Source organism: Rana temporaria, chromosome 2 (assembly GCF_905171775.1).
Source record: "Rana temporaria chromosome 2, aRanTem1.1, whole genome shotgun sequence".
NCBI classification, from domain to species: Eukaryota; Metazoa; Chordata; class Amphibia; order Anura; family Ranidae; genus Rana; species Rana temporaria.
The window spans coordinates 537,053,908-537,198,086 of record NC_053490.1 but is presented as its reverse complement, the minus strand read 5'-3'; the positions used below and the strand labels follow the sequence as shown (position 1 = coordinate 537,198,086).

The following is a 144,179-nucleotide window of genomic DNA, read 5'->3' as shown; positions in this document are numbered from 1 at the left end:
ATTATACTTTTTTTTTTGCTCATTTTTCTTTATTATTATTAAATTATTAAATGATAGAATAGAAAATAAAACGATAGAATTAAAAAAGAGAATAGAAAGGAATATTCTTTTTTATTATTATTATTATTATTATTATTATTATTAACATATTTTTTTTTTATTATGCATTTATTGTATTTATTTTTTTGCAAATTTTTCTTATTAATAATTTTTTTACTCCTTTTTTTTATTTATTATTATTATTATACTTTTTTTTTTTGCTAATTTTTTTTATTATTATTAAATAGAATAGAAAATAGAACGATATTAATAAAAAAAAGAATAGAAAGGAATATTCTTTTTTTATTAACATATTTTTTTTTTTTTTACTCCTTTTTTTTTTTATTATTATTATACATTTATTTTTTGCTCATTTTTCTTTATTATTATTATTATTATTATTAAATTATTAAATAATAGAATAGAAAATAAAACGATAGAATTAAAAAAAAGAATAGAAAGGAATATAACCATTTCCCAAAATTTGAATAGAATAAATGTGAATAGAAAAAAATAGATTGGAATAGGATAGAAAATAAAAGAATAGAATAGAAAAAAACAATAGAATAGAAAGGAATATAACCATCTTCCGAAATTTTAATTTTGAATAGAATAAATTAGAAATAAAACTAAAAATAATAGAACAGAATAAACAATAGAACAGAATATAACCATTATTCTGAAATTCAAATTTTAAATAGAATACAATTGATTTTGCAAAGAATAGAAAAGGGAAGAAAAGGAAATACTAGAACAGATAATAAAATAATTGAATAGAAAAAAGACCAATAGAATAGAAAGCATATAACCATCTTCCAAATTTGGAATTTCGAATAGAATAAATTCAAATTTGGATAGAAAATAACAGAATAGAAAATAAAAGAATAGAATTAAAAAAAAATAGACTACATAGAATATAACCATTTCCCAAAATGTGAATAGAATAAAGTCAAATAGATTAGAATAGAATAGAAAATAAAAGAATAAAAAACAAAATAAGAATAGAATATAACCATTTCCCAAAATTTGAATAGAATACATTTAAATACAATAGGATAGAAAAAAAACAATAGGATAGAAAGAATATAGACATTTCCCAAAATTTGAATAGAATACATTCAAATAGATTAGAATAGAAAATAGAAGAATAGAATAATGTAATAGAATATAACCATTTCTTAAAATTTGAATCGACTACATTTGAATAGAATAGGATAGAAAGAATATAACCATCTTCCGAAAGTCTAATTTCGAATAGAATTAATTAAAATTTGTCTAGAAAATAGAATAGAAAATAAAACCAATTTGAATAGAATAGAAAATAAATCAATAGAATTAAATAAAAGAATAGAAAGGAATATAACCATTTCCCCAAAATTTGAATAGAAAAAATTTGAATAGAAAAAAATAGATTGGAATGGGATAGAAAATAAAAGAACAGAATAGAGAAAAAAACAATAGAATAGAAAAGAATATAACCATCTTCCGAAATTTTAATTTTGAATAGAATAAATTAGAAATAGAACTAAAAATAATAGAACAGAATAAAACCATTTTCTGAAATTCAAATTTCAAATAGAATACAAATGAATTTGCAAAGAATAGAAAAGGGAAGGAAAGAAAGACTAGAACAGATAATAAAAGAATCGAATAGAAAAAAAACAATAGAATAGAATGGAATAGAAAGCATATAACCATCTTCCAAATTTGGAATTTCGAATAGAATACATTTGGATTTGAATTCGATTTAATTCAAATTTTTCATGAACGATCGTTCAGTATTGATGGGTGTGTCCTCTCCTCCACAGGCCGCCGCCCAGGAAGAGCACGTGTCCCGGCTGGAGGGGGAGGTCCTCTCAGAGACGTTCGACTTCCTCTCCAAAGAGCTGGTCCGCCTACAAGAAGAACGCAGGATCCACGCCTTCGCCGTGCTCGCCGAACGCCACCGCCGCATCCGAGAGGCGGAAGAAAGCGGGAGGAGACAGGTGGAGGAGCGGCGGAGGCGGGAGGAGGACGAGATCTTCCGACAGGTACGCAAAGAGGCAAAAGGGGGCGGGTCAAGTTTTATCAGAAACTGGATACAAAGTAAATACAACAGAAAAGAACGTGGAATTTATGCTTAGGGGGTAAGTGTTAGGATTAGTGCTCACATAATGCTCATACATTTTGGGGGGGGGGGGGAGGGTTGATTGCACTGTTTGGCTACTTCACACTGGGTGCTAGATGACCTGGTCCCAGCACTGGCAAGAGGCACTAGTAAAGGAGGGCCTAAATACCCTCCCAGCAGCCAGCATCAGGTGGAAATTGATTGCTGGGAGACGCCTGCTGATGGACACTGGAACTACAACCTTCCACATTGGGAAGCACGGTGCCACCAGGTCCTGACACAGACTTTAAGGGGCACACCTACCACCTTGAGGGGTATAAGAGTGAAGCATTTCCATAGCATTCCTTGATTGGACTGTTTGGCTACTTCACCTTGGGCGCTAGATGACCTTGTCTCGGCACTCACAAGAGCCACTAGTAAAGGAGGACCTAAATACCCTCCCAGCAGCCAGCATCAGATAGAAACTGATTGCTGGGATCTGCTGAAAGACACTTGCTGGTGGACACTGGAACTACAACCTTCCACTCTGGGAAGCACGGTGCCACCAGCAGGTCCTGACACAGACTTTAAGGGACGCGCCTACCAACGGGCGCACCTACCACCTTAGGGGTATAAGAGTGAAGCATTTCCATAGCATTCCTTGATTGAACTGTTTGGCTACTTCACCTTGGGCGCTAGATGACCTTGTCCCAGCATTGGCAAGAGGCACTAGTAAAGGAGGTCCTAAATACCCTCTGAGCAGCCAGCATCAGATGGAAACTGGTTGCTGGGATTTGCTGGGTGACACCTGCTGGTGGGCACTGGAACTACAACCTTCCATTTTGGGAAGCATAGTGCCACCAGCAGGATCCAGGTCCTGACACAGACTTTGAGGGGCGCACCTACCACCTGAGGGGTATAAGAGTGAAGCATTTCCATAGAATTCCTTGATTGCACGGTTTGGTTACTTCTGATGACCTAGTCCCGGCACTGGCAAGAGGCACTAGTAAAGGAGGACCTGAATACCCTCCCAGCAGCCAGCATCAGGTCAAAACTGATTGCTGGGACCTGCTGGTGGACACCGGAACTACAACCTTCAACCTTCCACTCTGGGAAGCACGGTGCGACCAGCAGGCACGGACACAGACTTTGAGGGGCGCACCTACCACCTTAGGGGTATGAGAGTGAAGCATTTCCATAGCATTCCTTGATTGAACTGTTTGGCTACTTCACCTTGGGTTCTAGATGACCTGGTCACAGCACTGGCAAGAGGCACTAGTAAAGGAGGGCCTAAATACCCTCCGAGCAGCCAGCATCAGATGGAAACTGGTTGCTGGGATCTGCTGGGTGACACCTGCTGGTGGGCACTGGAACTACAACCTTCCTCTTTGGGAAGCATAGTGCCACCAGCAGGATCCTGGTCCTGACACAGACTTTAAGGGGCGCGCCTACCAGCGGGTGCACCTATCACCTAAGGGTTATAAGAGTGAAGCATTTCCATAGCATTGCTTGATTGGACTGTTTGGCTACTCCACCTTGGGCGCCAGGTGACCTGGTCCCCGCACTAGGAAGATGCACTAGTAAAGGAGGGCCTAAATACCCACCCAGCAGCCAGCATCAGGTGGAAACTGATTGCTGGGAGACACCTGCTGACGGACACTGGAACTACAACCTTCCACATTGGGAAGCACAGTGCCACCAGCAGGTGATCCAGGTCCTGACACAGACTTTAAGGGGCACACCTACCACCTGAGGGGTATAAGAGGGAAGCATTTCCATAGCATTCCTTGATTGGACTGTTTGGCTTCTCCACATTGGGCACCAGATGACCTTGTCCCCGCCCTGGGAAGAGGAACTAGTAAAGGAGGGCCTAAATACCCTCCCGGCACCAGGTGGAAACTGATTGCTGGGATCTGCTGAGAGACACCTGCTGGTGGACTCCGGAACTCCGTGGCTTCTCCACCTTGGGCACCAGATGACCTTGTCCCCGCCCTGGGAAGAGGAACTAGTAAAGGAGGGCCTAAATACCCTCCCAGCAGCAAGCGTGTTGATCTGGTTGTTGAGTTGAACGGTCCGTGATTCCCATAATGCATTGTTGTGTGCCGCAGGTTGTGAACATTCACCAGAGCACCGTGGACTCGTACCTGGAGGACGTCATCCTCGGCGCCACCCGGGACACGGCGGAGGAGCAGGCGCGGGAGGAGATCCAACGCAGAGCCCAGGAGATCAACGAGATCGCTTACCAGATGGAGAGCAGGTGAGAGCGCTGCCCATCCCCCCCCAACTTACCTCTGACCTTCCCTCCAGTCTTGTACCGGATCCTCTCCTGGCTGGAGGACGTCCAGCATCATCTAGCTCTATGTGTGGCTCATCCCTGCCCCCTGCAGGTCACTATAATGGCTGCAGTAAGCATTGGAGTAACCTTGTCCCTCCTTTCCCCAGCCGGACTCGGTTGCAGTCGGAGGAGATCGTGGCGGAGTTGGTGTACAGCTTCCTCATCCCGGAAATCCAGAAGACCGCCGTCCGGGGGAGAGGTAAGTGCGCCCGGCGCAGAGTGATCAGACTGTTCATTGTAACAAGGTCATCAAATCTGCATGCTTACCCCCCCTTCGTATAAATTCCTCCTCTCTCAGGACAAATCCACAGCTGCCCCCCACCTGCTGAAATCTCCCCTCCCAGCACCTCCCCCCAACACAAATGCCCCCCCCAAAAAAGAAAAATCACCCCTCCCAACACAAATCTTTTACCCCTCAAATCTCTCCTCCCAGATCCTCTCCTCCCCCACTCCAAATCCCCCCGCCCCCTTTATTTACCCCTCCAGGTACTAATATGCTACCACCCCCCCCCCCCCCAAATGTTCCCTTTCTAACACAAATACTCCATAATCAACTTTATTCACACAAATCCCCCCCCCCCCCTAAAAAAAAAACCGAACCACATCCTGTCTTCTAGCACTAATTCCCCCCAATTGCCCCTCCAGGCGCTAATACCCCCCCCCTCCCCCAATGTACAAAATCTACATGCTCACCCCCCTTTCGTATAAATTCCTCATTTCTCAGGACAAATCCACAACTGCCCACCACCTGCTGAAATCTCCCCTCCTAGCACCTCCCCCCAACACAAATGCCCCCCCCAAAAAAGAAAAATCACCCCTCCCAACACAAATCTTTTACCCCTCAAATCTCCCCTCCCAGATCCTCTCCTCCCCCACTCCAAATCCCCCCCCTTTATTTACCCCTCCAGGTACTAATACGCTCCCCCCCCCCCCCCAAAATGTTCCCTTTCTAACACAAATACTCCCCAATCAACTTTATTCACACAAATCCCCCCCCCCCCAAAAAAACGAACCATATCACGTCTTCTAGCAATAATTCCCCCCAATTGCCCCTCCAGGCGCTAATACCCCCCCCCCCCCCTCCCCCAATGTACAAGCATTCTGTGTCGGCTTAAATTTTCCCCCACACAAATCTACATGCTTACCCCCTAAGCATCGATTCCCCCCCCCCCCCCAAGACAAAACCACAACCCCCCCCCCCCCCCCACTGAAATCCTCACTACCAGCACAAATCACCAACCCTCCCCGAAAAAAATCGCCCCTCCTAGCACAAATCTTCTTCCTCTCAAAAATGCATTCCCCCCCGCTCCAAATCCTTCCTCCCAGCACAATCCCCCCCCCCCCAAAAAAAAATCCCCACCCAGCACAAATCTTTTACCCCTCAAATATCCCCTCCGAGTAAACATTCTCTCTCTCTCTCTCTTCCCCCCTCCCAGCACAAATACTCCGTAATCGGCTGTATTCACAAAAATCCCCCCCGCCCCCAAAAAAACACCATATCACATCTTCTAGCACTAATTCCCCCCAATTGCCCCTCCAGGCGCTAATACCCCCCCCCCCTCCCCCAATGTACAAGCATTCTGTGTCAGCTTAAATTCCCCCACAAAAATGTAACACAAATCTACATGCTTACCCCCTAAGCATCGATTCCCCCCTCCCCCAGGACAAAACCACAACCCCCCCCCCCCCCCCCACTGAAATCCTCACTCCCAGCACAAATCACCAACCCCCATCCCCCAACACTAATGTCCCCAACCCTCCCCGAAAAAAAAAAAAAATGGCCCCTCCTAGCACAAATCTTCTTCCTCTCAAAAATGCATCCCCCCCCGCTCCAAATCCTCCCTCCCAGCACAACCCCCCCCCCCCCAGCGCTATTACTCCAACCCCCCCAGCACAATTTCCCCTCCAAGCACTATTACTCCCACTCCCCCCCCCCCCCCAAAAAAAATCCCCTTCTACCACAAATACTGGCCTATCATCCTTACTCACACAACCCCCCCCCCCCACCACCACCATTTCACCTCTATTACCACAAACCTTCCAAATTCCCCCCCCCCCGCAACAAATCCTCCTCTCCCATCCCCCGCTCAACACAAATCACCTCTCCAAGGACTTCCACAAATTCTCCCTCTCAACACAAATACACCTCCCTCCCCCAATATCCTCATAGCGCCCCACATGATGCCGCCGTGTCCCGGGCAGTCGCCCCTCCTGCCCCCCCCCCAGCCCTGATTGTAGCTTTGTGGCAAGTTAATAGGGTGCAGCAGGGGCTGATCTGTGTCAGACATTTGTGAACACGGAGATTTACACGTCTGTGTCACCTCTGAGCCGACACCTCAGTCCAGGAAGTAGAAGGTGATCCTGGATGATGCCTGAACAAAGATGGCGCGGTCCTTCTGGAGAGGAAAGCATTGTGGGGAGGAGTCCTGCGATCTCTGTGGGCGGTCCTCCTCTCTCATTAAACCTTCCCCTTCGTTGTCCTGCAGTGAGGAGCTCCCAGAGGAGACACATTGCGGCCGCCCATCGGATCATTCATGGAAATACCGAGACCTTACTGAGCGCCGAGGAGAACCAATCACAGCCGACTACAGAGGCGGAGGGAGAAGGGGAGGAGCCGCAGTGACGTCACAACGCCATGCTCCGCCTCTAATCACCGGAGGAAGAGAGAACAAGATCCAAAGATTACAACCAATCCGCCTCATGTGACGCAACGCTGACCAGAACAGCCAATCAGAGGCCAGGAGACTTGGGTGGGATTTGATTGGCTGGCGTGGAGGCGGAGCTCAGGAGGTTTTACAGAGTTTGTTCTTGTATGGAATTCAAATAAACTCCGCCCAGAACTGGGATTTTCATTTGTATTTATTATCTCCCCATTGTGGGAGGGGCAGAGACACAAACTACTGCAGGAAATCTCACCATTGTGGGAGGGGCAGAGACACAAACTACTGCAGGGAAATCTCATCATTGTGGGAGGGGCAGAGACACAAACTACTGCAGGAAATCTCATCATTGTGGGAGGGGCAGAGACACAAACTACTGCAGGAAATCTCACCATGGTGGGAGGGGCAGAGACACAAACTACTGCAGGGAAATCTCATCATTGTGGGAGGGGCAGAGACACAAACTACTGCAGGAAATCTCATCATTGTGGGAGGGGCAGAGACACAAACTACTGCAGGAAATCTCTCCATTGTGGGAGGGGCAGAGACACAAACTACTGCAGGAAATCTCATCATTGTGGGAGGGGCAGAGACACAAACTACTGCAGGGAAATCTCATCATTGTGGGAGGGGCAGAGACACAAACTACTGCAGGAAATCTCACCATTGTGGGAGGGGCAGAGACACAAACTACTGGTAGGGTGGTACGTCTGGTACCAAAGGTAGGTAGTCTCGCCCTATATACACGGAGGAGGGTTATGACACACACAGTCTCCGTATACTGAGATTCCTCCCCCGCTCTCTGTCATTACTCTCCATTACTTCTCACATCCACTTCACCCCAATCATCTCCTTCATCTCTAGAGTCAGTGATGTGATGATATGAGGGGGGAGGGGGGGGGAAGAGATCGGGCCTCCTGTTATTGTGTGATATGATCGGCGTCTCTGTGTATATTATCTACAACTTTATATATATAATGTATATACTGTTTATTATCTCTCTCTGTATATATTTAAAATAAAAAATGTACCCCAACCCCAGTGGCACCGGTCGTGCCGGCGCCCTACAAGCACTTTAGTATCTGAGGTGCTTTATCAGGAGCCCCCCCCCCCAAAAAAAAACGCGTTCAATACTGACGTGCAACAGGCTCTTCAATACTCCTGGTGCCCAGTAGGGGGTGCCTACAAGGCTTATCTATCATCTACCCCCCCCCCTCCCCCCAAGTAAAGGGTCACCCGCCCCTCCGCCACACATCCGGGGAACTCCAACACTGGCTTTTGGGACAAAACTGTGAAGAACGGGAGCAGCAATAATAATAAAAATAATAATAATTAATAGTCAGAACTACAAAAATGGTACTACTGCTAATAAAAATCATAATACTACTACTACAGTACTACCAATAATAATAAAATGAATAACAACAACAGTACTACTACTAATAATAAATTAGCAACATTACTACTGCTAACATTAACAATACTACTAAAATTAATAATAAATAGCATTAATGCTTCTAATAATAGCAACAATACTACTAATAACAACGCTACTACTAAAAAATAATAATCATAACAGCAACAATACTAATAATACTTCTACTACTAATAATAAGAACAACAACGCTACTACTAAAAATATTAATAACCGCAACAATACTACTACTACTAATAACAACACTTTTACTAATACTACTAATAATAATAACAATACATTTTCTACTACTAGTAATAATAATGGCAATGCTACTAACAATATTACTACTACTAATAAAAATAATAATAACAACATTACTACATTACTAATAATAAGAACAATACTTTTACTACTAATAATAATAATAATAATAAACAACAATACTACTAATAATAACAATACTTCTACTAATAATAATAGTAACAATATTACTATTACTACTAATAATAAAAACACTACTATTATTATTATTATTATTATTATTATTAAAAACAACATTTCTATTACTACTAATAATAATAACAACAACAAAAATGCTACTACTAAAAATAATAATAATGGCAACAATACTACTACTAATAATAATAATGGCAATACTACTACTAATAATAACAATAATACTTCTACTACTATTACTAATAATAGTAACAATATTACTACTAATAATAATAACAACACTACTACTATTATTATTATTATTATTAACAACAACAATACTACTACTACTTAGAATAATAATACTAATACTACTAATGATAATAACAACAATACTTCTACTACTAATAATAATAATACTACTAATGAAAACGAACACACCAACACTTCTACTACTACTGCTAATAATAATAACAACAACAACAATACTACTACTAATAAAAAATATAATAATAACAATACTACTACTACTAATAATAATAATAATAACAATACTTCTACTACTACTAATAATAATAGCAAGGATACTACTGCTATTACTACTACTAACAACAACAATACCTCTACTACTTAGAATAATACTACTAATGATAATAACAACAATACTTCTACTACTACTAATAATAATAATAATAATAGCAAAGATACTACTGCTATTACTAGTACTAACAACAAACATACTTCTACTACTAAATATAATAGTCTTAATAATAGCAACAATACTACTATTACTAATAATAACAACACTTCTAATAATAATAATAGTAGAAACAATACTACAAGTACTAATAATGATAATAATGACAATCCTCGCATTGCTACAACTAGTAATAATAATAAATGATTATTTTCATGTAAAATGTGGGATAATTTTCCTCCTGCGGATGTTTTTCCTCCACTTTTCTCCTGCACAGCACTCCACACTGGAGGACGCCCCCCTTCCAGCATCATCTCGCCCTTTCCTCCCCAACCTGGCCCCTCCCCTGTCCTCTTATAGATATCAGATCATTCCATCGCGGAGGCGTGGCATCGCATGTGGGTGTGACCTGCCTAGGAACGCCCACTCCTCCAGGCTAACACCCACCCATCCAGGTGTTTTGATATTTTGCATAACTCCTCCCACTGCCTGCATCAGGACTGAGATCTCTGGAGAGGAGGAGTGCTGAGGCCCAGGGGGGCTGGGATGTTGTCAGGAAGATATGTACAGGCCCCTCCCACCAGCCGTGATCTGCCTGCAACTGCATAGAGAAGCGCAGAGCCCCGGTGATGACATCATTGGGTCTATAATAAAAAGAGAAAAGCTTTATGTAAAAATTGTCGGTAGCATAATAATGAGGGTGGGGGTGGGGGGGTTGATCAGGTCTCCTGTAATTGAACTGTGATGGCAGCAGAGATAGAAAACGGTCATCGGTCTGACGCACCCGGCGCCCGGGAAATATCTCCAGGCGTTGGAGACGTATTTTCCGATGTTCTGCAGATATGAGGGGGCGGGGCTCCCCGCCGAGTCACGCGATGGAATGCTGAAAGTCGCACGGCGTTCTGATTGCGAGGAATTTGTGGTGAGATAAGAGCCGCCCATTATAGAGGGGTGTGGGGGCGGGGCCTGGCGGAGATACAGAATCAGAGACTGCAGACATAGTACAGGAGATGGTCAGAGACTGCAGACATAGTACAGGAGATGGTCAGAGACTGCAGACATAGTACAGGAGACGGTCAGAGACTGCAGACATAGTACAGGAGACGGTCAGAGACTGCAGACATAGTACAGGAGATGGTCAGAGACTGCAGACATAGTACAGGAGACAGTCAGAGACTGCAGACATAGTACAGGAGATGGTCAGAGACTGCAGACATAGTACAGGAGATGGTCAGAGACTGCATACATAGTACAGGAGATGGTCAGAGACTGCATACATAGTACAGGAGATGGTCAGAGACTGCAGACATAATACAGGAGATGGTCAGAGACTGCAGACATAGTACAGGAGATGATCAGAGACTGCAGACATAGTACAGGAGATGATCAGAGACTGCAGACATAGTACAGGAGATGGTCAGAGACTGCAGACATGATACAGGAGATGGTCAGAGACTGCAGACATGATACAGGAGATGGTCAGAGACTGCAGACATGATACAGGAGATGATCAGAGACTGCAGACATAGTACAGGAGATGGTCAGAGACTGCAGACATAATACAGGAGATGGTCAGAGACTGCAGACATACTACAGGAGATGGTCAGAGACTGCAGACATGATACAGGAGATGGTCAGAGACTGCAGACATGATACAGGAGATGGTCAGAGACTGCAGACATGATACAGGAGATGGTCAGAGACTGCAGACATGATACAGGAGATGATCAGAGACTGCAGACATGATACAGGAGATGATCAGAGACTGCAGACATAGTACAGGAGATGGTCAGAGACTGCAGACATAATACAGGAGATGGTCAGAGACTGCAGACATACTACAGGAGATGGTCAGAGACTGCAGACATGATACAGGAGATGGTCAGAGACTGCAGACATGATACAGGAGATGGTCAGAGACTGCAGACATGATACAGGAGATGGTCAGAGACTGCAGACATGATACAGGAGATGGTCAGAGACTGCAGACATGATACAGGAGATGATCAGAGACTGCAGACATAGTACAGGAGATGGTCAGAGACTGCAGACATAATACAGGAGATGGTCAGAGACTGCAGACATACTACAGGAGATGGTCAGAGACTGCAGACATGATACAGGAGATGGTCAGAGACTGCAGACATGATACAGGAGATGGTCAGAGACTGCAGACATGATACAGGAGATGGTCAGAGACTGCAGACATGATACAGGAGATGATCAGAGACTGCAGACATGATACAGGAGATGATCAGAGACTGCAGACATAGTACAGGAGATGGTCAGAGACTGCAGACATAATACAGGAGATGGTCAGAGACTGCAGACATACTACAGGAGATGGTCAGAGACTGCAGACATGATACAGGAGATGGTCAGAGACTGCAGACATGATACAGGAGATGGTCAGAGACTGCAGACATGATACAGGAGATGGTCAGAGACTGCAGACATAATACAAGAGATGGTCAGAGACTGCAGACATAGTACAGGAGATGGTCAGAGACTGCAGACATAATACAGGAGATGATCAGAGACTGCAGACATAATACAGGAGATGGTCAGAGACTGCAGACATAGTACAGGAGATGGTCAGAGACTGCAGACATAGTACAGGAGATGGTCAGAGACTGCAGACATAGTACAGGAGATGGTCAGAGACTGCAGACATGGTACAGGAGATGATCAGAGACTGCAGACATACTACAAGAGATGGTCAGAGACTGCAGACATAGTACAAGAGATGGTCAGAGACTGCAGACATGATACAGGAGATGATCAGAGACTGCAGACATAATACAAGAGATGGTCAGAGACTGCAGACATAGTACAGGAGATGGTCAGAGACTGCAGACATGATACAGGAGATGATCAGAGACTGCAGACATAATACAAGAGATGGTCAGAGACTGCAGACATAGTACAGGAGATGGTCAGAGACTGCAGACATGATACAGGAGATGGTCAGAGACTGCAGATATAGTACAGGAGACGGTCAGAGACTGCAGACATAGTACAAGAGATGGTCAGAGACTGCAGACATGATACAGGAGATGGTCAGAGACTGCAGATATAGTACAGGAGACGGTCAGAGACTGCAGACATAATACAGGAGATGGTGAGAGACTGCAGACATAGTACAGGAGATGGTCAGAGACTGCAGACATGATACAGGAGATGGTCAGAGACTGCAGACATAGTACAGGAGATGGTCAGAGACTGCAGACATAGTACAGGAGATGGTCAGAGACTGCAGACATAGTACAGGAGATGGTCAGAGACTGCAGACATAGTACAGGAGATGGTCAGAGACTGCAGACATGGTACAGGAGATGATCAGAGACTGCAGACATACTACAAGAGATGGTCAGAGACTGCAGACATAGTACAAGAGATGGTCAGAGACTGCAGACATGATACAGGAGATGATCAGAGACTGCAGACATAATACAAGAGATGGTCAGAGACTGCAGACATAGTACAGGAGATGGTCAGAGACTGCAGACATGATACAGGAGATGATCAGAGACTGCAGACATAATACAAGAGATGGTCAGAGACTGCAGACATAGTACAGGAGATGGTCAGAGACTGCAGACATGATACAGGAGATGGTCAGAGACTGCAGATATAGTACAGGAGACGGTCAGAGACTGCAGACATAGTACAAGAGATGGTCAGAGACTGCAGACATGATACAGGAGATGGTCAGAGACTGCAGATATAGTACAGGAGACGGTCAGAGACTGCAGACATAATACAGGAGATGGTGAGAGACTGCAGACATAGTACAGGAGATGGTCAGAGACTGCAGACATGATACAGGAGATGGTCAGAGACTGCAGACATAGTACAGGAGATGGTCAGAGACTGCAGACATGATACAGGAGATGGTCAGAGACTGCAAACATAGTACAGGAGATGGTCAGAGACTGCAGACATGATACAGGAGATGGTCAGAGACTGCAGATATAGTACAGGAGACGGTCAGAGACTGCAGACATAATACAGGAGATGGTGAGAGACTGCAGACATAGTACAGGAGATGGTCAGAGACTGCAGACATGATACAGGAGATGGTCAGAGACTGCAGACATAGTACAGGAGTTGGTCAGAGACTGCAGACATAGTACAGGAGATGGTCAGAGACTGCAGACATAATACAGGAGATGGTCAGAGACTGCAGACATGATACAAGAGATGGTCAGAGACTGCAGACATAATACAAGAGATGGTCAGAGACTGCAGACATAGTACAGGAGATGGTCAGAGACTGCAGACAGTACAGGAGATGGTCAGAGACTGCAGACATTATACAAGAGATGGTCAGAGACTGCAGACATAGTACAGGAGATGGTCAGAGACTGCAGACATAGTACAGGAGATGGTCAGAGACTGCAGACATAGTACAAGAGATGGTCAGAGACTGCAGACATGATACAGGAGATGATCAGAGACTGCAGACATAGTACAGGAGATGGTCAGAGACTGCAGACATGATACAGGAGATGATCAGAGACTGCAGACATAGTACAGGAGATGGTCAGAGACTGCAGACAAAGTACAGGAGATAGTCAGAGACTGCAGACATAGTACAGGAGATAGTCAGAGACTGCAGACATGATACAGGAGATGGTCAGAGACTGCAGACATAGTACAGGAGATGGTCAGAGACTGCAGACAGTACAGGAGATGGTCAGAGACTGCAGACATTATACAAGAGATGGTCAGAGACTGCAGACATAGTACAGGAGATGGTCAGAGACTGCAGACATAGTACAGGAGATGGTCAGAGACTGCAGACATAGTACAAGAGATGGTCAGAGACTGCAGACATGATACAGGAGATGGTCAGAGACTGCAGATATAGTACAGGAGACGGTCAGAGACTGCAGACATAATACAGGAGATGGTGAGAGACTGCAGACATAGTACAGGAGATGGTCAGAGACTGCAGACATGATACAGGAGATGGTCAGAGACTGCAGACATAGTACAGGAGATGGTCAGAGACTGCAGACATGATACAGGAGATGGTCAGAGACTGCAAACATAGTACAGGAGATGGTCAGAGACTGCAGACATGATACAGGAGATGGTCAGAGACTGCAGATATAGTACAGGAGATGGTCAGAGACTGCAGACATAGTACAGGAGATGGTCAGAGACTGCAGACATGATACAGGAGATGGTCAGAGACTGCAAACATAGTACAGGAGATGGTCAGAGACTGCAGACATGATACAGGAGATGGTCAGAGACTGCAGACATGATACAGGAGATGGTCAGAGACTGCAGACATAGTACAGGAGATGGTCAGAGACTGCAGACATGATACAGGAGATGGTCAGAGACTGCAAACATAGTACAGGAGATGGTCAGAGACTGCAGACATGATACAGGAGATGGTCAGAGACTGCAGATATAGTACAGGAGACGGTCAGAGACTGCAGACATAATACAGGAGATGGTGAGAGACTGCAGACATAGTACAGGAGATGGTCAGAGACTGCAGACATGATACAGGAGATGGTCAGAGACTGCAGACATAGTACAGGAGTTGGTCAGAGACTGCAGACATAGTACAGGAGATGGTCAGAGACTGCAGACATAATACAGGAGATGGTCAGAGACTGCAGACATGATACAGGAGATGATCAGAGACTGCAGACATAATACAAGAGATGGTCAGAGACTGCAGACATAGTACAGGAGATGGTCAGAGACTGCAGACAGTACAGGAGATGGTCAGAGACTGCAGACATTATACAAGAGATGGTCAGAGACTGCAGACATAGTACAGGAGATGGTCAGAGACTGCAGACATAGTACAGGAGATGGTCAGAGACTGCAGACATAGTACAAGAGATGGTCAGAGACTGCAGACATGATACAGGAGATGATCAGAGACTGCAGACATAGTACAGGAGATGGTCAGAGACTGCAGACATGATACAGGAGATGGTCAGAGACTGCAGACAAAGTACAGGAGATAGTCAGAGACTGCAGACATGATACAGGAGATGGTCAGAGACTGCAGACATAGTACAGGAGATGGTCAGAGACTGCAGACATGATACAGGAGATGGTCAGAGACTGCAGACATAGTACAGGAGATGGTCAGAGACTGCAGACATGATACAGGAGATGGTCAGAGACTGCAGACATAGTACAGGAGATGGTCAGAGACTGCAGACATAGTACAGGAGCTGGTCAGAGACTGCAGACATAGTACAAGAGATGGTCAGAGACTGCAGACATACTACAGGAGATGGTCAGAGACTGCAGACATGATACAAGAGATGGTCAGAGACTGCAGACATACTACAGGAGATGGTCAGAGACTGCAGATATAGTACAAGAGATGGTCAGAGACTGCAGACATGAACAATATTCATTAGCAAGGAATTTTCCCGGACGGACTCATTGCACAGGTACCAGGCTTGTACTCACTGAGCTCCTGAGAGCGCCCCCCATCCTTTCACAAATGTTTGTAGAAGCCGCCTGCATGCCGAGGTGCTTCATTCTGTGACCATGGAGGTGATTGGATCATCGGAATTCAATGATTTGGAGGGGTGTACCAATACTTTTGGCAATATAGTGTGTATATATAAATATATATATATATACACACACACTCTATGTTGTCAAAAGTATTGGGACGCCTGCCTTTACACACACATGAACTTTAATGACATCCCAGTCTTAGTCCGGAGGGTTCAATATTGAGTTGGCTCCGCCCTTTGCACCTATAACACCTTCAACTCTTCTGGGAAGACCGTCCACAAGGTTTAGGAGGGTGTCTATGGGAAGGTTTCTCCATTCTTCCAGAATCTTACCAAAGACACCAATGATGGGGCATGATTCCTCCCAATGACACCAACAATGGGGCACAATGACACCAATGATGTTGCTCAATTCCTCCCAAAGACACCACAGATGGGGGACTATTCCTCCCAATGACACCAACAATGGGCCACTACTCCTTCCAATTACACCAATGATGGGGCACAATGACATAGCAATGATGGGGGACTATTCCTCCCAATGACACCAATGATGAGGCATATTTCCTACCAAAGACACCAAAGATGGGGCACTATTCCTCCCAACGAAACCAACAATGTAGCACAATTCCTTCCAATTACACCAATGATGGGGCACAATGATACCAATGATGGGGAACCCTTCCACCCACTGACACAAAAGATGGGGGACTATTCCTCCCAAAAAACACCAACTATGGGGCACAATGACACCAATGATGGGGCGTATTTCCTACCAAAGATGGGGCACAATTCTTCCCAATGACATCAACAATGTAGCACAATTCCTTCCAATTACACCAATGATGGGGCACAATGACACCCACGATGGGGAACCCTTCCACCCACTGACACCAAAGATGGGGGACTATTCCTCCCAATGACATCAACAATGGGGCTCAATGACACCAATGATGGGGCACAATTCCTGCCAAAGACACCAACGATGAGGCATGATTCCTCCCAATGACACCAAAGATGGGGGACTATTCCTCCCAATGACACCAACAATGGGGCACAATGACACCAATGATGGGGCGTATTTCCTACCAAAGATGGGGCACAATTCTTCCCAATGACATCAACAATGGAGCACAATTCCTTCCAATTACACCAACGATGGGGCACAATGACACCAATGATGGAGGACTATTCTCCCCAATGACATCAACAATGGGGCATGATTCCTACCAATGACACCAATGATGGGGCATTTTCTACTCCCGTGGCCACAGTCCTGCCCTCCTAAAGTCTGAAGGACAGTAAACTGACCCTTCGTATAGAAAGTTTGGAGACCCCCGCTGTGGCCCATCCATGATGATAACAGAAGAGTCCCGGGTGGTCAGTGTTCTGTATACTGCCCAGAGAGAACGTATCCTTCATATCAGGGGGAGGCAACCTGGGGCCCTCCAGCTGTTGTGGAACTACATTTCCCATGAGGCATTGCAAGGCCGGCAGTTACAAATTCCTCCCAGAGGCATGATGGGACTTGTAGTTCTGCAACAGCTGGAACGCCCCCAGGTTGCCTACCCCTGCTTTATTTATATTGTATTACTACACTGACACACTGCCATCTACTGTCACCACTGAGTACTGCCACTGACAGAGTCAGGTGACAGCGGACATCTGCGGGCAGGGCTGGACTTACCATTGGGCTTGACTGGGCTCAAGGCCATGGGCCCCGCCCAATGGGGGACCTCGGGCCCAATCACGGCAACCCCCTCCTGCAAGCGGCAGTCGTGGCAACCCCCTCCCGCAATTTTGCGGCAATCGTGGGTGGCAACCTCCTCCCGCAATTTCGGCATTCCCCCGCACAACAAATTCGATGGATGTAATCCTTGGCACCACCCCCCCCCCCCGCTCAAATGCTGTGGCGGATGGATGGAATCCTCGGCAGCTGCCCCCCCCCCCCCTCGATCTCAACAACTTCAATGCTCCAGGGGGCCCCTTTACTGCTGCTGTGTATGGGGCCCCAAAATTACTGAAGGCGACCCTTGGAAGAGGTAAGGAGTCCAACCAGCGACTGCCCCCCCCCCCCCCCCCCACTCAACAACTTTGATCGGTTGGTCCGGTCGGCGAACCCCCCCCCCCCCCCCCCCCGCTCAACAAGTATGCTCGGCCGCATGCGCGAACTGATGCGCTGAGATGGTTCCGGCTATCGAGAAAGTTCCTTCAAGCACTGCGCAGGTGCAAACTTGCTGACGGAAATCCCCGAACGGCGGCCGGCATCCAGGGCGACGTGGAGTTTGGGGTAAGTGGCCAGTCGGCCTCACGTCCTCGCTGCGCTCGGACGGCTCGCTCCGCTCGCTCGGCCTCCTGGCTCTTTTTTTTTTAACATCCTCCAATCCACGGGGATGTTAAAGAATGAGCCTGGATGCCGGGCGAGGTTCGGAGATTTCCGTCGGGAAGTTTGCGCCTGCGCAGTCAGTGAAGGAACTTCCCCCATAGGTGAACATTGAGGACAAGTCACCGGCGCACTGTACCTCAACAACTTCGATATGTCAGTCGGTGGATCCAGACCCCCCATCCCCCCTCAACAACTATGATCGGTCCGCGGTAACAACCCACCAACCCCCCCCCCGCTTCTCTGCTCCAGGGGGCCCCTTCGATTATTAAGCCCAGGGGCCCCCACCACCCCAAGTCCTGCCCTGTCTGCGGGTCTTGTGCTTCGGACGGTCCTGAGAGCTCACAATCTCCGCTTTGTTACTCGCAGTGATTGCAGCCGGTGGTGACGTCTTCCGGAGACAACCAGCGAATTGTTATTTTATTATATTCCGGGAAATAGAGAGACAGACGAGACAGGAAACAACGTGTGAGACCCGAGGAGAGGAAATCCCGATAGAAGATGTATAATACAGGAGTGACATCACCGCTCTCCAGATATAAGATATATTATACAGGGTATATATTATTGCTGGTCCTGCCATCACAGCGCCCCCCTGTGGGGCAGATTATAGCACACAAGAAGATCGAATGGGTTCTGTGATTGGGCCTTGGGTGACGGGTTACCTTGGAAGCAAGATAACGATGTCGCGTCTCGGTCCGCCCTGAAGATTGCCAGGGAAACCGGAGTGATGTTGGCCTTGGCCCCGGGGGCGGTCCTTGGCTACGCACTTATAAGACGTCAATAAATAGATTATTCGTCTTCTATATTTATGTATTCATTTATTTCAGGTACTTGTAGAGCGCCGTCAATTTACATATACGTTGTACGTTCACCTCTGTCCCCCGACCTCAAGGAGCCTCCAGTTTGGCCCCTCTACACCCCAGATATCCCCCCAGCACTGTGACCCATCTACATCCCAGATATCCCCCCAGCACTCTGACCCCTCTACACCCCAGATATCCCCCCAGCACTCTGACCCCTCTACACCCCAGATATCCCCCCAGCACTCTGACCCCTCTACACCCCAGATATCCCCCCAGCACTCTGACCCCTCTACACCCCAGATATCCCCCCAGCACTCTGACCCCTCTACATCCCAGATATCCCCCCAGCACTCTGACCCCTCTACACCCCAGATATCCCCCCAGCACTCTGACCTCTCTACACCCCAGATATCCCCCCAGCACTCTGACCCCTCTACACCCCAGATATCCCCCCAGCACTGTGACCCTTCTACATCCCAGATATCCTCCCAGCACTCTGACCCCTCTACACCCCAGATATCCCCCCAGCACTCTGACCCCTCTACACCCCAGATATCCCCCCAGCACTCTGACCCCTCTACACCCCAGATATCCCCCCAGCATTCTGACCCCTCTACACCCCAGATATCCCCCCAGCACTCTGTCCCCTCTACACCCCAGATATCTCCCCAGCACTCTGACCCCTCTACACCCCAGATATCCCCCCAGCACTCTGACCCCTCTACACCCCAGATATCCCCCCAGCACTCTGATCCCTCTACACCCCAGATATTCCCCCAGCACTCTGACCCCTCTACACCCCAGATATCCCCCCAGCACTCTGTCCCCTCTACACCCCAGATATCCCCCCAGCACTGTGACCCTTCTACATCCCAGATATCCTCCCAGCACTCTGACCCCTCTACACCCCAGATATCCCCCCAGCACTCTGACCCCTCTACACCCCAGATATCCCCCCAGCACTCTGACCTCTCTACACCCCAGATATCCCCCCAGCACTCTGACCCCTCTACACCCCAGATATCCCCCCAGCACTCTGACCCCTCTACACCCCAGATATCCCCCCAGCACTCTGACCCCTCTACACCCCAGATATCCCCCCAGCACTCTGACCCCTCTACACCCCAGATATCCCCCCAGCACTCTGACCCCTCTACATCCCAGATATCCCCCCAGCACTCTGACCCCTCTACACCCCAGATATCCCCCCAGCACTCTGACCCCTCTACATCCCAGATATCCCCCCAGCACTCTGACCCCTCTACACCCCAGATATCCCCCCAGCACTCTGACCCCTCTACATCCCAGATATTCTCCCAGCACTCTGACCTCTCTACACCCCAGATATCCCCCCAGCACTCTGACCCCTCTACACCCCAGATATCCCCCCAGCACTCTGACCCCTCTACACCCCAGATATCCCCCCAGCACTCTGACCCCTCTACACCCCGGATATCCCCCCAGCACTCTGACCCCTCTACACCCCAGATATCTCCCCAGCACTCTGACCCCTCTACATCCCAGATATCCCCCCAGCACTCTGACCCCTCTACACCCCAGATATCCCCCCAGCACACTGACCCCTCTACACCCCAGATATCCCCCCAGCACTCTGACCCCTCTACACCCCAGATATCCCCCCAGCACTCTGACCCCTCTACACCCCAGATATCCCCCCAGCACACTGACCCCTCTACACCCCAGATATCCCCCCAGCACTCTGACCCCTCTACACCCCAGATATCCCCCCAGCACTCTGACCCCTCTACACCCCAGATATCCCCCCAGCACTCTGACCCCTCTACACCCCAGATATCCCCCCAGCACTCTGACCCCTCTACACCCCAGATATCCCCCCAGCACTCTGACCCCTCTACATCCCAGATATCCCCCCAGCACTCTGACCCCTCTACACCCCAGATATCCCCCAGCACTCTGACCCATCTACACCCCAGATATCCCCCCAGCACTCTGACCCCTCTACATCCCAGATATCCCCCCAGCACTCTGACCCCTCTATACCCCAGATACCCCCCCAGCACTCTGACCTCTCTACACCCCAGATATCCCCCCAGCACTCTGACCCCTCTACACCCTAGATATCCCCCAGCACTCTGACCCCTCTACACCCCAGATATCCCCCAGCACTCTGACCCCTCTACACCCCAGATATCCCCCCTGCACTCTGACCCATCTACACCCCAGATATCCCCCAGCACTCTGACCCCTCTACACCCCAGATATCCCCCCAGCACTCTGACCCCTCTACACCCTAGATATCCCCCCAGCACTCTGACCCCTCTACACCCCAGATATCCCCCCAGCACTCTGACCCCTCTACACCCCAGATATCCCCCCAGCACTCTGACCCCTCTACACCCCAGATATCCCCCCAGCACTCTGACCCCTCTACATCCCAGATATCCCCCCAGCACTCTGACCCCTCTATACCCCAGATACCCCCCCCAGCACTCTGACCTCTCTACACCCCAGATATCCCCCCAGCACTCTGACCCCTCTACACCCTAGATATCCCCCAGCACTCTGACCCCTCTACACCCCAGATATCCCCCAGCACTCTGACCCCTCTACACCCCAGATATCCCCCCTGCACTCTGACCCATCTACACCCCAGATATCCCCCCAGCACTCTGACCCCTCTACATCCCAGATACCCCCCAGCACTCTGACCCCTCTACATCCCAGATACCCCCCAGCACTCTGACCCCTCTACACCCCAGATATCCCCCCAGCACTCTGACCCCTCTACATCCCAGATATCCCCTCAGTACTCTGACCCCTCTACACCCCAGATATCCCCCCCAGCACTCTGACCCCTCTACACCCCAGATATCCCCCCCAGCACTCTGACCCCTCTATACCCCAGATATCCCCCCAGCACTCTGACCCCTCTATATCCCAGATATCCCCCCAGCACTCTGACCCCTCTACACCCCAGATATCCCCCCAGCACTCTGACCCCTCTACACCCCAGATATCCTCCCAGCACTCTGACCCCTCTACACCCCAGATATCCCCCCAGCACTCTGACCCCTCTACACCCCAGATATCCCCCAGCACTCTGACCCATCTACACCCCAGATATCCCCCCAGCACTCTGACCCCTCTACACCCCAGATATCCCCCCAGCACTCTGACCCCTCTATACCCCAGATATCCCCCCAGCACTCTGACCTCTCTACACCCCAGATATCCCCCCAGCACTCTGACCTCTCTACACCCCAGATATCCCCCCAGCACTCTGACCCCTCTATACCCCAGATATCCCCCCCAGCACTCTGACCTCTCTACACCCCAGATATCCCCCCAGCACTCTGACCTCTCTACACCCCAGATATCCCCCAGCACTCTGACCCCTCTACACCCCAGATATCCCCCAGCACTCTGACCCCTCTACACCCCAGATATCCCCCCTGCACTCTGACCCATCTACACCCCAGATATCCCCCCAGCACTCTGACCCCTCTACACCCCAGATACCCCCCAGCACTCTGACCCCTCTACATCCCAGGTACCCCCCAGCACTCTGACCCCTCTACATCCCAGATATCCCCTCAGTACTCTGACCTCTCTACACCCCAGATATCCCCTCAGCACTCTGACCCCTCTACACCCCAGATATCCCCCCAGCACTCTGACCCCTCTACATCCCAGATATCTCCCCAGCACTCTGACCCCTCTACACCCCAGATATCCCCCCCAGCACTCTGACCTCCAGGGATGGACTGGCCATTGGGACTACAGGGAGTTTCCCGGTGGGCCGATGGCTCAGTGGGCCGGCTTCAGTGACAGCGGACTGCCGCCCCCCTCTGCTCCTCTGTCTCTCCCCTCCCACAGCACTCACCTGGGGGGAACAGAGAAGCAAGGGGAGGACCAGAGGAGCAGGGGGGACGACAGAGGAGCATGGGGGAGGGGACAGACAGCTGACTCAACAGCTATGGCCTGGGAGTTTCTCACTTCTGCCTAATCTTGTCCCATAAGGGGGGGGGCACGGAACCGATTCTTTGCCCCGGGTGAAATAATGTCTAGCTTCCCCACTGGTACTGCCTATAAGAGTACCAGTACCAGCCGTTCTACTCTAATAAAAGTAGAATGGCTAGTAGCTAGTGAAGGGGGAGAGGGGGCTTGGGTGGCTGGGGGGGGGGGAGGTGCGGGAGTTGCCCGGCTGCCATGGGAGAGACCTGTTAAAGTGGGCCAGTCTGGATGAAGTCCAGGGCCAAATTTCTGTCCCAGTCCAGCCCTGCTGACCTCTCTACACCCCAGATATCCCCTCAGCACTCTGACCCCTCTACACCCCAGATATCCCCCCAGCACTCTGACCCCTCTACACCCCAGATATCCCCCCAGCACTCTGACCCCTCTACATCCCAGATATCTCCCCAGCACTCTGACCCCTCTACACCCCAGATATCCCCCCAGCACTCTGACCCCTCTACATCCCAGATATCTCCCCAGCACTCTGACCCCTCTACACCCCAGATATCCCCCCCAGCACTCTGACCCCTCTACACCCCAGATATCCCCCCAGCACTCTGACCCCTCTACACCCCGGATATCCCCCCAGCACTCTGACCCCTCTACACCCCAGATATCCCCCCAGCACTCTGACCCCTCTACACCCCAGATATCCCCCCAGCACTCTGACCCCTCTACACCCCGGATATCCCCCCAGCACTCTGACCCCTCTACACCCCAGATATCCCCCCAGCACTCTGACCCCTCTACACCCCAGATATCCCCCCAGCACTCTGACCCCTCTACACCCCAGATATCCCCCAGCACTCTGACCCATCTACACCCCAGATATCCCCCCAGCACTCTGACCCCTCTACATCCCAGATATCCCCCCAGCACTCTGACCCCTCTATACCCCAGATACCCCCCCAGCACTCTGACCTCTCTACACCCCAGATATCCCCCCAGCACTCTGACCCCTCTACACCCTAGATATCCCCCAGCACTCTGACCCCTCTACACCCCAGATATCCCCCAGCACTCTGACCCCTCTACACCCCAGATATCCCCCCTGCACTCTGACCCATCTACACCCCAGATATCCCCCCAGCACTCTGACCCCTCTACACCCCAGATATCCCCCCAGCACTCTGACCCCTCTACACCCCAGATATCCCCCCAGCACTCTGACCCCTCTACACCCCAGATATCCCCCCAGCACTCTGACCCCTCTACACCCCAGATATCCCCCCAGCACTCTGACCCCACTACACCCCCGATATCCCCCAGCACTCTGACCCCTCTACACCCCAGATATCCCCCCAGCACTCTGACCCCTCTACACCCCAGATATCCCCCCAGCACTCTGACCCCTCTACTCCCCGGATATCCCCCCCAGCACTCTGACCCCTCTACACCCCAGATATCCCCCCCAACACTCTGACCCCTCTACACCCCAGATATCCCCCCAGCACTCTGACCCCTCTACACCCCAGATATCCCCCCAGCACTCTGACCCCTCTACATCCCAGATATCCCCTCAGTACTCTGACCCCTCTACACCCCAGATATCCCCCCCAGCACTCTGACCCCTCTACACCCCAGATATCCCCCCCAGCACTCTGACCCCTCTATACCCCAGATATCCCCCCAGCACTCTGACCCCTCTATATCCCAGATATCCCCCCAGCACTCTGACCCCTCTACACCCCAGATATCCCCCAGCACTCTGACCCCTCTACACCCCAGATATCCTCCCAGCACTCTGACCCCTCTACACCCCAGATATCCCCCCAGCACTCTGACCCCTCTACACCCCAGATATCCCCCAGCACTCTGACCCATCTACACCCCAGATATCCCCCCAGCACTCTGACCCCTCTACATCCCAGATATCCCCCCAGCACTCTGACCCCTCTATACCCCAGATATCCCCCCAGCACTCTGACCTCTCTACACCCCAGATATCCCCCCAGCACTCTGACCCCTCTATACCCCAGATATCCCCCCAGCACTCTGACCTCTCTACACCCCAGATATCCCCCCAGCACTCTGACCTCTCTACACCCCAGATATCCCCCAGCACTCTGACCCCTCTACACCCCAGATATCCCCCAGCACTCTGACCCCTCTACACCCCAGATATCCCCCCTGCACTCTGACCCATCTACACCCCAGATATCCCCCCAGCACTCTGACCCCTCTACATCCCAGATACCCCCCAGCACTCTGACCCCTCTACATCCCAGGTACCCCCCAGCACTCTGACCCCTCTACATCCCAGATATCCCCTCAGTACTCTGACCTCTCTACACCCCAGATATCCCCTCAGCACTCTGACCCCTCTACACCCCAGATATCCCCCCAGCACTCTGACCCCTCTACATCCCAGATATCTCCCCAGCACTCTGACCCCTCTACACCCCAGATATCCCCCCCAGCACTCTGACCTCTCTACACCCCAGATATCCCCTCAGCACTCTGACCCCTCTACACCCCAGATATCCCCCCAGCACTCTGACCCCTCTACATCCCAGATATTCTCCCAGCACTCTGACCTCTCTACACCCCAGATATCCCCCCAGCACTCTGACCCCTCTACACCCCAGATATCCCCCCAGCACTCTGACCCCTCTACACCCCAGATATCCCCCCAGCACTCTGACCCCTCTACACCCCGGATATCCCCCCAGCACTCTGACCCCTCTACACCCCAGATATCTCCCCAGCACTCTGACCCCTCTACATCCCAGATATCCCCCCAGCACTCTGACCCCTCTACACCCCAGATATCCCCCCAGCACACTGACCCCTCTACACCCCAGATATCCCCCCAGCACTCTGACCCCTCTACACCCCAGATATCCCCCCAGCACTCTGACCCCTCTACACCCCAGATATCCCCCCAGCACACTGACCCCTCTACACCCCAGATATCCCCCCAGCACTCTGACCCCTCTACACCCCAGATATCCCCCCAGCACTCTGACCCCTCTACACCCCAGATATCCCCCCAGCACTCTGACCCCTCTACACCCCAGATATCCCCCCAGCACTCTGACCCCTCTACACCCCAGATATCCCCCCAGCACTCTGACCCCTCTACACCCCAGATATCCCCCAGCACTCTGACCCATCTACACCCCAGATATCCCCCCAGCACTCTGACCCCTCTACATCCCAGATATCCCCCCAGCACTCTGACCCCTCTATACCCCAGATATCCCCCCAGCACTCTGACCTCTCTACACCCCAGATATCCCCCCAGCACTCTGACCCCTCTACACCCTAGATATCCCCCAGCACTCTGACCCCTCTACACCCCAGATATCCCCCAGCACTCTGACCCCTCTACACCCCAGATATCCCCCCTGCACTCTGACCCATCTACACCCCAGATATCCCCCCAGCACTCTGACCCCTCTACACCCCAGATATCCCCCCAGCACTCTGACCCCTCTACACCCCAGATATCCCCCCAGCACTCTGACCCCTCTACACCCCAGATATCCCCCAGCACTCTGACCCATCTACACCCCAGATATCCCCCCAGCACTCTGACCCCTCTACATCCCAGATATCCCCCCAGCACTCTGACCCCTCTATACCCCAGATACCCCCCCAGCACTCTGACCTCTCTACACCCCAGATATCCCCCCAGCACTCTGACCCCTCTACACCCTAGATATCCCCCAGCACTCTGACCCCTCTACACCCCAGATATCCCCCAGCACTCTGACCCCTCTACACCCCAGATATCCCCCCTGCACTCTGACCCATCTACACCCCAGATACCCCCCCAGCACTCTGACCCCTCTACATCCCAGATACCCCCCAGCACTCTGACCCCTCTACATCCCAGATACCCCCAGCACTCTGACCCCTCTACACCCCAGATATCCCCCCAGCACTCTGACCCCTCTACATCCCAGATATCCCCTCAGTACTCTGACCCCTCTACACCCCAGATATCCCCCCCAGCACTCTGACCCCTCTACACCCCAGATATCCCCCCCAGCACTCTGACCCCTCTATACCCCAGATATCCCCCCAGCACTCTGACCCCTCTATATCCCAGATATCCCCCCAGCACTCTGACCCCTCTACACCCCAGATATCCCCCCAGCACTCTGACCCCTCTACACCCCAGATATCCTCCCAGCACTCTGACCCCTCTACACCCCAGATATCCCCCCAGCACTCTGACCCCTCTACACCCCAGATTTCCCCCAGCACTCTGACCCATCTACACCCCAGATATCCCCCCAGCACTCTGACCCCTCTACATCCCAGATATCCCCCCAGCACTCTGACCCCTCTATACCCCAGATATCCCCCCAGCACTCTGACCTCTCTACACCCCAGATATCCCCCCAGCACTCTGACCTCTCTACACCCCAGATATCCCCCCAGCACTCTGACCCCTCTATACCCCAGATATCCCCCCCAGCACTCTGACCTCTCTACACCCCAGATATCCCCCCAGCACTCTGACCTCTCTACACCCCAGATATCCCCCAGCACTCTGACCCCTCTACACCCCAGATATCCCCCAGCACTCTGACCCCTCTACACCCCAGATATCCCCCCTGCACTCTGACCCATCTACACCCCAGATATCCCCCCAGCACTCTGACCCCTCTACATCCCAGATACCCCCCAGCACTCTGACCCCTCTACATCCCAGGTACCCCCCCAGCACTCTGACCCCTCTACATCCCAGATATCCCCTCAGTACTCTGACCTCTCTACACCCCAGATATCCCCTCAGCACTCTGACCCCTCTACACCCCAGATATCCCCCCAGCACTCTGACCCCTCTACATCCCAGATATCTCCCAGCACTCTGACCCCTCTACACCCCAGATATCCCCCCCAGCACTCTGACCTCCAGGGATGGACTGGCCATTGGGACTACAGGGAGTTTCCCGGTGGGCCGATGGCTCAGTGGGCCGGCTTCAGTGACAGCGGACTGCCGCCCCCCTCTGCTCCTCTGTCTCTCCCCTCCCACAGCACTCACCTGGGGGGAACAGAGAAGCAAGGGGAGGACCAGAGGAGCAGGGGGGACGACAGAGGAGCATGGGGGAGGGGACAGACAGCTGACTCAACAGCTATGGCCTGGGAGTTTCTCACTTCTGCCTAATCTTGTCCCATAAGGGGGGGGGGCACGGAACCGATTCTTTCCCCCTGGGTGAAATAATGTCTAGCTTCCCCACTGGTACTGCCTATAAGAGTACCAGTACCAGCCGTTCTACTCTAATAAAAGTAGAATGGCTAGTAGCTAGTGAAGGGGGAGAGGGGGCTTGGGTGGCTGGGGGGGGGGGAGGTGCGGGAGTTGCCCGGCTGCCATGGGAGAGACCTGTTAAAGTGGGCCAGTCTGGATGAAGTCCAGGGCCAAATTTCTGTCCCAGTCCAGCCCTGCTGACCTCTCTACACCCCAGATATCCCCTCAGCACTCTGACCCCTCTACACCCCAGATATCCCCCCAGCACTCTGACCCCTCTACACCCCAGATATCCCCCCAGCACTCTGACCCCTCTACATCCCAGATATCTCCCCAGCACTCTGACCCCTCTACACCCCAGATATCCCCCCCAGCACTCTGACCCCTCTACACCCCAGATATCCCCCCAGCACTCTGACCCCTCTACACCCCAGATATCCCCCCAGCACTGTGACCCTTCTACATCCCAGATATTCTCCCAGCACTCTGACCCCTCTACACCCCAGATATCCCCCCAGCACTCTGACCCCTCTACACCCCGGATATCCCCCCAGCACTCTGACCCCTCTACACCCCAGATATCCCCCCAGCACTCTGACCCCTCTACACCCCAGATATCCCCCCAGCACTCTGACCCCTCTACACCCCGGATATCCCCCCAGCACTCTGACCCCTCTACACCCCAGATATCCCCCCAGCACTCTGACCCCTCTACACCCCAGATATCCCCCCAGCACTCTGACCCCTCTACACCCCGGATATCCCCCCAGCACTCTGACCCCTCTACACCCCAGATATCCCCCCAGCACACTGACCCCTCTACACCCCAGATATCCCCCCAGCACACTGACCCCTCTACACCCCAGATATCCCCCCAGCACTCTGACCCCTCTACACCCCAGATATCCCCCCAGCACTCTGACCCCTCTACACCCCAGATATCCCCCCAGCACTCTGACCCCTCTACACCCCAGATATCCCCCCAGCACTCTGACCCCTCTACACCCCAGATATCCCCCAGCACTCTGACCCATCTACACCCCAGATATCCCCCCAGCACTCTGACCCCTCTACATCCCAGATATCCCCCCAGCACTCTGACCCCTCTATACCCCAGATACCCCCCCAGCACTCTGACCTCTCTACACCCCAGATATCCCCCCAGCACTCTGACCCCTCTACACCCTAGATATCCCCCAGCACTCTGACCCCTCTACACCCCAGATATCCCCCAGCACTCTGACCCCTCTACACCCCAGATATCCCCCCTACACTCTGACCCATCTACACCCCAGATATCCCCCCAGCACTCTGACCCCTCTACACCCCAGATATCCCCCCAGCACTCTGACCCCTCTACACCCCAGATATCCCCCCAGCACTCTGACCCCTCTACACCCCAGATATCGCCCCAGCACTCTGACCCCTCTACACCCCAGATATCCCCCAGCACTCTGACCCATCTACACCCCAGATATCCCCCCAGCACTCTGACCCCTCTACATCCCAGATATCCCCCCAGCACTCTGACCCCTCTATACCCCAGATACCCCCCCAGCACTCTGACCTCTCTACACCCCAGATATCCCCCCAGCACTCTGACCCCTCTACACCCTAGATATCCCCCAGCACTCTGACCCCTCTACACCCCAGATATCCCCCAGCACTCTGACCCCTCTACACCCCAGATATCCCCCCTGCACTCTGACCCATCTACACCCCAGATATCCCCCCAGCACTCTGACCCCTCTACATCCCAGATACCCCCCAGCACTCTGACCCCTCTACATCCCAGATACCCCCCAGCACTCTGACCCCTCTACACCCCAGATATCCCCCCAGCACTCTGACCCCTCTACATCCCAGATATCCCCTCAGTACTCTGACCCCTCTACACCCCAGATATCCCCCCCAGCACTCTGACCCCTCTACACCCCAGATATCCCCCCCAGCACTCTGACCCCTCTATACCCCAGATATCCCCCAGCACTCTGACCCCTCTATATCCCAGATATCCCCCCAGCACTCTGACCCCTCTACACCCCAGATATCCCCCCAGCACTCTGACCCCTCTACACCCCAGATATCCTCCCAGCACTCTGACCCCTCTACACCCCAGATATCCCCCCAGCACTCTGACCCCTCTACACCCCAGATATCCCCCAGCACTCTGACCCATCTACACCCCAGATATCCCCCCAGCACTCTGACCCCTCTACATCCCAGATATCCCCCCAGCACTCTGACCCCTCTATACCCCAGATATCCCCCCAGCACTCTGACCCCTCTACACCCCAGATATCCCCCCAGCACTCTGACCCCTCTATACCCCAGATATCCCCCCAGCACTCTGACCTCTCTACACCCCAGATATCCCCCCAGCACTCTGACCTCTCTACACCCCAGATATCCCCCAGCACTCTGACCCCTCTACACCCCAGATATCCCCCAGCACTCTGACCCCTCTACACCCCAGATATCCCCCCTGCACTCTGACCCATCTACACCCCAGATATCCCCCCAGCACTCTGACCCCTCTACATCCCAGATACCCCCCAGCACTCTGACCCCTCTACATCCCAGGTACCCCCCAGCACTCTGACCCCTCTACATCCCAGATATCCCCTCAGTACTCTGACCTCTCTACACCCCAGATATCCCCTCAGCACTCTGACCCCTCTACACCCCAGATATCCTCCCAGCACTCTGACCCCTCTACATCCCAGATATCTCCCCAGCACTCTGACCCCTCTACACCCCAGATATCCCCCCCAGCACTCTGACCTCTCTACACCCCAGATATCCCCTCAGCACTCTGACCCCTCTACACCCCAGATATCCCCCCAGCACTCTGACCCCTCTACATCCCAGATATCTCCCCAGCACTCTGACCCCTCTACACCCCAGATATCCCCCCCAGCACTCTGACCCCTCTACACCCCAGATATCCCCCCAGCACTCTGACCCCTCTACACCCCAGATATCCCCCCCAGCACTCTGACCCCTCTACACCCCAGATATCCCCCCAGCTCTCTGACCCCTCTACACCCTAGATATTCCCCCAGCACTCTGACCCCTCTACACCCCCAGATATATCCCCAGCACTCTGACCCCTCTACATCCCAGATATCCCCCCAGCACCCTGACCCCTCTACACCCCCAGATATCCCCCCAGCACTCTGACCCCTCTACACCCCAGATATCCCCCCAGCCCTCTGACCCCTCTACACCCCAGATATCCCCCCAGCACTCTGACCCCTCTACACCCCAGATATCCTCCCAGCACTCTGACCCCTCTACACCCCAGATATCCCCCCAGCACTCTGACCCCTCTACACCCCAGATATCCCCCAGCACTCTGACCCATCTACACCCAGATATCCCCCCAGCACTCTGACCCCTCTACATCCCAGATATCCCCCCAGCACTCTGACCCCTCTATACCCCAGATATCCCCCAGCACTCTGACCTCTCTACACCCCAGATATCCCCCCAGCACTCTGACCTCTCTACACCCCAGATATCCCCCCAGCACTCTGACCCCTCTATACCCCAGATATCCCCCCAGCACTCTGACCTCTCTACACCCCAGATATCCCCCCAGCACTCTGACCTCTCTACACCCCAGATATCCCCCCCAGCACTCTGACCCCTCTACACCCCAGATATCCCCCCTGCACTCTGACCCCTCTACACCCCAGATATCCCCCCAGCACTCTGACCCCTCTATACCCCAGATATCCCCCCTGCACTCTGACCCCTCTACACCCCAGATATCCCCCCAGCACTCTGACCCCTCTACACCCCAGATATCCCCCAGCACTCTGACCCCTCTACACCCCAGATATTCCCCCAGCACTCTGACCCCTCTACACCCCAGATATCCCCCCCAGCACTCTGACCCCTCTACACCCCAGATATCCCCCCAGCACTCTGACCCCTCTACACCCCAGATATCCCCCCTGCACTCTGACCCATCTACACCCCAGATATCCCCCCAGCACTCTGACCCCTCTACATCCCAGATACCCCCCAGCACTCTGACCCCTCTACATCCCAGATATCCCCTCAGTACTCTGACCTCTCTACACCCCAGATATCCCCCCAGCACTCTGACCCCTCTACACCCCAGATATCCCCCCAGCACTCTGACCCCTCTATACCCCAGATATCCCCCCAGCACTCTGACCCCTCTACACCCCAGATATCCCCCCCAGCACTCTGACCCCTCTACACCCCAGATATCCCCCCAGCTCTCTGACCCCTCTACACCCTAGATATTCCCCCAGCACTCTGACCCCTCTACACCCCCAGATATATCCCCAGCACTCTGACCCCTCTACACCCCAGATATCCCCCCAGCACTCTGACCCCTCTACATCCCAGATATCCCCCCAGCACTCTGACCCCTCTACACCCCAGATATCCCCCAGCACTCTGACCCCTCTACACCCCAGATATCCCCCCCAGCACTCTGACCCCTCTACACCCCAGATATCCCCCCAGTACTCTGACCCCTCTACATCCCAGATATCCCCTCAGCACTCTGACCCCTCTACACCCCAGATATCCCTCCAGCACTCTGACCCCTCTACACCCCAGATATCCCCCCTCAGCACTCTGACCCCTCTACACCCCAGATATCCCCCCCAGCACTCTGACCCCTCTACACCCCAGATATCCCCCCAGTACTCTGACCCCTCTACATCCCAGATATCCCCTCAGCACTCTGACCCCTCTACACCCTAGATATCCCCCCAGCACTCTGACCCCTCTATATCCCAGATATCCCCCCAGCACTCTGACCCCTCTACACCCCAGCCTTGAAAACGCATTAATACCCCTTGAAATGTTCCATATTTTGTCCCTCGGAGGTTTGTTAGAGATTCTTAGTGAACAAACAGCATCATGAAGGCCGAGGAACACACCAGACAGGTCAGGGATAAAGTTGTGGAGAAGTATAAAGCAGGGTTAGGATAAAAAGAATCTCCCAAGCTTTGAAGATCTCACGGAGCTTCTGTTCAATCCATCATCGGAAAATAGAAAGAGTATGGCACAACTGCAAACCTACCAAGACATGGCCGTCCACCTAAACTGACCGGGCCGGGCAAGGAGAGCATTCATTAGAGAAGCAGCCAAGAGACCCATGGTAACTCTGGAGGAGCTGCAGAAATCCACAGCTCAGGGGGGAGAATCTGTCCACAGGACAACTATTAGTGGTCTCTCCACAAATCTGCCCTTTATGGAAGAGGGACAAGAAGAAAGACATTGGGGAAAGAAAGACATAATAAGTCCTGTTTGCAGTTTGTGAGAAGCCATGTGGGGGAGGGAACACAGCAAACATGTGGAAGAAGGTGCTCTGGTCACATGACACCAACATTTTACTTTCTTGGCCAAATAAGTTTATTTTAACAGTGGCAAAACCCTTGTTGGCGATCACAGAGCTCTGACGTTTCTTGGAGTTGGCCTCCAGGTTCGCACACATCTCAGGAGGGGTTTTGTCCTCTTTGCAGATCCTCTCCAACTCATTAAGGTTTCCAGGCTGACGTTGGGTAACTCGAACCTTCAGCTCCCTCCACATTATTTTCTATGGGATTAAGGTCTGGACACTGGCTAGGCCACTCCAGGACCTTAATGTGTTTCTTCGTGAGCCACTCCTTTGTTGCCCTGGCCGTGTGTTTTGGGTTGTTGTCATGCTGGAATACCCATCCATGACCCATTATCAGTGTTCTGGCTGAGGGAAGGAGGTTCTCATCCAAGATTTGATGGTACATGGCCCCGTCTATCGTCCCTTTGATGCAGTGAAGTTGTCCTGTCCCCTTAGCAGAAAACCTCCCCTAAAGAATAATGTTTCCCCCTCCATGAATGACGGTGGGGGATGGTGTTCTCCATGTATGACGGTGGGGCATGGTGTTCTCCATGTATGACGGTGGGGGATGGTGTTCTCCATGTATGACGGTGGGGGATGGTGTTCTCCATGTATGACAGTGGGGGATGGTGTTCTCCATGTATGACGGTGGGGGATGGTGTTCTCCATGTATGACGGTGGGGGGATGGTGTTCTCCATGTATGACGGTGGGGGGATGGTGTTCTCCATGTATGACGGTGGGGGGATGGTGTTCTCCATGTATGACGGTGGGGGGATGGTGTTCTCCATGTATGACGGTGGGGGGATGGTGTTCTCCATGTATGACGGTGGGGGATGGTGTTCTCCATGTATGACGGTAGGGGATGGTGTTCTCCATGTATGACGGTGGGGGGTGGTGTTCTCCATGTATGATGGTAGGGGATGGTGTTCTCCATGTATGACGGTGGGGGATGGTGTTCTCCATGTATGACGGTGGGGATGGTGTTCTCCATGTATGACGGTGGGGGATGGTGTCCTCCATGTATGACGGTGGGGGACGGTGTTCTCCATGTATGACGGTGAGGGATGATGTTCTCCATGTATAACGGAGGGGGATGGTGTTCTCCATGTATGACGGTGGGGGGATGGTGTTCTCCATGTATGACGGTGGGGGGTGGTGTTCTCCATGTATGACGGTGGGGGGATGGTGTTCTTGGGGTCATAGGCGGCATTCCTCCTCCTCCAAACACGGTGATTTGAGTTGATGTCAAAGAGCTTGATTTTGGTCTCCTCTGACCACAACACTTTCCCCCGGTTCTCCTCTGAATCATTCAGATGTTCATTAGTAAACCTCAGACAGGTCTGTACATGTGATTTCCTGAGCAGAGGGACCTTGTGGGGGCTGCAGGATTTCAGTCCTTCCCGGTGTAGTGTGTTACCGATTGTTTCCTTGGTGACTTTGGTCCCAGCTGAGATCATTGACAAGATTCTCCCGTGTAGTTCTGGGCGGATTCCTCACCGTTCTCATCATTGAAACTCCACGAGGTGAGATCTTCCATGGAGCCCCAGACCGAGTAGGGTTGCCACCTCATCCCTTTAAACCCGAACACCTCTTTATCTTCATTAATGTTCGGTTAGTTCAATATCCCCTCCTCTTTGGGGACCAAAGAATTCAAGTGGGGGGGCAGAATGTAGCCATGAAGTACACAGGTTCCGAGGCTGATTAAGGTGGTGATTAAACTCTGCATTACAGTAATAAACCGACCAATAAAATTATAGACTGATCGTTTCTTTGTCAGTGGGGCAAACGTACAAAATCAGCAGGGGAGCAAATACTTTTTTCCCTCACTGTAGATAAAAGATAGATAGATAATAGATTCCTATTGACGGGACCCTTCATATTCATCAGACATGGGGGCCCATCTGATATAGATATTCCATAGATAGATAGATGGATAGGTTTATAGATAATAGATAGAAAAATAGAAAGATAGATAGATAGATAGATAGATAGATAGATAGATAGATAGATAGATAGATAGATAAAATAATAGATAGAAAGACAGAAAGATAGATAGATAGATAGATAGATAGATAGATAGATAGATAGATAGATAGCAAAACATCAATTGCAGCCTCACTGTGCCCATCAAATACCACCACTATGCTCCTCAATTGGAGCCACTGTGCCATCAAATGCTCCCAATGTTGCCATTGTGCCATCAAATACCGTCACTGTGCTCATCAATTGCAGCCACTGTGCCCATCAAACACTGCCACTGTGCCATCCAATGCTGCCACTGTGCCATCCAATGCTCCCACTGTGCCATCCAATGCTGTCACTGTGCCATCCAATGCTGCCACTGTGCCCATCAAACACTGCCACTGTGCCATCAAATGCTGCCACTGTGCCATCCAATGCTGTCACTGTGCCATCCAATGCTCCCACTGTGCCATCCAATGCTCCCACTGTGCCATCCAATGCTGTCACTGTGCCATCCAATGCTCCCACTGTGCCATCCAATGCTGCCACTGTGCCATCCAATGCTGCCACTGTGCCCATCAAATGTTGCCACTGTGCCATCAAATACCGTCATTGTGCTCATCAATTGCAGCCCCTGTGCCCATCCATGAATGGATGTGAGGCATCCATTCATAGGAGAGGAGGACGGGAGAAGACGCATGGAGGGGAGAAGACACAGCTCGCCGTCACCCGCTGACCCACCGAGACAGGGTAAGTGCCGGGCAGATGGCGAGTGGGTAGGGGGGATCACAGTGGCAGCATTGGATGGCACAGTGGGAGCATTTGATGGCACAGTGGCAGCATTGGGAGCATTTGATGGTACAGTGGCAGCATTGGGAGCATTTGATGGCACAGTGGCAAGCATTGGATGGCACAGTGGCAGCATTTGATGGCACAGTGGCAGCATTGGGAGCATTTGATGGCACAGTGGCAGCATTGGATGGCACAGTGGCAGCATTGGATGGCACAGTGGGAGCATTTGATGGCACAGTGGAAGCATTGTATGGCACAGTGGGAGCATTTGATGGCACAGTGGCAGCATTGGGAGCATTTGATGGCACAGTGGCAGCATTTGATGGCACAGTGGGAGCATTTAATGGCACAGTGACAGCATTTGATGGCACAGTGGCAAAATTGGATGGCACAGTGGCAGTGTTTGATGGGCACAGTGGCTGCAATTGATGAGCACAATGATGGTATTTGATGGCACAGTGGCAACATTTGATGGCACAGTGGCAACATTTGATGGCACAGTTGCAACATAGGATGGCACAGTGGGAGCATTTGATGGCACAGTGGCAGCATTGGGAGCATTTGATGGCACAGTGGGAGCATTTAATGGCACAGTGACAGCATTTGATGGCACAGTGGCAGCATTGAATGGCACAGTGGCAGTGTTTGATGGGCACAGTGGCTGCAATTGATGAGCACAATGATGGTATTTGATGGCACAGTGGCAACATTTGATGGCACAGTGGCAACATTTGATGGCACAGTTGCAACATAGGATGGCACAGTGGGAGCATTTGATGGCACAGTGGCAGCATTGGGAGCATTTGATGGCACAGTGGCAGCATTTGATGGCACAGTGGGAGCATTTAATGGCACAGTGACAGCATTTGATGGCACATTGGCAGCATTGGATGGCACAGTGGCAGTGTTTGATGGGCACAGTGGCTGCAATTTATGAGCACAATGATGGTATTTGATGGCACAGTGGCAACATTTGATGGCACAGTTGCAGCATAGGATGGCACAGTGGGAGCATTTGATGGCACAGTGGCAGCATTGGGAGCATTTGATGGCACAGTGGCAGCATTGGATGGCACAGTGGGAGCATTTGATGGCACAGTGGCAGCATTGGATGGCACAGTGGCAGTATTTGATGGGCACAGTGGCTGCAATTGATGAGCACAATGACGGTATTTGATGGCACAATGGCAAAATTGGGAGCATTTAATGGCACAGTGGCAATGTTTGATGGCACAGTGGCTGCAATTGAGGAGCACAGTGGTGGTACTTGATAGGCACAATGAGGCTGCAATTGATGTTTTTTTTTAAGAATGTTTCAATTTGTTTGCGCCCCCCCCCCAAAAAAAATGTGAGCACCAGCCGCCACTGCAATTGACGGGACGCCTCACATTCATCAGGCATGGGGGCCCATCTGATATAGATATTCCATAGATAGATAGATAGATAGATAGATAGATAGATAGATAGACAGACAATGAGGAGTGGACGGTGTCAGCTTGGTTGATAATGAATATATTAGCCCCTTCCCTGGATTATGGGGTATTCGGGGGGTGCTCAGCGGGGGTGCTAACACTGCATACAGGTACCTGGAGGTCCTCACTCTTCCTTCACCTGGATGACACTGACAGTTCCTGTATACAGTATGTGGAGTGCAGGGAGTTCATGTACAGCCAACCCCCCCGACCCACCCCCCACCGATGGGACCAACAAGCCCTCTTCATTAATTACAATGATGAAATAATAAGGGTCACCATGGGAACGGATACAATTCTCTGTATCCTTCATTCTGGGTACCACTTCCAGAACATTCTATGAATGGGTAGTAATTACTATGATGGGGGGGATAATGAAGGCGGATGGGGGTTGTAGAACAACAATTAATGTATCGCCAAATTGTGGTATAATTATTGATATTCTGATCATTATTGTCTGCAGTGATTCTGTTCTTGGCAAATATGTTGCAAATGTTGTGTCTCTACTTGAGACATTGTTTAAATCTTTGTATACATTCACCTTAGGCCTTGTGCCCACGGGGGGGGTATCAAAAAACGAGCTGTAAAGCTAGAACCGACGCCAGGATAAAAAAGCGATGCTGAAAACGCGATTTTATCAGCGTTTTGCATTGGCGTCAATGAGCGTTTAGCCGCGTTTCTCTGCCTCTACTCAAATAATTCAATAGTTGCCAATGGGTGCCCAATGATTTGAGTAGAAGTCGTTCCAGAAGTGTCCTGAGGATATTGAAGGAGTAACCCCCACCAAAAAAAAAAATTGGATAAGGGTCTGGTATGGATTTTGGGGGGACCCCATGCCATTTTTTTCGGCCTGGGGGTTCCCCTTAAAATCCATACCAGACCGAAGGGTCTGATATCATCCTGGGGGGGGGGGGGGCCTCAGATAAGGGTCTGGAATGGATTTTGGGAGGGACCCCATGCCATTTTTTTTCGGCCTGGGGGTTCCCCTTAAAATCCATACCAGACCGAAGGGTCTGATATCATCCTGGGAGGGGGGGGCCTCAGATAAGGGTCTGGAATGGATTTTGGGGGGGGGCCACGCCAGTTTTTACCCGGCCTGGGAGTTCCCCTTAAAACCCATACCAGCCCGAATGGTCTGGTATCATCCCGGGGGGGGGGGGACCACCACGCCCCCAAAAAAATGGCGTGGGGTCCCACCCAAATCCATACCAGACCCTCATCTGAGGCCCCCCCCAGGATGATATCAGACCCTTTGGTCTGGTATGGATTTTAAGGGGAACCCCCGTGGCAAAAAAATAAATGGCATGGGGTTTCTCGTCGAAACCATACCTGACCCTTATCCGAGCACGCAGGTCAGGAAAGGGGGGGGGGAGCGAGTTCCCCCCCCTGGACCATACCAGGCCACATGCCCTTAACATGGGGGGGGGGTAGGTGCTTTGGGGCAGGGAGGCCCTGCGCCCCCCACACCATAGCACCTTGTCCCCATCAAGGCCCTCTTCCCGACAACCCTGGACGGTGGTTGTCAGGGTCTTATCGGAATCTGAAAGCCCCCTTTAACAAGATCCCAGCCCCCACCCTATGTGAATGAATATGGGGTACAGTGTACCCCTACCCATTCACTAAAAAAGTGACAAAAATAAACACAGTACACAGGTTTGTATTAAGGCAGCTCCGGCGTCTCTTCCAATGTCTTCTCCCCTCTCCGGCTCTTCTCCCTATTTCTCTCCCGGTTCTTCTCCCTCTCCCGGTTCTTCTCCCTCTCCCGGTTCTTTTGCCGGGTCTTCGCCACTGTATTCTCCCTCCGTTCCTCTTCCGATGTTGACCCATCCACTGACGTCATCCGGAGGCCCCCCACCCATTTGTGACATCCCTGCTGAGGCATGATGGGGCGGTGACGAAGGACCGGAGAGGGAGAAGGACCGGAGAGGGAGAAGGACCGGAGAGGGAGAAGAACCAGCAGAGGGAGAAGAACCGGAGAGGGAGAAGGACCGGAGAGGGAGAAGGACCGGAGAGGGAGAAGAACCAGCAGAGGGAGAAGAACCGGAGAGGGAGAAGAACCGGAGAGGGAGAAGGACCGGAGAGGGAGAAGGACCGGAGAGGGAGAAGATCCGGAGAGGGAGAAGGACTGGAGAGGGAGAAGGACCAGCAGAGGGAGAAGAACCGGAGAGGGAGAAGGAACAGCAGAGGGAGAAGAACCGGAGAGGGAGAAGGACCGGAGAGGGAGAAGAACCGGAGAGGGAGAAGGACCGGAGAGGGAGAAGGACCAGCAGAGGGAGAAGAACCGGAGAGGGAGAAGGAACAGCAGAGGGAGAAGGACCGGGGAGGGAGAAGGAACAGCAGAGGGAGAAGGACCAGAGAGGGAGAAGAACCAGCAGACGGAGAAGGACAGGAGAGGGAGAAGGACAGGAGAGGGAGAAGGACAGGAGAGGGAGAAGGAACAGCAGAGGGAGAAGCACCGGAGAAGGAAAAGAACTGGAGATGGAGAAGGACCAGCAGAGGGAGACGAACCGGCGAGGGAGAAGGACAGGAGAGGGAGAAGAACCGGAGAGGGAGAAGGACCGGAGAGAGAGAAGGACCAGCAGAGGGAGAAGGACCAGCAGAGGGAGAAGGATCGGAGAGGGAGAAGAACCGGAGAGGGAGAAGGACCGGAGAGGGAGAAGGACCAGCAGAGGGAGAAGAACCAGCAGAGGGAGAAGGACCGGAGAGGAAGAAGGACCAGCAGAGGGAAAAGAACCGGAGAGGGAGAAGGACCAGCAGAGGGAGAAGAACCGGAGAGGGAGAAGGACCGGAGAGGGAGAAGAACCGGAGAGGGAGAAGGACCGGAGAGGGAGAAGGACCAGCAGAGGGAGAAGAACCGGAGAGGGAGAAGGAACAGCAGAGGGAGAAGGACCGGGAGAGGGAGAAGGAACAGCAGAGGGAGAAGGACCAGAGAGGGAGAAGAACCAGCAGACGGAGAAGGACAGGAGAGGGAGAAGGACAGGAGAGGGAGAAGGAACAGCAGAGGGAGAAGGACCGGAGAAGGAAAAGAACTGGAGATGGAGAAGGACCAGCAGAGGGAGAAGACATCACCAGAAGAGGGAGAAGAGCTGGAGAGGGGAGAAGAAATTGGAAGAGATACCGGAGCTGCCTTAAAAAAATACTTTCCGATAAGCCCCCGCCCTCAGACCCCGACAACCACCATCCAGGGTTGTCGGGAAGAGGCCCTTGACCTCATCAACATCAACGGAGAGGGAGAAAAACCAGAGAGGGAGAAGGACCGGAGAGGGAGAAGAACCGGAGAGGGAGAAGAACCGGAGAGGGAGAAGGACCAGCAGAGGGAGAAGAACCGGAGAGGGAGAAGAACCGGAGAGGGAGAAGAACCGGAGAGGGAGAAGGACCGGAGAGGGAGAGGGAGAAGGAACAGCAGAGGGAGAAGAACCGGAGAGGGAGAAGGACCGGAGAGGGAGAAGGACCGGAGAGGGAGAAGGACCGAAGAGGGAGAAGGACCAGCAGAGGGAGAAGAACCGGAGAGGGAGAAGAACCAGCAGAGGGAGAAGGACCGGAGAGAGGGAGAAGAACCAGCATAGGGAGAAGGACCGGAGAGGGAGAAGGACCAGAGAGGGAGAAGAACCGGAGAGGGAGAAGGACCGGAACGGGAGAAGGACCAGCAGAGGGAGAAGAACCGGAGAGGGAGAAGGAACAGCAGAGGGAGAAGAACCGGAGAGGGAGAAAAACTGGAGAGGGAGAAGAACCAGCAGAGGGAGAAGGACCGGAGAGGGAGAAGAACCAGCATAGGGAGAAGGACCGGAGAGGGAGAAGGACCGGAGAGGGAGAAGAACCGGAGAGGGAGAAGGACCGGAAAGGGAGAAGGACCAGCAGAGGGAGAAGAACCGGAGAGGGAGAAGGAACAGCAGAGGGAGAAGAACCGGAGAGGGAAAAGAACTGGAGAGGGAGAAGGACCAGCAGAGGGAGAAGAACCAGCGGAGGGAGAAGAACCGGAGAGAGAGAAGGACCAGCAGAGGGAGAAGGACCAGCAGAGGGAGAAGGACCGGAGAGGGAGAAGAACCGGAGAGGGAGAAGGACCGGAGAGGGAGAAGGACCAGCAGAGGGAGAAGAACCAGCAGAGGGAGAATAGGCCCGGAGAGGGAGAAGAACCGGAGAGGGAGAAGGACCGGAGAGGAAGAAGGACCAGCAGAGGGAAAAGAACCGGAGAGGGAGAAGGACCAGCAGAGGGAGAAGAACCGGAGAGGGCGAAGGACCAGAGAGGGAGAAGTACCGGAGAGGGAGAAGGACCGGAGAGGGAGAAGGACCAGCAGAGGGAGAAGAACCGGAGAGGGAGAAGGACCGGAGAGGGAGAAGGACCAGCAGAGGGAGAAGACATCGCCAGAAGAGGGAGAAGAGCTGGAGAGGGGAGAAGAAATCGGAAGAGATACCGGAGCTGCCTTAAAAAAATACTTTGCGATAAGCCCCCGCCCTCAGACCCCGACAACCACCATCCAGGGTTGTCGGGAAGAGGCCCCCTTACCTCATCAACATGGGGAAAAGGTGCTTTGGGGTGGGAGGTCCCCCTGCCCCAAAGCTCCCACCCCCCCATGTTGAGGGCATGTGGCCTGGTATGGTCCAGGAGGGGGGGGGCGCTCGCTCATCCACCCCCCTTTCCTGACCTGCCGGACAGTGTGCTCGGGAAAAGGGTCTGGTACACATTTGGGGGGGGGGGGGGGGGGGACGACCCATGTGCCATTTTTGATTTGGCGTGGGAATTCCCCTTAAAATCCATACCAGGGTCTGGTATCGTCCTGTGGAGGGAACCCCACGCCAGTTGTTTTTTTTTTTTGCGGGGGGGGGGGTTCCCCCTTCAAGATCCTCAGCACACAAGTCGCACCGCAAGTCGGATCATCGTGATCCGACTTCTGCTGCGACTTCTATTCAAATCAATGGGCTCCCCATAGGGAACCATTGATTTTTGAATAGAGGCAGAGAAACGCCCGATGAGGCTTAGCGCCCTGTATACAGCGCTAAAACGCGTTGAACAGCTTTTACTGGCGTTTTTACAGTTCAAGATCTATCTATCTACCTACCTACCTACCTACCTACCTACTATCTATCTATCTATCTATCTATCTATCTATCTATCTATCTATCTATCTATCTATCTATCATAATCACATTGCAGGGTGACAAATTAGCAGCTATTAAAGTGAAGGGCGGAGTAATGGGCGGTGATTATAGTGTAGGGCGGAGTAATGGGCGGAGACATGGGCGGCGTTTTTTCCGCCTCTCAGGTGTCTATCCCTAGGCTTCCCGAAGGTTTACCTGCGTGTGATGACGTCACGTGTATACAAATACCCGCCCCTTGTCTGCTCCTGATTCGCTCTCCCCGTTTTGAGTCCCGCCCCCCCACGCAGCTTTGATTGGCTCCGGCGCTCCAGTCTGGATTACGGCTGGTGGCCGCTGTCAGTGCGGAGATCTCCGGGGAGAGTGAGAGCCGGACGGAGGTGAGAGCCGGACCGGGGGGGGCCACACCGAGCCAGGTGAGGGGGACACACCTCCCGGGGACACTGCCCACACCTCCAGACACTGACACCGCCCACACCTGTGTGACCGGACTTCCTGATCACCGAACATACGGGACACCCAACACCTATTCCCCCCTTTACTTAACAGTGTCCTCCCCCCCTCTCCCACTGATCACTGCCCCCCCCTTTACTGATCACTGTCCCCCCCCCTTTACTGATCACTGTCCCCCCCCCTTTACTGATCACTGTCCCCCCCCCCTTTACTGATCACTGCCCCCCCCCTTTACTGATCACTGTCCCCCCCCCTTTACTGATCACTGTCCCCCCCCTTTACTGATCACTGTCCCCCCCCTTTACTGATCACTGTCCCCCCCCCTTTACTGATCAGTGCCCCCCCCTTTACTGATCACTGTCCCCCCCCCTTTACTGATCACTGTCCCCCCCCTTTACTGATCACTGCCCCCCCCCTTTACTGATCACTGCCCCCCCCCCTTTACTGATCACTGTCCCCCCCCCTTTACTGATCACTGCCCCCCCCTTTACTGATCACTGTCCCCCCCCTTTACTGATCACTGTCCCCCCCCCTTTACTGATCACTGTCCCCCCCCCCTTTACTGATCACTGTCCCCCCCCTTTACTGATCACTGTCCCCCCCCCTTTACTGATCAGTGTCCCCCCTCCTTTACTGATCAGTGTCCCCCCCCCCTTTACTGATCAGTGTCCCCCCCCCCTTTACTGATCACTGTCCCCCCCTTTACTGATCACTGCCCCCCCCCCCTTTACTGATCACTGTCCTCCCCCCCCTCCTTTACTGATCACTGTCCCCCCCCCCTTTACTGATCACTGTCCTCCTCCCCCTTTACTGATCACTGTCCTCCTCCCCCTTTACTGATCAGTGTCCTCCCCCCTTTACTGATCAGTGTCCCCCTCCCCCTTTACTGATCAGTGTCCTCCCCCCCCTTTACTGATCAGTGTCCCCCCCCTTTACTGATCAGTGTCCCCCCCCCTTTACTGATCAGTGTCCCCCCCCCTTTACTGATCAGTGTCCCCCCCCCCTTTACTGATCAGTGTCCTCCCCCCCCTTTACTGATCACTGTCCCCCCCCCTTTACTGATCAGTGTCCCCCCCCCCTTTACTGATCAGTGTCCCCCCCCCTTTACTGATCACTGTCCTCCCCCCCCTTTACCGATCACTGCCCCCCCTTTACCGATCACTGTCCTCCCCCCCCCCCCCCCATACTGATCACTGTCCTCCCCCCCCTCTTTACTGATCAATACCCCCCCCTCTTTACTGATCACTGTCCTCCCCCCCCCTCTTTACTGATCACTGTCCTCCCCCCCCTTTACCGATCACTGTCCCCCCCCTTTACTGATCACTGTCCTCCCCTACCCCCCACCAATCCTGATCACTGATGGATACATTGTAATAATATTCCTTCCAGTCACACCTGACTTTACCTCATTATTATTATTATTATTATTAGTTGTTCTATTAATATCTGTCCTGATCACACCCCTCCCCCTCCCCCAACATACAGACCGCGATTTATATATTTTTTTTATTATCATTTTTAAAGCAAAACTCCAATTGCATTAAAAACCTGCAAATTCACTTTTAACTTCAGAGAAGATTGTTATTTTTTTATCTTTTGCAAGAAATGATTTCTCCGCTTGGATCTGCGGAGGGATTTGAGCGCAGATTCCCGTCGCTGCCAGAGAACAGGAATGTGCTTTTCCTGTAACCACGGCAACCAGGAGAGTCCTGTACATGGAGCGCCGCCGCCGCCACAAAATGTATCGTCCCCTGTGATTGGTTCGTTTTTGTTTTCCCGGCTGTTCTCTCACCTGATCATGTGACTGTGGAGTTTAGACACGGGGGGGGGGCCCCACTCCTCCTATCCAGGCACACAGTTGGGCAGCACGGCCGGGCGCTCACTTTCTCTCTGGGCGGCACGGCCGGGCGCTCACTTTCTCTCTGGGCGGCGCGGCCTGGCGCTCACTTTCTCTCTGGGCGGCGCGGCCGGGCGCTCACTTTCTCTCTGGGCGGCGCGGCCGGGCGCTCACTTTCTCTCTGGGCGGCGCGGCCGGGCGCTCACTTTCTCTCTGGGCGGCGCGGCCGGGCGCTCACTTTCTCTCTCTGGGCGGCACGGCGGGGCGCTCACTTTTTCTCTCTGGGCGGCGCGGCCGGGCGCTCACTTTCTCTCTGGGCGGCACGGCCGGGCGCTCACTTTCTCTCTGGGCGGTCGGCCGGGCGCTGGGATGGGATTCATCCTCCGGGGCTCCTCCTTCCCCCTTCACAAACAGTCATAGGGCAGCCGGATAGTTCCCCCCCCCCCCCCCCCCCCACCTGACCCGGGCAGACGCGGAGAGAGGCCAGGTGAGCGGCGCGGGCCGAAGGAGCCACTCGGCTGCTTTAGGGCCCCACATGGACTTGCGGCGCCTTTTTACAGATGGCCCCTGGAGCCAGTTGGTCAGTCCGCGTTGGTGACTGAGCACAGGCAAATTAGGCGGCCGTGAGGCCCCTGTGAGTGCGAGGCCTTAGGCGGCCTCCTCTGTCTGTATTCCATACTATGCAGCCGTGATTACACCTTAATTACTACATCAGTACTCCTGTGTATTGTATCCCCTCTATCGGCACTGCTGGGTTTGGGGTTATTTTTTATTATTATATATTGTTACTTTAATAGACAGTTGATACATTTTGTATACATTGTTACTTCCCCCCCCCCCCCCCCCCATACACAGATCAGCCATTGTCTTCTAGTGCTCCGCACACCACAGATAGTGGCCAGCTTGGCACGGGGAATTTAAAGCAGAGCTCCACCCTTTTGTTTTAGCAGACACCCTGTGGAATAAAATGGCGGTCATTGCAACTTTTTTTTTTTTCCAGCGCGGTATTTGCGCAATCATTTTTCAAACGTCTTTTTTTTTTTTTTGGGGGGGGAACGGTTTCATGAATTAAAAAATAACAAAGCAGTAAAGTTAGCCCAATTTTTTTTTTTGCATAATGCGAAAGATGACGTTACGCCGAGTAAATAGATACCCAACATGTCACGCTTTTAAAGTTGCGCGCACTCATGGAATGGCGCCAAACTTCGGTACTTAAAAATCTCCATAGGCGACGCTTTAACTTTTTATTTTTTTTACAGGTTACTATTTTCAAGATACAGAGGAGGTCTAGTGCTAGAATTGTTGCACACGCTGTAACGCAGGCGACAACACCTCACGTGTGGGGTTTGAACGGCGTTTACATGTGTGGGCGGGACTTGCATGCATGTTCGCTTCTGCGCGCGAGCTACCGGGGACAGGGGCGTTTTAAAAAATTTTTCTATCACTTTTATTCCTATTACAAGGAATGTAATGGGAATAGTGTGTGACAGGTCCTCTTTATGGAGAGAGGCGGTTGCGGCTTTGTTTACTTCCCGGTACCGGGCGTGACGTCATAACGTCGCGCCCGGGCCTCCGACGGTCATAGAGATGACTGGTGACCATCTGGTCACCAGTCATCTCTATGCTTCCCAGGCAGCGCCGACTGATGGCACGGGAGAGCCCGGAGAAACACCGGATGGCGGCGGGAGGGGGGGAGGATTGGGGGCTACGAGCGTCGCTCTACTGAGCATGTGCGAGATCGAGAGGTGCACGCCAGGTTACCCAGCATGCACCTCTTCACGAAAACAAGAGAAAAAAAATATATATATGTACTGGGCTTCAGATGCCCACACATAGGATGGCAACGGCCACATCATGAGCTGCCGCAAATAAGGCAAGTGTAAGATTGATTTACCGATCGATTGGCGATCTATCACTAAAGATAATGTCACGTTTAATGTAATTTAAATTTAAATTGCCAAATATATATATATATATATATATATATATATATATATATATATATATATATATATATATATAGTTTGGGGGTTCTAAGTAATTTTTCTAGCGAAAAAAAACGTGTTTTTAACTTATAAACACCAAATCTCAGAAAGAGGCTTGGTCCTTAAGTGGTTAAGTAACAATGTATACAAAATGTATAAACTGTCAAATAAGTAACAATATAAATCGGCATATATATCAAAAACAGCAGCTGTAGAATTTAAAGGTTCCGGTCACATTATATATATATATATATATATATATATAATTTTTTTTTTTTTTTTTCTAACACCCTTGAGAATAAAATGGTGGTCGTGGCAATACTTTCTGTCGCACCGTATTTGCGCAGCGGTCTTACAAGCGCACTTTTTTTTTTTTTTTTTACAAAAATACACTTTTTTGAATTAAATAAGACCACAGTAAAGTTGGCCCAATTTTTTTTTTTTATATATAGATTGTGTGAAAGATAATGTTACGCCGAGTAAATTGATACCCAACACGTCACGCTTCAAAGTTGCGCCAAACTTTTACCCTTAAAAATCTCCATAGGCGACGTTTAAATAAAAAAATAAAAAATACTACAGGTTGCATGTTTTTGAGTTAGAGGAGGTCTAGGGCTAGAATTATTGCTCTCGCTCTGATGATCGCGGTGACACCTCACGTGTGGTTTGAACAACTTTTTCATACGCGGCCGCTGCTCACGTGTGCGTTCGCTTCAGCGCGCAAGCTCGGAGGGACGGAGCACGTTTTTAAAAAATGTATTTAAATTTTTTTTTTTTATTATTATTTATTTTACCTTTTTTTTTTTTTAGTTTTTACACTGTTATTTAAACACTTAAGACCCGGACCTTTAGGCAGGTAAAGGACCCGGCCAGTTTTTGCGATTCGGCACTACGTCGCTTTAATTGACAATTGCGCGGTCGTGCGACGTTGTTTTCCAAACAAAATTGGCGCCTTTTTTTTTCTCCTCACAAATAGAGCTTTCTTTTGGTGGTATTTGATCACCTCTGCGGTTTTTATTTTTTGCGCTATAAACAAAAATAGAGCGACAATTTTAAAAAAAAACTCAATATTTTTTCCTTTTTGCTGTAATAAATATCCCCCAAAAATATATAAAAAACTATTTTTTTTCTCCTCAGTTTAGGCTGATACGTATTCTTCTACATATTTTTGGTAAAAAAAAATCGCAATAAGCGTTTATCGGTTGGCTTGCGCAAGTTACAGCGTTTACAAAATAGGGGATATTTTTATTGCATTTTTATTAATGTTTTTTTTTTTTTTACTAGTAATGGTGGCGATCAGCTTTTTTTTTTTTTTTTTTTTTTTTTGTGACTGCGACATTATGGCGGACACATCGGACAATTTTGACACATTTTTGGGACCATTGTCATTTTCACAGCTAAAAATGCTTTAAAAATGCACCGATTACTGTGAAAATGACAATTGCAGTTTGGGAGTTAACCACAAGGGGGCACTGTAGGGGTTATGTGTGACCTCATATGTTTTTCTACTAACTGTAGGGGGGCGGGGCTGGACGTGTGATGTCATTGATCGCCTTTCCCTATATCAGGGAACAGACGATCGATGACGGCGCCACAGTGAAGAACGTGGAAGGTGTGCTTACACACGGCTCTCCCCGTTCTTCAGCTCCGGCGACCGATCGCGGGACTCCAGCGGCAATCGGGTCCGCTGGAGGATGTACCTGTATGTGCTTGTGCCCAGCCGTGCCATTCTGCGGACGTATATCTGCAGGAGGCGGTCCTTAAGTGGTTAAAAAAATAAATAAATTGTATCGCTTTTATTCCTTTTAAAGGGAATGTAAACATCCCTTGTAATAGGAAAAAAAGCATGACGTTTTGGGGGTCTCAGGCCAGAGCACCTTCCTCCATACGTTTTGGGGGTCTCAGGCCAGAGCACCTTCCTCCATACGTTTTGGGGCGTCTCGGACCAGAGCACCTTCCTCCGTACGTTTTTGGGGAGTCTCGGACCAGAGCACCTTCCTCCGTACGTTTTTGGGGAGTCTCGGACCAGAGCACCTTCCTCCGTACGTTTTTGGGGAGTCTCGGACCAGAGCACCTTCCTCCGTACGTTTTTGGGGAGTCTCAGGCCAGAGCACCTTCCTCCATACGTTTTTGGGGAGTCTCAGGCCAGAGCACCTTCCTCCATACGTTTTTGGGGAGTCTCAGGCCAGAGCACCTTCCTCCATACGTTTTTGGGGAGTCTCAGGCCAGAGCACCTTCCTCCATACGTTTTTGGGGAGTCTCGGACCAGAGCACCTTCCTCCATAAGTTTTTGGGGAGTCTCGGACCAGAGCACCTTCCTCCATACGTTTTTGGGGAGTCTCGGACCAGAGCACCTTCCTCCATACGTTTTTGGGGAGTCTCGGACCAGAGCACCTTCCTCCATACGTTTTGGGGAGTCTCGGACCAGAGCACCTTCCTCCATACGTTTTGGGGAGTCTCGGACCAGAGCACCTTCCTCCATACGTTTTTGGGGAGTCTCGGACCAGAGCACCTTCCTCCATACGTTTTGGGGAGTCTCGGACCAGAGCACCTTCCTCCATACGTTTTGGGGAGTCTCGGACCAGAGCACCTTCCTCCATACGTTTTGGGGAGTCTCAGGCCAGAGCACCTTCCTCCATACATTTTTGGGGAGTCTCAGACCAGAGCACCTTCCTCCATACGTTTTTGGGGAGTCTCAGGCCAGAGCACCTTCCTCCATACATTTTTGGGGAGTCTCGGACCAGAGCACCTTCCTCCATACGTTTTCGGGGTCTCGGACCAGAGCACCTTCCTCCATACATTTGGGGGTCTCAGACCAGAGCACCTTCCTCCATACATTTTTGGGGAGTCTCAGACCAGAGCACCTTCCTCCGTACGTTTTTTTGGGGTCTCCCACATGCCTTTTCGCAAACTCAGAACGCGCCATTTTTTTTCCTGAAAGTAATGTCTTTCTTCTGGCCACTCCCCCATAAAGCCCAACTCTATGGAGCGTACGGCTTATTGTCCCCCTATGTACAGATACTCCAGTCTCTACTGTGGAACTGTGCAGCTCCTCCAGGGTCACCTTAGGTCTCTGTGCTGCCTCTCTGGTTAACCGCTTATGGACCGCCGCATGCCTATTTTACGTCGCCAGAATGGCACGGCTGGGCAAATGGACGTATATGTACGTCCCCCCTTTAATTTGCCGGCCGCGTGGTCGCACGCGCAATGCGCCGCTGCGCTTGCAAACCCTGCCTGGGGGACTCGATGACAAAGCTGAAGAACGGGGGGAGATGCCGGTGTAAACACAACATCTCCCCGTTCTTCCTAGTGACACGTCACTGACCGCCTGTTCCATTGATAGCCTGTTCCCTGTCGGGGCTGGGCTCGGCCTTTCCTTCTCTGTGCTGTCAGCGAATCAGCAGCTCCCATCTCTCCACAGTGATCCACCTGTTGATGATCCTGCTCATCAGCTGTCTGAGTTTAGAAATAATAATATAATAATGCTTACACTTATATAGCGCCAATTACACCGTTGCCGATGTTATAGAAATGTTCTATCTTTTTTCCCGATGGGGGAATCTGATCGGATATTCCGATCGTCTGTGTGGAACTCCGACAGAGGAAAAAAAAACACGCATGCTTAGAATCAAGTCGACGCCTTGAACTTTATTTTTCTCGGCTTATCGTAGTGTGTGTGTGTCTGTGTGTGGTGGGTTCTTTCTTTCTTTCTTTCTTTTTCTTTCCCTTTCTTTTTTTCTTCTTTTTTTTTTTTTTTTTCTCTTTTTCTCTTTTTTTCTCTTTTTCTTTCTCTTTCTTTCTCTTTCTTTTTCGCTTTCTCTTTCTTTTTCGCTTTTTCTTTCTCTCTTTTTCTCTTCTGACAGTGTGTATGCAAGATGGCTTGAACGGAATTCTGACGGAAAATTCCATCGGTAATTGGTTGCACCAGAGCTTTTTATGGGCTTTATAACAAAAAGGGGGTGAATACTTACGCACATGCCAGTTATCATTATTATTATTTTTTATTTCTGAAAATTAGTTTTTTATGTATTTTTCAATTTTTTTTTTTTTACTTCACCAACCTAGACTTTTGTGTTCTGATCCGTCATTTATAATTCAGATAAAAAATAAAAAAAAAACATTCAACTAAAGGCTGCAATGTAACAAAATAGGTAAGAAGCCAAGGGGGTGAATACTTTTGCAAGGCACGTGTTCTTTTATATCCCTCGTATAGATAATCACTCCTGGCAGTGAAGAGACTCCCGCTGTGTTCTGTTATATCTGCCTATTATTCTACTTTTACACCATTTTATGGTAAGTACAGCCCAACCCCCCCCCCCCCCCTTGTCATCGTCTCTTGGAGACGTCAATCAAATGACAGCACAATCCGGAATTTGATGCACAGCTCTAATAATATGAGGAACATCCAGGCAGTGAAGGATCAACTAACGCGCTTCATGCTACATACTTTATGTGGTAAGTGTTATTTAGCATGAAACGCGTTGGCGATCCTTTTTTTTGCCGCCTGCATGTACCCCATTTACTAGCATTTGGCACCTAATGCTGGATTGTGCTGTCATTTTGATTGAAGTCTATGGGCTGTGATGACGGGGAGGAGGAAGGATGGCGGTACTTGCAGTGACTGCAGCGAGGAACGTGGGTTTTAACCACTTCAGATCCCCGCTATGGCCGAAAGACAGCCGCAGCGCGGTCCTGAACCGTCCCTGGACGTTCTGCTGTTTATTTTTTTTTCCGTGTTGCGCTCCGCCTTTGCGGGAAAAGCTGTGCCCGCTGCGTCGCACAGGTGCCGATGTGCTTGCCTGGCGGCCGCGATGTCCGCCAGGTACTCGCGATCGGCAGGGACGTGGATGTCTGCGTGTAAAGCAGACATCCACGTCCTGTCAGGGAGAGGAGACCGATGCTGTGTCCCTTGTACATAGGGACACCGACCCCCCCCCCCCCACACACACAGTTAGAATCAATACCTAGGGTACACATTTAACCCCTTCCATGCCAGTCACATTTATACAATAATCCGTGCATATTTATAGCACTGTTCGCTGTATAAATGTGAATGGTCCCAAAATAGCATCAAAAGTGTTCGATGTGTCCGCCGCAATATCGCAGTCCTGACAAAAATCGCAGATCGCCGCCATTACTAATAAAAAAAAAAATTAAATTTCATCTATCCCCTATTTTGTTGGCGCTATAACTTTTGCGCAAACCAATCATTATACGCTTATTGCGAATTATATTGTCAAGTGCCAATGAAAATGCGCCGCACCGAACCAGCACCACGTGATCTGGCGACTGCGAAAGTTTGCGGCTTTTCCAATAGGTGGGGGGCGCCATTAACAATGAATGACGTCGCTGTGCGTCTGCTAAATGACCGCGTTTCTCGGTGGGACGGGAAAGCGCACATTTTTGCACACAAGTCTGAAGCAGACGGTCACGTAGGGGGCTTTAGTTGTACTTTACAATGTTTCCTCTGCACGTTGTGTATTTTATCCTCTGTTGGACTTTCCCTGTATGGACGTCTTTCCATGTCACGGGTGCTGGACGTATGACAGATGGGTCACATGATGTTGCCTCCTCCTGCAAAGCATGTGTGAAGTCTGGAAAATGTTCTGTAAGCTGAGGTGGGGGTGGGGGGGGGGTCTGACTACACAGGGCACCACCTGTGGTTGGCAATGCACTCCTGCAGCGCTGGGGTCTTGATGTCGGTCCCCTCGAGGGCTCTAGCTTCATGAAGACCCTCAATCCTTTCTTTGGATCCTATCAGCAGACCATCCATGTCAACCCCGATCTTCTCATATGACGATGTTTGCATTGAACACATTCTATTTGTTACCAGTAACATCATCTTTTGTGTAGACAACCGAAAGCCCTGAGAGTGCTGCTGGGTGCCGCCATCTTGGATGTCGGCAGCCTCATAGCTGTCACTAAAGAGGCACTCTATAATATTCTCCCTCACTCCTCCCATGGGCAGCTACATAAATGGTTATCTAGACGGGTGAGGTATTGGGCAGAGGAGCTGGACCATCACAGGCAGTAACTAGACATTCCCTGCAGAGCAAAGGGGCTGTGACCTGCAAGGAGGGAGAGGGCTGTGACCTGCAAGGAGGGAGAGGGCTGTGACCTGCAAGGAGGGAGAGGGCTGTGCCAGTGAATTGACCCTTCCTAGAAAATGTGACTCTCCAGGAAGTTCAAAAGCACGTTGAAAGTCAATAATAATTAAAAAAAAAATGTATCCAAAAAAAAAAACTCTACAAGTTAGAATTGAATGTAGTTGATGTTCCTGGGCTTTTACCTGCAATTTAGGTTAGTGACAGGGTCTCTTTAAAGCTGATCTCCAGGAATTATTCTTATTGCATACCTGCATTCCCCGATGGTTTCTTCCGTGGTCTCCTTTCTGATGGGGTTTTCCTCGGTGGTCTCCCCTCTGATGGGGTTTTCCTCGGTGGTCTCCCCTCTGATGGGGTTTTCCTCGGTGGTCTCCCCTCCTGGTGGGGTTTTCCTCTGTGGTCTCCCCTCCTGATGGGGTTTTCCTCTGTGGTCTCCCCTCCTGATGGGGTTTTCCTCTGTGGTCTCCCCTCTGATGGGGGTTTTGCTCGGTGGTCTCCCCTCCTGATGGGGGTTTTGCTCGGTGGTCTCCCCTCCTGATGGGGGTTTTGCTCGGTGGTCTCCCCTCCTGATGGGGGTTTTGCTCGGTGGTCTCCCCTCCTGATGGGGTTTTCCTCGGTGGTCTCCCCTCCTGATGGGGTTTTCCTCGGTGGTCTCCCCTCTGATGGGGGTTTTCCTCGGTGGTCTCCCCTCTGATGGGGGTTTTGCTCGGTGGTCTCCCCTCCTGATGGGGGTTTTCCTCGGTGGTCTCCCCTCCTGATGAGGGTTTTGCTCGGTGGTCTCCCCTCCTGATGGGGTTTTCCTCGGTGGTCTCCCCTCCTGATGGGGTTTTCCTCGGTGGTCTCCCCTCTGATGGGGTTTTGCTCGGTGGTCTCCCCTCCTGATGGGGTTTTGCTTGGTGGTCTCCCCTCCTGATGAGGGTTTTGCTCGGTGGTCTCCCCTCCTGATGAGGGTTTTGCTCGGTGGTCTCCCCTCCTGATGAGGGTTTTGCTCGGTGGTCTCCCCTCCTGATGGGGGTTTTGCTCGGTGGTCTCCCCTCCTGATGGGGGTTTTGCTCGGTGGTCTCCCCTCCTGATGGGGGTTTTGCTCGGTGGTCTCCCCTCCTGATGGGGGTTTTCCTCGGTGGTCTCCCCTCCTGATGGGGGTTTTCCTCGGTGGTCTCCCCTCCTGATGGGGGTTTTCCTCGGTGGTCTCCCCTCTGATGGGGGTTTTCCTCCATGACCCCCAGTAATTTTTTCCTTCATGTCTCCCAATAAAACATTTTATGTCCCCCCCCCCCCCAGATGTTTTCCATGTCCCATTTATGAATTCCTCCAATGGTTTTCCACCATGTTTTTCCCTGATGGTTTTTACCTCCTATTGTTCCCCCTCTGATGGGTTTCCTCCATGGTCCTCCCCAATGGTTTCCTCCATGATGGTGTTGTGATTGGTTGGAGTCTCCATTTCTTCATCACCAGAGCGTAGCAGTCGTGGTGGGAACAATCGTGAACTCCAGACTGGACTATGCAAATGCCCTTTACCTCGGGCTCCCAAAGTACCAAATCTCTCGTCTGCAAGTCGTTCAGAATACGGCCGCCAGACTTGTGACTGGGGAAAAAACCATGGGAATCAATTTCACCTTCGCTGAGAACCCTTCACTGGTTGCCAGTAAAGGACATAACTGCATTTAAAGCACTCTGCCTGACGCATAAGTGCATCCATGGGAAGGCTCCGCAATATCTTTGCGACAAGATAGAACCCTATAATTCCAATCGCGTTCTGCGATCCACCGACCAAAATCTGGTCAAGGTACCCAAAGTAAGATACAAGTCCAAAGGAGAAAGAAGGTTTGCTTTCCAAGGTCCTAGACTATGGAACGCTTTACCAACCAGCATTCGGTTGGAGGAAAATCACCTGACTTTCAGAAGACGGATCAAAACTCTGCTCTTCTGATGTCAAGAGACAGAAACAACAAGCGCCCAGAGGCGATTCAGTTCGCATGTGCCGCGCTATATAAGTCTTTCTTTCTTTCTTTCTTTCTTTCTTTCTTTCTTCTTTCTTTCTTTCTTTCTTCTTTCTTTCTTTCTTTCTTTCTTTCTTTCTTTCTTTCTTTCTTTCTTTCTTTCTTTCTTTCTTTCTTTCTTTCTTTCTTTCTTTCTTTCTTTCTTTCTTTCTTTCTTTCTTTCTTTCTTTCTTTCTTTCTTTCTTTCTTTCTTTCTTTCTTTCTTTCTTTCTTTCTTTCTTTCTTTCTTTCTTTCTTTCTTTCTTTCTTTCTCCCACTCTTCCTGCTGGGTCTCTACGGATTATATAGTAGATGGGATGCCCGCGTACGCGTCATTGCTGGAACCCCAAAGTGATGTAAGGAGCCAGCAGGTGACACAGCCCATCGGACTTCACCTATAACCTGAAATATCACATTTTTTTGGGGTGGACAACCCTTTTCATGTGTCTCTAGAAAACCTTTGTGTGCCGTCATGGCGGAGAGCTCTGCCTGGTCCCTTCTTTAGCCTCTAAGGTGTTACCAGACAGCGGCCATGCCAGAGATTTGCACTTTCAATTGGGAAGTTTACATTGAGATGAATTGCAGATTCTCCCATCCCTGAACACCCTGATGGAGGAGTGGGGGGAGGGGACGCTAATTTTATGCTTCTATAGGGTAATGTATAGATAACATTGTCCTGGAGTGGGGCAGACAACCCCCCCCCCCCCCCCAGAAGATGTACTTTGTACGTCATATACTCCTCGTGCTCTGTCATTGAGTTCACCAACATTATGTAGCATTGAAGATTAGAAGATTCTCCCGATCCTTCCAGGTTCAGCTGCTATTCATGACTGCATTTAAATTATTTACTATTTTTTTTTATTATTATTATTATTATTATTATACAGGCTTTATATAGCGCCAACAGTTTGCGCAGCACTTAAAGCGGAGCTCCACCCTAAAGTGGAACTCCCGCTGATCGGAACCCTCCCCCCCCCCCCCCCTCCAGTGTCACATTTGACACCTTTCAGGGAGGAGGGGGGTGCAGATACCTGTCTAAACACAGGTATTTGCACGCACTTCCGGCCACACAGTCTCGGGCAGACTGCGGGCATGACGTCCCCTCCCGTTTGTGTTCTGGGAACACTCGGCTCCCAGTACACAGCGGGAGCCAATCGGCGGGCGTAGCGCGACTCGCGCATGCGCCGTAGGGAACCGGGCAGTGAAGCCGAATCGCTTCACTTCCTGGTTCCCTCACCGAGGATGGCGGGGGGGGGGGGGCAGCAGAGTGACGAGCGATCGCTCATCACTCTGCTGCGGACGGCGCTGGACTCCAGGACAGGTAAGTGTGCCGATATTAAAAGTCAGCAGCCGCAGTATTTGAAGCTGCTGGCTTTTAATATTTTTTTTTTTTTTTTTCAGCGGAGCTCCACTTTAACAAAATAAAGGTAGACTTTACAGTTACATTACAATTTGATACAAGAGGAATCGGAGGGCCCTGCTCATTAGAGCTTACGATCTAGGATACATAGCTCCGACATATACCGCAGTGCTGTACAGAGAACACTGAGACAATCACATCCGTCTCTGCACCAGAGGAGCTTACACTCTAATGTCCCCCCTCTGTCTTCACATATTAATAATAATAATAGCTCTGACATATACCGCAGTGTTGTACAGAGATCACTGAGCCAGTCAGAGTCCCGATAACAGAGGAGCTTACACTCTAATGTCCCCCCTCTGTCTTCACTCATTAAAGGGTCACTAAAGGAATTTTTTTTTTTAGCTAAATAGCTTCCTTTACCTTACTGCAGTCCTGGTTTCATGTCCTCATTGTTCGTTTTTGCTTTCATGTTGCTGTAAATCCTCTCTGTTCTGGACACTTCCTGGTTGCCTGTTTCCTGATAACCACAGTACTGGGAGATTTCTCACGGTGGTCACTAATCAAGGAGCTGTGTGTAAAACGAAACTGGATTGGTGCTGAGGAGTTTTAGACAAAGTATCACTGCTCTCTATTGGCTGACTGCCCTCTAGTGGCTCTCTGTACATCAGAGAACCAGCAAACAACAGCAAAAACGAAACTACACTGCAGGCACATTATATGATTGTTTTTTATCAATTTTTAATCATTTTTAAAAGGAATCAGTTAACTATTATGTCTCTATGTCCTGTAAACAGTCATTTCAGCTAAAAAAAAAATTTCCTTTAGTGACCCTTTAATAATAATAATAATAATAATAATAGCTCTGACATATACCGCAGTGTTGTACAGAGATCACTGAGCCAGTACCCGTACCAGAAGAGCTTACACTCTGTCTCTCCCCCCCCCCCCCCTCCCCCACAGTCACATAATAATAATAATAATAATAATATTCATTTATAAAGCTGTGACATATACCACAGCGCTGTACAGAGACATATACCGCAGTGTTGTTGGCCCTCTCGGACAGCCCCCCCCCCCCGTATTGGACAGCCTTTGCCCCTCCTGCACCTGTTTGGAAAGACGATCAGTGAAGGACACGCCCACTCTGTGTTGTCACCGCTCTGTATGTACAGTTGTTGTCACTTCATTCATCAGCTGGTGGAAGATCTTCTACAAGCTAAACCAGTTTTCCTGACCCCACCGCCGGCATTCCGTTTTTTTTCTTTCTCTATTCATTGTCAGGAAACTGGAATGGTGACAATACCCGCAGTATTTTCTTTCGCATTTAAAAAATACGGGACGTGGGTCCTTTCTGCGGGGCCTCCATATAACATTGTGTTTGGTTGACCCCCCCCCGTCGCTGGCTAAATCTTCATGGATGGTGGTATGCACTGATGGTCGTAATATATAGGTGGCACGTTCTCTGGGGTTTTGGCTTCTCCTTCTCTCTCTGCGTCTGCCACAGCTTCACTTACACATCGAGAGGAAGGGGGAAGATCATGGGATCATGTAACAAGAGGCTGCAGACCCAGCAGGAAGAACTGAGAGAAATCTGTTGTACCCGACCATGCTGGATTTAAGAGGAACTAGGAATGAGATAATCCTATGGGGAGTGCGAATACGCAATGGTGGAGGGTTCCAGTGCCTGGTTTGAGGTGTAGCTTGAGCCCCACTTGACCGTGGCAGTACTACAGATACCCGAGGGGGGGGGGGGGAACAAATACAGCCGCCACTTCTGAGGGCTGGAATCTGCTAAATATGTTTGGTTGGGTGCTGGTGTTTGGGTGCTGGTGGTGTTGTTGTTTGGGTGCTGGTGGTGGTGTTGTTATTGTTTGGGTGTTGTTGTTGTTTGGGTGTTGTTGTTGTTTGGGTGCTGGTGTTGTTTGGGTGCTGGTGTTGTTTGGGTGCTGGTGTTGTTGTTGTTTTGGTGCTGGTGTTGTTGTTGTTTGGGTGCTGGTGTTGTTGTTGTTGTTTGGGTGCTGGTGTTGTTGTTGTTGTTTGGGTGCTGGTGTTGTTGTTGTTGTTGTTTGGGTGCTGGTGTTGTTGTTGTTGTTGTTTGGGTGCTGGTGGTGGTGTTGTTGTTGCTGTTTGGGTGGTGGTGGTGTTGTTGTTGTTTGGGCGCTGGTGTTGTTGTTTGGGTGCTGTGCTGGTGGTGTTGTTGTTGTTTGGGTGCTGGTGTTGTTGTTGTTGTTTGGGTGCTGGTGTTGTTGTTGTTGTTTGGTGGTGTTGTTTTGGTGGTGGTGTTGTTTGGGTGCTGGTGTTGTGGTGCTGTTGGTGTTTGGGTGGTGGTGTTGTTGTTGTTGTTGTTTGGTGGTGGTGGTGTTGTTGTTTGGGTGGTGGTGTTGTTTTGGTGGTGGTGTTGTTTTGGTGGTGGTGTTGTTTGGGTGGTGGTGGTGTTGTTTGGGTGGTGGTGGTGTTGTTTGGGTGGTGGTGCTGTTGGTGTTTGGGTGGTGGTGTTGTGGTGCTGTTGGTGTTTGGGTGGTGGTGTTGTTGTTGTTTGTTTGGGTGGTGGTGGTGTTGTTGTTGGTTTTGGTGTGTGTGTGTTGGGGGAGGGGAGTTTAGATACGCTTTAATGTAGACGGCGCAAGTTAAAGACGTCTTGTTCTCCGGCCTTCACCGGAGCGAGTTCAGCAAATTTTGCTGGAGTATTCACGTCCTTCCATAGTGTTTGTTAAGGAAACCTCTTCCCTTGGTAGCGTCTTCTTCCATCCCTGCAGCCCCCGTGGTCAGATCACGGTCCTGTTCTGGTAGTTTGCCCCTTTTTGTTCTCGACAAACCTCAACACTCTCCGTGGGTCACGAATGACACTCTCTCCTATCCATCACGGAGGTCCAGGCAGATATTTTTAAAGCATCTGTGGAATATTTCCGCATTAATGCAGACTCCGTGTCGTCCCCCCGTAACTCTCTGGGAGGCCTATAAGGCGGTTCTACGCGCCACATTATACAGCTGGCTTCAAGACGTAATGTGGGAACGATGTCTAAAACGAAAAGACCTAGAGCAGGGGTGTCAAACTGGCGGCCCTCCAGCTGTTCCGAAACTACAAGTCCCATCATGCCTCTGCCTGTGAGAGTCATGCTTGTAACTGTTAGCCTTATGCGGTATGCTAAGGGGAATTGACCAACTCAGACGCTTGCCAATAGGCTTAGTACCTTTACTCCTAAATTCACCCCTATCACTTTGCATACCCAACAGTGGTGGTGCGTCTATAAGGGACGCACGGGCGCCGCCCCCTCTCTCCTGCTACCCCTCTATCGCCATAGATGGATTCATGCATGGTATGTGTAACGGTCAGGGATTAACGCCGTTACGATATTCCATTCCACCAACCCAAGACAGCTTCCGACACTCCCAACAATCCAGCAGACACGATCCATTGGATTTTCCCCAGAATAACGAGACACAGCTCTGTTCTCTGGTTCCAAACAGACAGGATACTTTAATGGTAAACTCAGGCTTGTTATATACAGTTAGAGGCCCCAAGAAACAATGGCTTAACTCCACCCACAGCATGGCACAATGGATGCTCAATACACATTCCTTTAGATAATGTCATTCAGATAATCTACATGAACTAATTACTAGTCATTTACCCAGACGTTCTGACTCCGCAATAAGCTATTCTCACCTGATACACAATACACATTCCTTTTGTAGACGTAATTGACATGCTAATCCACTACAGCTGAAAAGTCAGCCATCTGACCTTTCAGACTGCCAACACACATCTATCATTAATAGACTTTCACACAATGAAATATCTTAGGAGCCAGACTCAATTAACACCTCAACAGTCTGTGTCCCCACATGAATGAGTCACTCTGCTATTGACCTGTTGGGGGTCAGAATTATTCACCTGTAATATTTCAAGATATCCTGCAATACATGAATTATCATTACTGTCCCATCTCATGTAATCCGAGATATCATTTCTCAGTCATCCGATGCCCCTATTGGACATAGGATGACCCTAGACCCAAGAGTCATTGGTGAAGCTGGCACAGGAGTACCCCACATCCTTCAAAAAACTCTGGGTATCACGGGCCATTCCGTTACAGTATGAATCTATGGTGGAGTATTTTTTTCAAAGCCGTAGGCTCTAATAGGCATCCAAAAAAGGTGAACAGCGGGCGCCATGCTGAGCGCTCACAGTTCACTCAGCGTTGTGTTAGGAAAGCGAATATTCATTCGCTTTCCTAACACTGAACTGCCTCAGCCAATCCAGTGCTCGGGTCTGTTTTGTTGGGTCTGTTACCTGTTGCCTTATTGGCTGAAACGACAGGCGCTGTGATTGGATGCCTATCAGGTGTCCAATCATAGCAGAGGATGGGAAGAGAGGACTGGAAAAGACATCGAGAAGCGTGGAGGACATGGTCGCCGTGACCCGCTGAGACGGGTAAGTGCCGGGTGGGCGGGGGATGCACAGTGGCTGCGTTTGATGGGCACAGTCGTGGCAATGTGTGTTGGTGTTTTTTTTTTTTTTTTTCAGTTTCCCAATTTTATTAAATGCGACGCCTGATTTATTGATCGGTGTGACATTTCCCGGGAAGTTCTGATCATGTCTAAGTCGTAAATCCCATATGCCGATCGGTGGCTGTCTATTGATTTTTTTTTTTTTTTTTTTGTTATCACTTCTGAAAATTAAAATTTTTGGCTTTTCCTGTGTCCCCACCTGGGGAGATTCCCATCACTTCCTGTGCTGACGGAGGAATAAAAACCTCAAACCCCTCCCCCCGCTTCTGCAGCCAAGCGTTCTCCGCGGGTCTAAACTATTACAAACTCTCTGTGTGGTAAACCGATGGCTGTTGCAGGGGATGGCTGGGATTTGAGCTTCTGCGCAGACGACTTGTGAAAGAGGCACCTGAGTGTTTTGTATTCTGATTGGGGAAATGAAATGGAAAGGGAATCTCCTCCCTAAAGAGATACAAATGTGCAACTAAATGTTTGTTGGCTGCAATTCCGTGTTTCAAGTTGCAACATTTTTGTCAGTTCTAGAAAGATGCAGATTGATGCAGACCAGGCACGCTTTTCATACCTGAAACACGAGACAGTCAGAGCTGGGTCGTGTTTTTCTTCTTCATCTCTCAATCAGACACCCAGTGCGGTCAGCCTAACCTGTTCTTTCAGCTGGTGTGTGTAGAGGGTGATGAGAGTTTAGTATAAAGAAAATCCGTAGGCCATTTGTTGACTAGTAAATGGTGTTGTTTTGTTTTTCTCCCCCAGACTCCGCACTGACCCCCTGGTTATCCTTTTGCGATTTCACCGTGCGTAGGAGGAAGCCGCACTCTCCGGACGAGAAGTGGCGGGGTCCCCGGCCTCCACCGCCCAGCCATGTCCCTGGAGCAGAGAACCGTCCTACTGGAGGAAGACGAGGAGGAGGAAGAAGAAACCTCCAACAGCCCCGGAACCTGGGACGACGATGAGGAGGACGACGACGGCGAGCCGAAAATCTGCCGCGCCTGCGGGGACAAGGCCACCGGCTATCACTTCAACGCCATGACCTGCGAGGGCTGCAAAGGCTTCTTCAGGTGGGTCCTCTGAATATAACATCCCATACCCACATTTAAAAAATAAATAAATTATATATATATATATATACCCTAAAATGGAACTTCTGCTTTTCAGTATCCTTTTGCGCCTGCAGTGCCCCCCTAATGGCAGAAATACATATTTCTCTTGTTTTGAAAACTGCATTGAGAAGTACAGTGTTACTTGAACTGTGTTCCAGGATTTGCTTGGCTTCAGCTGAGAGAACTGAGAATAATTTAAGACTTTACAGTATGCCATGTCCGGCCCCTCCTCTGCCCCCCCTGCTGTCTTCTATAGTTACACCCTAAAATGGAACTTCTGCTTTTCAGTATCCTTTTGCTCCTGCAGTGCCTCCCTAATGGCAGAAATACATATTTCTCTTGTTTTGAAAACTGCATTGAGAAGTACAGTGTTACTTGAACTGTATTCCAGGATTTGCTTGGCTTCAGCTGAGAGAACAGAGAATAATTTAAGACTTTACAGTAGGCCATGTCCGGCCCCTCCTCTGCCCCCCTCCCCCGCTGTCTTCTGGGAGACGCACAGGTCCCAGAAGACAGCAGGGACCAGTCAGATAACCCAGCGCGACTCTCGCATTGCACAGTAGGGAACCAGCGGCTTCTCTTCCTGATTCCCTTAACGAAGATGGCGGCGGCAGCATCAGATATATCGGCCTCGGTGCCGACATCGCGGGCGCCGTAGACAGATAAGTGTCCGTTTTTTTAAAAAAACATTTCGGCGGAACTCCACTTTTAATTAAAAAAAAGATAAAATTGTGGGTCACACAAACACAATTTATTACCCAATTTTTTGGGGTAAAATTATAAAAGATGAGGTTGTGCCGAGTAATTAGATACCAAACACGTCAGACCCTAAAACTGCATGCACATTAATAGGAATCATTTAAAGGTCATAACAATAAACAAATTTGTTGGATAAATGTGCCCTCTTACCTGTCAGTTAAGGCCTGAGAAGACAGAAACGATCATCTACTGTAACCCAACAATCGCCCAACTGTAGGAGGTACAAGAGAGCAAACAACCAAACTAAACTGGAGCCTTTCCCCTGCAGTGCCCCCTAGTGGATGAAATGCATATTTCCCTTTTGTTTGAGAACTGCATTGAGAAGTACAGTGTTACTTGAACTGTATTCCAGGATTCGCTTGGCTTGCTTCAGCTGAGAGAACTGAGAATAATTGAAAGCGGAGGTTCCGGCAATTTTTTTATTTTTTTTTAAAAAGCCAGCAGCTACAAATACTGCAGCTGCTGACTTTTAAATTATGGACACTTACCTGTCCAGTGCGCCCGCGATGTCGGCAGCCGAGGACGAGCAATTGGTGAGGGAGTCGGGAAGTGAAGCGTGGCGTCTTCACTGCCCGGTTCCCTACTGCGCATGCGCGAGTAGCGCAGCGCTCGGTCACTGGTCCCTGCTCTCTCCTGGGAACAGTGTGTTTCCCAGAAGACATCGGGGGGGAGGTGTGGGCGTGACTGCCGCAGTGGTGTATTCCTGGTAGTGGGTGCAAATGCCTGTATTACACAGGTATCTGCACCCCCTCCCCCCTGAAAGGTGCCAAATGTGACACCTGAGGGGGGGGGGAGAGGGTTCCGAAAAGCGCAAGTTACATTTTTGGGTGGAATTCCACTTTAGAGCGGAGTTCCATCCAAAAATGTACTTCCGCTTTTTGGATTCCTACCCCCCTCCGGTGTCACATTTGACACGTTTCAGGGTGGAGGGGGTAGCAGATACCTGTGTAATACAGGCATTTGCTCCCACTTCTGGGCATAGATGGTTGCAGTATCCGCAGGTATCTATGCCATGTCTGGCCCCTCCTCCGTGCATCTATCTCTTGTTTGAGAAGTACAGTGTTACTTGAACTGTATTCCAGGATTTGCTTGGCTTCAGCTGAGGGAACTGAGAATAATTTAAGACTTTACAGTCTCCAAAATCTTTCAGTAAGGTCTTCATGGTACAGTGGGGGGGAAAAAATGATTTGATCCTCTGCAGATTTTGTAACTTTGCCCACTTACATAGAAATGAAGGGTCTATAATTTTTTATCATAGGTGTATTTTATGTGATAGAGACAGAATATCAACCAAAAATCCAGAAAAATCACACGATACAAATGTACAAACTTTATTTGAAGTGTACAAAATGCCATGTGATTACTGTGCCATGCGATTATGTACAGTGCACTGCGATAAAACGCAGCATGTCTGCATTTTTTTGTAACACGCTGCAGCGGTACCATTGGGTGTTAATGGCACCCCACCCCCTGGCATCTGCAAACATGTGCCAAACTGCCTGGTGCTGCAGCACACCTCCCAACTATTTTGAGATGGGAATGAGCGACGCCTATCGGCTAGAGCTGCACCAATAATTGTGAAGAATCAAAATCACAATTCGCTTTCCTAACACTGAACCGCTTTTCCGCCAATCAGGTGCTCGGGTCTGTTACCTGTCACCTGAAGGCGCTGTGATAGGCGTCCAATCATAGCAGAGGACAGGAAGGGAGGACAGCGCCGCTGTGACCCACTGCCCCACTGAGACAGGGTAAGTGCCGAGCGGGCGGGGGATGCACGGTGGCTGCGTCTGGTTGGCACAGTGGCTGCGTTTTTATTGGCACAGTGGCTGCGTCTGGTTGGCACAGTGGCTGCGTCTTTATGGGCACAGTGGCTGCGTCTTTATGGGCACAGTGGCTGCGTCTTTATGGGCACAGTGGCTGCGTCTTTATGGGCACAGTGGCTGCGTCTTTATGGGCACAGTGGCTGCGTCTGGTTGGCACAGTGGCTGCGTCTGGTTGGCACAGTGGCTGCGTCTGGTTGGCACAGTGGCTGCGTCTGGTTGGCACAGTGGCTGCGTCTGGTTGGCACAGTGGCTGCGTTGTTTTGATGGGCACAGTGGCTGCGTTGTTTTTATGGGCACAGTGGCTGCGTTGTTTTTATGGGCACAGTGGCTGTGTTGTTTTTATGGGCACAGTGGCTGTGTTGTTTTTATGGGCACAGTGGCTGCGTTTGTTTTTATGGGCACAGTGGCTGTGTTGTTTTTATGGGCACAGTGGCTGCGTTGTTTTTATGGGCACAGTGGCTGCGTTGTTTTTATGGGCACAGTGGCTGCGTTGTTTTTATGGGCACAGTGGCTGCGTTTGTTTTTATGGGCACAGTGGCTGCGTTTGTTTTTATGGGCACAGTGGCTGCGTTTGTTTTTATGGGCACAGTGGCTGCGTTTGTTTTTATGGGCACAGTGGCTGCGTTTGTTTTTATGGGCACAGTGGCTGCTTTTCTTTTATGGGCACAGTGGCTGCTTTTCTTTTATGGGCACAGTGGCTGCTTTTCTTTTATGGGCACAGTGGCTGCTTTTCTTTTATGGGCACAGTGGCTGCTTTTCTTTTATGGGCACAGTGGCTGCGTGTGATGGGCACAGTGGCTGTGTGTGTGTGTTTTTTTTTTTTTTTGCGCCCCCCCCCCCCAAAAAAATTTGCGCACCAGCCGGACACTGCTCTGCAGAGTGTGCTTCCTAATGCTAGACAAAGCACCCTTTTGATTTTTGAACATTGCATTCCTTTTCTCGGATCTCTAATTGGATATAATATCCTTGTGTTCTTCTATAGAGGGAATGTCGGTGTTCAGACTCCTCCAGCCCCTCCATACTTTGCTGTCATGGTGATCACCCTCCGTATCTGGGAATCTTGCTCTGCGGGGAGTGTGTGGGTGGGGGTTGGTCCAGCTGGAACAGGTACTCAGAGGTGTCGGGAACAATGACAGCTTCCAGGATGTGACCGCTCAGGCGGAGGATTGTGGTGGTTATAATAAGAAAATGTTCGTTTAGGTCAAATGTAGGTCAGGAACGAGATCTGAATCTTCAACTTCGTTCTCAACTGGGTGGACACGTTTAAGAAACCCCCTGATTACTGACATACGTATATATACTCACCGGCCACTTTATTAGGTACATCTTGCTTGGACCCCCTTTATTAGGTCCCCCTTGCTAGTAGTGGGTTTGGACGCCCTTTATTGGGTCCCCCTTGCTAGTAGCGGGTTTGGACGCCCTTTATTGGGTCCCCCTTGCTAGTAGCGGGTTTGGACGCCCTTTATTGGGTCCCCCTTGCTAGTAGCGGGTTTGGACGCCCTTTATTGGGTCCCCCTTGCTAGCAGCGGGTTTGGACGCCCTTTATAGGGTCCCCCTTGCTAGCAGCGGGTTTGGACGCCCTTTATAGGGTCCCCCTTGCTAGCAGCAGGTTTGGACGCCCTTTATTAGGTCACCCTTGCTAGCAGCGGGTTGGACGCCCTTTATAGGGTCCCCCTTGCTAGCAGCGGGTTGGACGCCCTTTATAGGGTCCCCCTTGCTAGCAGCGGGTTGGACGCCCTTTATAGGGTCCCCCTTGCTAGCAGCGGGTTTGGACGCCCTTTATAGGGTCCCCCTTGCTAGCAGCGGGTTTGGACGCCCTTTATAGGGTCCCCCTTGCTAGCAGCGGGTTTGGACGCCCTTTATAGGGTCCCCCTTGCTAGCAGCGGGTTTGGACGCCCTTTATTGGGTCCCCCTTGCTAGCAGCGGGTTTGGACGCCCTTTATTGGGTCCCCCTTGCTAGCAGCGGGTTTGGACGCCCTTTATTGGGTCCCCCTTGCTAGCAGCGGGTTTGGACGCCCTTTATTGGGTCCCCCTTGCTAGTAGCGGGTTTGGACGCCCTTTATTGGGTCCCCCTTGCTAGCAGCGGGTTGGACGCCCTTTATAGGGTCCCCCTTGCTAGCAGCGGGTTGGACGCCCTTTATAGGGTCCCCCTTGCTAGCAGCGGGTTGGACGCCCTTTATAGGGTCCCCCTTGCTAGCAGCGGGTTGGACGCCCTTTATTGGCCCCCCCCTTGCTAGCAGCGGGTTGGACGCCCTTTATTGGGCCCCCCCTTGCTAGCAGCGGGTTGGACGCCCTTTATTGGGCCCCCCCTTGCTAGCAGCGGGTTGGACGCCCTTTATTGAGCCCCCCCTTGCTAGTAGCGGGTTGGACGCCCTTTATTGGGCCCCCCCTTGCTAGTAGCGGGTTGGACGCCCTTTATTGGGCCCCCCCTTGCTAGTAGCGGGTTGGACGCCCTTTATTGGGCCCCCCCTTGCTAGTAGCGGTTTGGACGCCCTTTATTGGGTCCCCCCTTGCTAGTCCCGGGTTGGACCCCCTTTGGCCTTCATTCTTGGTGGCATGGATACAACAAGGTGTTGGAAACGTTCCTCAGAGATTTCGCTCCGTAGTAACATAACATCACACAGTTGCTGCAGATTTATCGGCTGCACATCCACAATGCGAATCTCCCATTCCACCACATCACAAAGGTCCTCTATTGGATGAGATGTGGTGAGTGGGGAGGCCATTGGAGGACAGTGACCTCATTGTCCAGTGGTGAGAGGATTGGAGCTTTGTGACCTGGTGCATTATCCTGCTGGAAGGAGCCATCAGAAGATGGGGACACTGTAGTCATAAAGGGATGGACATGGTCACCAACAATTCTCAAGTAGGCCGTGGTGACCATGCTTAAATGGTAGTTAGGGGCCCAAAGTGTGCCAAATTCTGACCCCACCATCTGAATGTCGCAGCTGAAATCCAGACTCCTCAGACCAGGTAATGTTTTTCCAATTTTGGTGATCCTGTGCCAATTGCAAAAGATTGGATTGGATCTCTGAGCTGGGTTTGGAAGATTGGAGCTCTGGGCTGGGGTTGGAAGATTGGTGCTCTGGGCTGGGGTTGGAAGATTGGTGCTCTGGGTTTGGACGCCCTTTATTGGGTCCCCCTTGCTAGTAGCGGGTTTGGACGCCCTTTATTGGGTCCCCCTTGCTAGCAGCGGGTTTGGACGCCCTTTATAGGGTCCCCCTTGCTAGCAGCGGGTTTGGACGCCCTTTATTAGGTCCCCCTTGCTAGCAGCGGGTTGGACGCCCTTTATAGGGTCCCCCTTGCTAGCAGCGGGTTGGACGCCCTTTATAGGGTCCCCCTTGCTAGCAGCGGGTTGGACGCCCTTTATAGGGTCCCCCTTGCTAGCAGCGGGTTGGACGCCCTTTATAGGGTCCCCCTTGCTAGCAGCGGGTTGGACGCCCTTTATAGGGTCCCCCTTGCTAGCAGCGGGTTGGACGCCCTTTATAGGGTCCCCCTTGCTAGCAGCGGGTTGGACGCCCTTTATAGGGTCCCCCTTGCTAGCAGCGGGTTTGGACGCCCTTTATTGGGTCCCCCTTGCTAGTAGCGGGTTTGGACGCCCTTTATAGGGTCCCCCCTTGCTAGCAGCGGGTTTGGACGCCCTTTATTAGGTCACCCTTGCTAGCAGCGGGTTGGACGCCCTTTATAGGGTCCCCCTTGCTAGCAGCGGGTTGGACGCCCTTTATAGGGTCCCCCTTGCTAGCAGCGGGTTGGACGCCCTTTATTGGGCCCCCCCTTGCTAGCAGCGGGTTGGACGCCCTTTATTGGGCCCCCCCTTGCTAGCAGCGGGTTGGACGCCCTTTATTGGGCCCCCCCTTGCTAGCAGCGGGTTGGACGCCCTTTATTGGGCCCCCCCTTGCTAGCAGCGGGTTGGACGCCCTTTATTGGGCACCCCCTTGCTAGCAGCGGGTTGGACGCCCTTTATTGGGCCCCCCCTTGCTAGCAGCGGGTTGGACGCCCTTTATTGGGCCCCCCCTTGCTAGCAGCGGGTTGGACGCCCTTTATTGGGCCCCCCCTTGCTAGCAGCGGGTTGGACGCCCTTTATTGGGCCCCCCCTTGCTAGCAGCGGGTTGGACGCCCTTTATTGGGTCCCCCCTTGCTAGTCCCGGGTTGGACCCCCTTTAGCCTTCATTCTTGGTGGCATGGATACAACAAGGTGTTGGAAACGTTCCTCAGAGATTTCGCTCCGTAGTAACATAGCATCACACAGTTGCTGCAGATTTATCGGCTGCACATCCACAATGCGAATCTCCCATTCCACCACATCACAAAGGTCCTCTATTGGATGAGATGTGGTGAGTGGGGAGGCCATTGGAGGACAGTGACCTCATTGTCCAGTGGTGAGAGGATTGGAGCTTTGTGACCTGGTGCATTATCCTGCTGGAAGGAGCCATCAGAAGATGGGGACACTGTAGTCATAAAGGGATGGACATGGTCACCAACAATTCTCAAGTAGGCCGTGGTGACCATGCTTAAATGGTAGTTAGGGGCCCAAAGTGTGCCAAATTCTGACCCCACCATCTGAATGTCGCAGCTGAAATCCAGACTCCTCAGACCAGGTAATGTTTTTCCAATTTTGGTGATCCTGTGCCAATTGCAAAAGATTGGATTGGATCTCTGAGCTGGGTTTGGAAGATTGGAGCTCTGGGCTGGGGTTGGAAGATTGGAGCTCTGGGCTGGGGTTGGAAGATTGGTGCTCTGGGCTGGGGTTGGAAGATTGGTGCTCTGGGCTGGGGTTGGAAGATTGGAGCTCTGGGGTTGGAAGATTGGAGCTCTGGGGTTGGAAGATTGGAGCTCTGGGGTTGGAAGATTGGCGCTCTGGGGTCGGAAGATTGGCGCTCTGGGCTGGGGTCGTAAGATTGGCGCTCTGGGCTGGGGTCGTAAGATTGGCGCTCTGGGCTGGGGTCGTAAGATTGGCGCTCTGGGCTGGGGTCGTAAGATTGGTCGCTCTGGGCTGGGGTCGTAAGATTGGTCGCTCTGGGCTGGGGTCGTAAGATTGGTCGCTCTGGGCTGGGGTCGTAAGATTGGCGCTCTGGGCTGGGGTCGGACGATTGGCGCTCTGAGGTTTGATCCAAGTCTCAGAACTCCTGGAATATTTCTCTCTTTTTCTCTTTCTCTTAATTTTTGTTACTTTTTTTTACATTGTTACAGAATTGATAATAATCTTGTAACCGTGTTGGGGGAGGGAGATCGCTGTCGTTTCTTTGATGTTTCTAGAAGGTCCTCACTTTGCCATTTTTTGTATAATTACGACTCAATTGACCTTTAGAAATGTCAGTTTTGAGCGGCTGTCGATGTGAAGAGAGTCGGGTGGCCTTCTCAGAACCATTTGGCGAGCTCCTTGCCTCTTCTTCAAGGTATTGGCCTCTTCGGCTCTTGTCAGTCCTCCATTATATTCCCTGGTTACCTAATAAGGAGGCCGGTTGCTGGGTGACCAGGATGACTCCACTTCGACACAAATTCAATAGAACACTTCAATAAGGATGAAAAGCTCTCAAGCTTTTAATGAACGCGAGTGTACATTCCTGACTGAAGGTTCCTGGAAGAGCGGCGTATAGTCCGCATTAATTCTACACCGCCAAGAGCTTGCGTCTCGTTATCCCTGCCATTAATGGAAGGCTAATTATTCCAGGCAGTGAATGGGGGGGGAACACCTGGGGTGACTACCTTGTGGATTTTTTTCCTGTTGTCTGTGGCAACCCCCAATAGGGAGCCAGCACTCCATTGTGGCCTTAGAATTCTTCTCTTCCCATAGATCGGCCATCGGCAATACACCTGGAGACTTGGTGATTTCTCTTGATTTCTAGCACTCCCAGACTCATTTATTTTCCAGTCTTCTAAACTCTGCTAGAAATAATGGGCCAAAGCCCCAACCATGCCGGCCAAGGTATTTCCATCAATTTCTACAAGAGTAATCTTCTGGTTACCTGAAACTGGGATGTGATTGAAGCCGTATGGACTAGAGCGTGGGGGGTGTTGGCTGACCTTTAAATTTTTAAAGTGACAGCAAAATTGCCAACACTATCACTGTCATGAGATCCATGTTGGTAGCCCCCCTCCCTAACCAACCACCACCATTGAGTCTCGGGGGGTCCAAACAGTCTGGTTGAGATTAAACAGTCCAGCAGCCTTTACCATGGAGGAAACCTTGAAATACTTTTAGGTCTCGGGTAACCCCAATGTTGGTGGCCAGTGGGAGAAGGAGCCCCTGTCCATTGGTGGCCAGTGGGGGAAGGAGCCCCTGTCCATTGGTGGCCAGTGGGGGAAGGAGCCCCTGTCCATTGGTGGCCAGTGGGGGAAGGAGCCCCTGTCCATTGGTGGCCAGTGGGAGAAGGAGCCCCTGTCCATTGGTGGCCAGTGGGAGAAGGAGCCCCTGTCCATTGGTGGCCAGTGGGAGAAGGAGCCCCTGTCCATTGGTGGCCAGTGGGAGAAGGAGCCCCTGTCCATTGGTGGCCAGTGGGAGAAGGAGCCCCTGTCCATTGGTGGCCAGTGGGAGAAGGAGCCCCTGTCCATTGGTGGCCAGTGGGAGAAGGAGCCCCTGTCCATTGGTGGCCAGTGGGAGAAGGAGCCCCTGTCCATTGGTGGCCAGTGGGAGAAGGAGCCCCTGTCCATTGGTGGCCAGTGGGAGAAGGAGCCCCTGTCCACTGGTGGCCAGTGGGAGAAGGAGCCCCTGTCCCTTGGTGGCCAGTGGGAGAAGGAGCCCCTGTCCCTTGGTGGCCAGTGGGAGAAGGAGCCCCTGTCCATTGGTGGCCAGTGGGAGAAGGTGCCCCTGTCCATTGGTGGCCAGTGGGAGAAGGAGCCCCTGTCCATTGGTGGCCAGTGGGAGAAGGAGCCCCTGTCCATTGGTGGCCAGTGGGAGAAGGAGCCCCTGTCCATTGGTGGCCAGTGGGAGAAGGAGCCCCTGTCCATTGGTGGCCAGTGGGAGAAGGAGCCCCTGTCCATTGGTGGCCAGTGGGAGAAGGAGCCCCTGTCCATTGGTGGCCAGTGGGAGAAGGTGCCCCTGTCCATTGGTGGCCAGTGGGAGAAGGTGCCCCTGTCTATTGGTGGCCAGTGGGAGAAGGTGCCCCTGTCTATTGGTGGCCAGTGGGAGAAGGTGCCCCTGTCTATTGGTGGCCAGTGGGAGAAGGTGCCCCTGTCTATTGGTGGCCAGTGGGAGAGGGGCCCTGGGTTTCTGCTACAAAGTTACAATGTTGCAGTCTGATCTGCCAAGACTCTGCCTCTATGGGACCTTCTGGAATAAGCCACCCAGACCACCTGACCAGCAGACTCGGGCCATCAGGCGTCCTAAGCATGAGTCCTGGAGGATCACCGCCCCTTTCTTTGCTGTATATGTACACAAAGGCAGTACTACTATCTCTTTGCTGTGGCCTTTTGGGACTATTTATAAGTGCTGTCATACATTGTTGCCCTGCTGTCTATTTCTTTGTAAACGCCCGCACGTGTGATCCGCCTCCATGTTTTCTTGGTTCATCACACCCGCTCGCCCTCCTCCTCCTCTATGAATGTTCCTCGCCATTGTATCTGGTTTTATCCTTCAGTCAATTTAAAGCTGTAATATCCACAAAGAAAATTCTTTGAAAGCGTTTCCACATTCCGAAACCGAAAGAGCGCCGGATCAAAGCCAAGGCCAGGAAGCGGTTGCGAGACGCAATCCCAGGTGAAGGATGTGCGCTGTACAGGGGTTCAGGGTGTCCTTGTTTACTAAATGAATATTCACATCGCACAATGCCGCGGATCTGAGCGCCGCCTCCGCACACTGCCGATTTTTTTATAGAACTTGTATCCTTCACATGGAATACAAAATGTATAGAGAATTACAATGTATACAGTAAAGATGTATGCTCTACTTTATATACAGTGATGGGGGGGGGAACGTATTTGGCCCCCTGCAGATTTTGTACGTTTGCCCACTGACAAAGAAATGATCGGTCTATAATTTTTAATCGTCGGTTTATTTTAACCACTTGCCGACCAGCGCACGACCATATACGTTGGCACAATGGCTCGGCTGGGCATACAGGTATGTCCCCTTTTAAGACGCGGCATTGTGGGCGTTCGCCGCGGGTCCCGCGGTCTCGATGTCCGCCGGGAGTCCCGCGATCGTCTCACGTAACGGCATAACGTATAACATATCAGCCTAAACTGAGGAAAAAAACGTGTGTTTTTTTTGTGTGTGTGTGTATTTTTTATATCTTTTTGGGGATATTTATTATAGCAAAAAAAAAAAAAAAAAATATATATATATATATGTATGCATTTTTTTTTTTTTAAATTGTCACCCCCCCTCTCATTTTTTATTTTTTTTATTTAAATGTTTTTTGTTTATAGTGCAAAAAATAAAAACCACAGAGGTGATCAAATACCACCAAAATAAATCTCTATTTTGGGGGGGGGGAGGAGGACGTAAATTTTGTTTGAAAGCCACGTCGCGCAATTGTCAGTTAAAGCGACGCAGTGCCGAATCGCAAAAAAGTGCTCTGGTCTTTGGGCAGCCAAATGGTCCGGGGCTGAAGTGGTTAACAATAAGCGATAGAATAACAACAAAAATATTCAGAAAAAAGTTATAAATTGATTTTGCATTAAGACCCGGACCTTTAGGCAGCTAAAGGACCCGGACACTTTTTGCGATTCGGCACTGCGTCGCTTTAACTGACAATTGCGCGCTCGTGCGATGTGGCTCCCAAACAAAATTGGCGTCCTTTTTTCCCCACAAATAGAGCTTTCTTTTGGTGGTATTTGATCACCTCTGCGGTTTTTATTTTTTGCGCTACAAACAAAAATTGAGCGACAATTTTGAAAAAAAAATATTATTTTTTACTTTTTGCTATAATAAATATCCCCAAAAATATATAAAAAAAATTTTTTAGGCCGATACGTATTCTTCTACCTATTTTTGGTAAAAAAAAACGCAATAAGCGTTTATAGGTTGGTTTGCGCAAAATTTATAGCTTTTACAAAATAGGGGATAGTTTTATTGCATTTTTATTAATTTTTTATTTTTTTACTACTAATGGCGGCGATTTCCGTGACTGCGACATTATGGCGAACACTTCGGACAATTTTGACACATTTTTGGGACCATTGTCATTTTCACAGCAAAAAATGCATTTAAAATGCATTCTTTATTGTGAAAATGACAGTTGCAGTTTGGGAGTTAACCACATGGGGCGCTGTAGGAGTTTTGTGTTCCCTGAAGTGTGTTTACAACTGTAGGGGGATGTGGCTGTAGGTGTGACATCATCGATTGTGTCCCCCTATAAAAGGGATGACCCGATCGATACGCCGCCACAGTGAAGAACGAGGAAGCCGTGTTTACATACAGCTCTCCCCATTCTTCAGCTCCGGGGAGCGATCGCGGGACTCCAGCGGCGATCGGTTCCCGCGGTCCCGGAGCTTCGGACGGCGTCGCGGGAGCGTGCCCGCGACCCATGGCTGGGTACTAGTACAGGACGTACCTGTGCGTACATGTGCCCAGCCATGCCATTCTGCCGACGTATATGTGCAGGAGGCGGTCCTTAAGTGGTTAATGAGCGAAATAAGTATTTGATTTCCTATCAATCGGCACGATTTTTGGCTCTTCTATACAGGTAACGAGCTGAGATTCGGAGCACTCTCTCTCTCTTAAAGGGAGTGCTCCTAATCTCAGCTTGTCATCTGTATAAAAGACAGAAGCAATCAATCAATCCGGATTCCAATCTCTCCTCCATGGCCAAGACCAAAGATCGAAGGATGTCGGGGAGAAGATTGTAGACCTACACAAGGCTGGAATGGCCTACAAGTCCATCGCCGAGGGTCACCACAGTTGGGGCGATTATTGACAAATGGAGGAAACGCAAAATAAGTGTCACTCTCCCTCTGTCTGGGGCTCCTTTACAAGATCTCACCTCGTGGAGTTTCAATGATGAGAACGGTGAGGAATCCGCCCAGAACTACATGGGAGAATCTGGTCAATGATCTCAGCTGGGACCATCGTCACCAAGAAAACAATCGGTAACACACTACACCGGGAAGGACTGAAATCCTGCAGCCCCCCCCCAAGGTCCCCTGATCAGGAAATCACATGTACAGCCCGTCTGAAGTTCTAATGAACATCTGAATGATTCAGAGGAGAACCGGGGGAAAGTGTTGTGGTCAGAGGAGACCAAAATCGAGCTCTTTGACATCAACTCACCTCGCCGTGTTTGGAGGAGGAGGAATGCTGCCTATGACCCCAAGAACACCATCATACATGGAGAACACCACCCCTCACCGTCATACATGGAGAACACCGTCGTACATGGAGAACACCACCCCCACCGTCATACATGGAGGACACCATCCCCCCACCGTCATACATGGAGGACACCATCCCCCCACCGTCATACATGGAGAACACCATCCCCCCACCGTCATACATGGAGAACACCATCCCCCCCACCGTCATACATGGAGAACATCATCCCCCCACCGTCATACATGGAGAACACCATCCCCCCACCGTCATACATGGAGGGGGAAACGTAATGCTTTGGGGGTGTTTTTCTGCTAAGAAGACAATACTACTTCACCACATCAAAGGGACGATGGACGGGGCCATGTACCATCAAATCTTGGGTGAGAACCTCCTTCCCTCAGCCAGGGCATTGAAGATGGGTCATGAATGGGTCTTCCAGCACGACAATGACCCAAAACACACGGCCAAGGCAACAAAGGAGGGGCTCAAGAAGCACATTAAGGTCCTGGAGTGGCCTAGCCAGTGTCCAGACCTTGATCCCATAGAAAATAAGGTGGAGGGAGCTGAAGGTTCGAGTTGCCAAACGTCAGCCTGGAAACCTTAATGACTTGGAGAGGATCTACAAAGGAGGACAAAACCCCTCCTGAGATGTGTGCGAACCTGGAGGCCAACTCCAAGAAACGTCAGAGCTCTGTGATCGCCAACAAGGTTTTCTCCACCGACTACCAAGTCATGTTTTGTGAAGGGATTCAAATTTTATTTATTTCACTCCTTTTAAAATGCAAATCAATTTTATAACTTTTTGGAAATGTGTTTTTCTGGATATTTTTGTTGTTCTGTCTCCTTACTGGTAAAATAAACCGACCAATAAAATTATAGACTGATCGTTTCTTTGTCAGTGGGGCAAATGTACAAAATCGGCAGGGGTGTTAAAAACCAGTTTTGTTAAAAACTATATACAGCTATGTGGACAATCGGGTCATCTTCTCACGCACACTCCAAAGAATTTAAAATTTGACCAAAAAACATTTTAATTTAAAGGTAAACTCTGGTGTACGTCCAGTGAGCCACGAGTCCTTGTCCTAATAATTAAAATTATTTTCTTTTGCTTCCCCCCCCAGGCGTGCGATGAAGAAAAATGTGCGTCTCAGTTGTCCTTTCCAGAACTCCTGCGTCATTAACCAAAACAACCGACGTCACTGCCAGGCCTGCCGACTGAAGAAGTGCCTGGACATCGGGATGAGGAAGGAGTGTAAGTGTAGGAGAGCTGGAAAAACATAGGATTTGCCCCTCCCACAAATGTAGGATTTCCCCCAGTAGTTTGTGTCTCTGCCCCTTCCACATTGGTGGGATTTCCTGCAGTAGTTTGTGTCTCTGCCCCTCCCACAATGGGGAGATTTCCTGCAGTAGTTTGTGTCTCTGCCCCTCCCACAATGGTGAGATTTCCTGCAGTAGTTTGTGTCTCTGCCCCTTCCACATTGGTGGGATTTCCTGCAGTAGTTTGTGTCTCTGCCCCTCCCACAATGGGGAGATTTCCTGCAGTAGTTTGTGTCTCTGCCCCTCCCACAATGATGAGATTTCCTGCAGTAGTTTGTGTCTCTGCCCCTCCCACAATGGTGCGATTTCCTGCAGTAGTTTGTGTCTCTGCCCCTCCCACAATGATGAGATTTCCTGCAGTAGTTTGTGTCTCTGCCCCTCCCACAATGGTGAGATTTCCTGCAGTAGTTTGTGTCTCTGCCCCTCCCACAATGGTGAGATTTCCCTGCAGTAGTTTGTGTCTCTGCCCCTCCCACAATGGTGAGATTCCCTGCAGTAGTTTGTGTCTCTGCCCCTCCCACAATGGTGAGATTTCCTGCAGTAGTTTGTGTCTCTGCCCCTCCCACAATGGTGACATTTCCTGCAGTAGTTTGTGTCTCTGCCCCTCCCACAATGGTGACATTTCCTGCAGTAGTTTGTGTCTCTGCCCCTCCCACATTAGAGAGATTTCCCTGAAATAGTTTGTCTTTGACCCTCCCACAATGGGGAGATATCCCCACAGTAGTTTGTGTCTCTGCCCCTCCCACAATGGGGAGATTTCCACCAGTAGCATTCTCATCCCCTCCAATAATTTACATACTATTGGTGTTAGGCTGACAGCCCGACCAGATATACATATCTCAGACATTTTTTTTTTAATATAGGTACCACATTGGCTGGTACTTTTCCAGTCACTAAGCTGTTCTTAAAAATTAGGAAGATTGGTCTGGCTATATCTTGGCTAAGTTCTTTGAGGACTCTTGGGTGCAAGTCATCTTGTCCTGGTGATTTATAAAAAAAAAATGTAAACTCCTTCTTTTCTTTTTTTTTTCTTATTCACCTCCAATAATTTACATACTATTCATGTTAGGTTGACAGGTTTGTGATTACCAGCTATACATATCTCTGCCCTTTTTTAAATATTGACACCACATCGGCTTTTCTCCAATCAGCTGGTACTTTTTCCAGTCACTAAGCAGTTCTTAAAAATTAGGAACAATGGTTTGGCTATAGCTTGGCTAAGTTCTTTGAGGACTCTTGGGTGCTGGTCCTGGTGTATTATTTGTTGCGCTTTTTTCAAGTCCTTTTCTATTTTTATTACATTTTTTGTTTTTACTCCTTTCTTTTTCTTTGTACAGTTGCCTTCTTCTCATCATTTGTAACCAACTTCCCCTGATCATCCTTCATGGGGCCCAATAGGTTCTGACCTCGTTTTCTTACTAATAGTCACTGGGCTGGATTCAGGTAGAATTGCGCATTTTTTACGGAGGCGCAGGGCAACGTTTTTGCCCTGCGCCCCCTGCAAATTTGCTGCGCTGCCCTTGATTCACGGAGCAGGAGCGCGTGCAATTTAAATGATCCCGTAGGGGGCGGGAATCATTTAAATTAGGCGCGTTCCCGCGCTGATCGTAGAGCGCATGCTCCGTCGGGAAACTTTCCCGAGGTGCATTGCGGCAAATGACGTCGCAATGACGTCATTTGCTTCAAAGTGAACGTGAATGGCATCCAGCGCCATTCACGATTCACTTACGCAAACTACGTGATTTTTCAAATTTCGCGACGCGGGAACGGCGGGTATACGTAACATTGTCTGCCCCTGCTAATAGCAGGGGCAGCCTTATGCAAAAACCGCCGTACGGAAACGACGTAAATTGCGTACGCAGGGCTCGCGCAACGTTGTGAATCGGCGTTAGTATGCAATTTGCATACTATACGCTGAGCACAACGGGAACGCCACCTAGCGGCCATCGCAAGAATGCAGCCTAAGATATGCGGGCATAAGAGCCTTATGCCGCGCATATCTTAGGCTGCAGTCGGCGTAACGAGGTTCCTGAATTGGGAGCACTCGTAACGCCGGGGCAAGTAAGCAATTGCGCTGTGTAACCTATGGTTACACAGGCGCAATTGCTTCTTGAATCCAGGCCACTCTCTTCCACTATGTGCCTCTTATGATTTATTCTATCTGCCCTGATGCTTACATTTTTTATTATTGCATTTCTTGTTGTTTATAATGCCGTTGATGACCCCCTTGGCATTATCGTTTTTGAAGGCCATTTTATTATCTCTTTTTTTTTATATGCCTTTTTATGCTACAGTTTAACCTTGGCTCTTCTATATTTTGTTGCCCATTGGAATTCACTGGCTAATGCCACAATTTTAACCCTTTCGCTGCCAAGTCCGTACAGCGCGGGGGGGGGGGGGGCTTCACACACAATCTAATGGCTGCAAACGCCGTAAATTGGGTGTCAAACTGAGAAGCAGACTACTGCTCGTCAGGTGGAAGCATTCGGGCAGCTGCTTGCACTCCCCCCAGTAATGAGGAGACCTCCCGCGCAGGGTATGACGCCACTTCCAGGTCACCCTGTCCCTTTCCCTGGTCAGCATAGCCGGATAGGGATGTATTGTAATGCAATGTATCTAGTAGAGCCCTGCAAGTCATATTAAAGAGTACCTGTCACCAAAAATCATCACAGCGACTCTGCTATGTGATGGAAAAACAAAAGTTAAAAAAAAGTTTTTTTTTTTTTTTATTGCAAACAAAGTTACACCCAAGCACATAAAATCTCCCCACCCCCAATCTAGCACAAGACCTCCTCCATAACACTAAACTGATGACCTATAGGAGGCTTTTAAAGCGCCACCTATAGAAAATTTAGGGTACTGAAGTTTGTCACTATTTCCATGGGCCCTCACAAATTTTAAGGTTCGGCATCTTTGGGTATCTATTTACTCGGTGCAACCTTGTCTTTTATCTTTTACCAAAAATGTAGATAGTTTTATTGCGTTTTTGTTCGCAGAAAATTCACTTTTAGTGTCTTCTTCTTTCTTTCTCCTTTCTTTCTTTCTTTCTTTCTTTCTTTCTTTCTTTCTTTCTTTCTTTCTTTCTTTCTTTTTTTTTTTTTTTTTCCTTCCTTTCTTTTTTTTTTTTTCTTTTTTTTTTTTTTTTTTTTTTTTTTTCTTTTTTTTTTTTTTTTTTTTTCTTTTTTCTTTTTTTTCTCTTTCTTTTTTTTCTCTTTCTTTTTTTTCTCTTTCTTTTTTTTCTCTTTCTTTCTTTCTTTTCTTCTTCTTTTTCTTTTTTTCTCTTTCTTTTTTTCTCTTTCTTTTTCTTTCTTTCTTTCTTTCTTTCTTTCTTTCTTTCTTTCTTTCTTTCTTTCTTTCTTTCTTTCTTTCTTCCTTTTCTTCTTCTTTTTCTTCTTTCAGCTAATATCGTGTTGCATAAAAAATGTAACCACCACTGTTTTATTCTCTAGGGTGTCTTTCAGAAAATGTATATAATGTTTGGGGGTTTTGTATAATCTGATGTGCAAAAAAAAAAGGAAAAACTGTTCTGGCAGCAAAAAAGGTTAATAATGTCCTTTTAAACCACTCCCATTTTTTTTCCCCTCAGTATTCAATGTTTCTAGAACTTGATCCCATTCAATATCTTGTAGTATGGCGCGCAGTTTTGGAAAGTTGGGGTGTGTGTTTCAGTTTAGTGTTCTTGCTCTTGCCCTCATGCTTCCTATGATTTTATGGTGAAAGTAATTACTCTGTGATCGCTGTTTCCTAAGTTATCCCTTATCTCCCCCCCCCCCCCATCTGCAATCGGATCTTTTTGCTGTTTTTAATTGGTAGATCTCAGATTCTGAGATCCGAGTCTCTGGAAGGTCGGATTTCTCACGCTTTTTCTCTTTTCGGCGGCAGTGATCATGTCGGACGAGGCGGTGAAGATGCGACGGGCGCTCATTAGGAAGAAGCAGAGGTTGGTGCAGTTTCAGAGCGTGTCCCCCAATCCCGGCCTGACGGGGGAGCAGCGATCGCTGGTGGAGCAGCTCGCCGAAGCCCAGAAGAAGACCTTCGATTCCAACTTCGCCCATTTCAACAATTTTCGGGTAGGTGAGGTCGTGTGATGGATATCAAAGGTAGAATGAGGGAGGAATGTTGACTTTTTTTTTCCTGTACCGGTTCCAAGGCCGTCATTCTTCTCCGGGTCTTGATCCTGATGGGTCCCCTTTTTTAAATGTTACAACATTTTATAAATAATGGGGTAGATTCAGGTAGCAATTGCGTCTGCGTAACCATAGTTACGCAGCGCAATTGCTTACTTGCGCCGGCGTTTCGAATGCTCCTGATTCAGGAACCTCGATACGCCGACTGCAGCCTAAGATATGCGCGGCATAAGGCTCTTACGCCAGTCATATCGTAGGCTGCATTCTTACGATGGCCGCTAGGTGGCGTTCCCGTTGTGCTCAGCGTAGAGTATGCAAATTGCATACTAACGCCGATTCACTACCCTACGCGAGCCCTGCGTACGCAGTTTACGTCGTTTCCGTTCGTCGGGTTTCACGTAAGGCTGCTCCTGCTATTAGCAGGGGCAGCCAATGCTACGTATACCCGTCGTTCCCGCGTCGCGATGTTTGAAAATTACGTTGTTTGCGTAAGTGAATCGTGAATGGCGCTGGACGCCATTTACGTTCACTTTGAAGCAAATGACGTCCTTGCGACGTCATTTGCCGCAATGCACGTCTGGAAAGTTTCCCGACGGAGCATGCGCACGGAACGCGCCTAATTTAAATGATCCACGCCCCCCTACGGGATAATTTAAATTACGCGCCCTTACGCCGGGGCATTTTTGAGGTGCGCCCACGCAAATTACGTGGCTACTGCTTCATGAATGAAGCGTAGCGCAGATAATTTGCGGGGGGGCAGGGCAAAAAAGGTACGCTGCGCCTCCGTAAGAAGTGCGCAGCGGTACCTCAATCTAGCCCAATGTGTAAACCAGGTTGTACCAGGCTCCTCCCCCCCCTAGGACTGAAATGGCTTGCTCTGCTTACAATGCGACCTTCCCACAGTGTGCGTTAGAAGCTGCAGCAAGTCCAGATAGAGCCCTGCCTGGTTGGACATCCAGCATCATCTAGCCCCTTCCTTCTCAGCCTCCCATAACTAATTATTATTTATTATTTTTTTATATCTTTTAGCCCGTCAGACGACACATGAACCTCACAGACTTCTCGCAGCACTCCTCCTCCTCCTCCTCCCCCCACGTCTTTACCATGTTACCTCATATCTCCGACCTCGTCACCTATGTGATCGAGGGAGTCATCAGCTTCGCCAAAATCGTCCCTCGCTTCAGGTACCGTTCTCTGTACAGCGCTGCGGTATATGTCTGAGCTATATAAATGTATAATAATAGTGAGTGACTGTGGGGGGAGGGGACATTAGAGTGTAAGCTCCTCTGGTACAGAGACTCATGTGATTGGCTCAGTGTTCTCTGTACAGCGCTGCGGTATATGTCAGAGCTATATAAATATATAATAATAATGGTGTGTGTGACTGTGGGGGAGGGGACATTTAAGGCCAGATTCTCAGTCAGCGGCGTAAATGTAGGCGGGCGTAGCATATCGTAGTTTACGCTACGCCGCCGCAACTTAGAGAGGCAAGTGCTGTATTCACAAAGCACTTGCGTCTAAAGTTACGGCGGCGTATCGTAAATCTGCCGGCGTAAGCGCGCCTAAATCAAATGAGGAACAGGGGGGCGTGTTTTATGTAAATTAATCATGACCCCGCGTAAATTACGCTTTTTTCGAACGGCGCATGCGCAGTATCACGTCGAATTTTCAAATTAAATTACGCCCGCTCAATGCCGAGTCGACGTGAACGTAACTTGCGTCCCAGCCCCGTTCACGGACGACTTGCGCAAACGACGTAAAACACGACGCTGTTCCGACGTCCATACCGAACATGACTTACCCGGGTACTGCTTTACGAGGGGTAACTTTACGCCGGCGTATGTCTTACGTAAACGACATATCTTGCTACGCTGGGCTCACGTACGTTCGTGAATCGGCGTGAACGTAACTTGCGTCCAGCCCCATTCACGGACGACTTACGCAAACGACGTAAAACACGACACTGTTCCAGCGTTTCCGACGTCCATACTGAACATGACTTACTCCTGCTTTACGAGGGGTAACTTTACGCCGGCGTATGTCTTGCGTAAACGACGTATCTTGCTACGCCGGGCGCACGCGTACGTTGGTGAATCGGCGTATCTAGGCCATTAGCATATTCTACGCGGAAATCTACGGAAGCGCCACCTAGCGGCCAGCGTAAATATTGCACCCTAAGAGACTTACGCCGCTCGTATCTTAGCCGAATTTATGCGTAACTGGTTCTATGAATCGGCCGGATAGATACGACGGCTCTCGTTCGGACTTACGCCGGCGTACGTGGCGCTACGCCGTCGTAAGTCCTTTGAGAATCTGGGCCTTAGAGTGTAAGCTCCTCTGATACAGAGACTGATGTGATTGGCTCAGTGTTCTCTGTACAGCACTACGGTATATGTCAGAGCTTTATAATATGTATAATAATAATATGTGACTGTGGGGGAGGGGACATTAGAGTGTAAGCTCCTCTGGTACAGAGACTGATGTGACTGGCTCAGTGTTCTCTGTACAGCGCTGCAGTATATGTCAGAGCTATATACATGTATAATGATAATAGCGTGGTATCTAAATATTCCACCTTCAGTTATTGTATCTGTAGAGACTTGGCCCAGCTATTGAAGTGTCATCTGATTGCTCCCCTACAGGGGGCGCTCCGTGGTCCTGCAGAGGGATGTCATGCTGTTGTCTCTCTCTCTCTCTCGCTCTCTCTCTTCCTAGGACTCTGTCGATCGAGGATCAGATCGCGCTCCTGAAGGGAAGCGCACTGGAGCTGGCCATAATCCGATTCAACACCCCCTTTAACCCAAAGACGTGTAGCTGGGAGTGCGGCAAGATCACGTACAACCTCCGGGACATGGCGCTGGGTGCGTGGGAATTTTATTTTATTTTTTTGTAACCCGTAAAATTAGAAACTTGTTCCTGTGGGGCCCCCGAGGGCCCAGCTCTGAGCACTGTTCAGAGATTCTGGAGTGCCCCGTTAAATCTCCATTGACTTTATTCCTCTTTCTCCCTCCCAGCCGGATTCCGCCAAATCTTCCTGGAGCCGCTGATCAGATTTCACTGTATGCTGAAGAAGCTCAACCTGAACATGGAGGAATACGCACTGATGCAGGCCATCTGTCTGTTCTCCTCCGGTACGGGCAGAGGCGGCGGGCGCGCCGCTTCCGCATTCTCATCTTTTATACTATGTTTGGGTCGTGCATTGTTCTGTTTTCACGTTTAGACTCCTCCCCCACCGGTCTCCATTACCGATCCTTCACAGCCATGTGACCTTCCTCTCCCACTGACCACCCCATACCCGCCATTTGTGCCCTCATTGGTGTATGCCCTTCCTCTACCACTTACTACTCCCATATCCACCATCTGTGCTTTCATTGGCATGTGCCCCTCACCTACCACTGGCCACTCCATATCCACCATCGCTGCCCCTCGCCTACCACTGGCCACCCCATATCCACCATCGCTGCCCCTCATCTACCACTGGCCACCCCATATCCACCATCACTGCCCTTCATCTACCACTGGCCAGCCCATATCCACCATCGCTGCCTCTCGCCTACCACTGGCCACCCCATATCCACCATCGCTGCCCCTCGCCTACCACTGGCCACCCCATATCCACCATCGCTGCCCCTCATCTACCACTGGCCACCCCATATCCACCATCGCTGCCCCTCGCCTACCACTGGCCACCCCATATCCACCATCACTGCCCTTCATCTACCACTGGCCAGCCCATATCCACCATCGCTGCCTCTCGCCTACCACTGGCCACCCCATATCCACCATCGCTGCCCCTCGCCTACCACTGACCACTCCATATCCACCATCACTGCCCCTCGCTTACCACTGACCACTCCATATCCACCATCGCTGCCCCTCGCCTACCACTGACCACTCCATATCCACCATCGCTGCCCCTCGCCTACCACTGACCACTCCATATCCACCATCGCTGCCCCTCGCCTACCAATGACCACTCCATATCCACCATCACTGCCTCTCATCTACCACTGGCCACCCCATATCCACCATCGCTGCCCCTCGCCTACCACTGACCACTCCATATCCACCATCGCTGCCCCTCGCCTACCACTGACCACTCCATATCCACCATCGCTGCCCCTCGCCTACCAATGACCACTCCATATCCACCATCACTGCCTCTCATCTACCACTGGCCACCCCATATCCACCATAGCTGCCTCTCATCTACCACTGGCCACCCCATATCCACCATCACTGCCCCTCATCTACCACTGGCCACCCCATATCCACCATCACTGCCCCTCATCTACCACTGGCCACCCCATATCCACCATCGCTGCCCCTCGCCTACCACTGGCCACCCCATATCCACCATCGCTGCCCCTCGCCTACCACTGGCCACCCCATATCCACCATCACTGCCCCTCATCTACCACTGGCCACCCCATATCCACCATAGCTGCCTCTCATCTACCACTGGCCACCCCATATCCACCATCACTGCCCCTCCTCTACCACTGGCCACCCCATATCCACCATCGCTGCCCCTCGCCTACCACTGGCCACCCCATATCCACCATCGCTGCCCCTCATCTACCACTGACCACCCCATATCCACCATCGCTGCCCCTCATCTACCACTGACCACCCCATATCCACCATCGCTGCCCCTCGCCTACCAATGACCACCCCATATCCACCATCGCTGCCCCTCGCCTACCACTGGCCACTCCATATCCACCATCGCTGCCTCTCATCTACCACTGACCCCTCCATATGCACCATCGCTGCCCCTCATCTACCACTGACCACTCCATATGCACCATCGCTGCCCCTCATCTACCACTGACCACTCCATATGCACCATCGCTGCCCCTCATCTACCACTGACCACTCCATATGCACCATCGCTGCCCCTCGCCTACCACTGGCCACCCCATATCCACCATCGCTGCCCCTCATCTACCACTGGCCACTCCATATCCACCATTGCTGCCTCTCATCTACCACTGACCACTCCATATGCACCATCACTGCCCCTCGCCTACCACTGGCCACCCCATATCCACCATCGCTGCCCCTCGCCTACCACTGGCCCTAGCTCAAAATTTCAAGTCTTGAGCCACTAGCCAGGCCTCAAGGGTTACTCGCCATCAGTTGCCCAACTCAATACCTACACTGCTCCGCCCCTAATTCTGCCGCTAATCACGCCCTCATAAATCATCTCATGAAATGACACTTAAATGTTTTATGCAGAATTAAGTTACGGAAATAAATATTAAAAACAACTTTATCAGTTCCCCTCAGCACAGCCTCACCTGTGCTCATCAATGCAGCCTCACTGCGCCCCACATTTCAGCCCCACTGCATTTCAGCCCATTGCAAACTCATTGTGCCCCCCCAATTGTGGAGTCCTTATGCCCCCCCCCCCGCCCAATTGCGGAGTCCTTGTGCCCCCCCATTGGCGGCCAGATCATGACAGGATAAAGAGGAGAGCCGCGGATCGCCTGGGAGTGGGGGGGGGGGCGCGAACACCGCGGTGGGCTGGGTTGATGGGGAGCCGTCAGAGATCACGGAGGAAGAGGAGAGCTGCGGATCACAGAGCGGTATTGCCCGCTGTTGGAACTTACATTGAAATTCCCTCCGCTCTGCTCGCTCACACAGCCCCGCCTCCTCCTGACCCCGCGCCTGTGATAGACAACACGTCCTAGCATTGGACCCGCATTCTGTCTATCACAGGCGCGGGGTAAGGAGGAGGCGGGGCTGTGTGAAATTTCAATGTAAGTTCCAACAGCGGGCAATACCGCTCTGCGATCCGCAGCTCTCCTCTTCCTCTGTGTGTGTGTGTGTGTGTATGTATGTGTGATATATAATCATCACTGCCCATTGCCTACCAATGACCACCCTATGTCCACCAACACTGCCCTTTTGCCTACCAATGAGCCCCCCCCCATAACTGCCCTATTGCCTATCACTGACCACCCCATCTACACCATCACTGGCGCTCCTCTACTACTGACCGCCCCATAGCCGCCACCACCACTGCCCCTTGCCTACCACTGGCCACCCCATATACACCATCACTACCGCTCTTCTCTTCTACCACAGACCACCCCCCCCCCCACTGCCAATGGACCCCCCCTTCCCCATATTCACCATAACGACCCTTTGCCTACCACTGACCACACCATATTCACCATTACTGCCCCTTGTCTACCACAGATATCAATACCACACCATATCCATCATTCGTGCCCTCAATGCCATGTACTCCTCCTCTTCAACTGACCACCACATGTCCACTATCTGGGCCCTCATTGGCATCTGCCCCTTCTCTACCTCTGGCCACCCCCTATCCACCATCAGTACCCTCACTGCCATGTGCCCTTTGCCTACCACTGATCACCCCTATATCCACCATCAATGCCAATGCGCCCCGTCTCCACAACTGACTACCTCATATCCGCCATCCATGCCCTTATGCCACATTCCCTCCTCTGCCATTGGCCATACAATATCCACATTCTGTGCCCTTTGTCTACCACAGACCACAACCTATCCATCACTTGTGCTTTCACTGCATTTTGCCCCCTCCTCTACCACTGACAACCCCATATTCATAATTCCTTCCCTCACTGCAATGTGCCCCTCTCATTTGCCACTGAGCAGCCCATATATATCATCTGTGTCCTCACTGCCATGTTCACTGTGATCTGAACCTGACCACACTCTGATAGATGTTTGGGTCAGAGGCGGCTCTAGGATTTGTGAGGCCTTAGGCAAAACTTGACATGGGGCCCCACTCACATCCATTATGGGAAAAAATAATTCAAGGACGAGAGCCTCTTCCCCACAACACTGGCCTGTGATTGTGGGGGTCTGCAGGCAGGGGGCATATCGGAATCTGGAAATGCCCCCTTTAACCACTTAAGCCCCAGACCAATATGCTGGCTAAAGACCAAAGGTGTTTTTACAGTTCGGGACTGCGTCGCTTTAACAGACAATTGCGCGGTCGTGCGACGTGGCTCCCAAACAAAATTGGCGTCCTTTTTTCCCCACAAATAGAGCTTTCTTTTGGTGGTATTTGATCACCTCGGCGGTTTTTATTTTTTGCGCTATAAACAAAAATAGAGCGACAATTTTGAAAAAAAATCAATATTTTTTACTTTTTGCTATAATAAATATCCCCCAAAAACATATATAATATTTTTTTTTTCCTTAGTTTAGGCCGATACGTATTCTTCTACCTATTTTTGGTAAAAAAAAATCGCAATAATCGTTTATCGGTTGGTTTGCGCAAAATTTCTAGCGTTTACAAAATAGGGGATAGTTTTATTGCATTTTTTTTTTTTTTTTTTACTACTAATGGCGGCGATCATCGATTTTTTTTCGTGACTGCGACATTATGGCGGACACTTCGGACAATTTTGACACATTTTTGGGACCATTGTCATTTTCACAGCAAAAAATGCATTTAATTTGCATTCTTTATTGTGAAAATGACAGTTGCAGTTTGGGAGTTAACCACAGGGGGCGCTGTAGGAGTTAGGGTTCACTGTGTGAGTGTTTACAACTGTAGGGGGGTGTGGCTGTAGGTGTGACGTCATCGATCGTGTCTTCCCTATAAAGGGAATGACGCGATCGATACGCCGCCACAGTGAAGCACGGGGAAGCCGTGTTAACACACGGCTCTCCCCGTTCTTCAGCTCCGGGGACCGATCGCCGCACTCGAGCGGCGATCGGGTCCGCGGGACCCGCGGTCCCGGGAGCGTGCCCGCGACCCACGGCTGGGTACAAGTACAGGACGTGTATATATACGTGCTTGTGCCCAGCCGTGCCATTTTGCCGACGTATATGTGCAGGAGGCGGTCCTTAAGTGGTTAACAAGGTGGCCCCCAGATCCTGCTCTTTAATACCTAAGGGGCAGGGGCCACCCGGTGATGTCACCTGCTGGACCCGCCCCCTTGTGACGTCATTGACTGAGGGCATGCTGGGTCATTGACGTCACAAGGGGCGGTGTCACCGATATTCACTGGTTGTTAGGGACGCTGGCGGCCCCAGTGTCATCTTAAGAGCATTATAGGCCCCCGGGCAATACAGTGCACTGGGGCCCTGTCTACACAATCATGCACAAGAATTTACTGACAAAAATCATAAAATTTACTGGCAGAACCACATTTTTTACTGCCACTGCAAAAAAAGTACCTAAAATTACAGTTTTCAGTGCCGGACAATGCAAATGTCAGTATTTAAACTATAAACATATAGCTAGTGCTATTAGCAATGTTTTTAAGTTAAACAAAAGTAAAAGGTTACTATAACCCAGCCAGCACAGAGTTTCCTCCTACATCAGAGTCTGCAGGATTGCCCCTTACAGTGAAAGGGAACTCTTATGTAAAGGGGAACGCTGCAGATCATGATCTAAGGGGGGAAATCTGATGTGGAGGGGGGCTCTGGTGACCAGAGACCACCTTATATCAGAGTCCACTGCTTTCTCTTTCCCACTTACATCAGGGTCCGCAGACTGAGTTCCCTCTTGCATTGTAAGGGGGAATCCTGCAGACTCTAATGTAAAGGGGAACTCTGATGTGGGGGGCACTCTGGTGACCAGAGACCAGAGTAAATACACTAAGGTAAGGGGGGTCACTAATATAGGAGGGGGAACCTTTATATCAGTGCCCCCTTACATTTTTGCATTCACTTCCCCCTTACATCAGCAACCCCCCCCCCACTCGTGGAGGACCGGATCTTCTCTGTGATTTCCGCAAACTGGGCATGGGCAGTTCTAACCCGTCACTCTCCAAAAAATTTTACTGGGGTTGCTGGGCAGCCGGTGGGGCCCCCCAGGCAAGCGGGGCCCCCGGGCAACTGCCCAGCGTGCCCAATGGAAAAGATGGCCCTGGGCGGCCCCCGCTCCTGAGTCAGGGCTCTTAACGCTGCCTGAGCACAGCAACGTTCAGGTCCCCTGTCCCTCAAAACTGGCGTAATGCATTGGGTAAGTTAGGCAGCCGCGAGGCCCCTGTGAGTGTGAGGCCTTAGACGACCACCTAATTAAAGAGCCGCCTCTGGTTTGGGTTAAGGGTTTATATTCCAAGGTTGGTTCAGTAATGGGTTGAATGGGGAGAGGAAAGGTTGTTGGGTAAGGGCGATGAGTATCACCCTTGCCCAACAACCTTTCTCTCCCCATTCAACCGATTTACTGAACCAACCTTGGAATAATAAACCCTTAACCCAAATTCTTGTCAGAGTTCCAAGGCTTGAAGCCTGACAAACCAACATCCAGCTCCAGATTTCCATTATGGAAATGTACCTCAAACACAGGCGCCCCCCTCCTTCTTCTCTTCCTTCTTTTTCCTCCATTCCCGTGTTTGAGCTCACCTTGACCTTCTACTGCTGAGAAGATCACACAGATCTCAGTTTGCCACTTGCTGTAAGGTTACCAATGAAGTGTCTCAGGTTGAGAATCTATCCTGCTGTCCGATCTCCGGTCTCCCCCAAACGTTCCAGCAGGGCTGGACTGGGACAAAAATTTGGCCCTGGACTTCATCCAGACTGGCCCACTTTGACAGGTCTCTCCCATGGCGGCCGGACAACTCCCGCACCCCCCCCCCCCCCCCCCCGGCCACCCAAGCCCCCTCTCCCCCTTCACTAGCCACTAGCCGTTTTACTTTATTAGAGTAGAGCGGCTGGTACTGGTACTCTTATAGGCAGTACCAGTGGGGAAGCTAGACATTATTTCACCCGGGGCAAATAATCAGTTCGGTGCCCCCCCTTATGGGACAAGATTAGGCAGAAGTGAGAAACTCCCAGGCCATGCTGTTGAGTCAGCTGTCTGTCCCCTCCCCCATGCTCCTCTGTTCCCCCCCAGGTGAGCGCTGCGGGGAGGGAGAGGAGGTGAGCGCTGCGGGAAGGGAGAGACAGAGGAGCGGAGGGGGGCGACGGTCTGCTCTCACTGACGCCGGCCCCTCATTGAGCCATCGCCCCACCGGGAAACTCCCTGTAATCCCAATGGCCCTGCATTCCAGTCTTTTTATCTTCCATCGTTGGCTAATGGCATTCCTCTGTTTTCTATGTGACGCGGGTCCTACAGCGGCCTTTCCAATTGTGTGTTGCAGATCGCCCCGGTGTCACCGACCGAGAAAACATTGATCGGATCCAGGAGCATTTAGCACTGACACTGATGTCGCACATAGAGGCTGAGCGGCAATCTCAGGAGTACAGGTAAGCATGTTCATGGAGATCCATATACACAAGTGTGTCCCCTCACCTCTTCCACCTATAAAGGGCTGTACAGGCAGTCCCCGAGTTACGAACGGGCTAGGGACTGTAGGGTTGTTCTTAACCACTTCCAGACCGCTGTACGACTATATACGGCCTAACTTTAAAGATACATATCTCGGTAACGGCAGCAGCTGCTGCCACAACCGAGGTATCGGTTCGCCCGTCCCCATAGCTCTGCTGGGCGGAAGTGATGTCAAAACGTCAGTCCCGCCCAGCCTCTTAAAGAAACTTTTTTTTTTTTTTTTTTTCATTTGAAAAAATGACATTTTCCAATTATTTTTTTTTTTTTTTTTTTTTGCATTTTAGACTAATTATGAGATCTGAGGTCTTTTTGACCCCAGATCTCATATTTAAGAGGACCTGTCATGCTTTTTTCTATTACAAGGGATGTTTACATTCCTTGTAATAGGAATAAAAGTGATCATTTTTTTTTTCCAGTGTAAAAAATAATAAAATAAATAAAAATAAATAAGAAAAAAAAATAAAAATTTTTTAAAGCGCCCCGTCCCGACGAGCTCGTGCGCAGAAGCGAACGCATACGTGAGTAGCGCCCGCATATGAAAACGGTGTTCAAACGACACAAGTGAGGTATCGCCGCGATCGTTAGAGCGAGAGCAATAATTCTAGCCCTAGGCCTACTCTGTAACTCAAAAAATGCAACCTATAGAATTTTTTAAACGTCGCCTATCGAGATTTTTAAGGGTAAAAGTTTGACGCCATGCCACGAGCGGGCACAATTTGTAAGCGTGACATGTTGGGTATCATTTTACTCGGCGTAACATTATCTTTCACAATATATAAAAAAATTGGGCCAAATTTATTGCTGTCTTATTTTTTAATTCAAAAAAGTGATTTTTTTCAAAAAAAAGTGCGCTTGTAGGACCGCTGCGCAAATATGGTGTGACAAAAAGTATTGCAATGATCGCCATTTTATTCTCTAGGGTATTAGAAAAAAATAAATATATAATGTTTGTGGGGTTTAAGTAATTTTCTAGCAAAAAAAAATGTTTTAGTCTTGTAAACACCAAATCTGAAAAACACCCAAAGTAGAGAAGTGGTTAAGTTGAATTTGTTCGTAAGTCGGAACAGTACTTTTTATTTTTTTATTTTTTCATGTTCTGTCGAAATGTGCCCGCCGTCAAAGTGGCCGCGCATGCGCAGAACGGCAGAGACGTCATGCCGCCTCCCGTTCGTAAGTAGGAGTCGTCGGATATTCGTAACTCGGGGACTGCCTGCATAGTAGATGTGCTTTTCCTAAACTAGTGCCCACCGCTTATTTCATCCAGAGTCCTGTGCTAATCTCACCCGTTCTGGCCAAAGTTTATATTTTCCGTTTTTTGTATGGAAAGGGCAAGGGGGTGACTTTCTGGCCCTGGAGGCCCAATTGTTTCTGCTTGTCCTTGTACCCCTAACCAGCTCCTATCCCAGCTCCCAAGTGCACCGAGCAGCATAAAATAACAGGAGTAAGGAGGGATGTGAACAACTGCAGGATTCTCTTTTTCTTTTCTTTTTTTTTTAGCACATACAGGATCTATAAGTCAGCATATGTTATCATGACACTCCTCTTCTTCTGGAATTGTTACTGTAACGCAACGTCCCGCACTCCGCTTGAGTGCTTTTGTCATATACCACTTCCTCCCAGCCTGAATATAGGTATCAGATATTCCAGCCGCTCCCAAGCACAAAACAAGACAATACTTGTTTAGTTGCTGAACATGGACTGTTAATTAGAACCAAAATACAAGTCTTATATACAGTTGAGGAGGAGGTTCCCCCCTCCTGCTCATATTACTCTAACAATACACCTGTAACCAGAAACATAAATTAACATGAGCTAATTAACTAATCCCTTAAAGCAGCCAATGTGACTCCGTGCCCTCCTGGGCATTGTTATGATTAACCCCTTAACGCCCGCCGCACGACTATTTACGTCCACAGAATGGCACGTACAGGCAGAAGGACGTATATATACGTCCTTGCCTTCTAGCGGTTGGGGGGTCCGATCGGGACCCCCTCCGCTGCGTGCGGCGGGCGGATTCCCTCGGGGAGCGATCTGGGACGACGGCGCGGCTATTCGTTTATAGCCGCTCCGTCGCGATCGCTCCCCGGAGCTGAAGAACGGGGAGAGCCGTATGTAAACACAGCTTCCCCGTGCTTCACTGTGGCGGCGCATCGATCGAGTGATCCCTTTTATAAGGGAGACTCGATCGATGACGTCAGTCCTACAGCCACACCCCCCTACAGTTGTAAACACACACTAGGTGAACACTAACTCCTACAGCGCCCCCTGTGTTTAACTCCCAAACTGCAACTGTCATTTTCACAATAAACAATGCAATTTAAATGCATTTTTTGCTGTGAAAATGACAATGGTCCCAAAAATGTGTCAAAATTGTCCGAAGTGTCCGCCATAATGTCGCAGTCACGAAAAAAATCGCTGATCGCGGCCAATAGTAGTAAAAAAAAAATAATTAATAAAAATGCAATAAAACTATCCCCTATTTTGTAAACGCTATAAATTTTGCGCAAACCAATCGATAAACGCTTATTGCGATTTTTTTTTTTTTTTTTTACCAAAAATAGGTAGAAGAATACGTATCGGCCTAAACTGAGGAAAAAAACATTTTTATATATGTTTTTGGGGGATATTTATTACAGCAAAAAGTAAAAATATTCCTTTTTTTTTCAAAATTGTCGCTCTATTTTTGTTTATAGCGCAAAAAATAAAAACCGCAGAGGTGATCAAATACCACCAAAAGAAAGCTCTATTTGTGGGGAAAAAAGGACGCCAACTTTATTTGGGAGCTACGTCGCACGACCGCGCAATTGTCTGTTAAAGCGACGCAGTGCCGAATCTCAAAACCTGGCCTGGGCATTTAGCTGCCTAAAGGTCCGGGGCTTAAGTGGTTAATCAGGATTTCACTACAGGTCACCGAGCTTCACACAGCAGTAGATTATACATTATCATAAGTATAAACACAGGACACCTTCACACAATAGCAGGAGCTCCAGCAGGATTCGGCCCGTCTCCTACATTGTACAGAGGCCAATGTGATCAGCTCTCTCAACTAACCTGTTTTAGTTCAGAATCAAACAAACCAAGAATAGTATTTACATCTATCCTGGGAGATATGGGCCCGGATTCAGGTAACACTTCCGCTGACGTATCTTTAGATACGCCGCGTAAGTGCACAGATGCGCCGTCGTATCTATGCGCCTGATTCTTAATGCAAGATACGCCTGAAATGTGGCTTCATCCGACCGACGTAAGTTTCCTACGCTGTCGGAGCCTGGGCGCCTATTTACGCTGGCCGCAAGGGGCGCTTCCATTGATTTACGCGTTGAATATGCAAATGACCGAGATACGCCGATTCACGAACGTACTTGCGCCCGTTGCAGTAGTATACGCCGTTTACGTAAGGCGTACGTCCGGTGTAAAGTTATTCCACCTATAGGAGGCACATCCCATGCAAAGGTATGGACGATGGAACAGCCGTCGTATTTTACGTCATTTACGTAGTAGTACGTGAATGGGGCTGGGCGTAGGTTACGTTCTTGTCGTAGGCATTGAGCCGTCGTATCTTAGGGAGTATGTTCGACGTGATTCTGAGCATGCGCATGCGCCGTTCGTTCGGACCACGGTCACGTTCGGGTCACGGTTCATCCACATGGATCACGCCCACCTACTTTGAATTAGGCGGGCTTACGCCGAATGATTTACGTTACGCTGGCGCAACGTAGGGAGCGAGTGCTTTGTGAATACTCTGCTTGCCTCTCTGGGATATGTCGGCGTAGCGCATATGAGAAATGCGCTACGCCGGCACAAAGATGCGCCGATCTACCTGAATCTGGCCCATTGTGTATAAATGTGTCCCATTTTACGTAATCCAAGATACATTTTCTCAGTCTGGCTTGGACATAAGAGGTGCATGGGGAGCTGAAACGAGGGTTTCCCAACCTTTCCAAGGGATTCTGGGTTCCCCCGGGGCCCTCCCGTCACAGTTACTAATCTGGCAAAGAGGATTCCTTGTGTTATTCCCCTTTTTTATTATTTACTGGGGAAAAGCCATTTTACTGGGTGTCACCAAAGGCTGGCCCTATGTCTTTGGAGCCAGGTGTGTGCTTCTGCTCTCATGTATGAGCTGCACTAAAAATGCCATGGTGGATCAAGACAAGCGTAACTCTCCTGACTATTACTTCAGGCACGTCAATACGTTCCGAATATGTCTCAAGCTCCACCTTTACCAAGATGTCCTTGAGCTCCAGTTAGTGCCTATACCGTAGCTGCAATGATGTCATCATTCTGCTGCAGGCACGAGGAAGCATATCCTCAGTAGGGATGAGCCGAACACCCCCCTGTTCGGTTCGCACCAGAACCTGCGAACACACCAAATGTTCGTGTGAACTTTAGAACCCCGTTAAAGTCTATGGCCCAGATTCAGGTAGAATCGCGCAATATTTGCGTGGGCAAAGAGCAAAAATTTTTCTCTGCGCCCACGCAAATATTGCGCTTTGCCCGCGATTCACGGAGCAGTTGCTCCGTAAATTGCGCGGGCGATATGCTAAATAGCCCTGCGTAAGGGCGCCTAATGTAAATGATCCCGCCGGGGGGCGGGAATCATTTAAATTAGGCGCGCTCCCGCGCCGAGCGAACAGCGCATGCTCCGTCGGGAAACTTTCCCGACGTGCATTGCGGCAAATGACGTCGCAAGGACGTCATTTGCTTCTAAGTGAACGTAAACGACGTAAAATTTGAACGTCGCGAGCGGGAAGCGCAGCTATACTTTAGCATTGGTTGCGCCTGCTATTAGCAGGAGCAGCCTTATGCTAAAGTGGCCGTACGGAAACTCCGTACCTTGCGTGCCCAGGGCCCGCACAACTTTTGTGAATCGGTGGTAGTATGCAATTTGCATACTATACGCCGATCACAATGGCCGCGCCCCCTAGCGGCCAACGCAAGAATGCAGCCTGGGATGTGAAGGCATAAGGAGGCTTATGTCTGTCACATCCTAGGCTGCAGTCGGTGTAACGAGGTTCCTGAATCAGGAGCACTCGTTACACCGGAGCAAGTAAGCCCTTGCGCCGCGCAACCTATGGTTGCGCGGGCGCAAGTGCTTCTTGAATCTGGGCCTATGGGACTCGAACATTTGAAATCTAAAGTGCTAATTTTAAAGGCTAATATGCAAGTTATTGTCCTAAAAAGTGTTTGGGAACCCGGGTCCTGCCCCAGGAAACATGTATCAATGCAAAAAGAAAGTTTTAAAAACGGACGTTTTTTCGGGAGCAGTGAATTTAATAATGCTAAAAGTGAAACAATAAAAGTGAAATATTCCTTTTACATTTCGTACCTAGGGGGGTGGGGGGTGTAAAGTAAGCCTGTGAAGTAGCGCATGTTTCCCGTACTTAGAACTGTCCCTGCACAAAGTGTCATTTCTGAAAGAAAAAAAGTAATTTAAAACCGGACTCGCGGCTATAATGAATTGTCGGCTCCCAGAAAATTCAGAGAGAATGCCTTCATAAAAAAAAAAGGCGTGGGGGTCCCCCCAAATTCAATTACCAGGCCCTTCAGGTCTGGTATGGATATTGGGGGGAACCCCGCCGTCAATTTAAAAAAGAAATGACTTGGGGTTCCGCCCAAATATTCATTCTAGACCCTTCAGGTCTGGTGTGGATTTTAAGGGGAACTCCACCCCAATTTTTTAAACAAATGGCGTGGAGTTCCCCCAAAAATCCACACCAGACCCTTTATCCGAGCACGCTAACCTGGCCGGCCGCAGAAAAGAGGGGGGGACAGAGTGCGCCCCCCCTCTCCTGAACCGTACCAGGCCACATGCCCTCAACATGGGGAGGATGTCCCCATGTTGATGGGGACAAGGGCCTCATCCCCACAACCCTGGCCAGTTGTGGGGAGACGGTTCTAAGTACGGGAAACATGCGCTTTTTCACATGCTTACTTTACACTCCCCCATACGGGCGTTTTTAAAACTTTTTTTTGCATTGATACATGTCCCCTGGGACAGGAACCGGGTCCCCAAACACTTTTTAGGACAATAACGTGCATATTAGCCTTTAAAATTAGCACTTTAGATTTCTCCCATTGACTTTAACAGGGTGTTCCGCGGCTTTTCGAATTTGCCGCGAACACCCCTAATTGTTCGTTGTTCGCCGAACAGGCCAACAGGCAATGTTCGACTCGAACTCAAAGCTCATACCTAATCCTCAGTCCCCCCCAATGATCAGCTTGTCTCCTTTTTTTTTTTTTTTTTTTTTTTTATAGCAAGTCACAGACTCCAGGACAAACAAAAGGGGCAAATTTTTGACTTAATGTTGCTTGGATATAAAATGTAATCGGCTCCACTTTTGCCATCTTGCAGGTTTCTGTTTGCGAAGATCATGGAGTGCCTGACGGAAATGCGCACGGTGAGCGATGAGCACAGCAGGCAGGTCCTCCACATTTGGGACATCCAGCCGGGCTACACGCCTCTCCTGCTGGAAGTCTTCAGCAAAGTGAACGATGAATGACGAACACCCTCCCGTTGCGTATTTTTTGGGGGGACAGGTTAGGAACCGGTGCAAGTAAAGCTACTTGGTTACCTGAGACACTAAATGTCCCTCCTAAGACTGATGCTGCTCCCTTCCGAAAACAAAACGGGTAACGGAAACTCTACTGAATATGAATCCACATCCTCCTTCTCCAATTGTTCACCTTTTGTTACTGTTGTGAACACTACATGGACCAGCAACTCTAACCTCAGGACAATCTCTTATCAGGGAAACAGAATGTGCCAATCGCAAGATGCTGGATCTACGGGAACCGTCCATGGTCATCTCATGGCCTGTAATCTACTGGCTTCTCTGGTGGCATCAGCCAAGACAGAAGATAAGCTACAACCACCTGCCCATAATGTGACATGAACCACAGGGGGGCGCCGATGAGGGAGGTACAGGCTGTACTACTGTATAGGGTCTGAGCCCCATCTGATCATTAGAAATGCCCAGCAGGGCTTGTGGGCAGCAGGCCCTGTCAGGCTGTATGGGACCCCATGATTTCTAATGTTGGCCCTGGGGCACAATGTGATGGGGCATGATGGGAACCATCCATGGTCATCTCATGGCCTGTAATCTACTGGCTTCTCTGGTGACATTAGCCAAGACAGAAGATAAGCTACAACCACCTGCCCATAATGTGAGGTTAGGGTCAGCATTAGGGTTGGAAAGATGGGCATTAAGAAACGGGGATCCAAACCCCAACGCTGACCCTAACCTGACCCCAAAGCTGACCCTAAGCTTAATTGTAATGCAGATCATAATTTTTATTCCAACACTGACCTTAACCTTGACTCCGAAGCTGACCCCAGTGTTAACCGTAACCTTATTACCAAAGATGCTCCTAACCTTTTGGTACCATGGTCTTTAAATTGCTCCTGAGGTTTACAGAAGATATTTTACCCATAATGGACCTGTTGCATTAGAAAAGGGCCCTCATTAGCTAGGAAGATGATTGATATTGAGAAACGTGGGCATTCAAACCCTAACCCCGACCCCCAACCTTGACCCCGGAGCTGACCCCCAAGCTGTAATGCCGTGTGCGCGGCTCGCACCGATTTTATATAGGCCTCTTATGACGTCACAGTCCCATCATGCTCCGGGTGCATGTGGTCTGGCACTGTTAAGGAGTAATTTAAAGACCATGGTACCAAAAGGTTAGGAGCATCATTGGAATTAAGGTTGGGGTTAGACATGTGCACTGCCAAAAAATTCATTTTTTTTCGTTATTTTCTTTTTTTTTTTTCTTTTTTTCGGAAATTCGGGAAATTAAAAAAATAATTTTTTGTTTCAATCGTAAATTTTTTCCGAATTTTCGGATTTCTGAAAAAGCAAAAAAAACGAATAAAACGGGAAAAAATAAATTTACGAATGAAACGAAAATGAAAAATAAAATTTTCGGAAATTCAAAAAATTTGGAAATTTCCCATTTTTGATTTTCGAACTTTAGATTTTTGAATATTACAATTTCGAATTTTTAAATTTTCGAATTTCTTAAATTTCGAATTTCAAAAATTCAGGTTTTTATAATTTTCGAAATTTCGAATTTTCTATTTTTTTTTTTTTTTTCGAATTTTGTCATTTTTTCAAAATTCTGAATTTTCGAGTTTTTCAAAATTCAGAGTTTACGAATGTCGAAAATTCGAAATCCAAATTTTCATAAATCTGGAATTTCAGAGAATTCGCAAATGAAAGAATTCGGAAATACGAAAAAAAAAAAACGGGATTCCTCAATTTCGAAAATTCCTCAATTTCGAAAATTCCACAATTTCGAAAATTCCTCAATTTCGAAAATTCCTCAATTTCGAAAATTCCTCAATTTCGAAAATTCCTCAATTTCGAAAATTCCTCAATTTCGAAAATTCCTCAATTTCGAAAATTTCACAATTTCGAAAACTCCACAATTTCGAAAAATAAAAAATTAGAAAATTTAAAATTTTGAAAATCAAAAATTCGTAGATTTAAAAAAATCGGAAATACGAAAATTCAGAAATTAAAAAATATGGATTTTTCGAAGTCCAAAAATTCGGAAATTGAAAAATTCAGAAATTCTGAAATTTCGGATTTTCGAAAATTAGAAATTGAAAAATTCGGAAATTCTAATTTTCGGAAATTCGAAATTTTCGGAAGTCTGAAAATTCGGAAATAAAAATGTGTTAAATTTTGTCAAATTAGAAACTAAACGAATTGCACATGTCTAGTTGGGGTCAGCTTCGGGATCAAGGTTGGGGTCATCGTTGGGGTTTGAATTCCAATGTTACACAATATCGATCATCTTCCTAGCTAATGAGGGCCCTTTTCTGGTGCAATTACGGGTCCAGGATGGGTAAAAAAAAAAAAAGCCTCTTCAACCCTCAGGAGTAAAGACCATGGGGCCACCTTCAGTCTCTACCCGCCACTGTTAATTACAATGCATTTCAGTGTAAATTTTTTTATTATTTTTTGCCAAAATTTCAATAAAACAAAAACTCCCAATTTTCGCCGATCTTTAGGGTTGAATCGATTTGTTAGGCAGATATCCGAATTTTACATCCTAGCGTAGAACCTGACCAAATTTTACATCGTGCCTCCATGACGCAGAATGTGCTCGTCTTTTTATAGCGCCATTTTTTTTTTTTTTTTTTTTTTTAGGGACATAAAGCAGTCATGGTGGCCAGCTGGCGGGGGGGGAAGGGCCAGAAATTCCAATGTTCAAGACAAAATCGCTCCTTGCAAATTTTAATAATATTTAGCATTTTTGGATTCACAATCCTGTTGTGTAAGGCCCAAAAAAGAGGATACGGTGACGTCGTGCGAGAATTGGCTCCAGCCATGAAATGGCGCACTGGGCAGGAATTGCGTTTTTTCGGGTAAAAAAACAAAACAAACGTACCTCAACGTGAGTCTTCTCATTTATCTCAAGCCTCAGGTGACACTATGGAGAAAAAAAAAATACAGTGGAACCTCGGATTACGAGCGTAATCCGTTCCAGGAGAATGCTCGTAATCCAAAGCACTTGCATATCAAAGCGAGTTTCCCCATTGACGTCAATGGAAACTAACATAATTCGTTCCGCATTGACTTCAATGGCATGCAATACCGCATGTGGCCAGAGGAGGGCGCCGGAGAGCTTCGGAAAGTCCCGAGGACACCTCGGGAACGTAGTATTTCCGTGTCTTTCTGTGCATTACTGAACCCCCCCCCCCACCTCAGGTCAAACTCGGTACTACACACCTCTTTGGCCTGAATCTTCCTCGTGTTGAGAGACAACACTCACAAACCGAGTTAGGATTTTTTTAAATACGACACTCTTATTGCGAAAATGCTCGTTAACCGCGTTACTCGCAATCCGAGGTTCCACTGTAATGGGTTCAGGGCATTGTCTGCATGGAGTTTGCATGTTCTCCCCTTTTTTGGTTGGGTTTCCTCACACTCTCCAAAGACATGCTGGCAGGTTCTTGGCTAAATTGGCCTTGGTGTGTGTATGCATGTGAGAAAGGGACCCTAGATTGTAAGCTCCTCGGGGGCGGGGACTGATGTGAATGTTAAGTGCTGTGCAAATGGTCAGAAATACCTATAGTAATTAGAGGTGCACCGAAATGGAAATTTCAGAACCGAAACAAAACCGAAATAAAAAAAATGTCAGGCCGAAACCGAAAATTACTTTTCTTTTTTTAAATAATTGTATGTTAAAACACCACCCCCACCTCCTGCCACCATCACCTCCTGCCAGCTCTTGCCGCCATCACCTCCTGCACCTGCCACCCCCACCTCCTGCCACAATCGGCTCTTGCCACCATCACCTCCTGCCCACCACCTCCTGCCAGCATTACCTTCTGCCACCATCACCTCACCCACATCCTGCCACGGTGCCACCATTATCTTTTCCATTATCAACTCATGCCCCCACCACCAGCTTCTTTATTACCTTAAAGCTGTGCTGGACATGGCTGTGTTGGGCTCAGGGATGTGCTGTGCTGGGCTCAGGGATGTGCTGTGCTGGGCTCAGGGATGGGCTGGGCTGTGCTGGGCTCAGGGCTGGGCTGTGCTGGGCTCAGGGCTGGGCTGTGCTGGGCTCAGGGCTGGGCTGGGCTAAGGGCTGTGCTGGGCTAAGGGCTCAGGGCTGTGCTGGGCTCAGGGCTGGGCTGGGCTCTCGGCTGTGCTGGGCTGGGCTCTCGGCTGTGCTGGACTGGACTGGACTGGACAGGACTGGGCTGTCACAGCTCCGTCCTCTGCCTATGGTGAGTGCACTGCACGAGCCAACGAGTGTCACTGCCGAAGTGTCCCTCCTGAGTCCTCCCGACTCGATCGGCTATTCAAAATTGGCGCCGAGTGGCGCCATTACGTATCTGAGCATGCGCCGCCCGGCTGAGCGGATACGAGCTTTCCCGAGCCCGAAGCCAGCTGGGCTCGGGAAAGCTCGTATCTGCTCGGCCGGGCGGCGCATGCGCAGATACGTAATGGCGCCACCCGGCGCCATTTTTGAATAGCCGATCGATTTAGGAGGGACAGTTTGGCAGTGACACTCGTTGGGTCGTGCAGTGCACTCGCCATAGGCAGAGGACGGAGCCGTGACAGCCCAGCGGCGTGCTGTCCGTAAAACGGACGGTTGGCAACACAGCATTATCGGCAATTTTTAAGCTGTTTCGGCATGTCCGCAAAACGGCTGTTTTCGGCCGATATGTTTTGGCCACCGATATATCGATGCATCCCTAATAGTAATAATAATAATATGCCAGGTGCCCCCCCCAAATGGGAAGCTGGGTATACTTACCGGCTGGTCCACTGCAGCAGCACACACTGTTCACGCCCATGAGGAGCGCAGATCCCAGAAAGAGGGCATTAAAAGGACCTTTTTTTTTTCTAGAAGGGTCCGGTGGGGTTATTGTCCTCGTACACACGATCGGGTTTTTCCGACGGGAATTGTGCAATGACAAAAAATCTGACCGTTTTTGTACGCTCCATCGGACAATTGTCGGATTTTCTGCGGACAAATGTGGGATCGCATGCTTTTAAAATTTTCCGCGAACAACTTGCCTGTTGTCGGATTTTTCCGAGCGTGGTGTACACAAGTCCAAAGTACAAACACGGAAGCTCGGAAGCAATGCTCACCAACATTAGCAGAAGGCGCCCAAAGGGTGGCGCTAAAGAGCTGAAAAACCCATGTTTCGTGTTTGTTGGCCGACAATTGTGTGCCATTTTTTTTTTTTGTATGCAAGACAAGTTACTGGCCAATGTCCTTCGGACAAAAGTCAGGGGGTTTGTCCGTGGAAAATCCGATCGTGTGTGTGTATGAGGTTTAATGTCGCATTTCACACACACACCCCCCCCCCCCTTCATTCCACAGCGGTTCAAATCTCAGGAATTGTGATATCCCAGAGGGCAGGACCAATCCGTAGAAAGCCGATGCAATCCCCTCCCCCTCCCCGTTTTCTGAATGTATGTGCTTGTGTGTCATTATCGCCCCCCGATGGCCTTTTTCTGTTATTTAACGTTTTATTGCCGGTTGTGAATCTCTGTGAAGAGAATGTGCCGGGAATTGTTTGTGTGTGTTTGTTTTTTATATCGTGACTTGATCTATTGTGACAGTCGATGGTTGGGTGGGTGGGGGGGGGAAGATCGGTCTCCTGGAAGAGATGGTGCAGCGGGATGAGTAGAGACCGAATCTGGGCGGGGCGGAGGTTAACGACAGATGAGAAATGTGAAACTTGTGATTTGTATGTTTACTGGAATAAACAGGATTTACACATTTTATACATTGTTTCTGCGTCATTCATGGTGCGCCCACGTGAAGGTTTCATAATTCTGCATTTCCTGGATGGGGGGGGGGGGGGGGGGGGGGGGGGGGTGGGGGGGGGGTCAGATGGTAACGGCTCACATGGCACTCGATGATGTCTGGGGGGGGGGGGGGGGGATTAGAGTGTTCAATTATTCACATTTCATCTATTTAATGACATAAAAACATGGATATTTATAGGAACGCGGATCTGTTTTCATGCCGGGAAAAGGTCGGGGCATTAAATGCGTTGGAAAATCACTTTAATCTGGTAATGATGTGGAAGTGTTTACACCTGGGGGGGGGGGGGTTATTAAGCAGAAAATCTGACATTCCCTGTAGATGAAGCTTCCAGGAGAATGTGTCATAAATGACAATGACTGCAATATAATAAAATAATAAAAACAAAATATAGTCACTGTGTGTGTATGTATGTTTGTATGTGTATATATATGTATGTGTGTGTGTGTGTGTGTGTGTGTGTGTGTGTATGTATAATATATAAAAAATACATACACACAATTGTATTTATATATATATATATATATAAAAAAAATATATTACCCCTGAGACCGTTCCATTGAGGGAACTGGCACCATCACTCCCCCGATCAGAAGATCCTGGACAGAACCAACCAGCGAGCCGGAGGAAGCCAGAGGACGGAGGAAAAAATCTGTTAGGCAGCCAAGAGAGAAAATCTATCTTGCACCGCGAGAAAACCTCGCAAAGCCAACGGTCGGAAAGAAGAGGCCTCAACCGAGCCGCAAAATCACAAAGCCAGCCCCCCACCCGACACGGGCGGGGGCAGACCTACATGCGGAAGCAATACCGTCCGCAGGCCCATAAGGCACGTGGTGCCAGGCGCGTCACAGCCCCGCAGCGGGGGCCTTAGCACCCTGCAGAATACCCACCGTGCTGGGCGCACGAACCGCTCGGGAGAGGAGGGCCCTCGCCGACGGCGAGGCTCCTTGCCCTTCCTAGCAGAGGAAGCAGCGTGCTCTTACCACCCGTGGCATCCCTAGGGGTGCCAACCCGGGAGGCCCAAAAAGCCGCCCACCCCTAAAGGGGTGAGTCCACCAAGGACCCTTTGAGGATCGGTCCGAAGACCAGCATGTAAGCCACACGAGGCGGCGCAAACACCCCCACACAGGCGGAGGCCCTGGAAAGCAAGGGAAGCGCATCCAGGACCGACTCACAGACGAACTACAGACCCCGAACCAAACGTTCAGCTAGGTCCTTACAGGGCTCAGCAGCATCTTGTGCCCCCAGCTCCTGCAGCAGGAGCTACAGCCCTCTAGTCAGAGTCTGTGACACCAGAGACCGCGTCAAGACCGGTCTCAGCGGGGTACCCACAGGCAGGAGCCCCTTCCACGGACAACGTGGCGGCTTTGCTCCATCCGGACACCGGAGGGTCCACAGGAGGAGAGACCCACCTTCTTACAAAGGGGTCGCAAAGCATTCAGGGACTGCAAAAAATATATATATATATACACTGCGGTGTAACATAAAAAGTCCAAATAAGGAACACAGTTGCAGTGCGCTGCGTTTTTGCGGAACCCAAAAGGGACCGGTACATCTGGTACCTCCGCCAAAACCTCAAACCGTCTAGTTACTGAGCTATAAGCTCTAACCGCAGAAAATAAGAGCTCCAGCAAATTCCTTTTTATATCCCGCATCCACTGAAACCACAGAACCAGACGCAATAGCCGGGCATAGTATAATGTCAGCGGCATCCCCCGAAGCAGGCTCAGGGAGGGGGCGCTTTTTTACCCCCCAACCAGGCACTAGCTGCTTCAGAAATAACACTCCCTCAACAGAAGTGGCAGGGGGAGGGGCATCAAGGGTTAACTCAGGCCTTAGTGGGGAGGATAGTACCTAGTACAGGCTCCAGGGCATCCCACCACCGAGTTACCCAAACTGCTAAGCAGAGAACCACCCACGGTCACCTCCCGGCTGTTCTAGCTCTATTCTGAGCATGAGGGCCCCCAGGGAACTCACCACCCCGCCTGGTGCATCGCGCTGAGAGGAGCCTGATGATGTGCTGAGAAGCCGGCTGCGCTGCTGACAGTCCCCGCGGAGAGATCCGCGGTCTCTCCGAGCGCTAAAACGGCCACACGAGGCCAAACGAAAATGAAAGATGGCCGCCGTAATTGCAAAAAAACGCCAAGGACCACAAGAAAATGGCCGCCGAGATACACAAGGCGCGACTACGGCAAAATGGCAGCCGTGGCGCACTTTTCAAATTATTATTATTATTTTTTTTTAAGAACAGACAGCCAGCAGCCACAGCAGCATAGTAAAACAGCATACAAGTCCCGCAGAGAACACTACAGCCCCCTGCAGTGAACACACACAGCCCCAGCTAACACACAGGCCCCGGTGATAATAAAGAGACCCCAGAAAAAAAAACCCCCTCACAGCCGCTACCCAAAAGGGAAGGAAGGAGAGGAATAAGGGAGAGAGGAAAGCAGGGCGAACCCTCAGTCGACCTCCCCAGGGAAAATTCCAGCCAGACCACTTACCTGAGCAAGGGTCACTACTTACCTGTCCTGCGACTACCGGCTGGAGGTATCCCAGACAGAACCAACGTCCGCTAAACGGCATGGCTGTCGGCCAGACACACTGTGACAAGGCCATAGCGAGAAAAATCGCAAGAAAAACTCCAGAGTCCAGGACTCCAGAGAGAGCCTGACTCTCCTGACGGTTAGGCAGCAACAAACTGAAGCTGCTAGAGCAGGGTGTGGGTTATGCCTGGGGGAGCCACGCCCCCTGGGAGGAGCGGCATGAAGGAAAGTTTTTAACACCTTAAGTGCTGTAGAATTCTGCCTAAATCTCCTGGTAGGAAGAAGCATAACCCTAAGGTCAATGAAGGCTGTGTCCGTCTATGAACGAAAGAGAAATGGATTTTACGGTGAGTACAAAAATCCTTTTATTATTTATACATTTTTTTATATATAAATAAAATTGTGTGTATGTATTTTTTATATAAAAAACATTATGTGTGTGTGTGTGTGTATAATAATTATATATATAATATATACACAATTTCACACACAATTGTATTTATTAATAAATATATAAATTTATATTTCACACACAATTTTATATATATATATATATATATATATATATATATATATATATATATATATATATATATATATATAATAAGTGTGTGTGTGTGTGTGTGTGTGTATATGTATTTTTCTTTTATTATGTGTGTGTGTGTGTGTGTGTGTGTGTGTGTATATGTATATATGTGTGTGTGTGTGTGTGTGTGTGTGTATATGTATATGTGTGTGTGTGTGTGTGTATGTATGTATGTATGTGTGATATACATACATACACACATTTATATATATATGTGTGTGTGTGTGTGTGTGTGTGTGTGTATATATTGTGACAGGAAGTCAGGTAAATCTGTGGGTGTTGTCACAGACGGAACATACATTTCTGCCTTGTTTAGACAATACACAGATGGTTATCGGGCGTCGGCTACAAATGTGGCCAGGAAGGCTAAGGGCCGTTGGAAGGCTCCAGCTGTTCAGAGTGAGGCAATTAAAGGCCTCTATAAGAAGTCCAAAGGATTACCACTAATTGGCGGCATCACTCCTAAGGCTGTGTGAGTAGGAGAGCAGTGCCAGAAGGTCTTCGGTGGAGGTGAGGATTGATTTTTCTGTGTGATAAAAATCAAAAGACTATTGTTTTGTGCTGTATGACCAGCACTGTCTACCCAGCAGTAGGCTGTGTTAGACTTCATAGATAGGTTCCTGTGTGGAAGATAGACGCCCAGAGTGGCTAGGAGTTATTTTATGTTTGATTTTGTTTATGCTATTTGGATGCTTGCAATTGTTTTCCAGCAAGATGGAAAAATAAACCATCAACCGTCTTCGAGTGCCAGTCTCTATAAATTCATTGTGTGGTGAACCCAACCAAGGGGTCACACACCCCGCTACCGAGCTAACTATATATATATATATATATATATATATATATATATATATATATATATATATATATATATATATATATATATATATATATATATATATATATATAATTAGGGCTGTTACTGATTAAAATTTTTGTGTTCTTTTAAAATCGATTAATCGACTAATTTCGATTAATTAACGCACATACAGATACAACTACTTTTAGCTGATCTCCTTGCATTGCAACTCTGCATTAGTCAGTGGTAAATGTGGTATACACTATATACAATCACTCGACACTAGTTGGTTTCCACAATCCATGACTTCCCCCCCCCATACCATAATATCCACATCTTCCTCCCCCATACCGTAATATCCACATCTCCCCCCCCCCCCCCATACCGTAATATCCACATCTTCCTCCCCCATACCGTAATATCCACATCTTCCTCCCCCATACCGTAATATCCACATCTTCCTCCCCCATACCGTAATATCCACATCTCCCCCCATACCGTAATATCCACATCTTCCTCCCCATACCATAATATCCACATCTTCCTCCCCCATACCGTAATATCCACATCTTCCTCCCCCATACCGTAATATCCACATCTCCCCCCATACCGTAATATCCACATCTTCCTCCCCATACCATAATATCCACATCTTCCTCCCCCCCATACCGTAATATCCACATCTTCCCCCCCCCATACCGTAATATCCACATCTTCCTCCCCCATACCGTAATATCCACATCTCCCCCCATACCGTAATATCCACATCTGCCCCCCCATACCGTAATATCCACATCTTCCTCCCCCCCATACCGTAATATCCACATCTTCCTCCCCCATACCGTAATATCCACATCTTCCTCCCCCATACCGTAATATCCACATCTTCCTCCCCCATACCGTAATATCCACATCTCCCCCCCCCCCCCCCATACCGTAATATCCACATCTCCCCCCCCCCCATACCGTAATATCCACATCTTCCTCCCCCATACCGTAATATCCACATCTTCCTCCCCCATACCGTAATATCCACATCTCCCCCCATACCGTAATATCCACATCTTCCTCCCCATACCATAATATCCACATCTTCCTCCCCCCCATACCGTAATATCCACATCTTCCCCCCCCCCATACCGTAATATCCACATCTTCCTCCCCCATACCGTAATATCCACATCTTCCTCCCCCATACCGTAATATCCACATCTCTCCCCCCCCATACCGTAATATCCACATCTTCCCCCCCCATACCGTAATATCCACATCTCCCCCCCCCCCCATACCGTAATATCCACATCTCTCCCCCCCCCCCATACCGTAATATCCACATCTCCCCCCATACCGTAATATCCACATCTTCCTCCCCCCCATACCGTAATATCCACATCTTCCTCCCCCATACCGTAATATCCACATCTCCCCCCCCCCCCCCATACCGTAATATCCACATCCCCCCCCCCCCATACCGTAATATCCACATCCCCCCCCCCCCCACCGCAATATCCACATCTCCCCCCCATACCGTAATATCCACATCTCCCCCCCCCCCCCATACCGTAATATCCACATCTTCCTCCCCCCATACCGTAATATCCACATCTTCCCCCCCCCCATACCGTAATATCCACATCTCTCCCCCCCCCCCATACCGTAATATCCACATCTCCCGCCCCCATACTGTAATATCCACATCTCCCCCCCCCCCATACCGTAATATCCACATCTTCCCCCCCCCATACCGTAATATCCACATCTCTCCCCCCCCCCCATACCGTAATATCCACATCTCCCGCCCCCATACTGTAATATCCACATCTGCCTCCCATACTGCAAGAATATACACATCTGCCCCCATGTGTATATTACAGCATGAGGGCAGATGTGGATATTACAGTATGGGGGGGGGGGAGAGAGATGTGGATATTACGGTATGGGGGGGGGAAGATGTGGATATTACGGTATGGGGGGGGGGAAGATGTGGATATTACAGTATGGGGGCGGGAGATGTGGATATTACGGTATGGGGGGGGGGAGAGAGATGTGGATATTACGGTATGGGGGGGGGGAGATGTGGATATTACGGTATGGGGGGGGGAAGATGTGTATATTCTTGCAGTATGGGAGGCAGATGTGTATATTACAGCATCTGCCCCCATGCTTTAATAACTATATCTGTCCCCATACTGCAAGAATACACATACACCGGCTCATAAGTATAAATGAAGCATCTATACATGACTATACATCAGGCAGGCAGACCCTCCGCAGAGTAGCTGATGGACACGTGCAGTGCGCAAGGGAAGAGGATACAAGCAGGCAGGCGAGTGATGATGACGTCAGCGCGCCGCTACTCAGCTGCCGCTGGGTGGACCAAGATGGCCGCAGCTCCGGAGCTAGGCCGAAGCCGCGGCCTTTCCTATGGGCGAGACCGCGGAGCTCACTCTGCGGATCTTTTTCGATCAAATTAACGATTAATCGACCAATTAATCGTTAATTTCTGCAGCCCTAATATATATATATATATATATATATATATATATATTATATTTATTATGTGTGCATAAATAATATATATATACACACACACAATTTTATTATATATATATAAAATTGTGAATGTATTCTTTTATTTTATTTTTTTTAACCTCCTGCTATAATTTTTACACTGTATATTATTACTGGGAAAGGATTAAAACCTCCAACCTACTTCCAGCCTTTGCAGGAGACGATCCAGTAGCGCGCTGTAATTATGGCCGGAAGTCTGGCGAAATACAGGTTATAATATAACCGGTGAGTTTCGCCTCCCTCCCCTCCCCCCCCCTCCATTGATTTATAGGTATCCATTGTTTGGATAACTGTTTTTCTTGGTTACTCCAGGATGCTGAGTAGATAATAAAAATTCCGCGTCAAATTACTCAAACCAAGGTGCAATGTGATATGAATGGTAAATATGTACTACTTTCAAAACAATTAGCTAGATTCACGTAGGGTTACGCCGGCGTATCAGTAGATACGCCGTCGTAACTCTGAATCTACGCCGTCGTAACTCTGAATCTACGCCGTCGTAACTCTGAATCTACGCCGTCGAAACTCTGAATCTACGCCGTCGAAACTCTGAATCTACGCCGTCGAAACTCTGAATCTACGCCGTCGAAACTCTGAATCTACGCCGTCGAAACTCTGAATCTACGCCGTCGAAACGTCGTAAATTTAAGCGGCGTAAGTCTCCTACGCAATCGTATCTTAGGGTGCATATTTATGCTGGCCGCTAGGTGGCGCTTCCGTTGAGTTCGGCGTAGAATGTGCAAATGACTAGATACACCGATTCACGAACGTACGTGCGCCTGTCGCAGTAAAGATACGCCGGCGTAAAGATGAAGCTGCCCCCTAGGTGGCCTAGCCAATGTTAAGTATGGCCGTTGTTCACACGTTGAAATTTGAAAATTTTACGTCGTTTGCGTAACTCGTCCGTGAATGGGGCTGGACGTAATTTACGTTCACGTCGAAACCAATGACGTCCTTGCGGCGTACTTTGGTGCATGGATAGCTACAGATCATTGAGAGAACCATGAATGCCAACATATACTGTGACATACTGAAGCAGAGCATGATCCCCTCCCTTCAGAGACTGGGCCGCAGGGTAGTATTCCAACATGATAACGACCCCAAACACACCTCCAAGACCACCACTGCCTTGCTAAAGAAGCTGAGAGTAAAGGTGATGGACTGGCCAAGCATGTCTCCAGACCTAAACCCTATTGATCATCTGTGGGGGATCCTCAAATGGAAGGGGGAGGAGCGCAAGGTCTCCAACATCCACCAGCTCCGTGATGTCATCATGGAGGAGGGGAAGAGGACTCCAGTGACAACCTGTGAAGCTCTGGAGATCTCCATACCCAAGAGGGCTAAGGCAGTGCTGGAAAATAATGGCGGCCACACAAAATATTGACACCTTGGGCCCAATTTGGAGATTTTCACTTAGGGGGTGTACTCACTTTTGTTGCCAGCGGTTTAGACATTAATGGCTGTGTGTCGAGTTATTTTGAGGGGACGGCAAATATACACTGTTATACAAGCTGTATCCAGGTGTTTTTGAACTACATTTCCCATGATGCTCCACTTACACTGCAGAGTGCTAGAGCATCGTGGGAAATGTAGTTCCAAAACATCTGGTGTGCCGAGGTTCACCATCACTGTAGGGCATAGAGATGGGCGGAGGCCATCTTTCCTTCACTCATCTCTATGCCTAGCCGCTGCCAGTGCCAGATCGGTGTTCGCGCTTCCTGATCTGCCAGGTAAGGGGCTGTAGGGGCACTGACCCCTCCCGCGGCTTCCAAAAGTGACCCGTCGGCGAATCCGCTGCTTGGAGCACTTTCATTAGAAAGCCCGGCGCCTGAGGGGAAAAATGATACCGGAGTTTTGGCATCTAGCTGCAGCCACAACCCCGGTATTTAACGTCAATGGGGTAGATTCAGGTAGCTGCGCTTCCTCTTACGGCGGCGCAGCGTAGTGTATTTACGCTACGCCTCCGCAACTTACAGGAGCAAGTGCAGTATTCACAAAGCACTTGCTCCGTAAGTCGCGGCGGCGTAGCGTAAATGGGGCCGGCGTAAGCGCGCATAATTCAAATAGGGAAGGGGGGGGGGCGTGTTTTATGGTAATATGTGATGACCTGACGTGATTTACGAACGGCGCATGCGCCGTCTGTGTACATATCCCAGTGTGCATTGCTTCCAAGTACAGCGTAACGACGCATTGGTTTCGACGTGAACGTAAATTACGTCCAGCCCTATTCGCGAACGACTTACGCAAACGACGTAAAAAATTCAAATTTCGAAGCGGGAACGACGTCCATACTTAACATTGGCTGCGCCTCCTAATAGCAGGAGCAACGTTATGACGAAAACAACTTAACGCAAACGACGTAAAAAACGAACGTCGGGCGCACGTACGTGAATCGGCGTAACTAGATAATTTGCATACTCTACGCTGACATCTATGGGAGCGCCAATTAGCGGCCAGCGTGAGAATGCACCCTGAGATACGACGGCGTAAGAGACTTATGTCGTATCTTAGGCTAATGTCGGCGTATCTAGCTTTCTGAAAACAGAAAGAAGATACGCCGGCGCAGCTTAGCAATTACGCGGCGTATCTATGGATACGCCGGCGTAATTGTTCTCTGCATCTACCCCAATGTCGCCATGACGTGTTTTCCCAGTTGGGGGGTCGGCAAGTGGTTGCCACACATATGTGTCTGTGGAAGGTTTCGGCTCAAAGCACGCTGCTGCCCAGACATCTCCTGGTCTCTGGGTGAGTTGGTGGGAGGGGCTCCCCCGAACATGTGACCACTATCTCAGCCAATCACAGTGATCGGTAAGTCCGTCTCTGGCATAAAGACCCAGTTGAAGGGCCATGAGGAAGGGAAAACGTTAATACAACTTTATTGGAAAAAATTTTATAAAAAAAAGCAACGGATCCATCACCCCGGGGAATGTTTGGTGAAAGAAGCGCCTGTCCGGTGTTTTCTCAATAGACCTCCGAGACCAGATTGAACCCTCCTGGATAGAGATCTAATAGCAGACATGCATTAGATGGGCGCTGGTGAGGTTGCATTGATGGGCGCCGGTGAGGCTGTATTGATGGGTGCTGGTGAGGCTGCATTGATGGGCGCTGGTGAGGCTGAATTTGATAAGCGCTTAGGTTTTGCCTAGGGTGTCAAAAATCCTTGCACCAGCCCTGGACACCAGGACAATAAAGGATAAGGTTCAGGTGCCACCACAACAGAAGAGACTTAAACCCCCCCCACCCACCTTCTCCCGGACCCCGAAATACGCCTGTTCCTCTGTCCCTCTCAGAGAGACGTCATCAGTCAGTAGGACAGGAAACGAGGTTAAATCTCCCCGGCGAGGCTCTCAGCCTTTCACATTGGATGGGCGGAGCTTATGGGGCCGGAATTTCTCAATCATGATAATCTTGTAACATGAATAGTATAATGTGTGATCCTGGAGGGAGGCCTAATAAGATCGCCGGGGGCTCTGGAGCTGGAAGGACTGGAAGGGCTGGTCCGCCTTCCACTGGGGGAACCGCACATAGCGAAGTGCAAAGTCTCCTTCCCCCGCAAATATCATTCTAAGAGGATAGATCGGCGTTCCTCACCCATCATTCAATCGCAGCGTTCTATATACAAAATCTCAGTGTGCCCCCAAAACACAAATATGTAAATGTGACTTATCAATGGGGAGCCTGAGCCTGGGAGGAGGCACACACCCACCTGGATGAAATTCACTTCACATCAGAGCCCCCCCATCACATCAGAGGTCCCCCATTACATCAGAGCCCCCCCATCACATAAGAGGTCCCCCCCATCACATCAGAGGTCCTCCCATTACATCAGAGGTCTCCCATCACATAAGAGGTCCCCCCCATCACATCAGAGATCCCCCATCACATCAGAGGTCCCCCATCACATCAGAGGTCTCCCATCACATCAGAGGTCCTCCCATCACATCAGAGGTCCTTCCATCACATCAGAGGTCCTCCCATCACATCAGAGGTCCCCCCATCACATCAGAGGTCCCCCATCACATCAGAGGTCCTCCCATCACATCAGAGGTCCCCCCCATCACATCAGAGGTCCTCCCATCACATCAGAGGTCCCCCATCACATCAGAGGTCCCCCATCACATCAGAGGTCCTCCCATCACATCAGAGGTCCCCCATCACATCAGAGGTCCCTCATCACATCAGAGGTCCTCCCATCACATCAGAGGTCCCCTCATCACATCAGAGGTCCCTCCATCACATCAGAGGTCCCCTCATCACATCAGAGGTCCCCCATCACATCAGAGGTCTCCCATCACATCAGAGGTCCTCCCATCACATCAGAGACTTCCCTTCACATCAGAGACTTCCCTTCACATCAGAGGTCCTCCCATCACATCAGAGGTCCCCCATCACATCAGAGGTCCCCCATCACATCAGAGGTCCCCCATCACATCAGAGGTCCTCCCATCACATCAGAGGTCCCTCATCACATCAGAGGTCCTCCCATCACATCAGAGGTCCCCTCATCACATCAGAGGTCCTCCCATCACATCAGAGGTCCCATCATCACACCAGAAGTCCTCCCATCACATCAGAGGTCCCTCATCACATCAGAGGTCCCTCATCACATCAGAGGTCCCCCATCACATCAGAGGTCTCCCATCACATGAGAGGTCCTCCCTTCACATCAGAGACTTCCCTTCACATCAGAGGTCCTCCCTTCACATCAGAGACCTCCCATCACATCAGAGGTCCTCCCATCACATCAGAGGTCCTCCCATCACATCAGAGACTTCCCTTCACATCAGAGGTCCCCCATCACATCAGAGGTCCCCCATCACATCAGAGGTCCCCCATCACATCAGAGTCCCCCCTATCACATCAGAGGTCCCCCATCACCTCAGAGGTCCTCCCATCACCTCAGAGGTCCTCCCATCACATCAGACGCCTCCCATCACATCAGAGGTCCTCCCATCACATCAGAGGCCTCCCATCACATCAGAGGTCTCCCCCTATCACATCAGAGGTCCTCCATCACATCAGAGGTCCTCCATCACATCAGAGGTCCTCCCTTCACGTCAGGGGTCTTCCCTTCAAATCAGAGACCTCCCATCACATCAGATGTCCTCCCTTCACATCAGAGACCTCCCTTCACATCACAGACCTCCCTTCACATCACAGACCTCCCTTCATATCAGAAGCCTCCCATCACATCAGAGATTCTCCAATCACATCAGAGACCTCCCTTCACATCAGATGTCCTCCCTTTACATCAGAGGTCCCCCATCAGATCAGAGGTCCTCCCTTCACATCAGAGACGTCCCTTCACATCAGAGACCTCCCATCACATCAGAGACTTCCCTTCACATCAGAGATCTCCCTTCACATCAGAGACCTCCCTTCACATCAGAGACCTCCCTTCACATCAGAGACCTCCCTTCATATCAGATGTCCTCCAATCACATCAGAGACCTCCCTTCACATCAGAGACCTCCCTTCATATCAGATGTCCTCCAATCACATCAGAGACCTCCCATCACATCAGAGACCTCCCTTCATATCAGAGACCTCCCTTCATATCAGAGACCTCCCTTCATATCAGAGACCTCCCTTCATATCAGAGACCTCCCTTCATATCAGAGACCTCCCTCCACATCAGAGACCTCCCTCCACATCAGAGACCTCCCTTCATATCAGAGACCTCCCTTCATATCAGACTTCCCTTCATATCAGATGTCCTCCAATCACATCAGAGACCTCCCTTCACATCAGAGACCTCCCTTCACATCAGATGTCCTCCAATCACATCAGAGACCTCCCTTCACATCAGAGACCTCCCTTCACATCAGATGTCCTCCCTTCACAGAGACTTCCCTTCACATCAGAAACCTCCCTTCACATCAGATGTCCTCCTATGACATAATGTTATGACCAATGATGGGACACTATTCCTCCCACTGACACCAATGATGGGACACTATTCCCCCCACTGACACCAATGATGGGACACTATTCCTCCCACTGACACCAATGATGGGACACTATTCCTCCCACTGACACCAATGGTGGGACACTATTCCTCCCACTGATACCAATGATGGGGCACTATTCCTCCCACTGACACCAATGATGGGTCACTATTCCTCCCACTGACACCAATGATGGGACACTATTCCCCCCACTGACACCAATGATGGGACACTATTCCTCCCACTGACACCAATGATGGGACACTATTCCTCCCACTGACACCAATGGTGGGACACTATTCCTCCCACTGATACCAATGATGGGGCACTATTCCTCCCACTGACACCAATGATGGGACACTATTCCTCCCACTGACACCAATGATGGGACACTATTCCTCCCACTGACACCAATGATGGGGCACTATTCTTCCCACTGATACCAATGATGGGACACTATTCCTCCCACTGACACCAATGATGGGACACTATTCCTCCCACTGACACCAATGATGGGGCACTATTCCTCCCACTGACACCAATGATGGGTCACTATTCCTCCCACTGACACCAATGATGGGTCACTATTCCTCCCACTGACACCAATGATGGGACACTATTCCTCCCACTGACACCAATGAGGGGACACTATTCCTCCCACTGACACCAATGAAGGGACACTATTCCTCCCAGTGATACCAATGATGGGACACTATTCCTCCCACCGACACCAATGATGGGACACTATTCCTTCCACTGACACCAATGATGGGACACTATTCCTCCCACTGATACTAATGATGGGACACTATTCCTCCCACTGACACCAATGATGGGAAACTATTCCTCCCAGTGATACCAATGATGGGACACTATTCCTCCCACTGACACCAATAATGGGACACTATTCCTCCCACCGACACCAATGATGGGGCACTATTCCTTCCACTGACAACAATGATGGGACACTATTCCTCCCACTGATACTAATGATGGGACACTATTCCTCCCACTGACACCAATGATGGGAAACTATTCCTCCCACTGACACCAATGATGGTACACTATTCCTTCCACTGACACCAATGATGGGACACTATTCCTCCCACTGATACTAATGATGGGACACTATTTCTCCCACTGACACCAATGATGGGACACTATTCCTCCCACTGACACCAATGATGGGACACTATTCCTCCCACTGACACCAATGATGGGACACTATTCCTCCCACTGACACCAATGATGGGACACTATTCCTCCTACTGACACCAATGATGGGACACTATTTCTCCCACTGACACCAATGATGGGTCACTATTCCTCCCACTGACACCAATGATGGGACACTATTCCTCCCACTGACACCAATGATGGGACACTATTCCTCCCACTGACACCAATGATGGGGCACTATTCCTCCCACTGATACCAATGATGGGACACTATTCCTCCCACTGACACCAATGATGGGACACTATTCCTCCCACTGACACCAATGATGGGGCACTATTCCTCCCACTGACACCAAGGATGGCACACTATTCCTCCCACTGACACCAATGATGGGGCACTATTCCTCCCACTGACACCAATGATGGGGCACTATTCCTCCCACTGACACCAATGATGGGTCACTATTCCTCCCACTGACACCAATGATGGGTCACTATTCCTCCCACTGACACCAATGATGGGACACTATTCCTCCCACTGACACCAATGAGGGGACACTATTCCTCCCACTGACACCAATGAAGGGACACTATTCCTCCCAGTGATACCAATGATGGGACACTATTCCTCCCACCGACACCAATGATGGGACACTATTCCTTCCACTGACACCAATGATGGGACACTATTCCTCCCACTGACACCAATGATGGGACACTATTCCTCCCACTGACACCAATGATGGGAAACTATTCCTCCCAGTGATACCAATGATGGGACACTATTCCTCCCACTGACACCAATGATGGGACACTATTCCTCCCACCGACACCAATGATGGGGCACTATTCCTTCCACTGACACCAATGATGGGACACTATTCCTCCCACTGATACTAATGATGGGACACTATTCCTCCCACTGACACCAATGATGGGAAACTATTCCTCCCACTGACACCAATGATGGTACACTATTCCTTCCACTGATACTAATGATGGGACACTATTTCTCCCACTGACACCAATGATGGGACACTATTCCTCCCACTGACACCAATGATGGGACACTATTCCTCCCACTGACACCAATGATGGGACACTATTCCTCCCACTGACACCAATGATGGGAAACTATTCCTCCCACTGACACCAATGATGGGACACTATTCCTCCCACTGATACTAATGATGGGACACTATTTCTCCCACTGACACCAATGATGGGACACTATTCCTCCCACTGACACCAATGATGGGACACTATTCCTCCCACTGACACCAATGATGGGACACTATTCCTCCCACTGACACCAATGATGGGACACTATTCCTCCCACTGACACCAATGATGGGACACTATTCCTCCTACTGACACCAATGATGGGACACTATTTCTCCCACTGACACCAATGATGCATTGTTTACTCCCGCAGCCGCCAGGACAATTTCTATTTCCAATGGCCACAGTCAACCTCCCCTAGAGTCTGAAGGACATTAAACTGGCCCTTTGTATATAAAGTTTGTAGACCCCTGTGTTGTCATGTTGGGGTGAAGTGTATCGTAAAGTTGGCCATACATGTCACACTCTCAGATTATCATCACAAATTTACAAGTGACTGTAGTGATATTACCTGGCTGGCCATACATTACCGGCACATATAATATTATGGGAAGATTAGAAAGGAAATAAATGTTCAGTGACAGGGTCTCTTTAATAAACTCACAGTTGGTTGAAAAATTGTCTGCAGAAAATTCACCCAGCAGATGATGGAATACAGCACCACCTAGTGGAGCATTGTTATTGGTACACTCATGTATAAGAAGTGCAGAAGGAAGCTGCTGTCACCTTGTGGACGATGTGTTAACTGCAGTAACTCCTAAAATGTCATTTTATAAGGAATTCTGTAGAGAAGGAAATAATAACTTGCAGGTATCATTCAGAGAAATGGACTCTGCACAGTACTACTTCTCCTGTCCTGTATGTCGGGTGTAATTCTCGGTATCTCTTCTTATTCTGACTTGTAGGACAGATTTTCTGTGATTTCATCATCAAAGCCTTATGTGGTGCAGTTAACTTTTTCTGCCTGCATACTGTGCACACCACAGGGTCACATGGCTCCAAGAAGTGTGGCAGTGCCCATTACCACCTATAAAAGGGCTTCCATATACCCTGATCAGCCATAAAATAAAGACCACCCTCCTAATATTGAGTAGGTCCCCCTTTTCCCACCAAAACAGGTCCCCAGAGCCCCGGATGGCAACTCCCCTTTTTTATATATATATATATTTTGTTTTTATTAAAGGCCCCAGGTGGCAACCCCCCATTTTTAAATATATATATATCATTTTTTGTTATTATTGAAGGGTCCAGAGTTCCTCAGATGGCAACCCCACCCTTTTTTTTTTTTAATAAAAAAAAAATAGTTTATTTATTTTATTATATATTTTTTTGTTTTTATTAAAGGTCCCAGAGGTCCCCAGATGGCAACCTTTTTTTTAATAAACTTTTTTTATTTCTTTTTATTAAAGGGCCCAGAGGTCCCCAGATGGCTACCCCCCCATATTTTTATTTATTTTTGTTCTCTGCTCCAGTGGGCCCATGCCTGAAGCTGTGTAAGGGGCCCCATAATTCCTGCCCAGCTCCATACACCACAAACCGCAATGCTCTGTGCGTTTTGACACCTTTCTATCAGAACCAGTGCTACCCTTTTCAGTATTTTTTTTTTTTAGCTCGGGTAGCTTTTCTATTGGACCGGACTACACGGGCCAGCCTTTGCCTTCCCCCACCTCCATCAATAAACCTTAACCTTGTCGCCAGTTGGCCGGTTTTCCTTTCTTGGACCACTTTTGGTCGGTCCTGACCACTGCCAACAAAGAGCTGCAGTTTTGAAGTCGCTCTGATGAAGACGTTACAATTTGGCCCTTGTCAAAGTCTTTCAAATCCTTGCGATGCCTCCCAACAGTCCCGGATCATGCGGGACCTTCCCGGAATTTTCAACCAAGTATCCCTTTGCAGGAATGAGTTCTGGCACTTGGCTCCACTAGGTTAACCTGCAGGGAGAGATACCGGCTGCGGCAGTGGCGGCTAGCGGAGGATAGCAGGGTCTGGGAATAAGGGCAGCCTGCAGGAGATGCAGGGACGGGACGGGGGTGCTGCACAAGCACTGTATATCCTATTGACTGCCCTGAGTTCGGTCTGTCTTCCATCTTCCTCTCAAGTTTGCTCACTGTTGGAGGCCGCAGTGCTCCACCTGGCAGCCAGTGTGAACTCTAAATTACACAAGCCTCCTCTGTGGTTCACTAAGAGCCCATTCACATCTAGGCGACAAAACGCCCGACGCTTGTGCCGCTAGAGGGGAGAATTCCCATTGCTGTCTATGGAGATGGTTCACATCTCATAGACGCCATACGCCTGAAAAAAAAGTCCCGGACCCTTTTTTTCAGGCGGCATTGGCGTTCGGCCATACAAAGCAATGGCAAGGCTTTGTAAAAAAAAAAAAAAAAAAAAGTTACACACTCGCGGCAAAATACGCCACGTAGGCGGCGTATCTTGTCGCGGAAGTGTGAATGGAGCCTTATAGTACAAGTCGTACACGACCCGTATGTGGCAGAAATTCCCGCAGCTCCTTTTAATGTTGTTGTAGGTCTCTTGGCAGCACCCAGAACAGTTTGGACTGTTTACTAATTTCTCCCTGAGAGATTATAATATCCTGGTTACCTTCACCTGATTCTCTAACCATTGGTCCCCCTGGACATTTCTTACTCTCTCCCCTCTGTGCCCTATCCCCTCTACTAGGTTTATTCTTAATTATCCGATATACCAACTGTAATAGAAGCTGCTTTGAATGGTTGGGATTTTTGACCTTCGCACCAGAAAAAGCCAATCAGAAGAGACCCCCCTCCACATCTCTGTGCCTAAGACCTGGCATGGTGGTTGAGCTTTCTCCCACCAGGGTGCCGTGCTGTGGAATAGCCCCCCCTGCTGAGCATTGGTCTTTCACAGAAAACGGAAGCTCTTCACACAATCCTTTCTTGCGTACCCGCTCTTGTTCCATTTCTCACATTGCTTCCACCTGCTTCTGTCTCCTAGTCCCTGGGGGGGTTTTATTCCAGGGACTCCACCAAGCGCGTCGGGATCCTACGGGGTAAATGACCGCACTGTATCAAGATGCCACTCAACTCAACCCAAGAGAAGGAACTTGGCCCTGGTTTAGCCTAAGTTATTCCCCCAGCTATTCTACAACACATTAATAGCCAGATTCAGGTAGAGATACGCCGGCGTAACTCAGAATCTGCGCCGTCGTATATTTAAGTGTATTCTCAAATTGAGATACACTTAAATGTAGCTAAGATACGAACGCCGGCGCCGTTGTATTCTAGCTGTCTATTTACGCCGGCCGCTAGGGGCGTGTACGCTGATTTACGCCTAGAATGCATAAATCAGCGAGATACGCCTATTCACGAACGTACGCTTGCCCGTCACAGTAAGGATACACCGTTTACGTAAGGCGTTTTCAGGCCTAAAGATATTCCACCAAAAAGATGGCGCAGCCAATGTTAAGTATGGACGTCGGACCCGCATCAAATTTTTACGTTGTTTGCGTAAGTCGTCCGTGAATGGGGCTGGGCGTCATTTACGTTCACATCGAAACCATTGAGTTTTTGCGGCGTAATTTGGAGCATACGTCGTCCGTGAATGGGGCTGGGCGTCATTTATGTTCACGTCGAAACCAATGAGTCTTTGCGGCGTAATTTGGAGCATACGTCGTTTGCGTAAGTCGTCCGTGAATGGGGCTGAGCGTCATTTACGTTCACGTCGAAACCATCGAGTCTTTGCGGCGTAATTTGGAGCATACGTCGTTTGCGTAAGTCGTCCGTGAATGGGGCTGGGTGTCATTTACGTTCACGTCGAAACCAATGAGTCTTTGCGGCGTAATTTGGAGCATGCGCACTGGGATACGTACACGGACGGCGCATGCGCCGTTCGTTCAAAACATATTTTACGTGGGGTCATGCTTTATTTACATAAAACAAGCCCACCTCTTCACAATTTAAATTCGGCGCGCTTACGCCGGCACATTTACGCTACGCCGCCGTAACTTAGGACGCAAGTGCTTTGTGAATACAGCACTTTCCTCTCTAACTTACGGCGGCGTAGCGTATATGAGATACGCTACACCTGCCTAACGTTAGGCACGGATACCTGAATCCAGCTATAACTTTATAGGTTACTTCAATTCTATTCTCTTCATAGATGACATAATTATATTATTTCAATCAACTTAATTTCTCAATTACATGCCATCAAATAGCTGCCATGAAGCTATGATCATGACACTCCATGTTACATAATCTTATCCTACAATCCGCTAGGTTATCCATTTTCATTGATAAGAGTTACTTTCCTGAATGATTACGCCTTTTTCTACTATTGTACTAGGTTCTGTTAATATCTATTTCTATTATATTATTGTACATGCTCTTTTAATGGAATTTTGTTGATACAGTGGAACCTCGGATTACGAGTATAATCCGTTCCTGGAGAACGCTCGTAATCCAAAGCACTCGCCTATCAAAGCGAGTTTCCCCATAGAGGTCAATGGAAACGAAAATAATTTGTTTGCATTGACTTTAATAGCATGCAATACTGCATGCGGCCAGAGGTGAGGGGGGCGCCAGAGAGCCTCGGAAACGGCTGGAAAGGTCCGAGGACACCTCAGCTGACCTTGGCAAACCTTGGAAAGACTCCGTTCCCGGGCTGTCCTCGGGGCTTTCCGAACAGCTCCGATCGGCATGCAGTAACGCATGTGGGCAGAGGTGGGGGTGCGCGGGAGAGCCTCGTAAAGATTCAGAAAGGCCCGAGAACAGCTCAGCTGAGCTAAAAAATAAAAAAAAAACTTGTAAAGGCTCAGAAACTGAGTATTTTCTGAAGTTTTCCTAGAATTTCCAAACAGCTCCATTCCCCCCCCCCCCCCCCACCTCAGGCCAAATGCGGTACTGCACACCGCTTTGGCTTGACTCCTGCTCATGTGGCGATACAACACTCGCAAACCGAGTCAGGATTTTTTTTAAAATACAACGCTCGCATTGGGAACCGCTCATTAACCACTTAAGCCCCGGACCATATTGCTGCCCAAAGACCCAAGGTGTTTTTACAGTTTGGGACTGCGTCGCTTTAACAGACAATTGCGCGGTCGTGCGACGTGGCTCCCAAACAAAATTGGGGTCCTTTTTTTCCCACAAATAGAGCTTTCTTTTGGTGGTATTTGATCACCTCGGCGGTTTTTATTTTTTGCGCTATAAACAAAAATAGAGCGACAATTTTGAAAAAAATGCAATATTTTTTACTTTTTGCTATAATAAATATCCCCCAAAAACATATATAAAATTTTTTTTTTTCCTCAGTTTAGGCCGATACGTATTCTTGTACCTATTTTTGGTAAAAAAAATCGCAATAAGCGTTTATCGATTGGTTTGCGCAAAATTTATAGCGTTTACAAAATAGGGGATAGTTTTATTGCATTTTTATTATTTTTTTTTTTTTTACTACTAATGGCGGCGATCAGCGATTTTTTTCGTGACTGCGAGGTGTGGCTGTAGTAATGACGTCATTGATCGTGTCTTCCCTATAAAGGGAATGACGCGATCGATGCGCCGACACAGTGAAGCACGGGGAAGCCGTGTTTACACACGGCTCTCCCCGTTCTTCAGCTCCGGGGAGCGATCGCGACGGAGCGGCTATAAACAAATAGCCGCGCCGTCGTCCCGGATCGCTCCCCGAGGGGACCCGACCGCCGCAAGTCGCGGGGGGGGTCCCGATCGGACCCCCCACCCACGTCTAGGCAGGGACGTACAGGTACGCCAATGTGCCTGTACGTGCCATTCTGCCGACGTATATGTACAGGCGGCGGTCGGGAAGGGGTTAACCGTGTTACTCGCAATCCGAGGTTCCACTGTTGCTCGTTAACCACGTTACTCGTAACCAGAGGTTCCACTGTATGTGGCAACATTTTGGTGAAGGTCCCTTTCTGTTCCAGCATTACCGTTCTCCTGCGTGTACAAAAAGCCAGCTCCACAAAGACATAGTTTGACCCTACTGAACACCTTTAGGATGAGTTGGAACATAAATTGTGATTTATGTATTTTTGTTGGCGCCCAACGTGGGGTCAGGTCGTCTTCTCCAACATCAGTACCTGACCTCCTAAAATGTGAAGAATTCCCTAAAGAGTGGAAGATATTCTATACACAGTATGTCCGATAAGTTCCCACCGTCACCAATGATCATTATAGCGCTCTGTAAATGGGAACATCGCACAAATGCGCTGTGAGCTGTAGACATTAGGGGTACACCCATATATCGGGGTGAAAATGGGGTTATCGGCGTTCTGCAGATAAAAAAAAAAAAAGGGTGCAGATAATGGGTGCTGAAAAATTATCGTCTGAAAAACAGGGTTATCTGCAAAATGCCAATAAAAAGGTGGCAATAATGTCCCAAAATAAATTCATAATAACCACTTCATTACCCCTGTATATAAAAAAATGAAGCAGCAAGGTAGCTCTGCCAACCTGGGGGGGCCGTCGTATGACATCCGCGGGCTAGGGGGCTCGCACCCGCCGCATCACTTGGGTGCCGTTGCGCGTGCCTGGCGGCCACAATTTTTTTTATTTACCAAAAATATGTAGAATACATATCGGCCTAAACTGAAGAAATTTTTTTTTCTAATTGTGATATTTATTATAGCAAAAAAAAAAAAAAAGTGTTTTTTTTTCCAAATTGTCGCTCTTTTGTTTGTAGCGCAAAATAAAATAAAACGCAGAGGGGATCAAATACCACCAAAAAGAAAGCTCTATTTGTGGGGGGGGAAAAAAATCTAATTCATTTGGGTACAGTGTTGTACGACCGCGCAATTGTCAAGCGCTGAAAACTAAAAAATTGGTCTGGGCAGGAAGGGGGGTGAAAATGCCCGTATTGAAGTGGTTAAATACGTTAAACGTTAAATACAAATATATATTTTTGTTTAAAAAAAAAAAAAAAAAACTGTCCATTTCGGTTGCGGTCGAGTGCATCCTGAATTTTTGGTTTCGATCTGGAATTCTCATTTCGGTGCACCACTAGTAGATATAGGGCCAGATCCACGGACGAAGTACGCCGGCGTATCTACTGATACGCCGGCGTACTTTCAAATTTTCCGCGTCATATCGTTGTTTTGAATCCTCAAAATAAGATACAACGGCTTCTGGGTTAGATCTGACAGGCGTACGTCTTCGTACGCCTTCGGATCTAAGATGCAATACTTCGGCGTCCGCTGGGTGGCGTTTTCCGCGTCGGGTATGCAAATTAGCGATTTACCACGATCCACGAACGTACGCGCGGCCGTCGCATTTTCTAACGTCGTCTGTAGTCGGCTTTTTCTGGCGTATAGTTAAAGCTGGTATTTTTCGGCGTATAGTTAAAGCTGGTATTTTTCGGCGTATAGATAGACTTGCCATGTTAAGTATGGCCGTCGTTCCCGCGTCGAAATTTGAATTTATTTTTTCGTAAGTCGTCTGTGAATAGGGATGGACGTAACTCACGTCTAAGTTCAAAAAATGACGTCGTTGCGACGTCATTTCGCGCAAAGCACGGCGGGAAATTTCTTGACGACGCATGCGCATTCAACCCGCCCCCAACCTGCCCAATTTCAAATCCGCCGCCAGAAATACACTACGCCGCCGCAACTTACGGCGCAAAATCGCTGAGGATTCGAAAATGCGCCAGGTAAGGTACGGCGGCGTAGTGTATCTCTGATACGCTGCGCCGTTTCTACATGTATGTGGATCTGGCCCATAATTATTAGCAGGGTTTCCCTGACACCAGAAAATTACTTCCGCGATGTTAAAAATGGTTGCAAAAGGCTGCTGTAAATTCTTCTCATTAATCGTAATAAAACTTCCAATCAGCATCAAATCCATACATTTTTATCAATCATTTCACTCCTCACATTTGTCTTTTTTTTTTTTTTATAATTTTTGTGTTTTTTTTTATTATTTCATTTCCAGACTAAAACCTACTTTTTCTCTTCTTTTTTATTTAATGCAAATTACATATACCAGGTAACTATTTCCGGAATTGTGTCACACAGAACAAAATGTATTTACAAAGAGGAAAAGAAGATATTGGGGGGGAAGGAAGGGGGGGGGAGGGTGGGGGGGTAGGCAAGGTGGGCAGAGGACATCAGGCATACGTTCTGACATAAAAATAAAAAAACAAAAAACAAAAAAAGGAAACAAAAAAAAAAACATGAGACCTCGACGCTGTCTGGGGGGATTTTTTTTTTGGGGGGGGCGGGCCCAGCGGAGATCAAAATAAAATAAACTTTCAGTCACAAAGGCATTCAAGTAATAATGTTATACACATTTGTTTTTGTTTTTTTCCTCTTTTTGTCGTGAATGCGATATTTCGGAGAGATCACCAGTTGTAGTTGTGGAGATTTTGCCTTTTTTTTTTTTTGCTTTTTTTTCTTTTATTCCCATTTTTTTTTTTTATACACATAGTTTTTGACGGAACCTTCCCCTGGCTGAATTGTGTTTGTTAGCCAAGCTGTCCATCGGGGGGGAGGGGGAAGAAAAAAAAAAAAAAAAACACGTCGAAGCGATATTACAGGCGAAGCAAAAAATATATATATATATGTATATATTCTATAGAGGAGTCGATCACAGCTGAAAGCTACATTCTGAAGCACGTCGCCGTCACATCCCTTTCCAACCCAATAAGACTTGAAAATAATAATAATAATAAAAAAAAAAATTAAATAAAAAATAAAATTATTGCAATTTGTATATATATATATTTTTTTTGCACAGAAAAAAAAAAAAAAAAGCAATAAAATCTGTTGATGGTGTGGACAACACTGCCTGTAGCCCAACCTTCCCGCTGCAAATATTACAACCCCCTCGCTGTGCGATAATAATAAAAAAAAGAAAAAAAAGAAGAGTACAGAGATCTGGGGGGGGGGGGGGGGCTTCGGAACTGGCGGACCGTTGTAGCCGTTTCACTCTATCAAGATCAGGAGGTAAAAAAAAAAAATTTGATACAGTTTAAAAAAAAGGATTTTTGTACTCACCGTAAAATCCATTTCTCCGAGTTCATAGACGGACACAGCCTTCATTGACCTTAGGGTAAGAAGCATAACCCTAAGGTCAATGAAGGCTGTGTCCGTCCATGAACGAAAGAGAAAAAAGGATTTTTGTACTCACCGTAAAATCCATTTCTCTGAGTTCATAGACGGACACAGCCTTCTTTGACCTTAGGGTTATGCTTCTTACCCTAAGGTCAATGAAGGCTGTGTCCGTCTATGAACGAAAGAGAAAAAAATATTTAGGCTCGGTTCCATTTCTGGAAAACGGTCCCGTCCGATTTTTGGGTCTAATTTAGGTGCGAATTGAAGTAAAATATTAGCACCTGAAAAATCGGTGAACAAAAAACGCACCGGACTCCGGACTGCAAAGCGCAGCCAGACATGTGCGGACCCTTAAAGTCACGGTAGTTTCCGGCGGTCTCTAAAATAACCACAAAATAGGCCTCGATGGAAGCAGATGGCCACCTGGAACCTTCCTACGGAATAACCGCCTTAGAGTTGTTGGGACATCAACAGAACGGAGGGGAACATTTTTAGAAGCAATTGTGTAAAATGACACAGCGACTACAAGAACATGGCGGAAGAGGGATATTTTTTTAAAAACGCGCCGAAAAACGAATAACTGCGGTTTGCCGACAGAAGAGGATTAGAAATGGGATAGTGAAAGAACGTACGCTTTCTTAGTTCATTTCTTCCACATTACCTTTCTGTTTGTTAAAATACATCAGGGTTCGACAAACCCCGGGCGCCAGGTCGCAATTGCGACTAGAATTAGCGACCTGGACGTGGCACAGCTGGGGTATCCTGTGTCTGCGATGGTGGATCTTTGACTTTTTGTGCCAAATTCTAGACGCGATAAAGCCGGGAAAAAAATGGGAACATCCCCAGGAGCCATGCATCCAGCAACACCCAGTAAAAACAGGCTCAGCTCAGACTCTGTTTAGGGCAGTGGTTCTCAACCTTCTAGTGCCGTGACCCCTTGATAAAATTTCCCAAGTTGTGGGGACCCCCTAACAGTAGTTGGAATGAGTGGCAGTGCTGGGGGGAGTTCTGATCGGCCAACTTGGGTGCTCTTGATGAAGGTCATCTGCTGATTTGAGAACTGTAGTGGGGACTTTTAATGGCAACTCTAATCACAGGCAGTGTTACTCTGTGTTCCCAGCTTCGTGGTGTCTCGTAGCAGTAACACCTATGCCAAAATCTGGAGGTGGGGTCTCCTCCAGCCCCTCCCACTTCACATTCCTCACCAGTCAGCTGACCTCTAGTCTCTGCCCCCATGTCGTGAACTAAATGGGCGGCTGTGAAGAGGCTGAGTGGGCGGCCGCGGGCTCCAAGAACAGCCCCAGCTGGGCGGCCGCGAAAAGGCTGGAAGAGTGGTGCGGGCTTCAGGAACATCCCAGGATCTGGTGACCCCTGGCAAACCATCATTCGAACCCCAGGATGAGAACCACTGGTTTAGGTGATGCCCCGACGTGTTTCGCCCTTGGATGAAACCGAGGCTGTTTTTTTTCTTAGTAGATACAGCAGAATTGTCCTGAATGCCCTCCTGGGGCGTTCCTGTTTTTTCATTGCTTGTAGCCACTGAGCCGAGACACGCTCTTTCCCAGCCTGCACGCTAACTGCATTTCCCCAAAAATAAGCCCGGGTCTTATATTAATTTTGCCAACAAAAAGACACAGTAGGGCTTATTTTCAAGGTAGGTCTTACCATGTAATGTGCCGTCTTCTCTCTCCCTCCCTGACAGAAATCCCACAGTGTGAACACAGTTAAAATGCTTTTTACAACCTAATACCTAATACAGGAGTATATAATGTACAATGTGTGTGTTGCTGTAATGCAAATGTGCCAAATACCTTCTTTTTAGCGCCGCTCTGCGCTTCTGTGACCCGCCGGCGCTCTCTTCCCCTCAATTTTATGACAGAAAGGCACATTGTACATTATATACTCCTGTAATAGAGTGGATTATAGGATTTTACAAGCATTTTAAACTAGGGCTTATTTTCGGGGTAGGGCTTATATTGCAGGCCTCCTGGAAAATAACGCTAGGTCTTATTTTCGGGGTAGGTCTTATTTTCAGGGTAGGCCTTATTTTTGGGGTAGGCCTTATTTACGGGGAAACACGGTAAGTGTGAGTCACTTGACCTGGACAGACAGGAGCCTGGGTCGGCACCGCTAACATTTGGTGTGGGTTCAAAGCCAAAAAAGGTACGTTCGAAAAAGGGTGTTAAACTCAATTTCATCGTGGGCCGCATCAGTATTATGATTACCCTCAAAAGGGCCAGTTGTATCTGTAAGATTAGATGTCCAGCACATCCCCTTCCCTTACATTAGATGTCAAGAGCCACCCCACCATCAGAAGTTAAGTCCCCCACTCTCCCTCACATCACAGCGCACCCCCCTTTCCTTATGCTGCTGCTGGGAAGAAGATGGACGCATTGCTTGAAAGCAGAAAGTAAGGGTCTGGAGTAGGACCAGAGGAGGGCTGGAGCTCTACTGCAGCTGCAGGAGAGGTGCGAGGGCCACATGAAATGGCCTGGAGGGCCTGTGTTTGACACCTGGTTACCCTGCAAGAATATGCAAGCCTGGAAAATGAAGTAAAACAAGTGTGCTCCACATGGGCTCCATCGCCATGAGTGAGCTCCGGTGGGCGGAGTGAAACAAATTGGGGGGGGGGGGGGCTCCTGGCCAGGCTGGGGCTGCCACTTGTTCACACACAGCAGGTCTTGTTCTGATGATGTGCAGCTCCCGAGGATCTTCAGCTCTTATCTACCATTGGCGGGCTCCTTCCCCGACCCAAACTCAAAAGACTACACTTCCTTGCAGCCTGAGCAGCTCACATATACAACATGGGTCTGCCACAAGTGTTGCAAGGGCCTTCGGGTCTGACCAATGCAGATCAAAGCCCGATCAGACGTTCAATGCAGAGCCCAGGGGTGTTGCTAGGTCTACAAAGATCTGGGGCTAGAGCCCATAGGAGTGAAGTAAAAAAAGTCATACACTTGGGCGGGCATACACATGTATATATATATATATATATATAGATATAAAGATCTGTATGAGGAGGATAGCGGTGAAAATGTCCGTGTGCAGGGTACACGCATTCAGCGGTGGCGGGCTGGGTGTGGCCCGAGAGCCACGGGTTGCCGACCCCTGCCCTAGAGACTTGGGGGCTATGGGCCCCAGATTCGGGGCTTTAGCCCCAGTAGCCACCCCCTAGCGACGCCACTGCGCAGAGGTGTTGGCATTTCTCAGAGGTGGATTAGTACCTACTGTATCACATTATGCTCCTTCACCAGAAGCTTTTCGATAGGAAAGGCCTACCCCTAGACGTTTGTAACCTTCCACATGTATATTCACAAACAGAAGCCAATGTGGAAGAAATGAACCATAAAAGGTGGAAGTAATGATCCATCAAAGAGTACTCAAGGACAGGGGGCCTCAGAAAGATGTGGAGTAATAAACAAGGTTCTACTAGGATAGCAAAAGAAGGAGGAAAGAAAGCATAGAAGAGCTTAGCACACTGCAGGACACGGACACCGCAAAATGTCTAGCATATGTATCACACAGGACGCTCTATACCGCCATACTCTGCCTGTATCCCAATAACGTCACTGCATCCAGCAAAGCTTAGAGCAGGGGGTCTCAAACTGACGGCCTTCCAGCTGTTGCTGGAGGCATTGCAAGGCTGACCGTTGCAGGCATTACTCCCTCGGGCAGAGGCATGGTGGGGCTTGTAGTTTCCCAACAGCAGGAGGGGCCGCTAGTTTGAGACCCCTGGCTTAGACAGATTACCCCCCCAATTCACCTAAAATGACAGGGCTGTGGTCTCCTAGCTAAATTTTTAATACAAGGGAGACAACAGAAGCAGATGCAGTGGGCAACGCACAGCGCTGGCCAGGCCTAGAGACGCAGATGTAATGCCCCGTGGACACCCCATTGCGGGTGAGGTCAGTGTTGTCTGTTCCATGGTTAAATCAACGGTTATACCCTTTGCCTCTCGTGATACGATTACCACCCCACAAAATTCATTAACGTGGGCTGCTGCGCAATTTTCAGCAAACGGGCACCAATGGGTGAAGGGTCCACAGATACAGAAGTGTCTAAGGGTAGAACCCCCATCAACAACAAGACTTGTCTCTGAAAAAGGGGGAAACAAGAGTTTAATTCTTCCTGGGACAACCTTTAACAGAACCCTCACTTAAAATATACCCGGTCAAGGGCTGCTAATGAAGGCTAGGGACTTGTAGTACTCCCTGGTCCCACCCGGTCAAGGGCTGCTAATGAAGGCCAGGGACTTGTAGCACTCCCCGGTCCCACCCGGTCAAGGGCTGCTAATGAAGGCCAGGGACTTGTAGCACTCCCCGGTCCCACCCGGTCAAGGGCTGCTAATGAAGGCCAGGGACTTGTAGCACTCCCCGGTCCCACCCGGTCAAGGGCTGCTAATGAAGGCCAGGGACTTGTAGCACTGGTGGTTTGCAAATTTCTGAAGCTATTCTGAATGGTAGAGCAACCCCCATGTGGCTTGAAGTAGAACAGAAACGCAATTCTTCAGGCAGGTGGAAGCTATCGAACGCTAGAATTGTCCAACCGCCCCTAAGCACCCCCCCAGACCGCTACACGCTCTCTGTGTTGGCAGATCAGCATTGCCTGTGATGGACATCGGGGGGTTACTGCGCAGTGGAAGGGTATACACGTAATCTTGCGCAATAAGGCACTCCGAAAAATAGGATTTCAGGGAGATGGTGCCAGGGGGGGGGGGGGGGGGGGGGGGGGGGGGGGGGGGGGGCAGTCCCGCCAGCCACAAAAAAACCCCTGGGCGGCGACTGACGGGGAAGGTTCCGAAAAAGGTGTAAGCGCGGCAGCGACTTCTCATTGCGTAGACCGGGGCGCTGGAAAAAATTACGATGGCCAGCACCTGTCTAGGAAAGAGGGGAACCGGCTTTGCTGCCCCTTCCACCCTCACCCAGAAAACTCCTACGGAGTGAGATTAAAAAAAAAAAAAAAAAAGGAAAAGAAAAACCTGTATTTATAGATATTTTACAAGGTTAAATAACAACAACAATAATAATTATAATAATAAAAAAAAAACTGAACCACTAAAATTGACAGGATGGCGTGTCTTTACAGTTATGTATATATATATATATTTTTTCCTTGATAGATGTGGCCAGTGTCTAGCGGGAGAGTCCAGGGATAGGGGTGTGGTGTGTGCGCTCTCCACCCCGTTCTCTCGTTCCCCCCCCACCCTCTTGCTACTTTGCCCGTTTTCCTTCTCGCCCCGTGCGCAGAACATGCTTTGCTATTGGCTCAGGAGGAGTTGGAGGCTGATGCTGACGCTGCATTGTTGGTCGGCCCGCGATCCCCAGGATTTGAATCTGGAAGAGAATGAAAAGAAGGGTGAGGAGGATGGCCGAGAGATGGCAGAACAACAACAAGTATAATGCATGCACTCGTTATAACCCGTCTACAGGATATAAATACCAACTGGAACATGAAAAATCATTCAGCCGCCTGATGCATCCTTGCACCTTGACAGATGAGGCCAAGTCCACTAGAAGGTACCCCCTGGTTCATCTATGGCCCAGATTCACAAAGCACTTACGCCGACGTATAACAAGTTACGCTGACGTAAGTGCAAATGTGCGCCGTCGTATCTGTGCGCCACACCCACAAATAGATATGCGCCTAAAACCAGGCTACACCCCGCCGACGTAGCTTGCTTACGCCGGCGTAGGGTGGACGCACATTTACGCCGGGCGCATGGTGCCGCTCCCATTGATTAGCCATTCAAACATGCAAATGAGGGAAATACGGCAATTCACGAACCTGCGTGCGCCCGACGCGAGGTGGGCGTAAGTTGTACGTCCGGCGTAAAGTTATTCCCCATAAAGGAGGTGCAACCCGGGAGCAGACACGCCAAGGTCTGCACCAGGGAACACAAGCCGGCGTGTTTTACGTTGGACGTGTGTCTGGCTGGGCGTAGGTTACGTTCACACCGTACGCAGTGATCCGGCGTAGTTTAGGCAGTTGTTCCGACGTGGTTGTGAGCAGGCGCAGGGGGATGCGCGTCCACGTCACGGCGCATGCGCCGTTCGTGATACGTATCCGTCTGCCGCTCGGCCCATCAATTGCATGGGGTCACGCCTCATTTGCATGGGTCACGCCCACTTCCACCTACGCCAACGTACGCCTTCGAAAAGCCCGGCCCAATGGTGACTCTTTGAGCAGTGTTTTTCTTGTTTTCCCTCCGGATGTGGCAATGTGATTGCTTCCCTTTTGTATCTTTCCATCCTTGCATCTCGTCTCTGGTCACCCAAGCAGAACCTTCAAAACCACTTACCACCTTTACACCACCATTTACACACCTCCGGGTCTTCTCCCATGCTGTTCCCTTTCTCTATAACGGCTTTCCAGCACAAACGCCACTTTACTCACACTTCCAGGTCTTCTCTCATGGTTCTCCTTTCCTGGAGAACCCTTCCAGGTCAACACAACTCCCACATACCTCTAGGTCAGGGATCTGCAATTAGCGGACCTCCAGCTGTTGCAAAACTACAAGTCCCATCATGCCTCTGGGTGTCATGCTTGTGGCTCAGAGTCTTGCAGTTCTGCAACAGCTGGAGGTCCACTAATTGCATATCCTTGCTCTAGGTTGTCTCTTATGGTTCTCACTTTCTCAAAAATGCCCTCAAAAGGCCTATATTACTCTCATACACCTCCAGTGCTTTCGTGTTCTTTCTCCAGAAAAGCATAACCTTCACACTTCTCTGAGTCTTCTAGCGTGTTTCTCAGAAAATAAGCCCGGGTCTTATATTAAATTTTGGCAACAAAAAAAAAGACACAGTAGGGCTTATTTTCGGAGTAGGTCTTACCATGTAATATGCTGTCTTCTCTCCCTGCCTGATAGGATTTCCCAGTGTAAACTGTGGCCTGGAAGGAAATTCTAGAGAATGGAACAGCTTACTGTGGGGTTCCCCGAAAATAAGACCTAGCGTTATTTTCCAGGAGGGCTGCAATATAAGCCCTTCCCCCGAAAATAAGCCCTAGTTTAAAATGCTTGTAAAATCCTATAATCCTCTCTATTACAGTAGTATATAATGTTCAATGTATTTGTTTCTGTAATATACCGTATTTATCGGCGTATACCGCACACTTTTTCCCCCCTTAAAATCAGGGGAAAATCGTGGGTGCGCGATATACGCCGATCCCCGCTGTCTCCGACATTGTCCGAGCTGAGCCGAGTGTACTGCGCGCTCGGCTCCGCCAGCAGCCACGCGAGAGAAGCAGAGTGCGCAGGAAATCCGGCTCTGCACAGCGCGCCAAATTCAAACACACAACGGAACGCAACCCCGGGCAAGGTGCGGATGGACACCTCCAAAGCCGTAGACGGACACCCACAAGGCTCAAAGGACACCGCGCAAAGCCGCAGACGGACGCCAGACAAGGCCGCCGATGGACGCCGGGCAAGACAGCAGACGGACACCGACAAGGCTGGACGGACCCCGGGCAAGGCCGCAGACGGACGCCAGACACGGCAGCCGATGGACGCCGGGCAAGACATCCAAAATGTAATTTTTTTCCCTAAACTTCCCTTCTCAGCTTGGGGTGCGCGCTATATGCCGGCGAGCGGTATATGCTGATAAATACATATATTACATAAACACACACATTGTACATTATATAATACTGTAATAGAGAGGATTATAGGATTTTACAAGCATTTTAAACTAGGGCTTATTTTCAGGGGAGGGCTTATATTGCAGCCCTCCTGGAAAATAGCGCTAGGTCTTATTTTCAGGGGAAACACGGTAAGCTGTTCAATTCTCTAGAATTTCCTTCCAGGCCAACACGACAAACTCGCACCTCCAGGACTTTTCATATGGTTTTCCCTTTCTCCAGAATGGCCTTACAAGCCAAGACCACCTACAAACAATAATGGGGCTTCTTCCAAGTTGCGCCTTTTCTCTTAAATTCCTTTCAAGATCATTCACAAATCCAAACAGCTTCAGGTTTACCCTCACGATTCTTTCGTTCTCCAGAATGCTCTTCCTTGTCTACACCACTGCGAACCAAGATAGGTGTGTGAGCTGCTCAGGGTGCATAGGTAATGAAGTCCTGTGCCCAGTGCTGGCCAGGAAAGGAGCTCCTCTATGCTCCAAACAATGGTAGAGAGAGTGCTTGGGTGTCCCAGGGGGGATTTGACTTGATGTGCGGCTCCTGGGGCGCCTTAGCACACTCTACCATTGTCAACACCACTCCCACACACCTTAACCACTTTAGGACCGCCTCCTGCACATTTACGTCGGCAGAATGGCACGGCTGGGTACAAGCACGTACCTGTACGTCCTCTTTAAGTGCCCAGCCGTGGGTCGCAGGGCGCGCCCCCCGGTCCGAAGCTGGAACCGCGGACCTGATCGCCGCTGGAGTCCCGCGATCGGTCCCCGGAGCTGAAGAACGGGGAGAGCTGTGTGTAAACACAGCTTCCCTGTTCTTCACTGTGGCGCCGTCACCGATCGTGTGTTCTCTTTTATATGGAAACACGATCAATGACGTCACACCTACAGCCACACCCCCCCTACAGTTAGAAACACAAATGAGGTCACACATAACCCCTTCAGCGCCCCCTTGTGGTTAACTCCCAAACTGCAATTGTCATTTTCACAGTAAACAATGCAATTTAAATGCATTTTTTGCTGTGAAAAGGACAATGGTTCCAAAAATGTGTCAAAATTGTCCGAAGTGTCCACCATAATGTCGCAGTCACGAAAAAAAAAAAAAAAAATTGCTGATCGCCGCCATTAGTAGTAAAAAAAATAATAATTTATAAAAACGCAATAAAAAAATCCCCTTTTTTGTAAACGCTATAAATTTTGCGCAAACCAACCGATAAACGCTTATTGCGATTTTTTTTTTACCAAAAATATGTAGAAGAATACGTATCGGCCTAAACTGAGGAAAAAAATAATATTTTTTTTATATATTTTTGGGGGATATTTATTATTGCAAAAAGTAAAAAATATTGCATTTTCCCCAAAATTGTCGCTCTATTTTTGTTTATAGCGCAAAAAATAAAAACCGCAGAGGTGATCAAATACCACCAAAAGAAAGCTCTATTTGTGGGGGAAAAAAGGACGCCAATTTTTTTTGGGAGCCACGCCGCACGACCGCGCAATTGCAAGTCAAATCGACGCAGTGCCGAATCGCAAAAACTGTCCAGGTCCTTTACCTGCCTAAAGGTCCGGGTCTTAAGTGGTTAAAGCCGCGTACAAACGGTCGGAAATTCTGACAAGAAAAGTCCGATGTGAGCCTTTGGTCGGAAATTCCGACCGTGTGTAGGCCCCATCTGACTTTTTCTGTTGGAATTTTCCGAAAAAAAAAAATTTAAGAGCTGGTTCTCAATTTTTCCGACAAGAAAAGTGCAATTCCGACGCACAAAAAAAAAAACACGCATGCTTTGAATCAATTCGATGCATGCTCGGAATCATTGAACTTAATTTTTTTTCGGATCCTTGTAGTGTTGTATGTCCCCCGCGTTCTTGACTATCGTAATTTTGTGCGACCGTGTGTAAGCAACACAAGTTTAAGCCAACATTCCGTCGAAAAAAAAAAAAAAAAACACGGTTTTCTTGTCAGAAGCAATAAATCGGTCACATTGGGTACGTTTGTGACCGATACTTCCAAAAAAGTGAATATCGGCTGCACCAATAATCAGTCGAACCATATTAGACAGTTGTGATACCCTATTAGACAGTTGTGATACCCTATTAGACAGTTGTGATACTGTAACATGCGTCTCCTGTGAACTCCAATGCATCAGCTTAGAGAAGACCCCTCATTTTCACAAACAAAAAAAAGCCACATTGTTGGCTGTGCAACAAAAGACTTAAATACAGAGGGATAAAATCGAGTCACGTGAGCGTCCTCACCTGATGTCGCTGTGGCGTTCGTGGGCGTAGACACAGAGGCCTGGTTTCGAGCGTGTGGTGGGATGAGTATAGATGACAGCGAGGGGTTGCTAGACAGTTCTGCAAATAATAAAAAAAAAAAAAAAAAAAAAAAAAAAAAGACAGTGAGAACATTTTTATTCCAACGGATTTCCATTGGCTCCCGCTGCCGTCAATCAAATCCAATGACGCGGGAGACGGGGGGTGGGGCCGAGTCCTGCTGTCTGTGTCAATGGACGACGCAGCAGCACATGGGAGCGTGCCCACTCGGGTGCCCCAAGAGGGAGCGCTTCTCCGACGGGGCACTCGAGAAGAGAAGGAGCCAGGAGCGCCACTGAGGAACCCCAGAAGAGGAGGATCGGGGGCCACTCTATGCAAAACCAACTGCACAGGAGGCAAGTATGATGTTCGTTTTTAAAAAACACACACAAACTTTTACATATCCTTTAAAAAGAGACTCGGTGACATTGGCCATTCAGGGAAATGGAGAGATCCTCTTGACAAAAACACTTTATGCATAATACTGTACCATTGTGGCGGCAGTGTTTTGCTCTGTCCAGTGACGCCGCGGTTCCCTCTTCTCCACTGCCGGTGACGTTGGCCCTCACCCATCATTACTTCAGTGCTGTGAAAAAGTATTTGCGCCCTTCCTGATTATTTTTTTTTGGGCATATTTGTCACCCGTAAATAATTCAGATCAGACAAGTTATATTATTACTACACAAAGATAAACCCAGTAAATACAAAATGCAGTATAAAACGAAGATTTCATTTATTAAAATTAAAAAAAAGGGGGGGGGGGGGAAATCTGCCTGGCCCTTTGTGAAAAAGTAATTTCCCCCTTATTGCTAAATCACGAATGAACTGGAATTAAAACACATTTTTTTGGAAAGTTGAGTTAAATTTCACTTGCCACACCTAGGCCTGATTACTACCAGACCTGTTGAATTAAGAAATCACTTAAAAAGCAGAAGCAAACACAATCAATTTAGGAGCGCATTTACACTTGCTTCGGCTTCAACACACATTAACACTTGCTTCAAAACAAGGCTTCGGTCATGCTTTGTTAAAGCTCTCTGAACGCCAGTCACAGCTCTTGTCACTAAATAAAATGGTTAGCTTACAGTCCTGTTTACACCATGCTTTGCTTTGGCTTCAAAAATTATACACCATGTAGCTTTAGTGGTGCTTCAAAGCGTCTTCAAAGCCTCTATAGAAGTCTATGGCAATGCTCACTTGAAGCCCCACCAAAAGCCTCGCCGACGCCCCACCAAAAGCCTCGCCGACGGCCCCAACAAAAGCCTCGCCGACGGCCCCACCAAAAGCCTCGCCGACGCCCCACCAAAAGCCTCGCCGACGGCCCCAACAAAAGCCTCGCCGACGGCCCCAACAAAAGCCTCGCCGACGGCCCCACCAAAAGCCTCGCCGACGCCCCACCAAAAGCCTCGCCGACGGCCCCAACAAAAGCCTCGCCGACGGCCCCACCAAAAGCCTCGCCGACGGCCCCAACAAAAGCCTCGCCGACGGCCCCACCAAAAGCCTCGCCGACGCCCCACCAAAAGCCTCGCCGACGCCCCACCAAAAGCCTCGCCGACGGCCCCAACAAAAGCCTCGCCGACGGCCCCACCAAAAGCCTCGCCGACGCCCCACCAAAAGCCTCGCCGACGGCCCCAACAAAAGCCTCGCCGACGGCCCCACCAAAAGCCTCGCCGACGGCCCCAACAAAAGCCTCGCCGACGGCCCCAACAAAAGCCTCGCCGACGGCCCCAACAAAAGCCTCGCCGACGGCCCCAACAAAAGCCTCGCCGACGGCCCCAACAAAAGCCTCGCCGACGGCCCCAACAAAAGCCTCGCCGACGGCCCCAACAAAAGCCTCGCCGACGGCCCCAACAAAAGCCTCGCCGACGGCCCCAACAAAAGCCTCGCCGACGGCCCCAACAAAAGCCTCGCCGACGGCCCCAACAAAAGCCTCGCCGACGGCCCCAACAAAAGCCTCGCAGACGGCCCCAACAAAAGCCTCGCCGACGGCCCCAACAAAAGCCTCGCCGACGGCCCCAACAAAAGCCTCGCCGACGGCCCCAACAAAAGCCTCGCCGACGGCCCCAACAAAAGCCTCGCCGACGGCCCCAACAAAAGCCTCGCCGACGGCCCCAACAAAAGCCTCGCCGACGGCCCCAACAAAAGCCTCGCCGACGGCCCCAACAAAAGCCTCGCCGACGGCCCCAACAAAAGCCTCGCCGACGGCCCCAACAAAAGCCTCGCCGACGGCCCCAACAAAAGCCTCGCCGACGGCCCCAACAAAAGCCTCGCCGACGGCCCCAACAAAAGCCCCAACAAAAGCCTCATCCAAGCACCACCAAAAGCCTCATCGAAAGCCTTACCGAAGGTCCACCAAAAGCCTTACCGAAGGTCCACCAAAAGCCTTACCGAAGGTCCACCAAAAGCCTTACCGAAGGTCCACCAAAAGCCTTACCGAAGGTCCACCAAAAGCCTTACCGAAGGTCCACAAAAAGCCTTACCGAAGGTCCACAAAAAGCCTTACCGAAGGTCCACAAAAAGCCTTACCGAAGGTCCACAAAAAGCCTTACCGAAGGTCCACAAAAAGCCTTACCGAAGGTCCACAAAAAGCCTTACAGAAGGTCCACAAAAAGCCTTACAGAAGGTCCACAAAAAGCCCTACCGAAGGTCCACAAAAAGCCTTACCGAAGGTCCACCAAAAGCCTTACCGAAGGTCCATAAAAAGCCTTACCGAAGGTCCACAAAAAGCCTTACCGAAGGTCCACAAAAAGCCTTACCGAAGGTCCACCAAAAGCCTTACCGAAGGTCCACCAAAAGCCTTACCGAAGCACCACCAAAAGCCTTACCGAAGCACCACCAAAAGCCTCATCCAAGCACCACCAAAGGCCTCATCCAAGCACCACCAAAAGCCTCATCCAAGCACCACCAAAAGCCTCATCGAAGCACCACCAAAAGCCTCATCGAAGCACCACCAAAAGCCTCATCGAAGCACCACCAAAAGCCTTACCGAAGCACCACTGAAGCACCAAGCAAAGGCAAGGTGTAAACAGGACTGTAAGCTAACCATTTTATTTAGTGAGACACGATACCGCTCTAAAAACTGCCGATCCCTTGGCTTTGCTTCCATCCCACTAAACCAAAAAGGTGCTGGCTATGCACAGGTGCATTGGATAGAAGAAGATCCTGGACTGCCGCACTCCTTAAAACGATGTCTTTATTGTACAAATGAAATCCAAAAAAACAACCAAAGCAATGCAGTCAAAATGAAGTGAACAACAGGAAAAATGTGGCTGACATGTTTCACATCATGTGATGCTTACTTGGATTTCATTTGTACAATAAAGACATCGTTTTAAGGAGTGCGGCAGTCCAGGATCTTCTTCTATCCATTTCATTTAGTGACAGGAGCTTTGGCATTCAGAGAGCTTTAACAAAGCCTTTCCGAAGCCTTGTTTTGAAGCAAGTGTAGACTAGCCCTAAGAGTTTCAAAAAAGTTACATTTGCCGGGAATGTAACTGTCACATTGGTTGTGCTCTCAACCAAACTGTCAAACCATCCAATGGCTGGTGTCATACCTGATCACATCTGCGGAATCATGGCAGCTAAAGATTAAACAGAGGCCAAGATGGCAGCTTCCTTTGATTAAAAAAAAAAAAAAGAAAAAAAAGAAGGTTAGGAGGGGTTACTTCATTTACTACTTTAAAAAGAAGCTGCCTGGCAGAGTGAAGCACGCTTACAAATCCCAAAAAGCAACACATCATGCTGCGATCTAAAGAAATTTAAGAACAGATGAGAAACAAAGCAGTGGACACGTATCCGTCTGCAAAGGGTTACAAAGCCATTTCTAAGGAAGTAGGACTCCAGGACCACGGTGAGCGCCATTATCCACAAATGGAGAAAACTTGGAACAATGGTGAACCTTCCCAGCAGTGGCCAGCCGGCCAAAATGACTCAAAGAGCACAAAGACGACGACTCATCCAGGAGGTCATAAAATAACCCAGAACAACATCTAAAGAACTGCAGGCCTCACTTGCCCCGGGTAAGGTCAGTGTTTATGATTCACCAATAAGAAAGAGACGGGGCAAAAATGGCATCCATGGGAGAGCTCCAAGGCCAAAGCCACTGCTGACCAAAAAATACACAAAGGCTCGTCTCACATTTGCCCAAAAAAAATCTGGATTATGCCCAAGACTTTTAGGCAAATATTCTGTGGACTGATGAGACAAAAGTTAAACATTTTGGATGGTGTGCGTCCTGTTACATCTGCCGAAAAACTAACACAGCATAAAATAAAATGAAGCATTTCATAAAATGAACATCATACCAACAGTGAAACATGGTGGTGGTAGTGTGATGGTCTTGGCCTGGACGACTTGCCATCATTGATTGAACCATGAATTCTGCACTTTACCAGAAAATCCTGGAGATTGTCCGTCCATCAGTTCCTGACCTCAAGCACACTTGGGTTATGCAGGACGACAATGATCCAAAACACTAGGGTTGTCCCGATACCGATACTAGTATCGGCATCGGTACCGATACCAAGCATTTGTACTCGGGCAAATGCTCCCGATGCTTTACCGATACTTGTAGGCGGTGATCAGTGCGTGGGGAAGTTACAAGCACTGCTGACTGTCCCGTGTCCTCCTCCAGCCCCCCTCCGTTTTGCTGCAGTCTGTCTCCCTCCGTGTCCCCCGCCGTCTTTCTCTCTCCATGTCCCCCGCCGCGTTTCTCTCTCCGTGTCCCCCGCCGCGTTTCTCTCTCTCTCCCCGTGTCCCCCGCCGTGTTTCTCTCTCTCTCCCCGTGTCCCCCGCCGTGTTTCTCTCTCTCCGTGTCCCCCGCCGTGTTTCTCTCTCTCCGTGTCCCCCGCCATGTTTCTCCGTCGTGTTTCTCCCTCTCTCTCCGTGCCCCCCGTGTTTCTCTCTCTCTCCGTGCCCACGTGTTTCTCTCTCTCTCCGTGCCCCCCGTGTTTCTCTCTCTCTCTCCGTGTCCCCCGTGTTTCTCTCTCTCTCCGTGCCCCCCGTGTTTCTCTCTCTCTCTCTCCGTGCCCCCCGTGTTTCTCTCTCTCTCTCCGTGTCCCCCGCCGTGTTTCTCTCTCTCTCTGTGTCCCCCGCCGTGTTTCTCTCTCTCTCTGTGTCCCCCACCGTGTTTCTATCTCTCTCTCCGTGTCCCCCGCCGTGTTTCTCTCTCTCTCTCCCCGTGTCCCCGCCGTGTTTCTCTCCCTCTCCGTGCCCCCCGTTTCTCTCCCTCTCCGTGCCCCCCCGTGTTTCTCTCCCTCTCCGTGCCCCCCGTGTTTCTCTCCCTCTCCTTGCCCCCCGTGTTTCTCTCCCTCTCCGTGCCCCCCGTGTCTCTCTCCCTCTCCGTGCCCCCCGTGTTTCTCTCCCTCTCCGTGCCCCCCGTGTTTCTCTCCCTCTCCGTGCCCCCCGTGTTTCTCTCTCTCTTCGTGCCCCCCGTGTTTCTCTCTCTCTCTCTCCGTGCCCCCCGTGTTTCTCTCTCTCTCTCTCCGTGCCCCCCGTGTTTCTCTCTCTCTCTCTCCGTGCCCCCCGTGTTTTTCTCTCTCTCTCCGTGCCCCCCCGTGTTTCTCTCTCTCTCCGTGCCCCCCCGTGTTTCTCTCTCTCTCCGTGCCCCCCCGTGTTTCTCTCTCTCCGTGCCCCCCCGTGTTTCTCTCTCTCTCCGTGCCCCCCCGTGTTTCTCTCTCTCCGTGCCCCCCCGTGTTTCTCTCTCTCTCTCCGTGCCCCCCGTGTTTCTCTCTCTCTCCGTGTTTCTCTCTCCGTGCCCCCCCGTGTTTCTCTCTCTCGCCGTGTATCCCACCGTGTTTCTCTCCCCTTCCGTGCTCCTCCTCCACTCCCTGGAAATGTCAGGATGGAGAGCGGGGTAGGAGCCGGTAAATCCGTCTCCTAACTGCTTCGAATGGACAGAGTCAGTGATCAGTGACTCTGCCCATTTACATAACTGAAACATCGTAACCTGTGTTTACAATGTTTCAGTTTATGAATGAAGAGAAGCGGCTGTCTTCTCTTCTTTCATTTTCAGCGCAGCTGATGCTGCCGAGAAAGGGACTGGGGAACATGTGTCCTTAGTCCCTTTCCCTGTCTCAAAGGGGAGATGTCAGAGGCCTGTTAAGACTCCCGATATCTCACCAAAGCCCCCAGCAGGGCTGAAAAAATAAATAAAATAAAGAATAAAAAAACAAAAGAATAAAAAAAATTGTAGAAAAAAATAAAATAATAAAACACACACCGACACGGACCCCCCTCCCTTAAAAAAAGAAAGCATTATAAATAAAAAAATTGTAAAAAATTAAAAACAAATTGTTAAAGATAAAAAAAAAAATAAAAAAAAATACTGACATGTGCCGCTGTCACAAAAAAAGTATCGGTATTCGGTATCGGCGAGTACTTGAAAAAAAAAGTATCGGTACTCGGTCTTAAAAAAGTGGCACCGGGACAACCCTACAAAACACACAAGCAAATCCACCTCTGAATGGCTCACAAAGAAAACAAAATGAAGGTTTCGGCGTGGCCTAGTCAAAGTCCAGACCTAAATCTGACTGAGATGCTGTGGCATGACCTTAAACAGGCCGTTCAAGCTGGAAAACCCTCTAATGGGACGGAATTAAAACAATTCTGCAAAAAAGATTGAGCCAAAATTTCCTCCACAGTGATGTGAAAGACTCATTGCCAGTCGTTGTAAATGCTCGACTGCAGTTGTTGCCGGCAAGGGTGGCACAACCAGTTAATTCATGTTTTTTTAACCACTTCAGGAATGCCCACCGTACATATACTGAGGCAGGGTGGTGGGAATAAACAACTTACCTGTACTTGGTTTCCTCTTGCTGGGTCTGGGGTGTGCACCGCCGGATACCTGCTCCCGCTGTGATTGGACACATCGGGAGCCAATCAGCGGGTCCTGTGGCAGCCAACCACCCGGGAATGTCCGTAGGAGAGGCAGAACGATGGTCTGCCCCTATGTAAACAAAGCAGGTCGTCGCTCTGTGACAGAGGAAGAGAGAGATCTGCG

The 144,179-nt window shown here is 49.5% G+C and overlaps 4 protein-coding genes across 6 annotated transcripts in view; 2 read left to right on the top strand and 2 right to left on the bottom strand.

Moving 5' to 3' along the window:
• Positions 1 to 7,306, top strand: part of CFAP91 (cilia and flagella associated protein 91) — a 37,324-nt gene extending 30,018 nt beyond the window's left edge. Inside the window, exons 14-17 of the mRNA XM_040339210.1 lie at positions 1,848 to 2,069; positions 4,234 to 4,382; positions 4,568 to 4,659; positions 6,947 to 7,306. Coding sequence (XP_040195144.1) covers positions 1,848 to 2,069; positions 4,234 to 4,382; positions 4,568 to 4,659; positions 6,947 to 7,083 — 600 coding nt within the window. The 3' untranslated portion in view covers positions 7,084 to 7,306. The remainder of the gene's footprint in view (positions 1 to 1,847; positions 2,070 to 4,233; positions 4,383 to 4,567; positions 4,660 to 6,946) is intronic.
• A 36,242-nt stretch (positions 7,307 to 43,548) lies between these two features.
• NR1I2 (nuclear receptor subfamily 1 group I member 2) lies at positions 43,549 to 98,935 on the top strand. 2 transcript variants are annotated; one of them, XM_040339208.1, is made up of 9 exons: positions 43,549 to 43,635; positions 62,239 to 62,543; positions 76,541 to 76,671; positions 80,619 to 80,806; positions 81,893 to 82,047; positions 83,579 to 83,724; positions 83,878 to 83,994; positions 90,964 to 91,069; positions 97,504 to 98,935. In XM_040339208.1, the coding sequence occupies exons 2-9, from the start codon at positions 62,347 to 62,349 to the stop codon at positions 97,649 to 97,651; spliced, it is 1,188 nt and encodes a 395-aa protein (XP_040195142.1). In that variant the 5' UTR covers positions 43,549 to 43,635; positions 62,239 to 62,346; the 3' UTR covers positions 97,652 to 98,935. The 2 variants fall into 2 exon arrangements, with proteins under 2 accessions (XP_040195142.1, XP_040195143.1); XM_040339209.1 differs by having other exon boundaries at positions 43,564 to 43,671.
• On the bottom strand, positions 53,875 to 54,876 carry LOC120928390 (basic salivary proline-rich protein 3-like). Its single transcript, XM_040339488.1, has one exon. The coding sequence runs from the start codon at positions 54,874 to 54,876 to the stop codon at positions 53,875 to 53,877; it is 1,002 nt and encodes a 333-aa protein (XP_040195422.1).
• A 33,264-nt stretch (positions 98,936 to 132,199) lies between the features above and the next one.
• The window catches only part of GSK3B (glycogen synthase kinase 3 beta), a 136,477-nt gene continuing 124,497 nt past the window's right edge, over positions 132,200 to 144,179 (bottom strand). For both annotated transcript variants that reach the window (XM_040339206.1, XM_040339207.1), the window contains exons 10-11: positions 137,123 to 137,221; positions 132,200 to 132,571 (exon numbers count right to left, since the gene is read on the bottom strand). In XM_040339206.1, coding sequence (XP_040195140.1) covers positions 132,504 to 132,571; positions 137,123 to 137,221 — 167 coding nt within the window. In that variant the 3' untranslated portion in view covers positions 132,200 to 132,503. The remainder of the gene's footprint in view (positions 132,572 to 137,122; positions 137,222 to 144,179) is intronic.

Bases quoted from the DNA above. Each gene is read 5' to 3' on its own strand.
- LOC120928390 (XM_040339488.1), bottom strand. From the start codon at position 54,876: ATGAAGGAAAAAATTACTGGGGGTCATGGAGGAAAACCCCCATCAGAG.
- NR1I2 (XM_040339208.1), top strand. From the start codon at position 62,347: ATGTCCCTGGAGCAGAGAACCGTCCTACTGGAGGAAGACGAGGAGGAG. The intron at 82,048-83,578 runs GTACCGTTCTCT...CTCTCTTCCTAG, and splicing joins AAAATCGTCCCTCGCTTCAG to GACTCTGTCGATCGAGGATC. The intron at 91,070-97,503 runs GTAAGCATGTTC...GCCATCTTGCAG, and splicing joins CGGCAATCTCAGGAGTACAG to GTTTCTGTTTGCGAAGATCA.